The sequence below is a fragment of the Hyperoodon ampullatus genome (genome assembly GCF_949752795.1).
Source record: "Hyperoodon ampullatus genome assembly, chromosome: 6".
Lineage (NCBI taxonomy): Eukaryota > Metazoa > Chordata > Mammalia > Artiodactyla > Ziphiidae > Hyperoodon > Hyperoodon ampullatus.
Window position 1 is genome coordinate 108,865,922 of NC_136919.1, and position 144,179 is coordinate 109,010,100.

A 144,179-nucleotide genomic window follows, 5' to 3' on the forward strand; every position below is an offset into this window, starting at 1 on the left:
TGACGCCTTCCATGGGTTAGTGAGTGCTGTCCCCTCTGTGACCCTACAGGCAGCTGGTCCCAGAAAGGGAAGCCAAGGTGTGGGTAGGCGTGACAGAACCCAGACAGTACCCTCTGCCGATGGTTCCTGCCTTAATGGACCCTAGCCTTTCGTCACTGGTCACATCTAGGAATGCAGTGCTGGATTGGGATTTCTGTGCTGCCACAGAGAGCACACACACTGTATGGGCATGCACATACACACATGTACACACACACACACAGGCACACATGAACAGACAGATGCACATGCACACACCTAGTCATATGCACACACCTACAGGTGTGTTCATGCATGAATGAACACGCATATACATAGATACATGTATACAAACGACACACGTGTACACATACATGAATGCACACATATACAGGTCACACAGAGATGCATACGTGCACACATACACTCCGATACACACTTAAAGGTGCACACGTGTATATGTGCACAGGTACACAATACACATATGCACACACACAAGCGTATGTACACAGATGTGTGTACGGTTTCATGAAAAAGCCCTTACCCTATTTTCTCTGCCCCAACCCCCAGACTTGATTCAGGGTCGCTCAGGTGGAAAGCTGCTGCGTGACAGGCACTGACAGGCCCCTGAGTGCCGGGTTCAGAGACCCCTCTGGGTTCCATTCTCCTGACATTTAAAGTGGGGTCATGCACTCCTCCTGAACCAGCACAATTACGTGTAGGTAACGGGTGTGACATCGTATGACCCTGTCTTTCTGATGGGCCCCTGTCTCACTGTGACACTTTCACATGGGGGAGGCCAAATGCACACTCCTGACACTTGGCTCCCAGCAGAAGTGCCCACGAAAGCCAGAGGGTGGGCACTTTGTCCAGTTGTTTCCATTTGAACATTTAAGGCTTCGATTCTTAACGCGACAGCGATCGCCGAGCCACCGTTCCCGGTTGAGTGCACCGTGGCTGTGTGTCTGTGTGAGTGTGCTGTGTGCTTTGCTTAGTACTTTTAAATCATCCGGAACAATGCATGCTATTGAAAAAGGACAAACATCAAACCCTTCCAATGTCATAAAGCAAAACATGCATCCCCCACACCCCTTCCCCAGAGAGGAGTCGACTGTGTGTGGCATGGACCCTCCTGACCTTTGGCTATTCATGTGGATTTTTTTTAAAGACCATTTGGGGACAAGATGCAGGGTCTGATTGAGGCCATCGGGAATCTGGCGCCTGCTGATGAGGTAAAGACAGTTGCGAGCTGGATGAAGCCCATGCCGGGAAGCTTCTGCAGAAGGAACTCGTGCCCGTCCTCGGGCTGCCGTGGGCAGGGCGGGCCTGGGAATGGCTGGGAGCGAGTGGCCGCCTGGCTAGTTCAACACCCGCCCTGTTCCTTAACCACAGTGTCTGGGTTGGTACAGGCTCAAGGCGATTAAGAAGAATGCTTTCCCTTCTCACCTAAACCAGTGTGAGCAGCCCGTGTGCACAGCGGCCATTCCTGCAGGTCCCGGAAGGAGAGAGACTGGCCCTTCCACCCGCCTCCGCTGAAACTCACTGGGCCCATTTGTTAGGGCAGCTCAGCCTGTCCTGGAGCTGTGAATCCATTCTCAATTTCTGTTCATTCTGGCTATGATGTGTGCGAAACTTTCTGCCGCTGGGGCCTCACCTTGGTTCTCTCCAGCTCTGGCCTTAGTCTTCTAACTGGGATGTTTGTATTTTTTCTGGTTCTGCCGGCCCTAGAAGGGAACACATCACTGAGCATTTTCAAGCCCCCCTACTCATGCTATGAAGAAAATAAAGCAGGAGGAGGATGGAGGTGGCCTTGGGGCCAGGGTGCATGTGGGAAGGAGCCAGCTACCAGGAACTCCTGGGTGGGGAAGCAGGGTGGTGGTGGTGGGGTCACAGACTGTTCTGGAGGAGGGAGCGGCAAATGCAAAGACTGGGGTTGGGGGCTGGTCCGGGGCCAGTGAAGGGACGGGAGGCCAGGTCCCCTTGCTGGGCACTGTCGCAGCTTCATTTTACACTAACTCCCGTTCTGCTGCTGAGGGCACTTCTGCCGCTTGATGACTAATCCTATTTCTGCAAAAATGTATGAACCCCAGTGTGGCTGCATAAGCACATCTTGCTCTGCCTGGTCCTTGGGACGGCTGCCTGTAGGGGGCCGTGTCCCCTGCTTCTCCACCCACTGAACTGCTGCCTTCCAGGCTACAAAGAATCAAAGCATTGATTTCTTTAAAAAATTTAATTAGCTTTTATCAGAGCAATTAATGCACATGATTTTAACTTGAAATAATTACTCTACAGCTTATGAGAGAAAGCAGGAGCTCCGGTCTTGTCGCTTTGTCCCTGAGACAGTGAGCTGCGACTGTTTTAGCCATTTGGGGTAAGATTCCTTCCAAGTGCTTGTACAGATATTTCCTGCATTGGCTATTTTAGATCCTGTGTTACCGTGGAAGGTGAGGATTGGGGTTCTCTGACGTCCTCCTTCACTCACCCCTCCCCCACCCTCCCAGTGATGTTGCGGTACACGGGCCTCTCACTGTTGTGGCCTCTTCCGTTGCGGAGCACAGGCTCCGGACCCTCAGGCTCAGCGGCCATGGCTCTGCGGCATGTGGGGTCCTCCCGGACCGGGGCACGAACCCACATCCCCTGCATCGGCAGGCAGACTCTCAACCACTGCGCCACCTGGGAAGCCCGCTCCACGGTTTTTGTTATTGGTGCCATGTCAGTATTGCTCAAAGCTGGGCCATAATAAGTATGCTTTGATCACATTTCCTTTCAAGTTTCACTTTTGCTTTCTCTGGGGTTAGTAACTGCTTCATTTTGGGTGTGTGTGCTTCATTTTTCATCTATGAATGTGTCACTCACTCATCCTCAGGCTCCCCTCATATTTCAGTGCACAAAAGCACGGTAACTCTGCATGACCTCTTCTGCACCCTCTCGGCCTCTGTCTCCTGCCCCCTGCACTCCTTCTCCAGGGAGCACACCCTGTCTCTTGTCCCCCAGCTCTTCTTCCTTCTCAGGAAGACCAGGGAAACAGCTCCCTTGTTTTGGTGGCGTGAGTCCTTCAGTAGCTTTCTGAGAAAGGATGTAAGGGAGGTAGAAGTTCTAAGAACTTTCATGCTTGGGACATGTTTCTGTGCTACACTCAGGTGACTGATAACTGGGTTTGATTTGAGAGTTTGCATGAGCAATCCTCCTCCTTTGAGACTTTAAAGGCATTGTGCTGCCTCCTAGCTGTTGGTGTGGCTCTTGAGAGGTCATTGTCTGGAGCCCGTTTTCTCTCTGGAAGCTTTCAGAATCTCCCCCTTTGTCTCCCAGGGCTCTACTGCAGTCTTTCTTCATTCACTGCACTGCTGGGCTCGTCTATTCTATAAACCTGTGGGTTTTTTATTCTGGACATTTTCTTGTTATTATTTCTCTGGTAACTTCTTATATTCTCACTCTCTTCTGGAACTCCTGTCAGTTAGACATGGGTCTCCTGAATCCATCTTCTAGCTTTCTTCTCTTTTCTCTCCCTGTGTTTCTCTCTGTCACATTGTTCAACTATTAGGAAACCTCCTCACTTTTATCTTCCAATCCTTCAGTTGAACATTTTGTTGCCTTAATCAAGATTTTAATTTCTAAGGTCGCTTTCATGTTCTCAGGTTTCTTTGTGACTTCTCCTCTCACAGGCTCCGGGTTCAGCTCTGTTTGTCCACAACGGCAATTAATTACTAGCAGTGGTGTGCTAGTGAACACAGCCATTATCAAACACTAAATTATGTGGACTTAAATAAATTGTATTAAAAATACAAGTGAAGGGAGGCTTCCCTGGTGGCGTAGTGGTTGACAGTCTGCCTGCCGGTGCAGGGGACATGGGTTCGTGCCCCGGTCCAGGAAGATCCCACATGCCACGGAGCAGCTGGGCCCGTGAGCCACGGCCGCTGAGCCTGCGCGTCCGGAGCCTATGCTCCACAGCGGGAGAGGCCACAACAGTGAGAGGCCTGCGTACAGCAAAAAAAAAAAAAAAAAAAAAACAAGTGAAGGTAAACATACTCAAAACCCACTGCTTCCTGTGCATTTTACTATTTCCTGTACTATTACCTGCTCTTGAGGCCACATGCCTGTTGTATCTGTGTGGTGAAATTACCGTGCACTGGTGTGCTACCGTGCATCTCGTCCTATCCCTGTGTTCAGTGACATCATGTTGGAAGCTCGAAAGCGGCATTTACACCCCAGGGATCGGCATACACTACAAAGCAGGGCACCCTGCCCCCTTGGAGAGCCAGTTGTTAAGGTTTGCTGGTACACCACTGCTTACGCTCATCTGTTTTCTTTCTAGTTTCCCGGGTTTGTTAACGTCCGCATGGGCTATCACCCTCTCCCCATTTTTATCCCTATGGGTTTATGTCCTTTGAGGGTGTCAGAATTTTACTAGGTGTGAGGAGGGAGTTGAGATCAATCTCTGTGTTCTGGGCACCGGTTTCCAAAGAGGGGTTCTCGCATCTCCCACATCTGGGTTCTAAGCTGGTTGCAGTGCGTGTCATGGGATGTCCCAGAGGAGAGTGACTCCTGTCAGCGACCGAAGTAGGAATTTGTTCTTGCTGTTGGATCCTTGCAAACCATTTCCCTCCAACAGAGACTGGGCTCCATGCTGATGTTTGAGGGGAAATGAAACATCCCAGTGGGCCTCACATCTGTGCCCCGCAGCCAGAAGGGCACTGCAGGCTGTGGGCACACATGCTCCTTTTGTGCTCAGGAAAGACCTCTCTGAGCTGGTGTGTTGTGGGTTTTTTTAACTAAACTTTCTATTTGAGAGCAGTTTTGGAGTCATAGTGACGTTGAGCAGAAAGTACATAGAGTTTCCATGTATCTTGTCCCCTCCTTCACATCGGCGTCTCACTCCAGAGTGGTAGAAATCCTTTGAGCTCTGCCTGTTCACCCCTCACTCCGCTCGGACCCCGGCAGCCACTGAGCTTCTCCTTGCCCTGATTTGGAGCATTCCTAGAAACCTTACCTGTTTGGGAGCTTGGAGCAGAGAACCTTTGGGGAGGCACTGCCAGTCACTGATCAATCATACAGAGAGAAAGTCTTCTCTGGTAAATGAATGAGACTGTGCCGTGGGATTTACACACGTGATCTCTGGTACAGACACATTTGGAAATGTTCTGAATTGCTTTGCCAAGCAGTGGGAAGACGACCTTGCAGATGGGCCAGGCTCTGCATGTCCAGAAATGGCTGGGACAGAAAGGTGGAGGGAACATGAAACAGGAGAGGCTGGATAGAAGGTCAGCCAAGGTTGTGCGCTTGGGTTTAATCTGAGTGAGAAATGTTTCACGTAGGGAAAGGATATGCTCTGCTTTACATTAAAAACAGTATTCTGTCTGCTGCTGCTGTTGGGTAATAAATGTGTGACAGGGAGGTTGTATCTGTTTGGAATTGTATCTGACTGCTGGTAACAAAGATCTGAAAAAACAGTCATTTAAAAAGATTAGTAGTTTAGTATCCAGTCTAGAGGTAGGCAGAAGAAAGCAGGTGTAAAGTCTCCAGTATGTTGTGAGGGTCCCCAGTTCTTCTGGGTTTCCACTTGGCTGTTCTCAGAATGAGACTCTTATCTTCATGTTCACAAGGTGGCTGGAAGAGCTCCAGCCATCAAACTTGAGTTCCAGGCAGCAAAAGGAGGACAGGCTGAAGACCAAAAAAAAAGCCAACACTAGCTGAGTCAGCCTCCTTTAGAGCTTTCCTGGAATTCCTACCTAATAACTTCTGTCCTACAGTTCTTTGGCCAGGACTGCCGCCAGGGGAGCGGGGAGACATGGTTAGCTGGCCACACTGCCCTCCTAGGTAAAATCAAGATTCTGTTAGTGAGAATGAAGGGATGTGGATGCTGGGACAGGAAGCTAGCAATCTCTACCCCAGGCAGCAAGAACGGAAACAGGGTTAAAGGGGTGGGAGGCTGTGGAGAGGTCAGGATGGGGGTGGGGTGGGGTGGGCATGGCTTCGATTAGACTGGTAGTGGTGGAAATGGACTCGGGAACGAGCTAGGCGGGTGTCTGGTGTACCCCGAACCAGCAGCATCATGAACGCAAAGAGCCCTCGCCAGGGCCTGGGCGTCCTGCGGGCTGTGTAGGATTGCTGCGGTGTATTTAGTGTTCACTGGACACTCCGGGGTTGCTTGCTGAGTGGGTCACATCGGGAACCCCTCGCCTGGCCTGGGCTTCTGGAGCCACCTTGTACCTCACTCCCCTGCTAAGGGCAGGAGAGCAGAGTCCCCACCAGGGCCCCGGCCGAGGGTGACTGTGACCCACACGGTGGGTGCCTCTGCGAGCTGGCTCTGCAGAGTGAGCGCTCACGGCTACCCCATGAGGCAGCTCTCTCTCTCCTTCCCCTCCCGGACTCCTTGGCCTCCTGGTGCATCCGGTGTTGTGTTTAGCCTGGATCATGCCTTTGCCACTGGGTGTCTGGGCTGGCCGTCCCCCTGGGCCCCCAGCGCAGGGCTTGGCCTGCAGCCCAGTGCCCATCCTGTAAATAGTTACGTTGGCAAACGGCCATGCTCATCCATTCACACGTCATCTGTGGTTGCTTTTGAGCTACCACGCTGGGCTCGAGTAGCTGGGACAGAGGCTCTAGGAATCAAAAAGCTGAAAATAATGCCCATCCGGCCCTTTGTCGAAAAGAGGTGCCCGTCTCCACCCAGGATGGGCCAGTCCCTGGAGGAAAAGATGGACTTAGTGTGCTCCCTGACTTCACGGGCCAATAGGCGTGTTGGGGTGGAGAACAGCTCCTGGGTGGATGGGGAGCCCCGCCAGGCAGCCTTCGGGCTGGGGGGAGGAGGTGCAGAGTGGGTGCCTGAGCAGGGAAGGTGGGCGGGCAGATGAGGCTTGGCCCCTGGTGTCTGGCCCTTGCTTAGCATCTCCCCAGTGGCAAGTGCTCACCGTGAAAGTCCCCCATGAGTCCTTCCTTTGTGAAGGGGGTGGTAGTGGCCCATACGTACACATAAAAAGTAAATTAAAAATAAAAAGACCCCAGAGCACTGTGGAGGGTGAGCCGCGCTCCCTGCTAGGCTTTGGGGGCCAGAGAAGGACACCGGGGTGTGAGAGGTGACTTCCCAGGCAGAATAGGAAGGAGCAGGGGGGCTCCCTGGAGGCAGTGACGTAACCAGGGAAACAGGAAGCCGGACCTTCTCCCCAAACCCTCTTGGGAGGTTTGGTTTGGCCTGATGTGTCAGAGGGCAGCAGGGCAGGTGGCTGCACAGGTGCTGCCCTGTGGCCCATTGTGGGGTCCCCAGGGAGCCGGAGCCGGGAGAGGCCGGCTGGAGAGGGAGTCAGGGAGCTGGCTGCCCCTCAGGCGTCCTGAGGGATGGTGGTCAGGATGCTGACAGTGGTGATGGGTGCAGGGGAAGGTTCTAGAGAGGGAGGGCCCGGGGGTGTCAGTAGGACTGGTAGACCTGGAGGGGGGTTGGCTTGGTGGGAGTGGAAGGAAGAGGACGATGTGAGCATGGCTGACTCCCAGGGCCTGTGGGGGAGGGGAGAGGGGTGTCAGGGAGGCAGCTGCTTCACCATTTTGCAGCAGAGGGTACTCAGTTGAGGAGCCCGTTGCATGCCCGTGGATTCCGTGTGGGCCCCGCAGGGCAGCACATCTGCGAAGTGCAGTGGTTCTGCTGTAGCTTAATTATATTCCCCAGATGTGGTTGGCAAGCGTCCTGCCTCTGTTCAGGCCGACGTTTTGCTTCAACCTCCCCCTGAGAAGGCGGGAACAAGCCCATCCCACAGTCTCACTGGGATCCTGGTGGGGCCTTGGGTCAGGGGCAAACCCTCATCACCCCAGTTCACTGATGTGGAGCAGGGTTGCCCTGCAGCCCCCCACAGGGACCCTTGCAGATGGTGCACGATGCTGAGCAGGCAGGAGGCCGGGACTCCAGGCAGTCGTGGGGCAGGGTCAGAGCGTGGGTGCCAGGAGATCTGAGGACCCCCCAGCCCCACAGTTTCTCTGTTCAGCACAGGCCTGTTCTTTCCATGAGGTGCTTCGTCTCGGTGACAGATCAGAGGCCATGACCAGTTTCCATGACAGGCCGACTTTTGCGGTGAGGCTGGGGGAGCGAGGCCATCGGGGTGGCCCTGTCCTCTGCAGGAGGTCAGCTCCTCCTGCACGACCGGGCCAGGCGTGCGTGCACGTGTGTGTGTCTGTATGCATGCGCGTCTGTAGGCATGCATATCCGTCTGCGTGCGTACGTGTGTGCTTGCACAGACGCCTGTGTGTGTGCCTGTGTGTGTCCTCTCACGTTTCAGCCTCCGCGCAGCTCTCCAGTCTTTAGTTCTGGCTGTCAGCCTCCATGAGTATTACAGGAATTGGGAAGCCGGAGTCTCCGAGGGAAACTGAAACCCTGGTTCCGTTCCCTACCTTCCCATCGCGTTACCAGCTGGACACAGTGCCCGCACAGGGAGGAGGCCGGGCGGCCAGGCAGGCATTTGTCTCCCTGGTCTGGGTCCCTGTGTCTGTCCTGCGTTCCGGGCCCACCTGAGGACCAGGAAGCCCTGACTCCTATAACCCTGGGATGTGGCATCTGTGTGGGGCTGTCCCCACAGGAAGCCCTCTATGTCCCCACCACTCTCTTCTCCTCAGCAGACAGAGTCCGTGGCTGGGGATGGGGTGAGAGCAGAGCCGTGGGGGGATATTGAGCAAACAGAAAGCAGGCGTTATTACGACACATCCTGACTCGTAACCCTTCCTTTTCACTTTCTTCCAGGATTTCTTCAGAGGGCCGCACGCTGTTTAAGAACCAGGTGGCCTTTGACATTTTGCAGTGGTGAGAGCGGCTCGACCTCACCCAGAGTGCTGAGAAATGCGGGGCCTCCGGGCTCACGCCGCCCGCCAGCTCCAGGCTGCCCTGCTGCTCTGAGCGGTGACCACCCTGACACCCGCCGTGGGCTCGCACGCCCGCGGGCATTTGCTGCCGAAGTCCCCACTGCGGCCCCAGCCGATGAGGATGTGCGCCCCCGTCGGGGGGCTGCTCACCGCCCTCGCCGTGGTGTTTGGGACAGCGGTGGCGTTTGCACCCATACCTAGGATCACCTGGGAGCACAGAGGTGAGGGCAGAGCCGTGTCTGGCGCTGGTGGCATCTGAAGGGAAGGGCCACCCTGCCCCCTACTCATGGTGTTGAGATTCACGGGCGCCCTTTGCTCTGCTGGGTCTGTCCGCCTGGCATCTGCATGTGGGCAGATGGCCTGCACCGCCGCTTCTGGGGAGATGGTCCGATAACTGGGAACACTCGCAGGGCTTGTTCTTGGCCTGCTGATTTGGCTTCTAAATCGGGGCGGGGGGAGCCCTGGAAGGAAGTTTATCTTTCTTGTGCCTGATGATGTTTGGTGCATGCTGCCTGAGCACAAACCACACCAAGGAGTATCCATATTTTGAGGATATTTAATCATGTGTAGCTGAGCTTCAGGCCAGTTGTTTTCATTTGCTGTTTATTAGTTTCTCTTTTGTTTATTTCCTCTCTTGGGAGCTGTGTCTTAGGAACCCTCTGCTCCAGTCTCTCAGGCTCAGTGGTCCTGAGCGAGGTGTGCTTGCAGGGCTTGAGCTGTCTTGTGCAGAATTCCAGGCAGTGTGGGTGCTGGGAGAGCCTCTATCGTGTGTGCATCTTTCTTCAACAATGGGAAATTAGAAGAGCAGGAGTGTGAACCCCTAACCCTTCAATAAAATCAGAGCTCGGTGATAGATGGAAAGCCAAGTTGAAAATTGACTCTGGGATGGTCAAAAAGAAGAAATAGCTCCTTAAGAAATAGTGTCGGGCTTCCCTGGTGGCGCAGTGGTTGAGAGTCCGCCTGCCGATACAGGGGACATGGGTTCGTGCCACGGTCTGGGAAGATCCCACATGCCGCGGAGTGGCTGGGCCCGTGAGCCATGGCCACTGAGCCTGCGTGTCCGGAGCCTGTGCTCCGCAACAGGAGAGGCCGCAACAGTGAGGGGCCAGCATACCGCAAAAAAAAAAAAAAAAAAAAAAAAGAAATAGTGTCAATACATTTATATTACTCCTGAATAGCTCATCCTTAAATTCCTCATATTCCTAAATAGCTATTGATGCGATTACCAAATAAGTGAAAAAGCCATTTGTTTCCCTGCTCTTTAAGTTTGTGGTGATTATCCTTGGAAAATGCTTGGGTTAAGGGGTGTAATCGCTGAAATAGGTTTTTTTAAAGGCTTTGAGGTAAATGATTTTTTTCTGAATAAGAAAATCCTAAATAGTTATATTCTTTGTAAACCTCATCTGTGGATGATTAAATACACATAGACAAGAGTTTGATGGGAGGGAGAGGCAACCACAGTGGTCAGCAGTTTAAGGTGTCTGGCCTGCAGTCTCCTGGGAGGTCACAAGGTTACACTGCAGAGAGGTCACACTGCCTGAAGGTCATGTTCCTAGGAGGTCACGCTGCCGGGTTTGAAGCTCAGCTGGGCTGGAGGGAGCGGAGCTGGAGGGGAAGTCAGACCACAGCACTGGTAGAGCACAGTGGCTCTGGGGCCTCACACTTGGTGGCGGCCTCCACCCAAAGGTGCCTGAGTTCTGGCCTCGGCTGGGGCCTGTCCACTGTGGCAGCAGACCCATGCATGGCCCCAGTGAGACAGCCACGCACTAAAAGGAGACCAGATGCTCGGGGTGTGTCCAAGCTCAGAAGTACCTAATACGTTCTCCCCCCACCCCGCCCTCCCCAGAGGTGCAGCTGGTGCAGTTTCACGAGCCGGGCATCTTCAACTACTCGGCCTTGCTGCTGAGTGAGGACCAGGACACCTTGTACGTGGGCGCCCGGGAAGCCGTGTTTGCCTTGGACGCACACAATATCTCCAAGAAGCAGCATGAGGTATGGTGTGGGCTCCCCGCTCCCCTGCTGTCTGGGCCACACACCCTTTCCAGTGTTTTCTCCTCACATCCACACGCCGGCCTCCTCCTGGGGCGTCGGGCCCTCTCTTGGCTGTGGAGCCTGCTGACCCCAGTGGCCAGCGCCACGGACGTCCTGTGCGTCTAGCGTGCAGCCTTCCTGTCCACCGGGGCTGAGGGCCCTGTCATCCTGAAGCTTCCTTCCCGCCCTGTGTCCACGAAGCCCCATCTCAGGGTGTCCCCTGGCAGCCTCCGTCCTCCCCAGGCTGGCAGTTCACCCAGGGATCACCCTCTTTTTATCTTGGATTTTTGAACATTTTATTACGGAAAATCTCAGGGCCACACGGGAGCAGAGGGAGTGAAATGATGAACCCTGTGCCCGTCGAGGCTCCCGCAGGCCGGGGGTTCACCCCCATCCTCCCATCCACGTCCTCCTCCTTTGCTCCGTCTGGGAGGCCTTGCAAATCCCAAACACATGTTCTTCATCTGCACATGTTTCCCTGAGCATCTCCTAAAGGAAGGGACTCCTTTTTTCAAAATAACCAAGATATCGTATTGCATCCCCAAAATTAATTTCATCAAATAGTGTTCACATTTCACGGACTCCCTCCTAAACGATGTTTGACTGTTCAGTTTGATCGGGTTGAACTCAGGCCGTCTGTGTGGCCAGGCACTCTGTCCGCCGTCGAGTCGCCATTCCTAGGAGCCGCCCTGGGTCTGCTTGCTGGGAGAGCCACTCGCGGTCCTGTCCGGCCCCCAGCCTCAGTCTGGCTCCTGTGAGAGGCCGGACCCTCCACCCAGGCGGGCGTCCTCCTCCTGGCCCTGGACCGTCGCAGTCTGGAGCACGTCAAGGGTTGCAGGATGGGACGTCCCACCTCTACCTTTCCCTCTCCGTCTGTGAGCTGGAATATCGTCTGTGACGGGGGAATGCCCGTTGCCAGCTCTTCACATCTCCCGAGGCCAGTTCCTTTGGACATGGCAGGATCAGTGCTTGAAATCTTCGCCTTTATTTACTAGTTTTCCAAATAATGAGTAAGTTCTCCCCAGAGGGAGACGGTGGGTTTTTGGACTGTTTTTGGTTTTTGAGTATGACCGTGACTCGTGGATTTAAACGTGTTTGAAGTGCCTCAAGCCATTGTAGCCAATGCTCCGACGGTCCCCTCCTGGCCTCTGGCAGCCTCTCCTCTCCTCCTGAATCCTTAGACACACCACCCTGGTGGTTGGTGTAATTTTCTGGTTCTCTGGAATCAAGCCGGCCCACGCTCACCTTGTGCCTTTTCTGCCCCAGATCTCTTATTTTTTGGTTTCATTTTGTGTTAGTCTCCAGAGTCAGGCGTAGAACTTGATTTCTGTTTCACGTAAACGAGAGGCTGGTCATGACCCCGTGAACATAAAGTGCTTGAAACAGTAGGCCCTTAGAGCAGAGGGATGCCAAGGGCCTGCCCTGCTCAGCCCCTAGTCCCTGTGTTCATTGAACCCCCTTCCCCTGAGCCTTACTGTCCTTTCCAACCACTCGGGCTAACACTGCCTTTCAGAATCCCGTCTTCGGAGCATCATGATTCCACCGTGAGCTTGTGCCACCCTGCAGGTGCTCAGTCAGAGCCCCCGTTCTGTTAATGCCATCACTGTGGGTAACCGAGAGGCTTAGGGCTCTGCAGACGTAAAAGAGGGAAAAAAAGTGAAAGGACTACAGCGAAGCTTCAGTGAAAACGCCGTGATCAAGGGCCTGTCAGAGTTCATGTTCCCGTGTCCTTACGCATTGCCTGTCGATAATGATGAAATGGTCTACATTTTAATTTCTAAAGGAAGCTGCTATTGGAAATGGCACTTTGTTCTGCTTTCATGTGTCCTGATTAGCACTTCCATTTCTCTGAAAACACATTGCTAGGGGATTCACTTCACTGCCATGCAGAAGCACCGTGTGCTTCCTGACCTCTGAGTGGCCGACGGCCAGCTTTGATTCCCTGGGAGGAAATATATTTTGGCATCAATCCTGGAATATCACACGGGCAGATGGGGCATCTTGGGGACAGTGAGGCGGGAGCGTGGGAGCCTTCTGCGATGCAGCGCTGTTGCTCCCCGTCCTCTGGAGGGTGGGGGGCTGAGGCATCTGCCAGCCTGGCTCGTCCACCTGGTGTGGAAGAAGCAGGAGCACAGGTCTCAGCGGGAAGACATCTGACCTGAGGGAGCCCCGTGGCTTCATCACTTTCACCTGCTGCCGTCACATAAAATTTAAAGCATCATAACCCTGCTGTCCCACTGATAAAGTAAACGTCAAGACATTTTACTAGACTCGAGAATCAGTTTTGAAGGGATGAGAAAACCCACTTGATGTTTGAAAATGCCTGCAGTTTAGGGAACTCCCTGGCAGTGCAGTGGTTAGGATTCTGCGCTTCCACTGCAAGGGGCACGGGTTCGATCCCTAGTCGGGGAACTAAAATTCCGTGTGCCATGCAGTGCGACCAAAAAAAAAAAAAAAAAGAAAAGAAAATGCCTGCAGTTTATTTTTTTGATAAATAATTGAATCCTCCCCACTTTCAGTCATTTAGTTTTTGCAGTTTTTTTCAGTGAATGGCAGTCATCTGGGAGGCGCCTTCCAGGCCCCCTGGCTGCAGCATGAGGATCACAGAACTTTCACGAAGCCCCGTTGCTCACGGGTCCCAGCGTCTGCTCTCTGAGCCTCGCTTTGCAATCTGAGATATTAATGTCTCGGGAAATAACCTGTGCTCTAAACACCACCATGTGCTTTGTAAACTGTATGTTTTTTATACCAGTATCTCCTTCTAAAGGGGGAACGTGCACTGAAATGGACTCTCGTTTTTCCTCACAGGCATATTGGAAGGTCTCGGAAGATAAAAAAGCAAAATGTGCGGAAAAGGGGAAATCAAAACAGGTAATTTCTTTTACAAGCTTCAGAGCCCACCCAGGCCTGTCTTACTTGTTTGACTCTTCCGAACGCCCTGACCTCTGTGGTGCAGCCCAGACAGGTTGCCCCGCCCTCAGGATGCTGCCAGGCTTGCTCACGTCATCGCGACTCATCCGGCAGGTTACCTCCCTATTCCCAAGTGGCGAGCCTGGGGCTCTCAGTGTAAGTGCCAGACATACTAGGCTTTAGAAAATTACTTTAAAGTTTATCTGAATTGAATTTATTCAAATGGCCTGATACTTTGACTACAGAAAAAGATGTCTGATGCCTGCTGGCCTAAAGGTGTACAGTGCAGGGTTCATGCCTTCCCTGAGCCCCAGTGGCCTGGAGGGGTTGCTATAGGATTTCTGGATTGTTGGCAGCATCTGTGCCTTGAGATACTGCTCCTTCTCTAGGAGATACTGGGCATCTCGGTGTGGTGGCCATCCGGGAAGCGCTGGGCTGAGTGTCCATCCATCTCCCTCCAGAGCTCTGGGTTATGGCTACCACCACTTGGGCCGCCCTGCCCCTAAGTGGTGCTGGACCAATGTCAGAGTCTTGGGGTATAAGCGCCCCGTCTTCCTTGGTAGTTGGTTAAGACAGCTGAGTTACAGTCAATTTCAGTAGTTGTTGTCTAATTTCAAAGCAATTAAAATTTAAAAAAAATGTTTTGGCTAAACTTTTTTAGCAAAGTACTAAACACTTTCACCAAAGTTGCTAAATTCGAAATGAGGGAAAATGCAGGCATTGCGCTGTAATAACAGGTGTCGCAGGGAGTTGTCTTAGAACTAAATTAGAACAGGCACTTTGGCCGGCCCCACGTGGAGGCCATACAGCGGACAAGGGTCCCTCCCAGTTCTTTCAGGGACGATGAATTACTTCCAACCAGTTTCAAAACAATCACGGCAAAAAAAAAAAAAAAAAAAAAAAACCTTTCCCGAGTGGAGATAATTTCAGATGCTAGCACATATAATCCAAGTACATTTCATCCTAAAATAGCAGCTGGGTTCTTCAGTGGCATCTGGTTTTCCTGCGGGGCCTTTCTGACGTGGAGCCGGGCTCGGAGCCCCTCATTAGTCCTGCCTCTCCCCTGAGCTAGGCGGGCCGGACACACCCCTCTCCCGAGAAGCACTGCTCCCAGTTGCGCACATTGGGGCGTCGAGGGTGGGGTCCCCCAGAGGAAGGGAAGGTGGAGGGAGCTCTGCCCAGCACACCCCACCTCGGGCCTGCCAACACAATGAATGGTCTGTGTGTTCAGTGACAGTGAATGCGTGTTTCCCTGTGCCAGGTGTCCAGTAAGGTTTGAGGTCAGCTTTCATTGCTTCTTGAATGATACATCTTTGCTGAGTATAAATCAGTGACTGAGGTGAAATCTCTTTGGCGCTTGACAGCGGCCTGTGGACCCTGCAGAGGCAGAAGCACTCTGGCCAGCTGCAGCTTTAGGTTTGTGCAGGGATGGAGCCGGGTCTCCGGGAGCCTGCTCCCAACATGCCAGGCAGGGCAGGGCTGGCCTGTGCAGATGGATGCCACCTGAGGCCCGAGGTGGAAGGGTGGCCGTGAATTCACAGTCGGGTTGGTCATCAGTGAGCTGTGAGGAGCTGCTGGCGGGCGTGTGCTTGGCTGGTTCGTGCTCTGCAGCAAGCAGGCTGGACAGCCGGGGTCACGGAGGGCGTCCGCTGGAGCCTGCTCGGTGGCTGACCCGTGCGTTTCTCTTCCTTGTAGACAGAATGCCTTAACTACATCCGCGTGCTGCAGCCCCTCAGCGCCAGCGCCCTTTACGTGTGCGGGACCAACGCGTTCCAGCCAGCCTGTGACCACCTGGTAAGTCCGCGCAGGTCCCCTGGTCAGCAGTTAGAGCAGCGTGGGGCTCGAGGCGGCGGCGAGTGGTCTCCACTCTGCAGTCTGGGAGGATTTTCTCCTGCCGGCTGTGTGGGGGTGGGGGTGGCCCGTGGCTCCGCTGAAGGCCTCAGCCCACTCACCGGCCTCCTCTAAGCCTTCCTGACTGTAAACCACCGTGACTGAGGGCATGACTGGGTGCAGGACTTACAGGACCGCTGGCCCATAGTGCAGAGCTGGCAGTGCTTGGTGGGGGGGGACCTTCTGGGAAGGCCAGTGTTGACAGAGAGGAAGCATCAATGTGCCCTGATCCAGCATCTTGCCTATTTCTCCTTGTCACGTTTTGTATTTTGTGAGGGAGCCCTGGCTACGACATGGGCCCTGGTCGAGTGGAAAACTCAGGACTTCTGCTCTTGGATCCCTTGTCCTTGGTTCATATATGTTACGGACTCAATGTCTGTGTCTCCCCCAAATCCATACGTTGAAGCCCTAATTCTCCAAATGTGATGGTATTTGGAGATGCAGCCCATGAGGAGGTAATTAAGGTTAAACGTGGTCATGAAGGTGGGAGCCTGATAGGATGATGGCCTCATAAGAAGAGGAAGAGACACCAGAGCTCTCGAGCTCTCTCCCTCTGTCACGTGAGGTCACAGCAAGAAGGTGGCTGTCCGCAAGCCAGGAAGAGGTTTCTCACCAGGAACCAGCCATGCTGGCACCCTGATCTTGGACTTCCAGCCCCCAGAACCATGAGGCGGGAACATGTGTGGTTGCAGCTCCCCCGACCCCTGTCTGTGGTCGTCATGGCAGCCCGGGCTCACAAGGACAGTGTCTGCTGCTCTGGTCTTGGGGCACCACCTTCAGTGTTGGCTGTTGGGGTACAAGTTGCCCACTGATAGGCAGTTCTGGAATTCTTCCCTCTGAGGAGTGACAACACAGTGCCAGTTTGCTGAGCGGTTATAGAAGCGGGACCCATCTCTCCGTCACCTGCATCATGTCCTTGACTCTCCCTGAGCCTTGTCAGTTGTCAGTAGGGTCCTTTGGAGAGGGCCCCCCACTCTTACACCGCCCTCCCACCACTCCTGATTCCCTTGCTGACGGGTAGCCGGAAGGAGAGAGCGGATTAGACAGCAGCATCTCTCTGGGAGATACTCTTTTTATTCAGATAATCTGATGAGCCATTTATAACAAGCACAAAGAGGGAGGAGTGTTTTAAATGCCCTTGAGGATCGATAATGAAGCACAGTTTCTAGTGTCTGTCCCTATTTAGTGAGTAACTGTCAAGTGTGAAGTATGCTAAAGTGGGAAGCTTGGTTTGCTAGAACCCTAAATTCATTGGAATTAAAAAAATGTTTTCCAAGCTTGAGTCGGAGCTACATGACAGGACAAAGTATGGGCGAAGTAAGGACCTGCTTCGAAAACCTTGTATCCGCACACAGACCCCTGGGGTGGGGTCCATACACAGGGTGGATCTGCCTGGCTGTCTGTGCCCACAGACTCTGGCCACAGAGGTTGGGATCGGGGTAGGGGGTGCATCTAGGTGTTGAGATCTTCAGTCCTCATAGACAGACTTAGTTTCTTTTTCCTTAGGTCACATTAGTCACATTAGAAACGTTTTGCACGTGAAAGGATTTCCTGGCTAAACTCTAGTTAGAAGCTTAAGGTATGGAATTTAAACTTAAATTCCATAGGCATGTCAGTTGTTGAGGTAAGGGAATCATATGTTTCATTTAAATCTAGACCTATATTTTTTCCCAATATTTAAAAAAAAATTTCAAGCCGACAGAAAAGTTGATCACACACGTGTTCTAACCACACAGATTGCATGGTTGGAAGTGTCCGTATCTGTGCACAGGTGTGAGCACACCCATGACCCCTAGATGCTGTCACATGCCTCAGAATAATGACATTTTCCTACAGTAATGCTGGGTTTGTCATTATATCTAAGGAGATATACAATAATTCTCTAATGTCATCTAACCTCCAGTCCCTGTTCAGATTTCCCCAAACATCCTCTTGAAATGCAGTCAGTGCATCACATCAAGTGGGGTGCACTGTCACCCCAGTTCACACCTCCTAACAGGTGAAAAGTCTGTATATTGTTTCCACCAGCCTGTTAGAAATGTAACTGCATCTTTTCCCATGCCCCTGAGCCCTCTCTGCTGTGTCTGTGACATGTTTCCCTCGCTCTGACAGACAGCAGGGCTGCCCATCCACCCATCGCAGTTTGGGTGTCCACCTTCTTAAGCTTCGCCAGGCTTTCAGGTGGAAAATGGTACCGCACTTTCATTGCCTTGTGCTTCCTGGCTTGCCGGCAGCTCAGGCATCCTTTCTTGTCTGTGCTGCCAGATAAGTTTCTTCTTCTCTAACTTGCTGTGCTTTGACCGTTTTCCTCCTGGAAATGCTTTATTACTCATTTGTACAAGCTTCTTGTATATTCAGGGATGGAAATGCCTCATCTGTCATTTTGCAGGCATTTCCCCCACTTGGTCACTGTCGATCTCTGTCTCATTCTTCTGTGGACAAACGCTTCCCAGTGCCTTGTGTACTGGATCTGTCTATTTTTTCCCTTACTTGGCTTTGGGCTGTCTTGTCAGGTGAGGAGAGATTATCCCAAGACTGAAATTGTCACCCATACTTTCTGTTAGTGCAGCACGGTTCCGTTTTTAATATTTAAATCTTCGATCCACCTGGAGTGTGTTTCGATGGGTGGAATGAGGTAGAGATTCTGCTCCTTTTTTCCTGTTATCTGTTTATTGGATAGCCTGGTCCCCCGCTGCTTTGAAGGCGTCTTTGTTGATATTAAAGTTCTGCACGTGGCCTTCCAGTCCCTTCCGGAGCACATCCTGTGTTTGGTTCTCCCTGGCTGTTCTACGACCCTAGAGCCATCGGCATTGCGGTCTCCGTCCTATAGGAGAGTCAACTGAGGCTCCAAGATCTGGAGGCGCTCTTGAGGGTGTCAGAGGGTGCCAAGGCACCAGCGTCCAGACCTGGGACCAGGGGGTAGACCGTGCATGTGCTGTCTCCTCTGTCCCCCCAGAAGAGTGAGTCTGTAAATTAAATGGTCCCACAAAGATGTATTATGACTACAGAAGTTCACACATTTTATGGTACTCTTTCTTTTCATTCAATTATAGAACTTAACATCCTTTAAATTTCTGGGCAAAAATGAAGACGGCAAAGGAAGGTGTCCCTTCGACCCAGCACAAAGCTACACGTCCGTCATGGTTGGTGAGTCCTGCTGTCAGGGTCTGTCCCTGGCTTAGCTCTGCTGGACCCTCAGGAGGTCCCGATCCTCCTCCTCCACAGGGGTCTCCCTCTGCTTCGTGCCCATATTCAGTATCCTCACAGAAGGTACGGGAGCCTCTCCACAGACCCGCTGATACAAGCTTTCGAATTCATTGTTCAGTAGGATAACCAGCCACCTCCACAGTCCTCAGGTTAGATTTGTAGGAGGAGATCATCTTATATCTGTCATTTGTGCAAATCATCTGCATTACTCGGTCACATTGAGTTAATGCTCCTGTTCGAGAGACGTTTGTGACTGAGCCATGACCTGCCTTGGAACGGCCTTGTACACCCAAGGCGAGCAGGCCAGGAGCCTTGTGTGCACCCACTGTTGTGTTTGTTACTTTACTGGATGCAGGAGTTACTTGCGTTACTTATTGCCCCTAACAGTTTAACATGGAGCCTAAAATTACCCACGTCAAAGAAACAAAACAGAAGACTCAGGAAGCAGAAACACGCTCCCAGAAGCAGGGCGATAGTCTCTCCGCTTCCTGGGAGGACTTGCGTTAGCTTGGGAGGAGAATGTGGTGCTGAGCGTCTGTCCCCGGCACTGGTGTTGATTCCCTTTTCCTCTTTCCGCCTGAAGATGGAGAGCTTTATTCTGGGACGTCGTATAACTTTTTGGGAAGCGAACCCATCATCTCCCGAAATTCTTCCCACAGTCCTCTGAGAACGGAGTATGCAATTCCTTGGCTTAACGGTAAGAAGCAGGTGGTGTCATGGAAGGTGCATTTCTGCTCGGGGTGGCTTCCTCGCCGGCAGAGCCCTCGCTCCAGTTCTCCTTTTGCCGGCTCCCAGCCTCACAGGAGGGCATCCGCGGCTCGCCCTCCTGTGTCCCGGGGCTCGTGTCAGCCCCAGTGCAGTAGGGGCGCTTCTGGAACTGCTGGGGACTCCACAGCCAGCATCCACGGGCTTCTTTGCTTTCTCCTCTGCTAAGAGAGCGCTTTTTCAAGCCTGCCTTTACCCCGTCTTGAAAACGGATCTGGGAGGCTCAGAATGGCGAGCTCAGGCTCGTTACGTCAGCACGTGATATTATACCATAATCTCCGGACATCATGTGTCCATGTTGGATTCACGGTCCAGATGGCTCACAGATGCTCACAGGGGACTTTTCTCGTGGGCATCGGCCAGCCAGCCAGAGCCTTGGGGCACCTGGATCTGGTGGTCAGCAGTTTGTCTCTTTTAGGCACATGCTGTTTATTAAACTGGCAAATGCATATCTTCCAGTGGGTCTCCAGGCTATGGTGGGATCTAGCTCCCTGGGGGCCCCAGGCTGCCTGCCAGTTGGGAGGCCCAGCCCTCAGTTGTTGGGCTGGACCGGGAGGCTGTGCTTCAGAACCCCCATCTCGGGCATCTCCTTAGGCTAAGGAGGGCAAGATGGGCACCGTCATCATTTCCGGGCCCTGGCATTTGTTTGGGATGTGGCATGGGCACCCTCCCACATCCTCGATAGGGGGTGCCCGGGCCCTCGGTGTGCACAGGCATAACCAGAGCGTCTGTTCCCTGCAGAGCCCAGCTTCGTGTTTGCTGACGTGATAGAGAGCCCCGAGGGCGGGGACGACGGGGACGACAAGGTCTACTTCTTCTTCACGGAGGTGTCTGTGGAGTACGAGTTCGTCTTCAAGCTGATGATCCCGAGGGTAGCGAGGGTCTGCAAGGTGAGCCAGGCACCCCCCTTCTCTTTGGTCCCAGCCCTCAGTGAGAGCGTGTCGTCCAGGCTCCACACATCCTCCGAGATGTCCATTTCCCGACCACTTTATTTTCTTCCACACTACAGACGTCAGTGCGGACGGGCCGAGGGCCCGGGCCCCTGTCCTCCCTGCGGGCCTCCCTGGAGACCACAGGAGCACCCGCCCCGTGTGTGACGATGACTGTCCTCAGGGCTCTGCTGTTAACCCACCTCCCTCAAACCTCCCCCAGTTTATAAAAAGTTAGTTTTGCTGTACCGTGTTAACCAAATTCTGTTGGAATTGGGGTTTTTCCATTCCAACGTAAAGATGGGGAGGGGTGCATTTTCACTGTGTCCAGAATAAGTGAGGGTACGTCGATTTCACGTTCTTCTGCATCCAGGTGTAAGAGTTTCAGTATTTCTCTCCAGACCGAGTCATGTCAGGGGTGTTTCACGATTGCTGCTTGGTGGTCAGTTCACTAAAAAGTGTTTTGGAGAACCTGGCAGGACCAGAGCACCTCAGCAGATAACTTGGGGGCTGGAAGGGAGTGAAAATTTGATCTCCCACAAGGAGCACCTTTTGGGGGAGACCACACTTATACACATTGGCCTGAGACGGATTGGGGAGCCTGTGCATGCACTAGCCCCTGGCTCTGCCAGTCACTCACGGACGGGTCGTGAGTCTGGATATGCACATAAGCCAAAGGGCCAAAGCAGTGAACATGTGCAAGGATGGCGGGGGTCTGCTGCGTGACACAGAGTGTGGGCAGAGTCGAACGGTTGTTCTAGCTGCAGTTGGGAGACTGCTCGTCGAGAGGGCTTTGTTGGTTTGGTTTTGCGCTTCAATCGATGACCCGAGCTGACATGAAGGGAGTTGCTGGTGTCACTAGTCGTCTGCAGCCGGCTTTCCTTTTCAGCCTTGGCTTCCTTTCATTCAGGCAGAGCTGCTCTGGGCCCAAGTACATCACTTATCACCTGCTCACGGGGGAAGTCTGCCCTCCTCCTACCACGTGTGTCTTTGGGGTTACAGGGGGACCAGGGCGGCCTGAGGACCTTACAGAAGAAGTGGACCTCCTTCCTGAAGGCCAGGCTGATCTGCTCCCGGCCGGACAGCAACCTCGTCTTCAACGTGCTGCGAGACGTCTTTGTCCTCAGGTCTCCCGGCCTGAAGGAGCCCATGTTCTATGGGGTCTTCACCCCACAGCTGTGAGTGCCCAGTGGGTGGGTGGGTTGGGGGTGTTTTCACTGCGCTTCCCGCTTCAGGGCAGTCACGTCACCCTTTCCTCCCCAGGAACAACGTGGGGCTGTCGGCCGTGTGCGCCTACAACCTGTCCACAGCCGAGGCGGTCTTCTCCCGTGGGAAGTACATGCAGAGTGCCACGGTGGAGCAGTCACACACCAAGTGGGTGCGCTACAACGGGGCCGTGCCCACCCCGCGGCCCGGGGCGGTGAGTGGACCGGGCTCTCTCTCCACGGGGAGCGGGCGCCCACCCGGGACTGGGTAGGGCCGCGGGCACACTCTCCTTTTCCTGGTTTTTTCTCATCGGTGTGTTGTGTAACAGCTGTGGCTACAAACTGCCCGAACAAGAAAGCTCTTCTGGCTGGCCCAACTGTTCTGTGGGATTAACATTGCGTAATAAAATTAGAGCTTTTTCATTTTCTGTTTCTTGCAGAGAAACACACGATTTCTTGGCAAAGGGATGAGCGATACTCTGCATTCGTTAATATGAGTCACATTTTTCTTTCTCCTAAGAGTAGTGAATTTTATGTAGAAATCAGTGTGGGTGTCTAGGCCGATGCGGCTGCATCCATTTATTATGTGACTGGTGAGCTGGGCCGTGTACATGGCCCATGGGTGGGGTTGTGACCTGGGAGAGTGGCCTGGTGCTTGGAGCTCACTCCCCCAGGATGGTCCCCCTCTCGGGGGTACGTCTCTGCTAACACAGGTCAGTTCCTTTCATGCGTATCTCTAAGCAAAAGGTGTTCACCTGTGGTCGTGAATTTTGGTTTACGCACATCAAGAACTAGGACAGGAAAAAGAATCCTTTGCGCTCTTGACCTTTATGCTATTTATTTTTAGAATTGGACTATTTTTAGCCACTTTTAGAGGCTTCTCTTCTGGGAGAGCTGTGGAATGATAAGTGTATATTTTTCAATTTCAAAAGTGTGATATGCTTCTTTCATTTATGAATGGATGAAAATTACTTCATTGACTATGTATCATGAGACACAATTGTGTCTTGTGGACAGAAAGACAGTTGCATTTCCTCCCTGCTTTATAACTGTGTCTTCAGATTCCTGGGGAAAGGTCACCTCAGCGTTTCCATTTTTTCGAGAAATCCACCGTGTAGTCCTAGGTTCTTCACCTCGGGGAAGCCTCCCCTCTTGTGCGGAGCGCGCGCCACGTGCCCATGCGCCCCGCGGTAACGGATGGTCTGCTCCCTTCAGTGCATCAACCGGGAGGCGCGTGCGGCCAACTTCTCCAGCTCCCTCAACCTCCCAGACAAGACTCTGCAGTTTGTCAAAGACCACCCTCTGATGGATGACTCCGTGACCCCGATAGACAACAGGCCCCGGCTGATCAAGAGTGACGTGAACTACACGCAGATCGTGGTGGACAGGACCCGGGCCCTGGACGGGACAGTCCATGATGTCATGTTTGTCAGCACAGGTGGGTCCCGGGCCCTGGGTAAGAACATGGGTGAGTCCAGCTCATTTCTGCTGCCCGGAGCCAGCATCTCCCCCAGATGCCTGAGTGGTTTGTTACAGCACAGAAGGGTTTCTGAGAAGTCACCACACTCAGGTGGCTTCAGATCTCTGTGACCATCAGAACACCTGGGGCGCTGGTTAAAAATGCGAGTCCTGGCCCAGATCTAGAAATTCAGGTGTGGTAGGTCTGGGCGGTGCGAAGCGAGGCTGGTGAGAGCCGGCACACGGGCACGTCCTGCCTCCCTGCCTGACACCTGTCCTGACCTGCCGTGGGAGACACACCTTTCCTGGTGGTCCGTAGACTCCGACACAAGTCTTCTGGAACGGTCTTGGCAGCCAGGCACAGCAGCAGCTGGTGGGCTCTGTGGTCAGCTCTGGGTGCTGCCCAGCCACCAGCCTCCCCTACCTGGGGCTCCTGGCACAAGGATGGCACCCTCAGAGGCCAGTGCAGCCCAAGAACCACGTCATGTTTGTTTGGAGGACACGGTGTCCAGTACTCTAATGAGGGGTATTGAAGTCAACAAAGGGCTGTTTATTTTTCAGGTAAAAATGCGATGACCCATGTTAGTCCGGTTGTTTATTTTGCTGATGGCTTTTCCTTTTCTGTGTCTGATGCAAAAACATCTAAGCCTCCTACTGGGGGAAGGAATGGGAGGCAGAAGAGTGACCGTTGGCTGCGTGGCCGACGGAGCCAGCACCGTCCTCTCCTCCTGGGGAGTAAGTAACCTGCAGCTTTGACCTTGCAGACCGAGGCGCCCTGCACAAAGCCATCAGCCTTGAGAACAACATCCACATCATCGAGGAGACACAGCTCTTCCAGGACTTAGAGCCTGTCCAGACCCTGCTGCTGTCCTCCAAGAAGGTAAAGTGACTGGGTTGGCCGGCTGGACGGCCCCACGTCTCGGTGACCACAGGCTGGGCTGGGCTGCGCCAGGCAGGCCCCGTCGTCCATCTGGCCTAGAGGAGCTGACCTTCAGGCTCTTATGGAAAGTTCTTCCATGAGCTGTGGGGTATGGGGTGGAGGGAAGGCAAACTGTGTCCTAAAAGCTGCAGAACCTCACTGAGTTGTTGGGACCAATGTACAATGCCATCGGGGGGCTTACTGGCCTGTGAAAACACTTCTTGTGCCAGAACTTGGTGAGGGTTAAGACCCAGTCAGTGGGGGTGCCCTCCGTGCAGCTTCCTCATCTGCACAGAAAAGCGTCCTCTGAGTAACGACACGCCGTGTCTGTAAAGCCCCGTTTCATGAGGCGCTGTCTCTTTCACCAGGGCCAGCCCGCTTTGTCTGTAAAGGGCCAAGAGTGAATGTTGGAGGCTCTGATGCCCGTGCTGTTGCAGTTTGAGAGCAGCCGTGGGCAGTCCGGAAGCAAGTGAGCCCTGTTATGACCTACCAAAGCCTCATTTACAGGCACTGAGCTTTGCAGTGCATGGAATTTTCATATGTCACAAAATATTATTATTTTGATTTTTCTTCAACCGTTTGAAAATGTGAGACCTGCTCTTAGTTGATGGGCTGTATAGAAACAGCCAGCGGGCTGGATTTGCCCTATGGTCCACAGGCTGTCCCCTGCTGTACATCCAGAGTGGCCTTTGGGAAGTGTGCCGCCCGGTTTACAGCCGGGGTGGGGAGTGAAGAGCAGAGCTCAGGCCGGGCACCGGGTGACCTCGTCCACGTCCTGGCTTCAGGTGCGTGACTGTGAACCTGGGTGGGCCAGTCCTGCCTCGGTTTCCTCATCTATACGGTGAGGGACGGCAGCCCCTGGGACTGTCCCGGCCCTGCCCTGTGACTCCGCATGCTGTGACCCCTGGGCCGACAGGCTCTGATCAGCATCAGAAATTGGTAGCCTGGCCATGCATTGAATTCCCCTCCACTGCAGGCCCACCCATCGCTTGGCCGCTTCCACCTGCACCCTGTTTGTAAAGCCTTGCTTGGGAGCACCAAGCCAGGCTGTCCTTGCTCCGTATGGCGTCGCCCTGTTGCTGAGATTTTCCCTTTTGACCCGGGACGCTCCTGGGCCATCCTCTCTTCACACTGGAAAGAGGCTGTTCCTCCAGCCCCTCAGGGCATCCTCCCTGCCCTGGCTCCGGGCTGGGGCCTCCACGCGGCTCGTGGGGCCCAGGCTCACTCCTCCCTGGGCTGTGGGCAGTAGGAAGGGGGTCCCGATAGCCAAGCGAGAAAGAAAAGAAGGCAACCTCTCGGTCAGGCGCGTATTTGCAAACTCCACACACGGTCTTTCATCCTCTCCCCATCGTCATGAGCTTGAGGAGTTGGATCTGCTTTTCAGACTCCCGTAGCAGGGTCACCTCCCCTCTTGGCCGCCGCAGTGTGTGTGTTCTCGCTCCAGTTCTACACGGGAAGGAAGACGAAATAGCCTAATGGGGTTGGGCTACCAGACGTGTGTACCGCTCGGGTGGTGCTTTGGGCCCCCTGTCCCCTGGGCCCACCTGCATCGTTGTTGAAACAGGGAAGCCCAGGAGCCCTTCTGACCACTGCCACGTTGCTCAGGTGCTTCAGGCCGGCTGGGGCAAGCACCCTCAAAGCCTCCAGATGGTCTAGTGCTCATCAGAACCAAGGCCGGGCCCCCAGTGCAGACGTGCGATGAGAACAGGGCTCGGCTTTGCCCCACGACATCATTCACAGACCCAGCTGGCCCTGCCATCCCGAACCCAAGTCTTCCAGGGCATGTGGGTGCTGATCCCATGGGAGGGATGGGGGAAGGAGAAGGGAGGGAGGGGGCAGGACCACCTGTGGGAGGTCCGGCAGGTCAGTCCTGTGCTCACCTGCCTGAGGTCAGGAATGGTCATGTGGCCGGGGGCTAGCCATGCAGGGAGCCTGGCACCCCGGGCAGTGAATTGCCTGTTCCCACAGGAGACTCCACTGTGCTGGGATGTGGCTCAGGTGCCCATAGGGTCCCACACCTTCTCCTGGGCTAGTGGGCTCAGGGTGGCTTCAGAGTGCTGTCTGTGCTGCCGTGGCAGCAGGCAGCGGCTGTTCGGGGTAAAAAGACACCTGCTCCCCCGTCCCCATTCCCCACCCGCAGCCTCTTCTGGGTCGATCATGCCTGGCTCTCGTTGCAGGAAACTGACGAGCAGCTGCCACAGGGCTGGGGGAGCACAGGTAGGGCTGCCAGGGAGGGGGGTCCCTTGTCACTACCTGCCCTCCCCTGACAAGTGCATTTGTTTTTTGTTTTTATTGTGGTAAGTGTACATCATATAAATTGTACCACGTTCATAATTTTTGAGTGTACACTTGAGCACCATTAAGTGCATTCACATAGTGCAACCCTCATCCCCACCCATCTCCAGAACTTCTTCATCTTACAAAACTGAAACCCCAGACCCATTAAGACACTGACTTCCCCCTCCCTCCCATTCCCCAGCCCCTGGCACCCACCATTCTCCTTCCCGTCTGTGTGTGTTTGACTACTCTAAGAACCTCGTGTTGATATAAGTGGAATCCTACAACATTTGTCCTTTTGTGAGTAGCTTATTTCACTCAGCATGATGTCTTAAAGGTTCATCCATGTTCACCCTTCCTTTTCAGGGCTGAATAGTATTCCATCCCATGCACGCACCACGCCTGGTTTATTCACCCACTGGTGGACACTTGGGTTGTCTCTCCCCACATGAACAGCCGTGTTCTCCAGTCTCTTGTGCGCACATGGCAGGCATGCTCTGGGCCCATGGAGCAGGCTGAGTTTGGTTTTCCCGGGGACGCTCTTTGATGCTGAGGTGCCACCTGCACAGCAAAGGTGGGAGCTCCTCCAGCTCTGGCCATGTCCACCCACGATCACCCACCTGTGTACACAGAGACCGAGATGTGACTGAGAGAGCCCGGTGCTGCAGCTGAGGGCACAGCCACCCAGAGGGTGGGGACCCGCAAGGGGGCCAGCAGGAGGGCACCTGGGCACGTGCGTGCTCAGCAGATCTCACAGGTGCCGGGTGGTACCCGGCCAGCTTGTTTTCTCTCACAGAAGAGCTGGGGTGAATAGTACAGGGGTCCTGCAGCCCTTCCCCAGCGCGCCTGTCTGACCGAGGAGGCCCGCTGGCGCAGCGCCTGCACTCACCTCCACACGCCCAATCCCCGCGTTCCCACGACCTGCTTTTTGACTCCAGGGCCCCCCGTGGCCTCCCTCGGCGTCTGTCTGACGGCTCCCGTCTGCCCTCATCTTGGTGACCTTCACACATCTGGAGAGGACGGATCGGCGTTTGGTGGAACGCCCCTCGGTTTGGGCGTATCTGATGTTTCCTCGTGTTGAAGTTGGGGTTGAGCGTTTGGGGAGATGACCACTGTCTCGGAGACACGGATTCAATGACTTCTCAGAGTTACTCGGTTTCTCCTTCCACGTTGTCCCCACACCCTGTGGTCCGTGGATCCAGTCCACCTGGGGGGCGGGGAGCTAAGCCCCAGCTCCTGGAAGGAGGAGTTGAAGAGTTCGGGGGCCGTGTTCAGCCCCCGCGGCGGCTGACACTTATTTGTAGGTGACCTTGAGGCTACACCGACACCCGGCTGCCTCTCACCCACTGACTTGCATGTCCACCCAGGGGCCTTGCCTGCAGCGCTTGCTGCCGTGGGATCTCAAGCCACTTTTCTGTCCCCTTCCCGTCCACATTTGTTGGAATCGGGGAGGCCCTGCCCTGTTGGGGAGCGAGGGCTGGAGGCCGAGCAGGCTGTGGCGTGAGGAAGATGCAGGGGTCACGTGGGGCTCCCCAGGCCACCTGCTCCACTCTGCATGAGCGTCCGAGCCCTCTCCAGGGCCCCTCCGTAGGACCCCACTGAAGTTGCCCACTTGGCCGTTCTCCCCAGGAAATATTTCCTCACCTCTGAGCCACGTGATCCCAACTGTGATACAGGGTGTTGTCCTGATTCCTTCTTATGACTATGGGCTCCCCTGGCCTCATTTGCCCAGGTCTCTGCTGACATGGATAGGCCGGCACTGGGCCTGATTCTCTTTGCCACCTGCCATCACAGTTTGACTCTGTTGCACAGGGGACTGCCCTCTCTCGGCTGTGCTCACACACGGTGGGTCTGTGACCCCTGGGCCTTCAAGGCATCACAGGCCAGGAGATCTGGGGTAATGCCGGGGCCTTTGCACTCCAGCCAGACTCTGAAATTAATTCAGAACATGTCCTCAGAGGATAGATCTGTGTTTAAAATACTAAGTAAGCTCTGTGTCAACTTGGGAATCTTTGGACATTAATCAACGGCCTTTCTAGAGCAGCAGGGTGAGACCGAGGCTCATCAGCAAAGGAGAGAGAAAATGCCGTATGTGAATCGCCAGCCCTGGGTCTGCTGCTGGGCTTCAGGTGGACTCCTTGGGGGAGCCCTCGTTCTAGCTGAGTTCCGTGAGAAAATCAGCCTGCCCCAACTGCCCGTGCGCCCGGCTCCCTGCCAGTGCCGCGGGCGCCGGCAGCATCAGCCTGCGGGTGGAGACGTCCCAGGCCCAGCATTCCAGAACACGGAGGAGCCCGCTTTGCTCTCTACTTCTGAGCGTGGCTGTCCATTTCCCCAGCCGCGTTCATTTCTCGTAAACGTAGATGCGTGAGAAACGAATGCCTCCTCACTTGTTGAACTCCGTTGACTACAGCTCTGTTCACTCTCCACCTGTGTTCACTGCGGCCCCGCTGGATTCCCACACGGACACGGGCCGTCTGTGTGCTGGTGCTCACGTGTTGTAGGCACGAGACGGGCTTTGGAGGCTGTGCCCTTTGGCCTCTGGTCTGGTGAGGCTGGGAGGGCAGTCGGGAGTGTCGGGCTAGCGGGTCTTCTTACACACAGAGCGGGCAGAGGAGGTGCAGAGATGCGCTGCTGGCGGGTAGGATGAGGGTGGGTGCTCGGACGGGGGAGGGGAGGCATTTGGACCAAGGCCCAGCACGCTCTGAGTTAGCCCGTGGATGCCGCCCGAAATCCACCCGTCTGTCACGACGCTGCAGATCTGTCTTGGATCTAACCTGGCCTCGTTCCACTTCCTCCTCCAGAAGCTCGGGACGATGCTTTGTCATCACTGCCCATGAGCTAGAGAAGCACTGGGCGCGTTGAGGGCTGCCCCCACCCAGTGCCCACCGTTCTCATCTGCTTCACACCCACAGGGCAGGAGGTTTGTCTATGCCGGTTCCAACTCGGGCGTGGTGCAGGCCCCCGTGGCCTTCTGCGGAAAACACGGCACCTGCGAGGACTGCGTGCTGGCCCGCGATCCCTACTGCGCCTGGAGCCCCGCCACGGCCGCCTGCATCGCCCTGCACCAGACCGACGGCCCCAGCAGGTACCGGCCCCCCTGCATGCAGGCGCTCCGCCCAGCCCCATGGCGTCAAGCGCGTGCACTGTGTAACCTGTGCCCGGTTGTCTTGCAGGGGGTTGATTCAGGAAATGAGCGGGGATGCGTCCGCCTGCCCCGGTAAGTTGCTCCTCCTCGCTGCCTTCTCTTCAGGGACGGCCAGGTCACGTCACCATTTCATGATGCTTTGCTGGTGTGTCATTTCGTACATTTGGTTTTTCTTTCTCTACTCGGAACAGAGGTCAAGTAATCTCGTGGCAGACCCCGTGATGTTTCTCTGTCCCTTTTATCACAGAACAGGATGTTGAAGCCACGCAGAGTGTGTTTGTTTACTGGAAGGCACTCTCCATCCCAAACTGTGACGTCTGCTCTTGAGATGCATCCTCTCTCTTCTGCTTAGCTTGGGGCGCGTTAAACAAAACCTACACCTCTTGTGAACAGGAGGGAGGAACTCATGAGAGATTAGTCCCCGTTCCCCTCGGGGGATCCCACCCCTGCCAGGAGGTCAGGCATGTCCCACCTGAAGGCAGGCGTGCCCTGGGCCCCTGCCCTCCCATCCCTAACCCGCTTGCTAGCTGTCATCAGTTAAGACAGGTTTAGGAGGAGGGTGCCAAGGCCCACCGAACGGCTAGCACACCTGGCGGCCGCTAGCAGAAGCCCCGTTGTTCGATGCAGTGCCGCCACCAGAAGGCACAGCTGACCACTGCCCAGCCTCCCTGGCCTGGGGAGTTTTCTCCTGGGAAATCAGGGTGTGAAACAGGATTTCTTCTGCTCAGAGTTGGCTTCAATTTCTTTGTCCCCAAGGGCTGCCATTGGGGTCTTAATCTTTGCTTTTCCGTCACGCATGTCTTTATCTCCTTGCTGTTCTGGAAGATTCCATGTTGCTCCACAGGGTGAAACTCTTGTGTCCTCTTGTGCGTGTTAACCTAGTTTTGAAGGAAGTATCGAGCAGGGTTGTTGATGCTGTGCACGTTTATTTTGATGTTCCAGATAAAATTAAAGAAAGTTACCTGCAGCATTTTTTCAAGCATGGTGGCACAGCAGAACTCAAATGCTCCCAAAAGTCCAACCTGGCCCGGGTGGTGTGGAAGTTCCAGAATGGCGTGCTCAAGGCCGAAAGCCCCAAGTACAGCCTGGTGGGCAGGAAGAACTTGCTCATCTTCAACCTGTCGGAAGGAGACAGTGGGGTGTACCAGTGCCTGTCTGAGGAGAGGGTCAAGAACAAGACAGTGCTGCAGGTGGTGGCCAAGCACGTTCTGCAGGTCAAGGTGGTCCCTCGAACTCCGGTGGCCTCCACCTCGCCGGTCACACGGACAGAAGGGAGTAGGATCACCTCCAAAGCATCAGCGGGGCCCACCCAAGGCTCCTTTCCCCAGACCCCAGCTGTGCAGGTCACCACTCCCAGTGCTATCGCCCTGCCCTCCAGCCCCGAGGGGCCCACCAGCATGTCCTGTGAACCAAAGATGGTCATCGACACAGTCCCCCAGGTCCACTCGGAGAAGACAATGTATCTCAAGACCAGTGACAACCGTCTCCTCATGTTTCTCTTCCTCTTCTTCTTTGTCCTCTTCCTCTGCCTTTTCACCTACAACTGCTATAACGGCTACCTGCCCGGACAGTGTCTGAAGTTCCGCTCGGCCATGCTCCTCGGGAAGAAGCAACCCACGTCGGACTTCTCGGATTGCGAACAGAGCGTGAAGGAGACGCTGGTGGAGCGGGGCAGCTTCTCCCAGCAGAACGGGGGGCAGCCCAAGCCGGCCCTGGACACCGGCTACGAGACAGAGCAGGACACCATGGCCAGCAGGCTGCCCACTGACCGGGAGGACTCGCAGAAGATCGACGAGCTCCCGGTCAGGGACCGGCCATTCGACGTCAAGTGCGAGCTGAAGTTCGCCGACTCGGACGCGGACGGGGACTGAGGCGCCCACTGTTCCCCGGGAGGTCTTCGTGTTGCCAGTTCAGTCCCCCGTCCAGTGCTGCGTAGGTAGCCGTGGTCAGCGAACCTCAGTCTTCTGTGTCTTTTCTCTTGGGTCGCGCTTGTGACTTGGTTTCTCTTTGTCCTTTCGGAAAACGGCGAGCATCGCGGCCGGCCTGCTGGTCGGTGGGGCCCTTGGAGTCATGCCTGCAGGCTCGCCCGAGGCCGCTCTGTGGCGGGAAGACGGCCGGGCCGCCACTGGCCAAGGAAGAGTTGGGCCGTGAGCGTCCCCTCCTTGTAGCAGCCACTGAAAGAGAATTGAATTCCAGATTGGAAATGACGTTTTAGTTTATCAGATTGGTAACTTATCGCTTGTTGTCCAGGTTGGCACGAACCTTTTCTTCCACAGAATTACTTTTTAGGATTTTTGCTTTAATTATGTTGGCGTGTTGGGTCGTTCATTTTTTAAATTACTAAAGCAGGTGTTTTAATATTTGGAAGATGTACATCTTCTGGATTTTGTTGTATATTAGGGTAAAGGTATGGCTTATGTTGCTTAAGATTCTCAGGGATAATCTTACTTTTGCTAAATGCATTCTTTTCTGCTTTTAGAAATGTAGACAAAACCATGTCTTGAGCACGTCCTTTTTTTTTTTTTTTTTAAATTTTGTTCCTTAAGGGAAGCATCGTTTTCAGAGAGACGTTTTTTCTGTACCTTTTTTTTTTTTTACTCTTGTTTTAACTCTACTGAGGAGAAGGCTGTGGAGGACTGTCCCACGACACCGGGCAGGGTTTAGAGGGACGGATGTGGCCCCCAGCGTGCTCTGGGTGGAGCCGGGCCGGCCCAGAGTTGAGAGGACGAGTGAGTTACAATCCAGTGCCCACGGCCACTGGTCAAAACCTGCTGCCCACACAGAACGTTCACCGGGATGGCTTGGTCATCTGAACATCTCCTTTTTCTTTTTGCTTCCATCTCGTGCCCTCTGCCCGCCCAGACTCTCCCCTTGGCCTCACCGAGCTGTCCACAACTGGAAGAGAGCAGGATGGCTGGGGACAGCCAGGCTGCTGGTGAGCACAGCGCCCCTCCCACCGATGCCGCCGCCACGGACCTGCCAGGCCTGGCGCCCTCTTTCAAGGTGCAAGTGGGCGGCACAGTCTAACCATCACCGACGTCACGCTCCACATTTCCTGCTTTCCGGACACCCACGTAGAGGAGCCTTTCTTTCCGTGGCAAAGAGCAATAAACTCTGAGTGTGTGTGTGGCCTGTGTGGACAGTGTCATCTTCCAGCATGATGGGCTTCGACCGTTTTGGTGTAAACATTTGTGTTTTATAAGATTTACTTTGTTTTTATTTTTCTACTTTGAATTGTATACGTTCGGAAAGTAACCGAATAAACAGAAGCTTATATCCTCGACGCGGGCGCGTGGTTCCCTGTGGCTCTCCCGCCGCCGCCTCCCCGCGCGGCCTGGGCCCCTTTCTTTCTTGCACTTTGTGCCCCTTCTGTGGCATGCGGTGCGTTCCTGACGACCTCTGCCTCAGAGCCCTCTCTCTTTTCTGTCCTCTGTCTCGCAGCCTCATCTCCTCTGCCCTTTCCTCCTCCGGGGTCCTCTTCCCTGTCCTGTCTGGTCCCTGACTCATCTTCCTCTCCCCGAAGCCCCTGGCCGGCCTCGGGCCCGGGGCCTGACAGCCGCCTGCAGGTCACCTTGCTGCCGCCCTTGCTCAGCGACCAGGCCCAGCACGTGCATGCCCTGGGGACCTTCCACCTCTTCTGCCATGCCACAGGTGAGCGGGGCACCTGTCCAGGTGGGGGGCGGGCAGTGGGGGCCTCCTCCACGAGCACGGCCTTCCTGGCTGCACCTCTCCGGTGGTCCCCAGCGACACTAAACTGTTACCCCGAGGCTGTTGCTGTGGACAGCAGGGCCCGACCCATGTTTTCCTCAAAGGGCCAAACTTCTTCGGCTCCTCCGGCCATGGTTTCTGTTGCAACTACTCAGCTGTTGCCTTGTGGCTTGAAAGCTGCCGCTGCGCGGGCACCAAAGTTCGTTTACAAATGGCAACTTGCCGATTGCTGGTATATAGGGTTACTTCTTCGTCGGCTAACAATTTGGGTTTGATGTATGTGGCGTTTGGAGATTTAAAACATGAACCGTAGAGCCTCCAGAAGGGGAATTGTTTTAACAACTTGCTTCAAGATGTTTAAACGCAGAAAAGATTGGGAGTCTAGCATGCCCCCTCGGATGTAGGAGGCATTGGCACTGTGTTGGATGGTATTGGGATGGGGCGTCAGCCAAACCCACGTTCCGGGTGTGTCCTGGGCTCTGGGCAGCGCCCGGTGGCCCGGTCTCCCCAGGGTGCCATCTTCTAACTCATCAGTAGCTGTGGAGAGAAAGCACGTGGGCACGTTCCAGGCCTGGCGGCTTGTTCTCTTTGCTCAGAGGCGAGGAATGAAGTTATTGAGGAGGGCAAGCGAATCTCATGTTTTTCCTTTTTTTGAGAATTTAAGCAAGCTGTGAGAAGCTGCTGGGTGTCACGCTGCTGCCTGATCCCCCGTGCAGTTGGCTCACAAGCCTTTGAGTGGCTCTGTCCACTGGTGACCCCGCACGTGTGGCCACTGGTGACTCCTGCCTGGGCCTCGGGCAGTGGGCAGGGAAGTTGCCAGTGAAGGCGACTTTTTTTTTTTTTTTTTTTTTTTTTTTTTTGTTTTTTTGTTTTTTTGTTTTTGTTTTTTTTGTTTTTTTTTGTTTTTTTTTGATAATTTATTTAACTGTCCCTCTATGGTTCAATATTAAGACAGTTTGTTATTTTATTTATTTATTTATTTTTTTGTGGTACGCAGGCCTCTCACTGTTGTGGCCTCTCCCGTTGCGGAGCACAGGCTCCAGACACGCCGGCCCAGCGGCCATGGCTCACGGGCCCAGCCGCTCCGCGGCATGTGGGATCTTCAGGGATTGGGGCACGAACCCGTGTCGCCTGCACTGGCAGGCAGACTCTCAACCACTGCGCCACCAGGGAAGCCCCTGAAGGCGACTTTTGCAGACAGACCTGCAAGGGGCAGGTCCGTGTGGCCCCGGGTCACCTGGGTGCTGCTCTCCGCCACTTGACTCCCTTGGGACAGGGGCCCGGGAACTGCTTCAGGCCCCCAGGCCTGCCCCACAGTAGCAGGGTCCTCCACAGTCACACTGGGGACCCTCCTCGGTGGTGGGAAGGCGGGGAGGCTCGGTGCTGGGGACACCAGGGTCCCTTGCTGGCAGACACAGGCCCTTGGGGACCCCATAGCTGGGCCTGCGAGGACCCCGCCCCTCAACAGAGCGGTTTTATGTCTGCGCTCGGGGAACCTCCTCTTTCCAAGGGCAGCCTGCTGTTGAGGGGCAGAGTGGACGGGAGCATGTCCCTTCTGTCTGCGGCCCCACGCAGGCCTTGTCCCCAGGCTCATCCTGCCGCACGTCACTGGGTTGGGTGTCCCCAGTGACACGTCCAGATCTAGGCAGGCGCTGCCCTCTTCCTCTCAACCTAGCCCAGTAGCCAAAGCCGGTTCCCTGTGCAATGTGGGTGTTCAAGTGCACAGTGTTTAAAAAGGCAGTGTCTCTGGCCATCCCCTCCCCCAAGTCCCAGAAGGCACCAGAACTAAAGACCAAGTTTCTTGTCAGGCTGCGGCTCTGCAGAAATGTTGGCTCCTGCCTCTGCCTGCAGGCACCTCCCCGTCCAGGTTGCTCCCACGTGGCCTCGGTCTGAGTGTCACTGCAGAGCTGGGCTTAGGGAACCATGTCACAGTGGCTCAAGCTCTGGCCCAGCTAAGGCCAGGTTGGCTTCTCACGGTGGGCGTGGCCTCGCGGCTGGGTGGCTCGGAGGGGCTTCTCAGCTTACTGTCTTCTCTGCATCTCCAGATCATGCTGGTGGAGTGTGTGTGTGTGCGCCTGTGTGTCTGTTGATGTGTGTATGTGTGCGTGTGTGTACATGGGTATGTGTGTGTGCTTTGCTGACATATCTGCGTGCACATGTGTGTGCATGTACTTGTGTGGACATGTATGCACACATCCACGTGTGTGTGTGTGTGTGTGTGTGTGTGTTTCTTTTTGGTCCAAAGCACTCTGCATGATGTGCCTTGTGGCCATGCTTCCATTCACAGGCCCTGAGTCTTGAGTGTAAGGAGGACAACTTCCAGGTTCTGGGGCGCGTCTCCTAACCGCTGGCTGTCTTCCGTTTGAAAGCGATGTATGTGCCCAGTGGGGAGTTAGGAAAATACTGACAAATACAGGGGTTCTGAGCTGGAGAAATTACGAAGGCATGTAGTCATGTTTCACTTTTCTGAAATAATCCATGCTCCTGTGGGAAAATTAGAATAGTACAGATAAGCAGAGAAAGCTCCCACTACGTGCACATGAGCACATTTACCTTTATTTTAGCTAAAAATACAGATAAAACATACAGGCACATCTCGGAGATGTTGTGCGTTCAGTTTCAGACCCCGCAATAAAGTCACTATTGCAATAAAGCAAGTTGCACAATTTTTTTGATTTCCCAATGCATCTAGAAGTTACGTTTACGCTATACTATAGTCTATTAAATATGCCATGACCTTATGTACCCTAATTTGAAAGGACTTTATTGCTAAAAAATGCTAATCATCAAGCAAGCCTTCAGCAAGCTGAAATAGTAACATCAAAGTTCACCAACCACAGTCACCATAAAATTATAATAATAATGAAAAAGTTTAAAATGTTGTGAGAATTACCAAAATGTGACACAGAGACACTGAGCAAATGCTGTTGGAGAAATGGTGCCGATAGACTTGCCCGATGCAGGGTTGCCACACGCCTTCAATTTGGAAAACACATAGTGTCTGCCAAGTGCAGTAAAGCGAGGCACAGTAAAACAAGGCAGGCCTGTACGTGTAACAGCGATTGATAACGCGTCCATATGCACGTCTGTGCAAAGCGTGTGTCTGCACATGCACCGTGCACATATATACAGACAGAAATAGATCTATACAATTTTTTAACAAAAGTAGAACTTCTCTTCACCCTAACGGCCCTGCCCTCATTCCTGATACAACTATTTTTCTACGTCAGAGTTAGACCTGTGTTGTTTTTAAAGCTAAGCATGGATCCTCTCTACTTTGGGTGACATTTGCATATTCAGGTTTCGGATGGCCTTTCATGTTTTAACTACAGTGTTAGAAATCAGAGCCCTTTAAGCCACCGGGGTCAGAGGGGCAGAAGTGGCCTGGGCCTCGGCGCTCCTGCAGCGACCCGGTGAAGTTGGCAGCCGTGCAGGCATCTCCCGCTCCTTCCGACACGGCCCACAACATTGTCTGTAAAGCGCCTTTTGCCACCTGAGGTCCCAGGGTTTAGGATCTGGATATTTTGGGGGTCACTCTTCAGCTGACCACAGTGCCCCAGCACCTGTGTGACAGGCTTGAGACACTTTGAGGAGGAAAGCTGATGACCTCGGGGTGGTGGAGACCTGGGAGAGCACCTTTCGTCTCTCGGGTAGGTTCTCTTGGTTTCTGTACAGGTGTGAACTCTGGGCCATGCCGGGGAATCCGGAGTGAGTGTCCTTGGTGCATGCAGCCTCTGGGTGCTCGGAGGAGAGCCCCCCCCAGGGTTGCACCCGGCTGCCCAGTAGCTGGAAGGACCCTGGGCGTGAGTATGGGCGGTGGGTGGGCTCCAGGGCAACTGGCCTGGGGTCAGAGTTGACCACACGGAGGATGCCTGGAGGAAGGCAGTGGGGCAGCTGTCAGGACGTGGCCTGAGGACTTAGGGTGGATCCCATCACAACCCCCTCCAGCTGGGGACTCTCCGGCCCCCCGCCTCTGGGATGGGCCTGCTTCCCTTGGACAGAGGCCATTGCTCAGAGGGATTCTAGTTTTGTCACACAGTAGAGTCAACTCTACACCAGTGGGTTTCCTTAGACGGTGTGGGTTGAGGTGCGGGCAGGACGGAGCCAACAGTCCCACAGTCCCGAGGTGGGCTGGGACCCGAGACTCCTGGTGGCCCCGAATTTCCGAGGAGCGGGTCCCTGAGGGACGGGTGGGTTTGGCCTTCTGCCGCGGGTCCCCACTGACATCATGTGGTGGCCCTGCTGACTGGTTTTAATTGTCGCTTTCCCTCTCTCTTTAATCTTCTCTGCCTTCAGAATGAGTTGGATAGTTTTAAAAAAGAATAAATGGAACGTAAGTACTTTAACATATGTGATGTTTTGCTACCGTTCAGTACACATGTAGAGAACATTTAACAGTGCCTGACGCCGTCCTCACCGTTGAGGTACATGTGGTTTCTGTCCTTGTGTGTGCCCCGGCCGCTGTGGGTGGAAGGAGAATTCGGCTCCTGAGAGGTCCTGGCCCATGTGGTTCAGGGCAACGAATGGTCCCCAGCTCAGGCCACCCGGGGTCTTTGTCCCAGTGTCTGTCATGAGAACCTTCCAGAGGCTCCTGTAACCCGTGTTCGTGGCCCCCGTCCTGGGGGGCTCGGTGCACGGCACCACTGAGCCGAGCAAGGGGATGAGAACCGACTTCAGTGTCTGAAATTCAGAGACGAGTCTCGCATTCTTAATCAATAATGCCTCGGGCATATCAGCTTTTAAAGTTAGACTCCACCAAGGTGCCTGCTGGCCAGGGAATGACTAAATGGAACATGGTGTCACCAAGTGCATTCAGTTAAAGGGAGGAAGTACCTCTGCCCGACTGACAGGCGCCCAGGCAGATGCACACAGACGTGGGGCTGTGTACGTGTGCGTGTGCGTATATGTACAAGTATGTACATCTGAATGTATACAGAGAGCATATATAGAGTTATCTATGGGTAGAGTACAGAACGCTTTGTTTTGTATATTATACAAAAATTTATAATATGCAAAACTATAGTGATAGAACAAAACACCAGAAATCCCAGAAATCCTGCCCAGAAAACAACTAAACAGACCCCTGAGGGCTCGTCCAATGGGCCAGGAAGGCTGGGGGCTGCTGTGTAAAACGCCTCTGAACAGCTTTCAGGATTCCCTCCAGAGCCTGTGTAATGTGTCGTTCTTCCAAATAGCATTTTATTTTTATCATAAAATCAGTACTTGTTTGTTGTGGTGAATTTGGAAACTTCAGTAAAGTATGAAGAGCAAAAACCTAGTCCCCCCCAAGTGTAACCAGCTGCAGCCCCACTGGCACAATGGCCGCTTTTAGGCCTTTTCTCACGTGCATGTGTCCACACACATGTACATACATACACAATGTACTTACATATGGTCTTGATTTAATATAATGTTATTGTTACTTTTTCGTGTTACTAAATCTTTAACATGATTCCTGATCGGTGACAACACGGGTGGTTGCCACAGCATTCAGGGGACCCCTTGTGGGACATTTCCTAATTTCCAATAGAGATGGCTTCAGTGGGTTCTGATCAGTGTCTCGGATTCATTCCTAGGATTGTCCGGTTCAAGGGTCTCACCTTCCCTTGGGAGGAAGGTTCTTTGAGGATCCTGAACGTGGTGGGTCACTGATGCAGGGACTGCACAAAGGTGAATAGGTCCTAAGTTGGTCACACGGGGACCTGACTGGCGACGAATCCATCAAAAGTAATCATATCTAAACTAGAGGTCTCTCCCCCTTCTAAAAAGCCCAGCACGTGACAGAGAAATGTCTGCCCACCACCATTCCCACCTGGCCGTTCACACAGGCTCCCGCACGCAAGCACACCCTGATGCCGGCTGTTCTCGTGCTGGTTTTTAATCCTGTGGTGCTATCATTTGTTTTTCCTGCTCAGTGAACCCCAGCCACAGGCAGATGTATGCCTTGTACTGCTGTCCATCCTGCATGAAATAACGTTTTATATGATTTCCCAGGTTGGCAGGCATCGGAGATGGAATCTAGCTTTTAAAAGCTGATTCTCAGGCAGGATTGTGATCAGGTCTGGGTAAGGGTCAGCCTCACAGCCTGCCCGTCCGGGGCGGTGCTGTCCACGTGGAACAGCAGGCATTTGTCAGGGAGCTGGCAGAGGGCAGGAGCCACGGGGCACAGGCACTAAGGTGTCTGTACCTCTTTGCTCCCAAGGGTCACTGGGGACCACAGTGGGGAACCACCCTCAGGCCTCCTCCAGGGGAAGGACAGGGACTTATGGGAAAACTGCATTGTCACTTTGAGTCCAGCTGGGACGAGGCCCCTAATCTGGGAAGCCCCCATCTCCTGTGCCAGGATAGTTCCCATGGTTCCCATGACCCCTAGTGGGGTCCCGGTGGTGAAGATGGTCTGTGTGCCCCCAGGTCCTGCGGACGTTCACTTGCTCTGGGAGAAGAACGGGCGAGAGCTGGAGGTGTGTGTCCCCGCGCAAACCCACGTGCTGCCTGATGGCAGGGCCCACGTGCTCAGCTGGCTGCGAGACGCCCTCCGGGAAAGTACTGAGTACCGCTGCTCCGCGCTCGCCACGGCGGGGAACAAGACCTCCAAGGTGCGGGTCACCGTGACCAGACTCGGTAAGTGCGCTCCCCCCTAGCCTCGCCTCTTCACTATTTCCCCTTGTCCCTCGAGCAGCAGACTTGCATGGGAACATTTCAGTCTGGGGATTACCTGTAGGGTTTCACGAACATGGATGAGTTAGCTTTTCCCTGTCTGCCTTATGGGTGCATGCATGCGTGTGTGCACACACCTGCAAACGCACACACCTGTACCCATGTGCACACATGAATGCATGCTGGCTGCCAATCCCCCGTCCTCCCAATAGAAGACTCAATCATTTTTTTTTTTTTTTTGGCTGCATGGCTTGTGGAATCTTAGTTCCCCGACCAGGGATTGAACCCAGGCCCTGGGCAGTGAGAGCGCGGAGTCCTAACCACTGGACCGCCAGGGAATTCCCTGTGTTAACCTTATTAGGTTGACCCCGTAGTCTGTGATGATTTCCCCTCCTGTACTTTTGTTTCCCGCGTAGGTAACCACTGTGCCGATTCCTACTTGCTTGGTTCATGCTTGCCATTAATTCCACATCAGACCCTGCAGTTCAGTCCCCAGTCAGTACAGACATACTGGCGTCCTGTGGTCAGCATCCCCAGAACCTCTGCACCAGAAGCCAAGTACCTCCCTGGGACTGGCCCTCTCCTGCTGAGGCTAGAGGTTCCATTCCTCTGATGTTGGATCTCGTGCTGTTTCCCGGCGTTCCTTCCTTTCTTCGATTTCATTCTTCTGTGAAGTGTCTTCCTCTGGCACACCCAGGGTGTCTGGGGGGAGTCAGCGTTTTGAGAGCCTATGTCTTTTCTCCATCTTCACACTTAGAGAGTCTAGCAGGGTAGACAGTTCTGGCCTGAAAATCATTCCCTGGTGTGGGAGGCTGGCCCCGTCTTCTGGCTCCTGGGGGCCTGCCAGTGACCCTGTGTGACCACTGTCTTTCTGAGCGCTGTCAAGTGCGCGCCTGGCTGGGCCCCGTCACACGTGGAAGCCCCCGCCTTCAACTCTCCGAAGCGTTCAACACTTATTCACTTTTCTCCACTTCATTTCCTGTTCTTTCTGGAACTATTTTCCAAGATGTTGGGCTACTTGGGGTGGTCCATCTTCTCTGTATCCTGTCACCTCTGCTTCTGTTAGCTTTTCTCACCTTTATCTTGCACACCTGTTAGTTTTCATCCCACTCTCACACTTTATTACTCGGAGGTTTTCATTTTGTTCTGTCGTGAGCGCATTCTCTTCTTGTCTTGTGGATGCCGTGTCTTCTCCCCTCTCTGAGGGTTATGGAGAGGCTTTTCCAGTTTTCGTTTCCCTCCCAGTTGCCCTTTTTTGGTGGTTTTGTCTTAGTTTCCCTCAGAAGTCTTGGGACCCTTGATTGTTGGTTACATTTAAGAGCGCAGCACATGGGGCTTCCCTGGTGGCGCAGTGGTTGAGAGTCTGCCTGCCGATGAAGGGGACACGGGTTCGTTCCCCGGTCCGGGAAGATCCCACATGCCACGGAGCGGCTGGGCCTGTGAGCCATGGCCGCTGGGCCTGCACATCCAGAGCCTGTGCTCCGCAACGGGAGCGGCCACGGCAGTGAGAAGCCCACGTATCGCAAAAAAAAAAAAGATCCCTCCTACGAGGCCCTTTCTACCCAAGGCACGGTCTTTGGACAGGCAGCATTCCTGCTACATGGGAGTTCGTTAGAACTGCGCAGCGACTCAGAGGTCCCGGGAGCACCTCGTGTTAACTCCTCCAGGAGATTCCTACCTGCGCTAGTGAGGAGGCTAGTCTGCCCTGCACCCATCCACTGTCGTGCGGAGGGCCTCCGGCTACAGCCCACACTGGGCGCAGCAGGCCGTCCAGGGCTCAGGTTGGGCCATCAGTGAGGACTTAGGTTGGCCAGAGGCTGGGGCCTCATCACTCAGTACATAAAGCCCACCATCCTGTCTGCCTTCAGTGTGGGGGCTGCCCAGGGCACCCGTCCTGTGCTCTCCATGACCACAGTGTCTTCTGGAGCAGAGGCGGGGCAGCTCCCTGGCTGTGCAGAGAGGTTAGGGCCCTGGGGGCCACGTGCTTCTGCTTCTGCACAGCCTTTGAGGCAGCCTGTGCGCCAACTCCCTGTCGCCCGAGCTCCCGAGCGTCTCCCCGCTGCTGGCCCAGGACCCTGTGTGCTGGGGTCTGCTAATTCTGCCGAGGGCCGTTTCCACTGGTCCCTCTGCTTCTCAACTTTCAGGTTTTTGCTGTTTCCTCTCCTATTCTCTGTCCTTTTTCAAGAGTTTATATGTCAATGTACATATTTTAAAAAGGTCCTTTGTCCTTTAAGTGGGGGTTACAGAGAAAAGGAAGTTACAAGTATTCGCTCCCACCTAGAAGCTCCGTTCCTGTCGTTCCTGTAGAATGCCCTTGCCTGTTGCTGTCAAGATAAAATGAATAATCTTGTCCTAAGTGTGCCTTACAAATTGTGACCTCTTATCCAGAAGTCAAGTGAACGGTGCTATCAGCAAATAGCTAAGGAGGAGCAGCCGGAGAAGCAACTAGGCAGTTGGGGCCGTTACTGCTTGACCTCATCTAACTCAGCTGCCTTATAAAGAAGGTACAGCTCACAGATGATGAAGGTTGAGTGACTCACCCAAGGTCACACAGCTCACCAGCCAGTACGGAGCAGGGCTTGTCTTGGATGGCAAGAAAATGTATACCTGAGTCACTCTACGGACAGTAGCCCCAAAATCCAGCAGAGGGCATGAGCACAGTTAAGACAGCTCAGTATCTTCTATCTCCCCACAGACCCCACCATGTTTACTGAAGGTACGGGTGGTGGTGGGTGAGGGTGTGTTAGAAGATGAAATGTTTCTTTTGGGATTCGGATTCCCACGTGTTGAGTCAGGAGCCCCTGCAGGGCCCCTGGAGGGAAGGGCCACTAAGGGCCCTCGTCCACAACTCTGGGTGCCTCCCTTTGTCATCCTGGGAGGGGGCAGCTCCAGCCGAGGGCTGGTCGTGTGGGTACCGTCACCACTGGGCCTGCTCAGCTCTACTCAGGGTATGAGTTCGACTTACTGTCTGAAGGACTCAGGTCTTTGGAACCCATTTCTTTCTTGCTTTTTTTTTTTTTTTAATTTATTTTGGCTGCACCGGGTCTTAGTTGCAGCACGCGGCATCTTTAGTTGCGGCATGCATGCGGGATCTAGTTCCCCGACTAGGGATCGAACCCGGGCCCCCTGCAATGGGAGCCCGGAGTCTTCCCACTGGACCACCAGGGAAGTCCCTGGAACCCATTTCTGAAATGAGTCACATGAGCTATAGTTGAAAGCAATGACGGGGTGCATTTTTACGTTTACAAAGAAAAGCTATGGCTCTCAGACTCATGCCACTCTGACAACCCCTACAAGTAACTCATTTTCGAGATTCAGGATCAAACACAAAAGGAGGGCAGTGCGGGGCGAGTAGCACGTGACGTAAGGGGATGCCAGACCTCATTACCGAGCAGGTGTCTGAACCTCAGCTCCCCGCCTCACTCGAGGGAAGCAGCAGCCGCCCCTGCCTGCCCCGAGCCCCAGGGTATCTGCATTGCCCATGAGGTGTGGGGAGTTAGCCCCTCTCCTGGCTGCACAGAAAGGGCCAGTGAGATGTGGGGCTGGGGCCACTGTGACCTTGGGGAGCGGCTGCCGTGGGAGGTGGTGGCCCGGGGAAGGGCAGGCAGGGGACACTGACTGTGGAAGCCCCTGCAGCCAGGAAGGCGAGGCCCGAGGGGTCAACGCCTCATCCCTGCCCACTTGGCTGCCTCGGCCCGGCTCGGCCCCGCACAGGGGCGTCACCTAGCTCGCAGCACAGCCTCGGTGCGTGGAGGGCCCCTGGGGGACCGTGAAGGCCTGCAAGCTGAGACCTGGAGCCCCGCCTCTGTCTTGCAGAGGCGACCCAGCAGGAGAGGTGGACCAGAGAGCTCGCCACCTGGAGGGCCGTGGTCGGGGAACACGACCGCATGATGCACAGCTGGAGGAAGGAGTGGGTACGTGGCCGGGCCCGAGGGAGGGCAGGGGTCTGGGGGGCCCGTGCTGCCAGTGGGCCCCACGTGCTTCCTGCTGGCCCACTGAGCAGTTCTGCTTTCTGAAACCTGCACCCCTGCCACCCGCAGCCGTCCAGCTTGGAGCCGATCCCCGGAAGGGAGTCAGCGCAGGGTGGGGCCCAGGGTGGGGCCCTTACGGGAAACCGAAATCAGGCAGGGTCAGCTGGTTCTGGCGAGAAGCCCCCACGGCCACCGCGACCCCCAGACACAGCTCAGCACACCAGGCTTCCCTCCCGCGGGACCCTAGACCCCACGGGGAGCACACGGGAAGGGGGCTCGAGGCCCTCCTGTTCTGCCAGGAACTCGAAGTCCACGTTGTTCTTTCAGGAACGCTGTAACCAGGACACCTAGCCACCGGGAGGCAGTGCTGACTCCAACCCCAAGCCGACCTTGCTGTCACCTGCCATGCAGCCCTGGAGGCCCCCAGGGCAGTGAGCTGCCTCCCTGCTGCTGGACGAGGCCATCAGGGCTGCTCAGTGGAGAACACGGAGGCCTGAGTGAACCTGCGCCAGTAGCCGAAACCTCTTTTAATTAGGTGCTTAGATGGGACAGAATGGCCTGTCTGGCAGAAACAGGAAACCGAAAAGGTGTTAACAGGCTACAGACAGAAACTCTGGTTAAGACGGCAGTGTGCGTGACGGTCCCTCCCCCAGAGGCACTGCTGTTACGCTCCACAGGCCACGCCTCACCATCTGACTGATCTCGTGTCATGCGAAGGGGCCGTCCCCTGCCCCCTCAACAGCCCAGTCCCCTCGTAACTGCTGGTCTTACTGCTGTGGAGCCACCTTCCTACTTAGCCCCTCGACTCTAAGGGACAGGGAAGGGCAAGGCTTCAAATGACAAGAATTTGCCTTAAACCTTGAGTGCTGAGGTCCCAACTCAGGAGCTAACAAACATGGACTGAAGAGACTCTGTGTTATTCCTCACTGATGTCAGAGCTTCGGCCTGTTTTCTAACGCTCGCAGTGTGCACCTGTGCACCGGCGGCCACGGCCCGGGCACCGAGCTTGTGTGAGGCGGAGAAGCCATCAGGTCAGCTGTGTGCATCTCCCGGGTCACAGTCACTCTTCTCGCAGCGGTGCGGGTCTGACAAGGCTGCTCTGTACACACGCTTTGGGGTCCCTAGTGGTTCATGCTGCACCTGGGGACGCTGCCGTGTGTGTGTATAAATGTGAAGGCCGAAGCTGCTCAGCCTGTAACCTTACAGATACTTTGTTTGTGGAATGACGTTTTTTAATGGAATGCCAGTCTATCATAAAACCAAAACCTCTGTTAAGCTGTACTCTCTTGTGACCCTAGCAAATGGATGTCTCCTCAGCTTCATGACCACAGCCGTTTCCAGACCCCCTTGTCCTGAAGCTGGGTACCTTCGTATAAGAGCAGCACACATTTCCAGCCAGTCACCTAGAGGATCCGTTCTGAACAAGGCTTCTGAGGACGGCTGGCTTTGGGGTTAAAGTTGTCCCATTTGCCCACCCAGCTGCTGGCCCACCTTGCCAGCAGACGCCGAGCTGGCTCACGGACCGCCACGCACTGTGACGGGGTTTTTGGTGAAACACCCATCGGCCCTCGCTGTGGTTCTCGTGCGGGTAGGCTCCAGCCACCACAGCTGTGGAGTGGACGGCTCCAAGACTGGGGGCCCTCTCCTTGGTGCTATGATTCTTCTCAAGTTTGGAAACAGTCAGAGCACTTTCACGCCCAACAAAACAGACAAGACACTTCCAGTTATCACAACATCAGCACGCAGGGTCCTGGTGGGAAATGCGGTTATGAGGATGAGTTTTCTCTGAACTGGTGGAAAAAAATAAAGAGTTCTTTCTACGTTTGCTCAGTGAAGCGTGTCTGTACTTGGGAAGCCTGCCTGCCTTCTGTGGCACCATCAGTACAGAGTAGGTCACTGTGTCACCTGCAGCAGTGGCCTCTGTCAGGAAAGTGACACCATGGCCAGGGCAACTCGGCATTAAGTCACACAAGCGAACCCTCTCAGGAGCTGAATGAATGCGATGTTAAAAACCCAACGTGCTTTGTTCAGCTAATCTGAACAAATACCACAGACCCAGAGGCCTTGGGGGCTCTGGACAAACAACGTGCATCTCTAGCAGAGATTTCTTAATGATTTTTTGATTTGTCAGTTTTATAATTCTAGACTGCTGAATGCAGCTGACAAGCTATTTAACTTTCTCCCTATAAGTTCATTTGGAACCTTTACTCTCAATCTTTTCAAACCTACTATAGTTGACACGGGGTGGGGTCCTCCCTGCTATTCCTCCTGGTGGCCCTGAGGGAGAAACCTGTGACAGGATGGAGGGCTTGGTGGACCAGATTGCATGTCCCTCATTTAAACAGCTCAGAAAGTGTATGGAAAAGCAGGGCCAAGGCACACACCAGGAACAACAGATAAGACACACTGGTGCTTCCCACAGACGACCTCCACCTCGCCGCCAGCCCTGGCCACGCAGCGGGCCATTTCCAACTCCTTATTCCACTTTTATTTGCTTGTCACAGGCCACTCACTCTCAGAGGTACATTCGGCATGACAATTCAACTAACAGTATTTTCAAGGCCACACGATACCCTGCGTGCCTGACAAGGTGCAAAGCAGTGAAACGCGTTCCTGCCATTTCCCGTGACCAGCACGCCAGCAGGGTGGACCGAGGCAGGTCCAGCAACAGTCTCTAAGGGTTAGTCACTACTTCGAGGCCCAAGAAGCCTGAGCCTGAGCAAACCTATCCCTGCTCAGTCCCCTTCAGTTCAAAGAAGAGTGCCCAAAAGACACGTATCAGGACGCAGGACCACTGATTAGACCAAGATGACTGGAGTCTCCAGTGAAATTAAATAATCACTCTTTATTCAAAATAAATAAGCCCTCTTACTTACAGGAAAATATGAAAGTAAACTTCTATCCTTCTGGCCTCTAAGATAGAAACCACATTCAAAATATGTTCACTTACAAAAGAAAGAAAATATTTGTAGATTATGAAAACTGAAATTTAGAAACTTCAATATACATTTGTTTCTTTGCAAAATAATAAAAGGAATAATTTATGTCAAAAGGTCACAGGTTAGAGAACCGATTTTCCTCCTGAGGCTCATTTTAGCAAACCCTCCAAGTACCCCCAAATCTTCTGGCTGAAAAGCCACAACCTGAGAAAGGCACCCCTCCCCACCCCACTGCTCCTGTGCTGACACTGGTTCCCACAGCACCCGTCCAGCGGCTTCTGCAGGGCTGTGCTGTCACCGGGACTGGGAACATCCGGCTGGAACCCCGATGCCTCCCAGCCACATCACCTCGGCCCCCCACCGCTTTCCACAAACTAACTTGCCTCAGCTACTCTGCAATGGAGAGACGTTCCCTTAGCAGCAGAGTACTCGGAGTACCACCTTTTCCAGCATTTTCCAGACTCATATTGCACTCATAGGGCCAAGGCTACATCCCGAGGCTTGGTGAAAAGGTTTCCGCCAGCATACCAAGTGCCTGTCCATGGGACTCGCAGCTTTTGGATGCCTACAAACACCGCTGGTTAATTTCCCGATTAAACAGTCATACAAAACACACACTAGGTCAACGAAGAACTGAGAAGAAAAAGACCCCCGAAGTCTTTCAGCCCCCGCCCCCTTACCCCAAATACACAAACACACAGGAAAAGAACTCTTCTTATAAATTCAAGTTCATCATCTGAGAGGTCGAAGCCTCCAGCGATTCCTCCAGTTCCAGGGCACATTGAGTGTATGCTTCCAGATGGTTTCTCCAGATTTCAACTGGAAACAAGAAAGCACACAGCTGATGGACGGCGGGGACAGTCAGGGAAGTCTCTTGGAAAGCAAGCAGCATGTGGCCTGCCCAGTGAACCAGCTCCCTAGATGGGGCCCAGCAAGGACTCAAGCCCAAGTCCCCAGCTGCAACCCCCTCGTGAGCAGCACCAAACACCTTGGCGCACGCCGGCCTTGACAACCGCCCGCCAGGGATACACCTGTCCTCAAGGATGCCCTCTGTTTGGGTGCCATCTGACCCGAGGTCTGAGACATCCACTGGCCAGCCCTCCCAAGTCTGAGACCACCTCTTAAACAAGGGCAGGATCTTAACGGGGCCTTTTGCAGCCGGTCCTGCCACAGTGGCCATGCTGCTCTCCTGGACACCCTTTTTAATCAGTGTCGATGAAGACTTAGAGGAGGCTCAACCCCAAATCCATTCCCCCAGCACTCACTGTAGTGTGGCTCCTCTTTTCCGGCAGGGGCCAGGGGTCTGTCCTCTGCAGAGCAGCTGGGGCCCTGCGTGGGTGGGCTCGCGGGTACGAGGGGCCCAGGCTCTCCCGGCAGCTCCCAGCGCGCATTCTCCAGCATGGTCCTGTACGCCTGCCGGGCCACCATCGTCAGCTCGACCATCTTGTGGAACTGGTCCTTGGGCAGAAACGAGAGCACAGGTGACATCCCCTGCAAACTGGCAATGGCGCCCTCCACAGGGAAGCAGGGTGATGCCCGCCTGCGGTGCTGCCCGAGGGAAGAGCAGGTGCTGACCTCAGGCCTGCTTAAGGCTCCTCTGTGGCAGCAGTGAGCCCGGAGCTAAATTCGGAATCACACTTCCATGCTTTTAAGGAAACAAGGCCACCAACGCTGCTGCCTTCAACACTGGGGCCCCTGAGGCTCAGGGCTGCTGTGCTGTGCAAGTGCAGACAACCACCATCCCTCCTGACTCCCCCCCACGAGCAAGGCAGGCCGGCGCCCCCTCACCATCTCACCTGGGCCCCGTCGTAGCTAAAGATCCCCACCACGCTGACAGGAACAGCCTTGTTCAGACTGCGCCCCAGAGCTTTGCGGTTGAGAGCAAACACAAAGGGGATGTTCTGCTCACAGGCGTAGTCAATGATGGTGTGCAGGGTGTCGTCCAGCCCACCTGGTCAAAGGACAACGAAAATGACAAGGAAGTGCATCACACGAGCACGCTGGTGACACTGGCCGCCAAGGGCTTTTCCCGACAGACAGTGACACTCCTGGCTATTTCCTTACTCAAGCCAGTGTACCAGGCCAGGTTTCACCGGGAGAGAGGCAGTCACTGCGGTGCAAGTACACTATTACTCTCGGCCACATGGAAGAAATCAACTCTCCAAGAGAGACACTTCTAAAAGCAATAAAACATGATAAAACATGTCCACGTCAAGTCAACATCTGGTGCTGGTGCTGTGCGTAATGGAAAAATGAAGGCTTGGTAAGTATTTGCTGAATACCACGTGCCACCCTCGGTCTAACGGCCTCCTGTGGACTGGCTCCTATATCCTCACAAAACCCTGAAGGGGAGGCTGCACCCCACTTAGAGATGGAAATCCAGAGCCCAGAGAGGTCACTGAGTACCTCCAACCCTGCCTCCCAGCAAAGCACCAGCCAGGCAGGAGTGGGAAGGGAGTGGCACCGAGAGCAGAGAGGGTGAAGGGAGCCCTGCATGCGGGTGACGTGCCTGTGGAGCCAGAAACCCAGCAGCACTGACAAGTTACCACCAACAGGAGGATCACATCTGGGCGTCTGTGCACGAGTAATGCAGAAACCACCAGTATGCACACATGCATCAGCCAGCTAGAACGTAAAACGGAAGAAACGACTCTATGTGACAGCAACCAAACACCACAACAGGTGGGGATAAATGTGGCAAGAAACGTGAGAGATTTATAGAGCAACTTCAACCTGCTAGTGAAACACAATAGAAAATCTAAACAAAAGGCACCTATGCTCTTGGATGGAATGATCCAATATGATCACATGTCAATTTTATGTTAATGTAAAACTTTTTATACTGTAACTTACTCTAAGTGGGATTTTTTTGAGAAATAAAAAACTATTGGGTTGGCCAAAAGGTTCGTTCTTTTTTTCCGTAAGATGTCTCTAGTAGCACTTAGCTGTCTTTAACTTCATTTGAAACAATTTTGTTAGATTGTATTGTGACAGCTGTCATCTCAGCATGCATTTAAAAAAACTTATCAAAATTGGTGAATTTTTGTGTAGCCATTTTAATATTGAAGATGGAAGAAAAAAAGCAACATTTTCGGCATATTATGCTTTATTATTTCAAGAAAGGTAAAAACGCAACGGAAACGCAAAAGAAAGATTTGTGCAGTGTACGGAGAAGGTGCTGTGACTGATCAAATGTGTCAAAAGTGATTTGCAAAGTTTCGTGCTGGAGATTTCTCGCTGGCTGATGCTCCACGGTCGGGCAGACCAGTTGAAGTTGATAGCGACCAAATCAAGACATTAATTGAGAACAATCAACGTTATACCACTCAGGAGACAGCCGACATACTCAAAATATCCAAATCAAGCACTGAAAGTCATTTGCACCAGCTTGGTTATGTTCATCGCTTTGATGTTTGGGTTCCACATAAGTTAAGCAAAAAAACCTTCTTGACTGTATTTCCTTATGCGATTCTCTACTGAAACGTAACAAAAATGTTCCGTTTTTAAAACAAATTGTGATGGGTGATGAAACATGGATACTGTACAATAATGTGAAACGGAAGAGATCGTGGGGCAAGCAAAACGAACCACCACCCACCACACCAAAGGCTGGTCTTCATCCAAAGAAGGTGATGGTGTATATACGGTGGGACTAGAAGGGAATTCTCTATCATGAGCTCCTTCTGGAAAACCAAACGATTAATTCCAACAAGTACTGCTCCCAGTTAGACGAAATGAAAGCAGCACTTGAAAAACGTCCAGAATTAGTCAAAAGAAAATGCATAATCTTCCATCAGGATAACGCAAGACTGCATGTTTCTTTGATAACCAGGCAAAAACTGTTACAGCTTGGCTGGGCTGGAAAGTTCTGATTCATCCGTCGTATTCACCAGACACTGCACCTTCAGATTTCCATTTATTTCAGTCTTTACAAAAATCTCTTGACTGAAAAAATTTCCATTTCCTGAAAGACTGTAAAAGGCACCCGGGACAGTTCTTTGCTCAAAAAGTTTTGGGAAGATGGAATTATGAAGCTGCCTGAAAAATGGCAGAAGGTAGTGGAACAAAAGTGTGAATACACTGTTCAATAAAGTTCTTGGTGAAAATGAAAAATGTCTTTTATTTTTACTTAAAAATCAAAGAAACCTTTTGGCCAACCCAATACATAATATGAGAACAGCCTTTTGAAAAAGGAAACTAACGTCAGGCTAGCATCGCCAGGTATTAAAGCTTGCTATAAAACTACAAGAACGTAAACAAGGGGATGAAGAGCGACAGAATGGAAGGTCCAGAAACAACCCAAATGCGTGGCACTTGAGCACGTTGGCAAAAGCACTCTGAAGCACCAGAGAGGCTGCAGAAGGGACAGCGAGCGGGTCAGCCTCTGCAAAGATCCATCTTAGACCAAAGTGCATTCAACCTAAGCAAAAATGAAACCATGGAAGACCCAGGGAAAAAACAGAATTAAGAAAAAAAATCTTTAATAACCCTGGAGTAGGAAGGTCGATGAATGACAAAACCTAGATGCAATAAAAACAAGAATAAAAAAATACCAGGGCTTCCCTGGTGGCGCAGTGGTTGAGAGTCCGCCTGCCGATGCAGGGGACACGAGTTCGTGCCCCGGTCCGGGAGGATCCCACATGCCGCGGAGCGGCTGGGCCCGTGAGCCATGGCCGCTGAGCCTGCGCGTCCGGAGCCTGTGCTCTGCAACGGGAGAGGCCACACAGTGAGAGGCCTGTGTACCACAAAAAAAAAACCAAAAAAAAAACCAATATGTACACACCTGAAGTCTCTGCATGGCCAAAAAAAAGGTTTAAAGAAAAACAGGCACGTGACAAAACAAAAATATTTACAACTCTTACCCAAAGGGGCTCTTATTAAAAAAAGGTACACATAAATATAAAAAAGACTGACATCCTAAAAGACAAATGGGCAAAGAATCAACAATTTACAGAAAACGCCAAGCCCTTAAACAAGTGGAAAGGTGCTCAACCTCCCTTCACAAGAAAATGCTAACAGAATCTTCCCAAGAGGGTGGGGAGGCCAGGAGGAAGCAGCACGCCCAGCTGCGGGGGCTGCAGTGTCCCCAGGGGGCAGCGTGGCATGTGCGTTAAGCTGGTAAGTGCACAGGCCGTTTCGCTCTAGGAATGTACCTACGGAGATGTTCAGTAAGAAACGACAGTGTGTGGACTTCCCTGGCGGTTCAGTGGTTAAGACTGTGCTTCCACTGCAGGGGTGTGGACTCGATCCCTGGTCAGGGAACTAAGATCCTGCATGCCACACAGCGTGGCCAAAAAAAAAAAAAAAAAAAAACTACAGTGTGAAAGGTGCATCCTTGTTTACGGCTACAGAAATCTGAATGCAACTGAAGTGACCATCATCCCGGGACTGCGCAGCCAGAAGAATGGGAGGGTCCCGAGCCAGACTGTGATACTAAAAAGAGTAAGGCACAACTGGGATCCAGGACACCAGATCTCACACACACACACACGGACTAACAAGGACACATCAAAATATGGCAGTGGTGGTTGCCTCTGGGTGGTGGGAAGTATCTGGGGGACTTACTCCCAAAGGAAAGTAACAAGCACTGAATCCTGCCCTCTTGCATGGTGAGCTGTTTGAACCTAGCATCTGGAAGGAGGTTACAGCATGGCATTGCCCCGGTTCCTCTGCAAACTGACCAATTCCTGAGCGAACACACAACGTCTGCATGAGAAGGAAAAATTGCCCAAGATCTCCTATCACGTGGTATCTAATTACCTATGATTACCTAGTCTTCTTTCAAGAGGAACTTCTCAAATGCACATCCTACTGCTCTGAGGGAACTGGGAACTCATCCTGCAGCTGGTTTGACTGGGGATTAATGGTTAAGCCCCATATCCCTGAAGTCTGCCCACCCCCTGCCCCAGATCCACCTGAAGAGTATCAAAGATGATGAGGATGGAATCCCTGGGGACATAAACTTTCAAGGAAAAACAGTTCTGGGCAGGCGGTGAGAAGGGGGAGACAGGACCAGAGGTGAGGCGATGGCTGTGCTCCTTACAGTGAGATCTTTTCAGCTTATCATGGGAGGCTGACCAAGTCTCTTCAACATCAGCCCCATGGTCTCTCACTCAAGGGTCTGACTCTGCCTTGTGTCCACCCCAACCCAGGAGCTGGTCACAAAGGCTGTTACAGCAGTGTACAGAAAAGAGCTATAATGCGACCGGCCCAACAGCTGCCATCCATAAAAAGGCCAGCTTACTTGGTTGACCCTTCTGGTCCCTGAATTTGGGCTTTGGGAGGACCCCTGTCACCCCACCTGGGAAGAGTGGCTACTGTACCCAAAATGCATATGAGGATTACACTGAACACCAGCTTTCCTTCTGTGAGTCTGGAATGTGGGGACATGCCAGGCAGAGGGTGCCCATGTGACCAGCCCCAAGGAGCCTCCCTGGTAGATGACATCACACTTCACACGTGTTGTCACATCTCGTTCTGAGGGAATTCAGCGCCTCCTCTCTGACTCCCCCGGGAGAGGACACTGGAAGCATGCCCTGCTTTCCCTGACACAGGAGCCACGTCGAGATGGTTCTGCTCAGCCCAGTCCCAGCCGACGTTACTAGTGAGAGCTGAAAGCATCTCCAAGTGCCGACTTCTCAAAGTTCCACAGGAAGACAACTTAAAACAAGCAAATGCTCAATCAGGTAAACAATTTCCATTTAAAGTTTAAGTTCAGAATTATCAGGCAAATGCCACTCGGAGCAAATACAGTATTTTAACATAATCCCAGGCTGTAATACTAAATTGTACATGTAAAATGACTGCAACCTATTGGCTATCTTTTCCAAGGAATAAACATTCTTAAAACACATAATCGAGTTCTTTATGCTTCAAAGCAAAAAAAAAAAAAAAAAAAAAAAAAAACAATGTAGGGACAGATGACTAAACAATGTATTTTAAATGCATAACAAATCCTTGAGATGCCCATCAGTACATTCTTAGCTCCATTCTCTGGCACAGTCAGAGGAGTGGGGGCTTAAAGAAAGAGCAAGGTGGGCTGCCAACTGAATACACACATTCCTGTTTTTTGGTTTGTCTCTTTTTTTTTTTGGCTGCTTTGGGTCTTTGCTGCTGCACGTGGGCTTTCTCTAGTTGCGGCAAGCGGGGGGCTGCTCTTCGTTGAGGTGCGCGGGCTTCTCACTGGGATGGCTTCTCTTGTTGTGCAACACGGGCTCTAGGCACGTGGGCTTCAGCCGTTGTGGCACACGGGCTCAGCAGTTGTGGCTCTCGGGCTCTAGAGCGCAGGCTCAGTAGTTGTGGCACATGGGCTTAGTTGCTCTGTGGCATGTGGGATCTTCCTGGACCTGGGCTCAAACCCGTGTCCCCTGCATTGGCAGGCAGATTCTTAACCACTGCATCACCAGGGAGTCCCTGGTTTGTCTTTTAAAGGTGAAAATCCACAGGAGAATGCAAGATAAGAGCAAAAACGTTTTGGAAGCTGAAACGCAAACAGTTGACTCAGCTGACCTAAGCCAACAATGGGAAAACACCTAGACCCAGCCACTTATACCCTAGAATTCAATCCCCAGAGCTTGGCAGCTAACTGGCAGCACCGGGCACTTCAGAGACAGGGTGAAGTTCAGATGAGGTGACAGCAAGTTGGTGTCCAGACTCACTTCACCCAGCCGACATGCCAGTGCCGGGCCTCTGGTGAGGCAGGGCGGCAGGTCTGTGGGACACTGGGACCCACACTTCTAACCGTGGGTGTAAGGACAAGGTCACAGACTCCCAGCAGGAGGTAAGAGAGTTCTTCCCCAGGGAATATGGAGTCACAGAGACAGAGCAGCAGCCCAGCTGTCATCCTACAGCAGAGGCTCTAGCTGGGCATCCACAGCAGCAACTAAGAACTTACTAGAAATGCACATTTGGGGGCCTGCTGGACCTGCTCAGGAAGAAACTCTGGAATCTGTGTCTTCACCAGCCTCCTGGGTGACTCTGATGCTCACTACAGTTTGAGACCCACTGCCCTCAAATGCAGCTCAAAGCCTTTAAATGCCAGCCCCGCCCCCAGATTTCTAGTCAGCTTTAATAGCTGTTAAAGACAAACAGGAGACTTCCCTGGCGGTCCAGTGGTTAAGACTCCGTGCTCCCAATGCAGGGGGCACGGGTTCGATTCCTGGTCGGGGAACTAAGATCCCACATGCCGCACGGTGTGGCCAAAAAATTTTAATAATTAAAAAAATAAAAGACAAAAAAATAGCAGACACGGGTATCTGCAGAAACCTCCACCATGAGATCAAAACAGCAAACCACCTGGGAAGGGAGGCTATGCAGGGAGAAGGCAACTTCACATCACTATTATTCTCAGGGAGGAAACACATCCACAGAGCAACGGCAGCTGCAACACACAAAGAAACTTCAGAGAACAATAAAAACAGCTCCCAGAAATTAAATAGCAGAAATAAAAACCTCTACAGAAAGATTAAGAGACATAGTTGAAGAGTCCTTACAGAAAACAGAACCAAACGAAAGAGGTGAAAGAAGAGGAAAAGTCACAGGAGGACAGCAGTGCAGGACGCCCAGCATCTGAGCAACATGGTTCCAGGAAGAGCCTAGAGAGGACCGACTGTAGGGAGAGTCAGAACACAAACCCAACAGCACATCCGAGAACTGAGGGCACTGCCTGCAAACCGCCCCACCTCCCAGAACCCTGTGCACAAGGAATTTCCCACAAGCTTCCAGAGAGAAGGGAGAACAAAGGGGAAAAGGTCAGAAATCGGAAAGACTGGATTTCAAGCACCATCTTCTAAATGTGCCGCCATGTACCCTTTCTCTCATAAGCCACTGGGGGATGTGCACACCCCGAGACAAAGGAGTGCACGAGAGCCACTGAACACCACACCCCAACAGGAGATGGGGGAGGCCGTCCCCAGGACGACAGCTGCACAGGAAGCACAGAGCCTGGAACGATTCCAGAAGAGAAGCTGCAGAATGCCCGATGCACCCACTGCCTTAAGAGGTTCAGGCAGCCGGCTGAGAGCTTGAGGAGTGATTCATTTCAAGTTCAGCGCCTGCCATGGGACTGTGGTGGGGACACTGCCAGCACACAACCGAACAGGCAGGTCCCCTGAGACCCCTTTCTGATGGCTGGGACTGGACCTGCCCTGAACTAGGATGGGGACGAGCCCACTGGGCTGGCAATGAGCAGGTCCAGCTGCTGCCCTAGTGCCCCTGGGTGCTGCAGGCAGGTCAGGAAACCTCAGGTCTTCAGACTGGAACAGCAACCGGAAAAGCTCAGGGCTAGGATCTGGACTGGATCCCTCAAAGTCCAGTTCCAGCCGAGTGGAAGTTTACACTGACGGAAAGAGGAATAGGACCAGAGAAGGACTCTGAACACTTACACGAAGATGGAGGGCCAGTGTCTAAGTGACGGCGTTCTGCTCTTAACTGACAACCCCTCTACTGCGCAGCCTGAGGAGGACACAAAATGGACCACCCAAGGGCCAATAGGAGGTGTCACAGACGTCCATCTGTCGGTCACCTCGCCCAGCACATCACATCCCGAAAAACAGAACCAACCTTCCAGCATCAGTAAGATGGCCAAGTGCTTGGACAAACCCATCTTTCCTTTTCTTTTTTAAAATTAATTAATTAATTAATTTTTTGGGCTGTGTTGGGTCTTCGTTTCTGTGCGAGGGCTTTCTCTAGTTGCGGCGAGCGGGGGCCACTCTTCATTGCGGTGCGCGGGCCTCTCACTGTCGTGGCCTCTCTTGCTGCGGAGCACAGGCTCCAGACACGCAGGCTCAGTAGTTGTGGCTCACGGGCCCAGGTGCTCCGTGGCATGTGGGATCTTCCCAGACCAGGGCTCGAACCCGTGTCCCCTGCACTGGCAGGCAGACTCTCAACCACTGCGCCACCAGGGAAGCCCAACAAACCCATCTTTAATCAGTGGACAGATGAGTTAGTCACAGACTGAGCAAGCACGTTTAAAACGGACAAAAGCCCAATGCAGGGACCGCCTAGCTGCCAGTCACAAAGCCTCTGTGGTGTGAGTGACCAGTAACCATGAGAGGCCTGCGTGGGCCAGCTGAGCCACACTGTGAAGACCACAGCCTGCCTCACAGAGGAATGTGCTGGCTGATCCGATAAACTCTGGAAACAAATTACTCAATTAAGAGAAAATGAAACAAACTGAGCTGCTGAGGCCTCGGTGCCCCTTAGCTGCTGACGGGTGTGTGGTGGCCAGAGGGTGTGTACTGCAGGGGGCCACATGCCAGGGACGACACAGAGCCCTTACCTTTCGACTGTATCTTCTCACAGTTGGGGGAGATGATGACGCATTTCAACTTTTTGAGCTTCAGATGTTTGAGAACTTCCCTCAGCCCCAACACAAGTCGGCGTTTGGTCTTGGCCTTGACTGGATCTTTCTGGTACATACGATCTTGGAAACGAACCAGCTCTTTCAGCAGGTCCGTAACACAAGTGTCAACTTCTTTACTGAGCATCTGGCTGCAGTAGCTGAAAGAAACATTAGACACGGTCACGTTCCCACTGGCTGCGACACTCCAGCACACTGCTCCTGGCACACCTCAGATGAGGTGGACGGCATGCCCCTTTCAAGAAATCACGCTTTGATGAGGAATACCAGTCAAAAAGGTGGAACTCCTGATAGGATTTTACGAAAGGTATGGATGGAGGCATCCTCTCCAGCCCCAACTACAAGGGACAAAGACCTCTGGGCCCCATGTCCCCAGGGCAGCCACTCCCGGGTGCCTCTCCTCATGAAAAAAAATGTTTGGAGAGTCTACCCTGAAGAAAAGTGGGAGGGAAGGAGGCGGAGTGCCCTAAGAAATTACATACAGAAATTACACAACGAGAGGGAACCCAGATGCAACAGGCTAGGCTGTCACCTCACTACCCGTTCCCCCAACCACAACTTGGATTCAAGGGCACCTCTGGCATCACGGCACTAGGACCTCTCAGGAGCAGATTAGGTAGCCCTGGCATGTGTTACAACCAGGTCCTAGCCACCTTCCATCGGGAGGATGCAAACACCGGGGCCCAGCCGAGCCAGTGGGCGAAGAACTCAACGCCCAGTGTCAGAGGGAGCACAGTGCCCCAGGCCCCACTGCAGGCACAGCTGCCCGGCTCACTCACTCCCTGAACCGCCGGCTGTGGATCTTGGGGCAGGCCTCCACCTCCTTCTGGGGCTCAGCTCCCAGCCGGTCTTCTGACTTGCTCTCTGCCACAGAAGCACAGGACACCAACTCTTCCGTTCCCCCTGGAGTTTCAGAGAAAGAAGTCACAGCATGGCCCCTCTGGGGCTCCACACACAGACTGCGGGGACTGAGGCAGGGAATGCCCAACAGCGGCAGTGTCGCCAGAGCAGCCAGACTCGGCGGCACACACCCGCCACATCCAGACACGGCCACCGAGCGTCACAGCAGGCAGAGGAGCGATGGGAATGGCTTGGGAAATCAGAAGAACTGGGCGACTCTCTGCACTGCCTAGAGGTGACTCCCCGTCCCTTATTTAGTTATTTACTTATTTTTATTGCGGCAAATATTTCCAAAATTTACCATTTTAACCATTTTTGGGTTTTTTGGCCACAGCACGCAGCATGTGGGATATTAGTTCCCCAACCAGGGATGGAACCCGAGCCCCTGGCAGTGAGAGCGTGGAGTCCTAACCACTGGACCACCAGGGAATTCCCTAACCATTTTTAAACGTGTGGTTCAGTGGCCAAATTTATTTTTTAATTTTGAAATTTAACCTGAAGCTCTTATCAGTAAGTTTTAAAAGCAGCTTTATTAGTTCTCAATTTTTTTGCACTTAAATGCTTGAAACCATTCCTTTATCAAATAACCCTTAAAAAAGAAGCTGAACATCTAAACTGGGAGAGCCACAATAGGTGTGTTTAAACCCATCAGACAGGATTCAATAACAGCTTACAACACTCAAATTGATACTCCTAGACACTTCCAAAGTGCAAGTGCCATAACATCACCAGGGGAAGGAGTTCACCCACCAGGAAAGACAGTGTCCCATGGCTGGTCTCTCCACCACCCATAGGTGTAGCTTGTAAAACCCCTGGCAGTCTGTATGGCAGGAGCCTCTAGGCTGGGTGGCAGTGGACCCAACCGCAAGATCCACCCCGGGGAAATGCCAGCAGGAGGGGTGCTCACGTCCCCTATATACATCGCACGCTGCCACAGCACCTCTGCTTCTAATGGCCCCGAAGTGGAAACGCCCACAACACTCACATGCCACCTGGCACGTTTGTACACCTGGATGCTATGCAGCAATGACAATCGGGAACTACCTCTACAGGCCACAGACATACTGCTGGCCAGAGGGGCACACACTGCAAGATTCCACTGGAACAAAGCCTGAAAGCTCACGGGTAGGGCTGCAGACAGGGCTGCGGCCTTGAGCGGGAATCATGGGGACTGTGGGGCTGATACAGTTCTGAACGTGGTAAGAAGTCCTCAAGCTGTATGCTTATGATTTGTGTACTGTTCTGAATGTATAATTCACTAAAATGCTTACTTAACCCATTTTTTGTATGACACCATGTCTCACACACTTGTGGGCAAGCAGCTCTTGCAGTTAATGGTGTTGTTAATTCTCATGGCACTTCAAATTGCGAGGACCATCCAGTGCCACACAGATCGAACTCAGGGGCCTCAGCCCCTCTGTCCCTCTCACCCCTGAGAAGCAGAGGCACCAGAAGCTCCACCTGCCCATAGGGACGTCCTCTTACGGTCAAGTTAGGAGACAGAAAACTTCTGCATTCCCGAGGCCCAACGCCCACATGCTTTTACCACACAGGGACAAGGGCTGGGCAAAGCCCAGACAGTTGGCTGTGCATACGGCCGCCCCCGTTGAAGGATTCTTTAAGAAGCAAACCAACAGAACTCGGTACCTGAGGGGTCAGGCTGCCCGAGGGCCTGGTCGTCACCACCGCTCTCTCCATCTTGCACATCGTCATTGGCAAAAGCTGGGCTCACAGCATTTTCTTGGAGACGCTGCTGCTTTCTCTCCTGCCGCTCTTTCAAAATGATCTTTAAAATTAAATAAACGATCAAAACACCTAAATACTTGTACTTAAAAATAAGCTCTTTTGCAAAATAAGCCACCCAAGTTCAGCTGGCTGGCACTGTGCCTGTTTGTGCCCTTACTCCCACCACCCCGCCATGGGTGGGCCCAACCCTCTCACCCACAGCCCAGGAGCAGCGTGTTCCCCCTGGGTGCGCAGAGCAGGGCATGTGAGAACTGGGCTCTGATGCAACTGTGCAGCTCAACTGTTACCTGGCCCCAGGCAAGACACGCCTTCCTCCATCTGAGACCCACCACACTCCACAGGCTGCTTTGAAAATTAAATCAAAGAACGTGTGCCAGGAAGTGTCCAATATTTCCCAAATCTGAGCATTAGACAGATTGCCTTGGGTGGAATGAGGGTAAAAAACGTGAATGAGAACATACTCCCCCCATTTCTGGTTTTCTGTCCACATCACTCCAAAGCATTAAAGTGAATAAATAAATAAGGCCTCCCCCTCCAGCAGCTAAGGCACCCTGCTTCACTCGCTCTAGCACACCATGTGGGAAGAGCAAGGGATCACCTTGAAGAGAATCATGTACCCATCTTGATAAGGGCAGGTTTCAAATGAGAGTGAAGGTTAAACTCTAAAAATGTAAGGGTCGAAAGGAGTAACACAGATACAGGAGGGTCTGTAGGTCTTCTCGCGCCCAATTTCGAACAAAACACCACACACCTTCTTCAACGAGGTTGGCTTCTTGGCCTTGGGGACCTCCCTCTGCTTCCCCTTCTTCATCAGGGGGGCGCTGGAGTCTAAGGGGTTGTGCGGGGTCTTCACCTGGCCAAAGCGGTGGCCCTTCTTCCCTGACATGGAGTCTTTGGAGAGGACAGGCACCGCCCCAACTACAACACAGGAGGGACACATGGCTCAGGCTGCCGCCCGCCACCTGCCTGGCTCCAGAGGGCAGGCTCGCTGCAGATCTGTCTCGGGGGCTCCTTATGCTGCCCGCCCATCCCCACAACCTTCCTCATCCTCATCAAATGGTCCCTTAGAGAACCAGCTTCCTATCCCTGTAATCAAATCTCCTATGTTGCTCCTATGTTGTAATCAAATCTGTAATCAAATCTCCTATGTTGCTCAGTAAAGTCTGATGATGTGTGGGTCTCATTTTTTGATTAAGAATTTTCCCGGGTAGCTTGTACTTAAGATGCCTTTTACTCCACCACTTTCAGTTGACACTGCCTTTGCAGGAGTTGGCCACTGGCTTCCCTATGCATACCTTCTACCTCACTACCTTTTAAGATCCTAGTAATATTTCAAGTTGATTCTCTTGAGTTTTCTAGACATAAACATACTTCCCTAAAATTCCCTGCACAGTGTAAATACATGACCACAATCACTACTCAGTACACTTCCACTGCATACTATGGTTCTGTTCTACTTCCCACCTTGTTCCTGTTCCCAAGGAAATAGTTAACTTGTTCATACTTTCCCCCTACTTTTTAATTAGGAAAATTTCTAAACACATAACAAAGAAAAAGAGAATGTATAACAACAAACCCGCGTACTCACTGTCCAGCTTCAACAACCATCAGTATTTTTCCAAATATATTTTACCCACCCTCCTTAATTTTGGAATATGTTTTAAAAGTGCTGTGTAGACACAGGGGTGACTCCTGGAAAGGCAAGCCAAAAACAAACAAACAAACAAACAAAAATAACTGAGCAGAGACATCAACAACCACACACTGTGGGGAAGACAGCCACCAAATTCAGACCAGGGCAGTTCCGTACACAAAACAAAACAAAAAAACCCCACCACAATCACTACTCTCAGAAGGAAAAAATCAAATCCAGAGTTGCTACAATATATTAATTGAAATATTCAGTATTCAACAAAAATTTTTTCAAACTTTCAAAGGAACAAGAAAGTGTGACCCATGCTAAAGAAAAGAGAAAGTTAACAGAAACTGTCTTTGAGTGCTCCCAGCTGTGGGACACAGATGACCAAGACTTCAAGGCAACTATGAGAACAGATGAAAATACAGGATTTCAATAAATACAAGTAACAAAGGAGAAAGGCTCATAGCAGATTTGAGATGGCAGAAAAATCAGTGAACATGAAGATAAATCAATAGAAACTATTCAATTTAAAGAAAAATTTTAAAGAAGATTTTAAAAGACTGAAAAAAATGAAGACAGCCTCAAGAGACCTGTGGAGCAATAACAAACATACCACTATACATATAATGGGAGTGCCAGGAGAGGAAAGAGAAAAGACAAAAAATATTCTGAAGAAATAATGGCCCTAAATTTCCCAAATTTGATGAAAACTTTAATCTACAAAGCCAAAATAGGACAAATATTACCCAACCAAAGGTAGGACAAATATAGAGATTCCCACCCTAGACATATCATAGTCAAACTGTTGAAGGTGGAAACAAAGAAAAACTATGGAAAGTAGCAAGGGAAAAACAACTCATCACAGAAAGTGGAACAACAAGACAAGTAATATCTGACGTCTCACTGGCAACAATGGAGGCAAGAGGGCAATGGAATGACATTCAAAGTATTGGGAGAAAAAAAACGTCAACCAAAAATTCTATACCCAGCAAAACTATCCTTCAAAAAAATGAATGTAAAATATAGATGTTCCTAGATAAACAATGACTGACAGAATTCATTTCTTAATTTACTTATTTATAAGCAACCCCTTACTTTTTTAATTTTAAGAAAATAATATTTTTAAAGTAAAGGAAAAAATCAACAGAGGAATCAAAATGGTACTCTATATTTGTTTAACATAAAATAAAGCAGTTAAGGATGAACAGAAGAATAAATAAGACATGCAAGAAGAAGAAAAAAATAGCAACAGCAGTAAATGCAACCACAGTAACAATTACATTAAACATGAATGAGTAAAACACCCCACTCAACAGGCAGAGATTGTTGGCCTGGATAAAAAAGAAAGCTCCGACTATATGCTGTCTACAAGAAACATATCTTAAACACACTGTCTGCTAGGTGGCCAGGGCTACTCTTCCCTATGCTGCTGGTAAAAGCATTCACCTCCTCTTTAATCTGACCAGCCGGGCTTCCCTGGTGGTGCAGTGGTTGAGAATCTGCCTGCTAATGCAGGGGACACGGGTTCGAGCCCTGGTCTGGGAAGATCCCACATGCCACGGAGCAACTGGGCCCGTGAGCCACAACTACTGAGCCTGCGCATCTGGAGCCTGTGCTCCGCAACAAGAGAGGCCGTGATGGTGAGAGGCCCGCGCACCGCAATGAAGGGTGGCCCCCACTTGCCACAACTGGAGAAAGCCCTTGCACAGAGGCGAAGACCCAATACAGCAAAAATAAATAAATTAATTAATAAACTCCTACCCCCAACATCTAAAAAACAAAAAGAACTGTTGTGAAAATTAAAAAAAAAAAAAAAATCTGACCAGCCAGTTGGGAAGGCCTGACTTGGGCTCCAGAATAGACATAAGCCTCCAAAGGCCTTTGACTTAAGTTGTGTTCTGGCAAGAAAGCCCCACATAGGGGTACTTGGTACTGGCTCATCTAAAATAAAGAGGAACCCTGAATTCCTCTTAGCTAATTTTTACTTTTTCTGGAAAGAATGGTTCCATTACTGATGTCAAAAAGGAAGGTGATGGACATGTCAGTATTTGGGTATTCCTGGGATCTCTGGCCAAAATGTCCTTTCAATACTACCAAAATCCCAACCTTACAATCTGACAACCTCAAATACTTAAAAATATCATCTGATTGAGGGCCCCCACTCCTTGCAAAACTGTTTATGTACTTCATACACAACTGTATCTAAAAGGTCCAACTTGAACCTAGTTGCAAAACAGCCACCTCATATAGCCTCAGAGGTAGTTCCCTCACTTTTCCTGCTTTTACCTTTGACTGGAGATCTAGAATGCTCAGTCAGTAGTTTACACACTTCCCTGCAGGCTCCCCAAGAAGCTACATTCTTCAGAATCAGCGGTTGGCCAAGCACTTTGCAGATTTCTCTGGAAAGGCCAAAACTGCAGGCTCCCCAAGAAGCTACATTCTTCAGAATCAGCGGTTGGCCAAGCACTTTGCAGATTTCTCTGGAAAGGCCAACACTGCAGGCCTTTACCAAACAGAAGATGAGCTGAGAAAAGCAACTTTGAGGAGTATCTAAGAAGGCAGTGGTCCCAAGTTTTGATATACGTTAAGAATTACTCACACATGTGATGTATAAAACTGTGGATCCTGAAATGAATAAAATTACCAAAATCATTGAGACAAAGAAATTTAAATACAGACTGGATACAAGATGCTAGCAAGAAATAATCATTAATATTATTAGATGGAAGGATGGCAGAGTGGTTCAATTAAAAATAAAATCACCATCAATTAGAGATACTGATGTATTTACAGGCTAAATGACATGATGTCTACAAGTACTTCAGGAAAAAAAAAGTAGAGTTCCAGATGCAACAAGACTGGCAAAATGTTGTTAACTGATGGAGCTGGGTAATGGGCACATGGTGGCAGTATTCATCATATTCTCTCTACTTTTGATTATGTTTTAAAGTTTCCACCACAAAAAAGTGAAAAACAAAGACAAAACAAGGGCTTCCCTGGTGGCGCAGTGGTTGAGAGTCCGCCTGCCGATGCAGGGGACACGGGTTCGTGCCCCGGTCCGGGAAGATCCCACATGCCATGGAGCGGCTGGGCCCGTGAGCCATGGCTGCTGAGCCTGCGCGTCCGGAGCCTGTGCTTCGCAACGGGAGAGACCACAACAGTGAGAGGCCCACATACCGCAAAAAAAAAAAAAAAAAAAGACAAAACAAAACCAAAAATCCCACTATGTGCTTGTTAAAAACACCTACTGCCCTTCCCATACCAAGTGGTTCTAGTACACCACTTCTGAGGTGTTCCTGGAACCTGCACTTTCAGCTCGCTCCCAGGCAGTGCCATTGCTGGCAGTCCTGGGGATACTGTGTGAAAAAGAAACACTGGGTTCAGGGACACACTGTTGACTGGTGCCTCAGCCACACTGTACTTGGGCTAAATTAACTGCATTCAGACATTTTAAATTTGTACTCTGGGCTTTTAATAAAGGTCACTATGAAACTCACTAAAGCTTACTTCTGCTGTAGCCATGAGAAGGCTATTTAGGAAACTGCTGACTGTATCATTCAGCAACCCATATAAAATCATCTGCCGGAGAAAGAGTGTTTAGAATTTTCAGCTTCAAAAAAATCCCACCTCCACCCCCCTCAGAATGTCTAAAATTAAGACCAACAACATCGAATGTTGATGAGGATGTGGAACCAGGAGAACATTCATACGTTATTGGTGAGTGTAATATGGTACACAGGCAGTTTGGAAAACAGTCTGGCAATTTATAAACTAAATACCACATGGCCCAGCAATTCCACTCTCCCAAGAGAATTAAAAACAGACACTCAAATACTTGTACATGAATATTCACAGCAGTATTATCCACAACAGCCAAAAGGTGGAAACAGCCTAAATGTCCATCAATAGATAAAGAAACTGTGGTCAACAGAATATGATTCGATCACAAACACTGGTGAAATAAGATACATGAATCATTATGGATGAACATCAAAGACATTAAGCTAAGTGAAAGCAGACGGACACAAAAGGTCGCAAACTATATGATTCCATTTACATAAAATGTCAGCATAGGCAGATCCACAGGTAGTTGCCAGGGGCTGGGGAAAGGAGGAAAATGGGGAGCTTAATGGGTAGGGGTTTCCTTTTGGGGTGACAAAAATATTAGGAACTAGACAGAGGTGATGGTCACACAACACTGTGGATATACTAAACGCCACTCAATTGTACAGTGTAAAATGGTTAATTTCATGCTACATGAATTTCATCTCAATAAAAAACAGAACTGCTGACATACATCTACAGTGTAAGTAAGTCACAAAAATATTGTCGAGTGAAAGAAACCTTACACAAAGAAGCATATACTAAGATTCCACTTACATGAAGCTCTAGAACAAGGAAAAACTAGTCTATGGCAGAAGAAAAATCAGAACCATGGTTGCCTGCGGGTAGCAGCAGGGAATGACTGGGATGGGAAGCGGCTGAGGAAAACGTCAAGGGTGCTGACGATGTTCCACACAGCCACGAGTCTAGGTTACACAGTTATACATTTGCCAAAAGGCTTCAAATGGTGCACTTAAGATCTGTCACTAAATGCATATTTTATCTCCAAAGGAAAAGAAGAGCCATAAATAAATACTGAACTCTAGTAAATGATATACATGCTGTAACACCTGGGGGTAAAATACAGTGGTGTCTGCAACCTATCTTAAATGCAGCAAAAATAAAAAACAACATATTGATGAATGGATAGATCGGGGTCAGCAAACTTTTCCTTAAAGGGCCAGAGAGTAAATATTTTAGGCTAATGAGCATACGCGTATTGCAATGCTCAACTGCCATTATAACGCAAAGGCAGCCACAGATAATACTTAAATGAACAAGTGTTGGCTGTGTTCTAATAAAACTTTACAGCCAGCAGCCAGCAGGTCATAGTTTGCTGACCTCTGGAAAAATAACGTGGTTGAAAAAAATTAGGGAATGACTGTACAATCTAGATGGTGAGTACATGGGTGGTCACTGCATGATTTTATTCAGCTTTTCCAGATGTTTGAAAATTTTCAAAAGAAAAAAAATGCTACCTCCCTCCCCTGAAGAGACAAATCATGTTTATCCTTTCTGGGATTAATGCCATAATAAAATCACCATCAGTTAGAGATGCAGATTGAGGTATTTATAAGTAAAATGACATGATGTCCACAAATTGCTTTAAAATGCTTCAGAAACCAAAAAAAGTAAGCTTCTTCACCATTTCCTTGGATACCTATTTTTCACTTTTAAAATAAATAAACTGCCTCAGAGGGAAACATATTTAAAAGACTATGGTGGCAAATGTGCATTATTTCTCTGTATGACATATTGCGAATTTTAACTATCTTGCCTCTAAGAGGTGTTTCAGAAGAGAGAATGACTGCATCACTACCGAGCCAACACTGCCACCCTCTGCGTTCCCATGGACAGGCAGGTAATTCATTTCAATCTGGTGAAGCTTTATAACCCGTATAGGGCACTTACATATCATAAGATTTTCAGGTACACCAAGTCGTCACATCAAGTGGAAACCCCATAAACCCATGTTGTTGTTGTGGTTGTTTTTAATGTTTATCTATTTATTTATTTTTGGCTGCATTGGGTCTTAGGTGCCGCACGTGGGATCTTTTGCTGTGGCGTGCAGGGTTCTCTATAGTTGTGGTGCGCGGGTTTTCTCTTCTCTAGTTGTGGCATGCAGGCTCCAGGGTGCGTGGGCTCTGTAGTTTGTGACACATGGGCTCTCTAGCTGAGATGCTTGAGCTCAGGAGTTCTGGCGTACGGGCTTAGCTGCACTGCGGCATGTGGGAACCTAGTTCCCTGACCAGGGATTGAACCTGCATCCCCTGCATTGGAAGGTGGATTCTTTACCACTGGACCACCAGAGAAGTCCCCAAAACCCACCTTTTAATAAGACCTATTTCTTAAAATCATCATACTTAAATAACTTTAAAAATTTTGTGATAAAATACATATTAACATAAAAACTACTATTTTAACCGTTCACTTCACAATTCAGTGGCATCAATTACGTTCACAACATTGTTGCAAACGTCACCACTACCCATATCCAAAACTTTTTCATGCCCCGAAAAATCTATCCCCATGAAACAATAACTCCTCATTCCCCACTCCCCTCAACCCCTGGTAACCGCTAATCTACTTTCTGTCTATGACAGAATTTCCTTCCTTTTTAAGGCGGAGTACTCCATTGTATGTATATACCACCTTTTGTTTACCCATTCATCTGTTGATATACATTTGGGGTATTTCCATCTTTGGGCTACTACGAAAAATGCTGCTATGAACACTGGTATACAAGTGTCTGAGTCTCTGTTTTTAATTCCTTTGGATACATTCAGAGGAGTGGAATTGCCGAGTCACATGACAACTCTCTATTTAGCATTCTGAAGAACCACGGGGCTGTTTTCCAAAGTGCACCATTTAACATTTCCATCAGCAACGGTTCCAATTTCTCCAAATCCCCACAAACACTTGTTATTTTCCATGTTTCTGATTAGAGCTATTGTAGTAGGTTTGAAGAACTGCCTCAGTGTGGTTTTAAGTTGCATTTCTCTACTGATGTTGAGCATCTTTTCACGTGTTATTGACCGTACGTATACCTTCTCATGGAGAAATGTCTTTTCAAGAGCTCTGCCCATTTTTTAAATGAGTGTTACTGAATTGTAAGAGTTTTTATATATTTGGATATTAAATCCTTATAAGATATGATTTTCAAATATTTTCTCCCATTCTATAAGTTGTCTTCTCATTTTCTTGATAATGTCATTTGGTACACAAAAGTTTTTAATTTTGATGAAATCCAATTTACCTATTTTTGCTTTTGTTACTTGTGCTTTTGGTGTCCTTTCTAAAAATTCATCACCTAATCCAAGGTCATGAAGATTTACCTCTGTTTTCTTCTAAGAGTTTCAAGTTTTAGCTCTTATATTTAAGTTGTTGATCCATTTTGAGTTAATTTTTGTGTATGGTGTGAGGTTGGGGGCCTAACTTCATTGTTAAGCATGTGGAAATCCAGTTACCCCAGGACCATTTTTTAAATGATTGTTCTTTGTCCTTTTAATGAACTCAACAACCCTGTTAAAAATTCACTGGCCATAGATATGTGTGTTTATTTCTGGATTCTCAATTCTATTCTACTGGTCTATATCTATCCTTATTCCAGCACCACATTATTTTGATCATATATAAACAACTTCTGATTCCAAGAGAAAACAGTCACAAGATAGTCTACTGAAAAAGACTTCAATCATTTGTCTGAAATGAAAAGACTCTTTTACCTGAGAACACCACTGGTTTGGAGGACTGCTTTGCATTCTGGGAGTGCTGCTTCTTTTCCAATGCGGTTAGCATTCCTCCCAAATCCAACTGTACTGGAATTTGGCTCTTCTTTCCACTACTTTTAAAATTATTCTAAAAAGTTCAAAAATCAGAAGTTTCTTTATAATACTATATTTTAGAAATTGTGCTTTTCATTTTATGATAAAAAATCATATAATTAATAAGATAAAACAGATATAGGGGCTATAAAAATCTTAAAATTAAAAAAAAATTAAAGTAATTAAAACCCCAGTCAATTCCAAATTATCTGCCAATATTACCACCAAGGTTGTTTATTTCCTCCTCCTCCTTTCATAATACTGGTTTAATTAAACCACTTACACGTCTGCATCTCCATTGTGAATAACAGCACACATCTACAGATAAGGAACCAAGGCTTGTATAAAGTCCTTGGCTACGAAAGTTTATGTGTGGGGCTAGCTGGTTGGTACTACTGCCTCATTAACACCATTCGCTCTCCAACTGCCTAAGTGAGCCAACCAAGTGCCATGAAACCATGGAGGCATGACCAAAAATTTATACAAGTCCAAAACACACCCAGCAGGTGAGTATTATATTTAGGCGCGAAGTCAGATACACTCTAAACAAATGTTATTTCTGAAATCATTCTGATTTGGGTTTTGAGACTGTATAAGGCTGTATGGACGTGTTGTCTCTTGTGCTTTAGCACCTCCACTCCTGCCCCCCGCCACTCTTCTCTTCCCTGATGCCAAATTCATGCTGGGTGAGGGCTCATGGCAATGGGTGAGTGCTAGGCAGGCTACAGAGACCTCTGCAGGGATGGAAGATAACCAAATTACAACATAGGAATGCCAAGTTACATGGGTTTAGAATTTTACTTTTCACAAATGTGAAAACAATCACCCCACTCTGAAAGGCAAAATGACAATGAACATGCCCAAAGTATGTAAGTTCTCCATCTAGATTATGAACTACAAGTTCATTCCTGAATCCACAGAGGGGCTGAGGCAAGAGAAGAATCATCTCTTCCTCTGATCCTGACTACCTGAGTGAAATGCTGGTGGCTTTCTTTGTTCCTTCTGTCAGACATTACTGCCTCACAAAGGGATTCTTCTGTTTCCTGAATAAACTAAGTCAACGTTTTTTCTTTAACTCCAAGTTAGGCAGTTTGTGTTCCCCTCCTTTCTGATACAGCAATGGCAGTTACCAATAGTCTAATTACAAAAGTGACAAAGCAGTTTTAGCTTAAGAGCAACTTTGTTTCAACATACTGGATGTGATTCCCCAATGAAGGAATGAATCAAAACCAAACCACCTGTCCCCGTATACAAAGAAGTCCGGAAAGCAGTTTTTCTCAGGAGTTTAGTTTAGCAAGAAAAGTTAAGCCAAAAGCAATTGTGGTTTCAATCTAAAAATTACCTGTGGCTGCTGTTTAGACTGAAATTTCGGTGACTCTACTCTGTCTCTTCTTTCAGATGCAACTGCCAGATTGGGAAACTCCTCGGCATCCTAAGTAAACCACACACCCTTTAGCTCTTCACAAATCACAATTATCAAATAAGTCCAACTACAACCTTTTCCTTGCTCTTATTTTCTTTCCATAAAAATATCCTTATAAAAGTGCTCAAAGGTGTTATAAAACAGTCAAAACAAAAACAAAAAACTAATGTAAGTGCTTCGGATTTATTTCACTCTTAGAACAAAGTTAAGAACCGCAGTTTGAATCTCCCTGCTCCAGAGAGAGAGAGCAGGGGCCTCAAGGATGTGGGTTCACCAAGCAGTCTACGCACTGCTCCAAGCACCCTGGCACAAGAGTGTTCAAGCACCCATCCTTCAACTACGCTTTTCTTTAGGGAAACCATCAATCTGGACTCAGGAGATGTAAGCATCTTGTCACATGTGCTGAGCCAAGACTAGAAAAAAGAAACAAAGGAACAGGTCTCTAAACAATGTTTAAATCATTTTAAAATGTCTTATGTGCTTCTGTCAACATTTAGGGACCCTGGAGAAATTATGTGAAAAATGTGGGCAGAAATAATGAGTTCTTTGTTGGCCCAAACAACAATGCTCTACCGCAGTCATAGGTTTTTCAAACATGCGACCCCATTACTCTCAAGGGAATGTTCCAAAAGCCCCGGGAGCCCCTCGAGTTTGTGGGAACACCTCGGGCTTGACCCTAAGCTGGCTGCCTGGGAGCACTGCTGAGAGACCCTTCTGCCAGCACCAGGAGCCAGGATGCTGAGTCTGGTACTGCAGACCCATGAGAAACATAATCAGGATCCAGGACGGCTCCTTGGAGAAGAGGGACATTCTTGGAGTATCACTGGACAACAATTTAAAGAGCATTTTCGGAAGTTCATGATATTCTCTTCTTGACCAGGGTCCACGACAGATCTACAGTATTCTAAGTTTCAATAGTGGAGCACATTATACCAAAACATCTAGATAGAAAAGGAGGCCCTGCAGAAGCCAGCATGCCAAAGCAAAGAAAAAAACAGGCCAGAAGATACTGAGGGGTATATGTTAGTAGTAGGGCATACACACCATTAAATTTCAATACAAGTAGTTTTGTCTCTAGGCCATTCATTCGTTTGTTTACTGAGAGCCTGCTATGAGATGGGCACTGCGCTGGGGACACGAAAATGAAGAACTGAAGAAAATGGGTGACAACTATTTTCTTTAGCACTACAATTATTAAAGAAAATGTTGGAGAATTTTTACTTCAGCAACCAGTATGAACCCATATTTCTATTAAGGAAGACCCATTTATTATATCAAACAAGGTGAGTAATAAATGTAAATATACTTCAATCCTTGGTGGCTCTTGAACTGTCAGGACTTCATATTTCGATTTAGACTTTTCTTTCTTTTTCTTATTCTTCCTTGAGGCTTCATTTTGCTCAGGATCGTCACCTTGTGATGCTCTGGACTAGAACAACAACAACAAAAAAAGCAAAATTCATGGGTTTTTAGGACCATTTTTAAAGTCTTTATTGAATTTGTTCAATATTGCTTCTCTTTTGTTTTTTTTTTTTTGGTTTTTTGGCCGCAAGACATGTGGAATCTTAGCTACCCAACCAGGGATCGAATCTGCACCCCCTGCACTGGAAGGCGAAGTCTTAATCACTGGACCTCCAGAGAAGTACCCCCCCATTTCTGTTTTTTTAAAAAAACTTAAAACAAAACAAACAATCTTTATTTATTTATGTTTTCAGGAGCCCTGAGGTAGAACAGACAGCAGGTTGTTAATGGAGGCTCCTAGAGGGGTGGGGGCCAAAGGGCCATGGGAAAAGGACCTTTTCCATAATTAGATCCTTGTAATATTACAGGTGCTATTTCAGTAATAAAAATTCACAATACAGAAAGTTTTAGAGGGGAAAAAAAAAATTATGACCACAATGCAAAGCCATCTGGGTCATAAGATTACAGGAGATCCTCATTTTCTCATCTTTATTTTGGGACTTCTCAAAAATAAACTTTTCTTACACCTCTAATTAAAAAATAATTTTTAAAAAGATGCTGGGAAAATAAAACAAAATCTGTTAACTCTTAAGAGTGTTAAAAGCTCATTTAGATGGTGACTTGGTGGCCTACTGTGCAGCCTGCGCCCCGACGCCAGCGGGGCCTTGGAGCTGGCCAGTCTCCATGTGTACTTGGAGGGGTCTCACAGCCACCTCCTGTGTTTCACAAGTATGTGCATAAAGCTGTAGGGAACAGGCACACAGGTCTGACTTCACCATTAATTGTTACCAGCACAGATTCCTCAATCAACCAAGCATAAACACACAGCTTCTGTTTGTGTGGGATGGTCTAAGACACTTCGGATATCAAAAAGTATCCTAACACTCAAAAAGATAGGAAACCAGCACTAAACAAATACGACCATATTTCAACTTAAAATAATGTATCAGTACACAATGAAAATCAAAACCAAAATCTAGCCCGGTAAAAAAAGGCTCTTCAAGAAAGAAATCTAGGGATTGAAAAATAGCAACTTAAAATTATTTGAATTGAAAGGAAAAAATGGATTCTGAAATGCTATCATATAGTAAGTAAGCTGCAATTAACCAAGAATCAATTAACATACATGATGATCGCAAAATGTGGCACACAATTATCTTGCTACCAGTACCTGGTAGGTAAAAGCAATGGAAAATCAACAGACAAAAGACTGCAGTATTTTATATACCAGAGCATAAGCTACTGCCAGCATCTCTCTTGTAAAGAATTCAAAATGGTCCACAGATATTTTAAGACCACAGGTCTAACATGCACATCCTTACTTGTGTATAAAAGCTACCACTTGTGTCCCTAGACTGTATTCAGTTCAAGTACTGAATACAACCAACTCAGATTAGTGCCTACAGTACTGAATGAAACACTTTCAGTTAGGATTTGAGAAAAAAAGAAAGCCAATCCAGTGGTACAGAAGAGCAACATAATCAAAGTGTGACACGTACCTTTTTAGTAGGATGGACAACATGTTTCTCTTTGTACGAAGGCTCCGAAGATAAAACTTCAGAAGATGACATACTACCATTTTTAGGATCTGCTGATGAAGCAACCATCTTTAGGTTTATCATGGAAGTAACATTTTTAGGGGCTGGTGACAGTTCTGTAGATAATGTCTGCCGAACAACATAACCCATTGGTGTCCAAGATAATTCTGCTCAAAGATAACCAAAATTGTTGAACAATCCCAACAGTAAAAAAGAAATTCCTTAGAAATTCCAAGCATGCATTACATGAAGTACTCAAGAGCATAGTTAAATTAAGGTGTTGTTAAGAACATTCTCTTGGAAACTACAGCATCCACTAAATTTGTTTTTCTTCTTGGAACATGCATGCTGAATTAACTTGTAAGGGGAACTGACTTTCCTAGGAACTGTTCTGTTAACTTGGAGGTGCAGGCGGTAAACAAAAAAGTTTCCATTAAAAAACAATAATCCACAAATACATCCACGTGGCAAACACACAGAAATAATGAGCTAAAGATCAAACTGTGGCCCTAGTAACCTTGACGTGTACCTTTAACATCAGAAATCAAAGATCACTAAACTTCAGCTACCGCAATAACTGGTAATTTCTTTCTTTCTAGAACATAGGCATAAGTATGGCAACACTACTCCGTAGGTGCCCATGAAACTGTATATACAGACAAAACATAAGGACATCCATCAGGACACAGACAGGTCATGTCAGCGGCCTGTGGCTACCCCACAGTGGGGAGACAGGCTGTTCTTGTCACCACAGAGCTATGCATCTTCACAGCAGTTGCTAAAGTGAAGGTCTTTTATTGAACCACGTACGTACCAGACATGCTAACGCAATAGAAAACACACCTGTGAATAAATCTAGAATAATTTTGTAAAAAGGTCTTCTGTTAGGACAAGCTACTCACAAAAACTTCAAAAGCAGAATCTACTGAACTCTCTCTGAATATCTCACTTCTGGGCCAGGTCAGGACAGACCAGCAGTTCTCAAAGTTCTGAGACTCCCAGGACCCTTTCAGGGGTCCACAGTCAAAACTGTTTTCCTGGTAACAGGAATGTGCCATCTGCCTTCCCCACTCTCACTCTCCCATGAGCGTAGTAGAGTGGGGTTTTCCAGAGGCTGTACGACAGAGAACAGTGAAACAGGTGAATGCCAAAGCAGAGCTCCTGAGCCAGACGTTGAAGAGCTGCTAAAACGCAAAGGCTGCTCTCCTCTCCTGACTAGTTTTTTAACTTTGGAAAATAGTTATTTTTTTTTAAATTAAAATATGTTATGTTAACCTGTAATGGGTTTACTGTTACTTTTAAAGTGAATTAGACGTGGGATCACGAAACCGTGTCTCCTGCATCGGCAGGCGGACTCTCAACCACTTGAGCCACCAGGGAAGCCCCTGCAGTTTATCTTTTAACAGTGCTGGTGTCAGAAGAGGAACCGAAGGAGGCCCCCGAGAGCCCCCAGGAGCAACAAGCAACCAGGATACGACCCGCTGGGATACCCCACTCACTCTGGAGCCTCTAGACAACATCCCGGGAAAACAGCAAAGGGCTCGCCCCGCACTCCGTGCCCCTCCCTCCCGCCCAGCCTGAGTGAGCCAGAGTCCCCGAAGAGGCTGTTCCTTTAACCCTGTCCTGTCTGAGCGAGGAACAGACGCCTTCCAGCGACCTACATGCAGAGGCGGGGCCAAATCCAAAGCTGAGGCCCAGGAGCTGTGAGAACAAAGAAGAGAAAGGGAAACCTCTCCCAGCAGCCTCAGAAGCAGCGGATTAAAGCTCCACAATCAACTTGATGTACTCTGCATCTGTGGAATACATGAATAGACAGCAAATCATCCCAAATTGAGGAGCCAGGAGTCAGTGCTGTGCCTCTGAGGTGGGAGAGCCAACTTCAGGACACTGGTCCACAAGAGACCTCCCAGCTCCACATAATATCAAGCAGCGAAAATCTTCCAGAGATCTCCATCTCAACACCAGCACCCAGCTTCACTCAACGACCAGCAAGCTACAGTGCTGGACACCCTATGCCAAACAACTAGCAAGACAGGAACACAACGCCACCCATTAGCAGAGAGGTGGCCTACAATCATAAAAAGTCCGCAGACACCCCAAAACACACCACCAGACGTGGACCTGCCCACCAGAAAGACAATATCCAGCCTCATCCACCAGAACACAGGCACTAGTCCCCTCCACCAGGAAGCCTACACAACCCACTAAACCAACCTTAGCCACTGGGGACAGACACCAAAAACAACGGGAACTACGAACCTGCAGCCTGCAAAAAGGAGACCCCAAACACAGTAACATAAGCAAAATGAGAAGACAGAAAAACACACAGCAGGAGAAGGAGCAAGATAAAAACCCACCAGACCTAACAAATGAAGAGGTAATAGGCAGTCTACCTGAAAAAGAATTCAAAATAATGATGGTAAAGATGATCCAAGATTCTATTTCCCAGATCCAAAATCTTGGAAACAGAATAGACAAAATGCAAGAAACAGTTAACAAGGACCTAGAAGAACTAAAGATGAATCAAGCATCAATTAAAAACACAATAAATGAAATAAAAAATACTCTAGATGGGATCAATAGCAGAATAACTGAGGCAGAAGAACGGATAAGTGAGGTGGAAGATAAAATAGTGGAAATAACTGCTGCAGAGCAAAATAAAGAAAAAAGAATAAAAAGAACAGAGGACAGTCTCAGAGACCTCTGGGACAACATTAAACGCACCAACATTCGAATTATAGGGGTTCCAGAAGAAGAAGAGAAAAAGAAAGGGACTGAGAAAATATTTGAAGAGATTATAGTTGAAAACTTCCCTAATATGGGAAAGGAAATAGTTAATCAAGTCCAGGAGGCACAGAGAGTCCCATACAGAATCAATCCAAGGAGAAATACGCCAAGACACATATTAATCAAACTGTCAAAAATTAAACACAAAGAAATCATATTAAAAGCAGCAAGGGAAAAACAACAAATAACACACAAGGGAATCCCCATCAGGATAACAGCTGATCTCTCAGCAGAAACTCTACAAGCCAGAAGGGAGTGGCAGGACATAATTAAAGTGATGAAGGAGAGAAACCTGCAACCAAGATTACTCTACCCAGCAAGGATCTCATTCAGATTTGATGGAGAAATTAAAACCTTTACAGACAAGCAAAAGCTGAGAGAGTTCAGCACCACCAAACCAGCTTTACAACAAATGCTAAAGGAACTTCTCTAGGCAAGAAACACAACAGAAGGAAAAGACCTACAATAATGAACCCAAAACAATTAAGAAAATGGGAAGAGGAACATACATATCGATAATTACCTTAAATGTAAATGGACTAAATGCTCCCACCAAAAGACACAGAGTGGCTGAATGGATACAAAAACAAGACCCATATATATGCTGTCTATAAGAGACCCACTTCAGACCTAGAGACACATACAGACTGAAAGTAAGGGGATGGAAAAAGATATTCCATGCAAATGGAAACCAAAAGAAAGCTGGAGTAGCAATTCTCATATCAGACAAAATAGACTTTAAAATAAAGACTACTAGAAGAGACAAAGAAGGACACTACATAATGATAAAGGGATCGATCCAAGAAGAAGATATAACAATTGTAAATATTTATGCACCAAACGTAGGAGCACCTCAATACATAAGGCAAATACTAACAGCCATAAAAGGAGAAATCGACAGTAACATAATCATAGTAGGGGACTTTAACACCCCACTTTCACCAATGGACAGATCATCCAAAATGAAAATAAATAAGGAAACACAAACTTTAAATGATACATTAAACAAGATGGACTTAATTGATATTTATAGGACATTCCATCCAAAAACAACAGAATACACATTTTTCTCAAGTGCTCATGCAACATTCTCCAGGATAGATCATATCTTGGGTCACAAATCAAGCCTTGGTAAATTTAAGAAAATTGAAATTGTATCAAGTATCTTTTCTGACCACAATGCTATGAGACTAGATATCAATTACAGGAAAAGAGCTGTAAAAAAAACACATGGAGGCTAAACAATACACTACTTAATAACGAAGTGATCACTGAAGAAATCAAAGAGGAAATTAAAAAATACCTAGAAACAAATGACAATGGAGACACGACGACCCAAAACCTATGGGATGCAGCAAAAGCAGTTTTAAGAGGGAAGTTTATAGCAATACAATCCCACCTTAAGAAACAGGAAACATCTCGAATAAACAACCTAACCTTGCACCTAAAGCAATTAGAGAAAGAAGAACAATAAACCCCCAAAGTTAGCAGAAGGAAAGAAATCATAAAGATCAGATCAGAAATAAATGATCAGAAATAAATGAAAAAGAAATGAAAAATAAATGAAAAAGCAAAGATCAATAAAACTAAAAGCTGGTTCTTTGAGAAGATAAACAAAATTGATAAACCATTAGCCAGACTCATCAAGAAAAAAAGGGAGAAGACTCAAATCAATAGAATTAGAAATGAAAAAGGAGAAGTAACAAGTGACACTGCAGAAATACAAAAGATCATGAGAGATTATTACAAGCAACTCTATGCCAATAAAATGGACAACCTGGAAGAAATGGACAAATTCTTAGAAATGCACAACCTGCCAAGACTGAATCAGGAAGAAACAGAAAATATGAACAGACCAATCACAAGCACTGAAATTGAAACTGTGATAAAAAATCTTCCAACAAACAAAAGCCCAGGACCAGATGGCTTCACAGGCGAATTCTATCAAGCATTTAGAGAAGAGCTAACACCTATCCTTCTCAAACTCTTCCAAAATATAGCAGAGGGAGGAACACTCCCAAACTCATTCTACGAGGCCACCATCACCCTGATACCAAAACCAGACAAGGATGTCACAAAGAAAGAAAACTACAGGCCAATATCACTGATGAACATAGATGCAAAAATCCTCAACAAAATACTAGCAAACAGAATCCAACAGCACATTAAAAGGATCATACACCATGATCAACTGGGGTTTATTCCAGGAATGCAAGGATTCTTTAATATACGCAAATCAATCAACGTGATACACCATATTAACAAATTGAAGGAGAAAAACCATATGATCATCTCAATAGATGCAGAAAAAGCTTTCGACAAAATTCAACACCCATTTATGATAAAAACCCTGCAGAAAGTAGGCACAGAGGGAACTTTCCTCAACATAATAAAGGCCATATATGACAAACCCACAGCCAGCATCGTCCTCAATGGTGAAAAACTGAAACCATTTCCACTAAGATCAGGAACAAGACAAGGTTGCCCACTCTCACCACTCTTATTCAACCTAGTTTTGGAAGTTTTAGCCACAGCAATCAGAGAAGAAAAGGAAATAAAAGGAATCCAAATCGGAAAAGAAGAAGTAAAGCTGTCACTGTTTGCAGATGACATGATACTATACATAGAGAATCCTAAAGATGCTACCAGAAAACTACTAGAGCTAATCAATGAATCTGGTAAAGTTGCAGGATACAAAATTAATGCACAGAAATCTGTGGCATTCCTATATACTAATGATGAAAAATCTGAAAGTGAAATCAAGGAAACACTCCCATTTACCATGGCAACAAAAAGAATAAAATATCTAGGAATAAACCTACCTAAGGAGACAAAAGACCTGTATGCAGAAAATTATAAGACACTGATGAAAGAAATTAAAGATGATACAAATAGATGGAGAGATGTACCATGTTCTTGGATTGGAAGAATCAACATTGTGAAAATGACTCTACTACCCAAAGCAATCTACAGATTCAATGCAATCCCTATCAAACTACCACTGGCGTTTTTCACAGAACTAGAACAAAAAATTTCACAATTTGTATGGAAACACAAAAGACCCCGAATAGCCAAAGCAATCTTGAGAACGAAAAATGGAGCTGGAGGAATCAGGCTCCCTGACTTCAGACTATACTACAAAGCTACAGTATTCAAGACAGTATGGTACTGGCACAAAAACAGAAAGATAGATCAATGGAACAGGATAGAAAGCCCAGAGATAAACCCACGGACATATGGTCACCTTATCTTTGATAAAGGAGGCAGGAATGTACAGTGGAGAAAGGACAGTCTCTTCAATAAGTGGTGCTGGGAAAACTGGACAGGGACATGTAAAAGTATGAGATTAGATCACTCCCTAACACCATACACAAAAATAAGCTCAAAATGGATTAAAGACCTAAATGTAAGGACAGACACTATCCAACTCTTAGAGGAAAACATAGGCAGAACACTCTATGACATAAATCACAGCAAGATCCTTTTGGACCCACCTCCTAGAGAAATGGAAATAAAGACAGAAATAAACACATGGGACCTAATGAAACTTAAAAGCTTTTGCACAGCAAAGGAAACCATAAACAAGACCAAAAGACAACCCTCAGAATGGGAGAAAATATTTGCAAATGAAGCAACTGACAAAGGATTAATCTCCAAAATTTATAAGCAGCTCATGCAGCTCAATAACAAAAAAACAAACAACCCAATCCAAAAATGGGCAGAAGACCTAAATAGACATTTCTCCACAGAAGATATACAGACTGCCAACAAACACATGAAAGGATGCTCAACATCTTTACTCATTAGAGAAATGCAAATCAAAACTACAATGAGGTATCATCTCACACCAGTCAGAATGGCCATCATCAAAAAATCTAGAAACAATAAATGCTGGAGAGGGTGTGGAAAAAAGGGAACCCTCTTGCACTGCTGGTGGGAATGTGAATTGGTACAGCCACTATGGAGAACGGTATGGAGGTTCCTTAAAAAACTACAAACAGAACTACCATATGACCCAGCAATCCCACTACTAGGCATATACCCTGAGAAAACCATAATTCAAAAAGAGACATGTACCAAAATGTTCATAGCAGCCCTATTTACAATAGCCCGGAGATGGAAACAACCTAAGTGTCCATCATCGGATGAATGGGTAAAGAAGATGTGGCACATATATACAGTGGAATATTACTCAGCCATAAAAAGAAATGAAATTGAGCTATTTGTAATGAGGTGGATGGACCTAGAGTCTGTCATACAGAGTGAAGTAAGTCAGAAAGAGAAAGACAAATACTGTATGCTGACACATATATATGGAATTTAAGAAAAAAAAATGTCATGAAGAACATAGGGGTAAGACAGAAATAAAGACACAGACCTACTTGAGAATGGACTTGAGGATATGGGGAGGGGGAAGGGTAAGCTGTGACAAAGGGAAAGAGAGGCATGGACATATATACACTACCAAACGTAAGGTAGATAGATAGTGGGAAGCAGCCGCAGAGCACAGGGAGATCAGCTGGGTGCTTTGTGACTGCCTGGAGGGGTGGGATGGGGAGGGTGGGAGGGAGGGAGATGCATGAGGGAAGGGATGTGGGAACAGATGTATATGTATGACTGATTCACTTTGTTATAAAGCAGAAACTAATAAAAAAAAATAAAAAAAATAAAAAAAAATTTAAAAAAATAAAAAAAATAAAGTGAATTAGTAAGTATTTTGTATTTCTCAGTTTTAATTTCAGATATTACAAATATTGACAGTTATCCAAATAAACAGAAATTCTTTGGGGTTCTTTTAAAGGGTATTAAGGAGGTCCTGAGACCAAAAACTATGAGAACCACTGATATAGGTAATGCTTAAGAAAGGAATCATTTCTGAGTTCATAAAATGTCTCAACTGGACAAACATTTCATTTATAATTCTTTACTTGTATGTAGTTTACACTCCTTGTGAATGGATGTGGGATCTCGTTTGCTTACTTCAGTCTTCTAACAATGATGCCAGTTTATCAACCCATCAGCTGCCTTAAAGAAGGCTTTAAAACAAAAACATTTCAGTTGCACTAGACTGAAAATGAACTAAGAAAACAGACAACAATAGACAATTTTTGTATTTTAAAATAATATTTGGTAGCCACTCTTACCTCTCGTACATGAAGAGCGACCGGTAGCAGCATTATCAGTTACAGATTCGGTCCGATTATTATTCCTCACCACTATTTCACCCTAAAAATCAAACCGGTTCTTTTCTTACTATTTCAAAATAAAAGTCATCATTATTTTTGAAATATATAGCTTCCTTCGCCATTCTTAAAACCTGCAAAACATAACGCTAATTAAAAATTCCAAACACATACATACATAATGTGAAAAATTAAATTACTTTCTTCTGCCAAATCTCATTCCCTAGAGGAAAAACCATCCACCGTCTACAGCTTAGCTAGCATCCTTCTATTTCTTTGCTTAGGAGATAAACATTTGTATATCATTTTAAATAGATCTCCATAATGGGATCACACCACACGCAGTATCATGTAACTTAGGGAAAAAAACCCAACATACAACCAACAATTTCCAAGTCAGCACAGACGTACCTACACGATTCTTAGAGCCGAAGTGCCCACTGTGAAGGCAAAAGCTGTCGTTCACCCCACCCCGTTCACCACACCCCCACACCAAGGCTCAAAAAATCCCTGAACATGCCCACAGAAACAAATATAGGCCTTCTAATACGTACTCCCTTTCACAGACAGAAAGCTGCCACATGCATGGAACAAGAGGCACCAAACGACACTTGGGGACAAGTGAGTACATTAAGAGAGACCTCAAAATGACCAGCAGCCAAGGTGAAAGGAAATTGATAAATTCACACTGAATGGATTTAAAATAAATTCTGAAGTTCATGTTTCATAAACTTATCCATTTTACCATTGCATTACATCTAAGCCCAGTTAAAAAAAAAAATTGTTCAGTGGCCAAAATAGCTGATTGCTGAATATGCCTTGTGCCACTTCTCGGCCTGGATAGTAGAAGCCTGTTAACCTCCAAGAGCTGTTTCAGAACAATGGAAAGAACATGTTCCTTAACTAGGACAGAAAGCCCCCATTTTCATTACAAATAGAAGTGAAGCCAAATCCTCCATGTGGCATCTGCTGATTCCTGGCCCCGTGGGAGAGCTCACTAAGGGCCTGGAAATACCCACTTCACCCTGGGCCTTCCTGCCCCAGGGCCTCCCCAGAGGACCCACCACTTCCCTACAGACATCAGGCAGGGCTTCCTGGGCGGGCAGGTGTCACTTGCTAACCTGCAAATTCCAAATTACTGCCTGACAGATGCACACCATACAAATCTTGCAGGAGGTGCCGCCTAGAGCACCCACCCCGTCCCAGGAGTGCGGAACTGTCTGCTTCAATCCGCTGCAGGCCTGAGGCCCAACCTCTGAACAGAATCTCGATAATTTCATTTTGCTACTACCAAATGGATGCAAAACAAGGGTGACTGGGGAAGTCAATTTTTATTTTCAATGAAGCATTTCTGGAAATTCCAAAGGCATAGGGAGGTTGGGAGTCTGGCAAAGAGAAAGATGCCATTCTCCCTTCTACTAGCACCTTTCTCAGCTTCCAAAACACTGGGATAGTCCTGGAGGAGGTGATGTGGCATCAGCATGGCTCTGTGGAAGTGACTGCACACTGAACAACAAATTCTCTTCCGGTTCCATCCTATAGGCTGCTGTGTTCTCTATGGGGCTCCAGATAGACACAGTATGTAAAGGCAATTATGTTAACTAAAAAAAAAATAAATTCATCAAAGAAGAAAATAAAATAACATAAATGATTAAAACACAGCCTGTTCTTTGAGTAAACGTAACTTTTATGCTCACCAAAGCCAATGAAACACTAGAAATGGCTTACCTATTCAAGAATGGTTAAGTAAATTATATGTATCAATACCAAAGATTCAATGCAACAGTTATTAATGACATGGAAAAACTCCCACAAGTTTTGAAAAATTCAAACACAAGCTTGTATCATACATGTGTATCCTAAATTGAGGGGAATGTCCCTCAATTCCCACAATGTACCATTAAAAAAAGAATAAGTGTCAAACATGGTTTTCTCTTGGTTGTACAGCTTCAGACAATTTTTTTTTTTCTGAATATTTTTCTCATGTTGAAAGATGTTACTAATACCATCAGGAAAAAAAGGTTTCTTTTAGAGGGAAAATGGGAAAAACAAAAAAAATACTCCACACATAATTCAAGAGTGTGAATATATAAAGCAGTGGGTATGTACACCTCCCCACATAGCATGATATGCCTTACTTCTTGTCCACATATGCAGTACTCATATGTAACAAGTGACCATGACATAAAGTGTCAGTCATGCTTCCGCTCACCCTGGACCTGCTGTACTCTGTCCTACTTTTGTACAGCGCTCACAGGTTTGGAATTATCCACTGACCACCCGTGATGAAAGCTTGGAGCCCCTCGACCACTCAGCTATTCCATACACCCAGCCAGGGCCCAGAAAGCAGTCACAAAGCTGCCTAACAAAACTGTGATTCTTCTGTATCAGTCAATCGGCCTTACTTATCACCACTGTGTAAAAGGAAAACACCAAGGTGTAACAGTCTAAGGGTCAACATGTGGGGAATGATTTATTTTCTGCACATTATAAGCCACTACCACCAAGTCTTCAGAGGGTTTAGTATCCAGGCACCCAAGAGAAGTGCTAGGACAGGAAATGGAAATCCTTCCTCCATTCAAGAGGTAAATGAACTGGTGAGCTCTGTTTTCTTCATTGTTTCTTCTTTCTCCTTACCTCCATACTGGGATGGGCGCCCCAATTTGTCACAAGCCATTTTAGGGACTACTAACCCAATAAAGTTTTTTCCTGGAAGTCTCAAAATCAATCTGTTTGAGAGGAAAATGCGTCAATTTGATGGAGTAAAACTTTGAGATCAAATGGTGAATACAGTGCAATTTAAAATTATTAGGCACTGAATGCACTTATTGCAATGACATTTTCCGTATCATTGACAAGACAGAGGTGCAGATAAAGAGCCTGGAAAAATCAGAAGTTACACTACACAGTTTTAACATTACTATTTGATTTTAAAAAATCTTTTTCCCTGTATTGGAAAAAGTGCTACCAGAATGCAATGGTAGAAACAACGTTTTCACAATGCGCTGTGGAAGCAGGAACCCATGCTAGAATCTTCTCCTGAGACACTGCAATGCTTTCTAGCCACCAGATATGAAGACACTTGCTAAGTGATTCTCTGGAAAGAATAGCCACGCCAGGTGTTACAGCCTGACTATAAACAGTTCAAACAACAGAGAAAGTCACCCAAGCGAACTGAGAGGCCCCTCCCACACCAAGATGTGAAGTGTAGTATTTGAAGTGATGTCCTTGCATCACTATCCATCACTGAGTAGAAAGGAAGAAAGAAGGGAACAAAAAGAGCAGGAGGCTGCACTCACCTCTGCTAACACCGCAGCAGGTTTCCCCACTTCTCTTAGAAGAGGAACGTCAGTAGAGGCAGAGCGTAACGGCCCCCACTTGAGCTGCTTTTGTATCTCTGGTATCTCACTGTTCTCTCGACCCTGCAGTTCAGGAAAATCCAACCTGGTAAATTCAAACTCAGGTTTGGAGGCAGATCCACTTTTTTCAATGATTCTGGATTTCCTGTCTGTTCGTTTATAATAACCATCTGTATTTACAGAATTAAAAGTAGGGGTAAAAATTTAGATGTTGTCTAATGACCTGTACTCACACTTAAGTTGCAGAGTAGAAAGTCTATTGCTATTGATGCAACAACACGTTATTGTCCAAACAGCCTAATTTTTTGTAGTGTTGTTAACCTTCTCTGTAACAGTGGAAAACATAAATGACCATGGGGGCCACCAAGCAGAAAAACGAAAACACACTGCAAATTTTAGGAGTAATTCTAAAGTGGATGAAATAGCTACCTTAACCTGACTGTGCAGCTGGGCATTTCAATTATTCTTAATACACACTTTAGAGATTTGTGAGATTAAGGGAACTCTTACAAATTTTCTTTAAATAATAAAATTTCCATGTTTTAGTTTGCTGGAAGAAACTGGAGAGAAACAAGTAAAATTAAACTTATAACCTCTTTCCCATCTTTCTCCTTCAAATGCAAATGAATGATGCTACAGGCTACAATGCCATAAAGCCCCAGCATTTTTTAAATTACTTAATTGTAAGGCTAGAGTTATTACAGTTAACTGTTCAAATTTTCTTTCACATTACCACGTACCAGATGGTTTATGAGTGAAGTCAACACCAAGAGAAAAAGTTACATATCAAGTAACAATAAATTACACACGTAAATAAAATGACAGACCATTCCCAGTAAGTACACTATTACAAAGGTTTTAAGTTATTATATAAACAGATGATGGCTGTGATCGACGTGCAATAGTAAGTAATTTACAGGAAAAAAACAAGACATCATGTATAATCACTAACTTTCAGCCAGAGACTGGAACAGCAGTTTTCAAGACCAGAGCAGACATGTCCTCTGAATGACTGTCCTGCCCCAGGTTTGGTATTGTTTAGGATGGGATTTAAACCATAGTCAACTCTCCCACGTATTAAAAAGTGTCCCAACAGAATACCAGAGAAGCTATTTCAGGGATGAACATGATCAAATATAGTACAAGGGATGTGACTGTAATTCACTTTTATTTAACAACTGTTTTGAGGCGGGTGATTATCACCTACTTGCTATGTGACTTTACAGAAGTTCTTGCATAAAACAAGGTAATAACATGTTAAGGACATGTCATAGAGCCCACACAAACAAGTTCCCTCCCCGGGAGGAAAGGCCCCCAGGATCCCACAGGAAACCTGATGGCCTCAGTTTTTCATGATGAGTAAGCCCACAAAAATAGTTCAAAGAACAGAGACGTTTCTGGGGGTAGACAGGGTAGGAAGACATAACATACAGAGCATGTTATTTTTACCTGATTTCAAACTGTTCTCAGCATGAATGGACATACGAGGTGAACTTTTAACTGATTTTAAATCAGATGATATAGGTCCATCAGTCTTCTTAGTGTCAAACTTCGGCTCATCACAGGTTTTCTTCTGCAGGAAACATTAAAAAGTAAACATAATTGAAAAGTAACATATTAAAAAATAACATAAATTCACTATAAAAAAGGCTCAAATTTGCAAATTCGTAAGTACAACTCAACCATTTTTTAGAAAAGTTAGACCATATCAAATTTTAAATATCTCAAAATTTAAATACCTTAAATAACACGCAAGAACTTACCAGTTCTTTATGTTTTAAATGCTAAAGTGACCAACAAAACCAAAACATTTACAGACCTTAAACAGAGCTTTTGTGTCTTGCGGGAGAGGGCACATGTGCTCGTTTCGTGGTTTCACGGTTTGAAAACCTCTGAAACAACTGGGTTGGTTGTAATCATACTGGGAGCCAGGCACCGGGCAAACATTTTGTGACAACTCCAGGGTGTAAGGAGAACAGGCATACGGATGAAGAGGGATCTCAGGAGATAAATACTGAGGTGGAAACGTTGAAGCTCCAAAAGCCGTATCTTCAGCATAGAGTTTCTGTCTAAATAAAAAGGGTAAATTTTAGTTGCAGATTTCATACCACAAACCAAGGAGCTTAATATTTTGTAATAAATTTAAACTTTTTACTATTTTTGAGGTCATTTATTCTAGCAATACCTCAAATTAAAAACCAAATAAAACCTCTGAGCACTTCTTTCTTAACCTGCAAAGAAAGATGCTCACCTAGTTCTGTTTTTTTCATTACTTATCTGGAACCTCCATGAAAGGACCCTATTATAAGGAACATTAGAAAAGCCCAAGGATGCTCCAGCAGCTTTCCACTCTCATGCTGTCAAATATTTGGAAAAGCCTCTCTCGGCAACCCTGGCCAAAGGAGCCATCCAGACCATTCCCTCAGTAGAGGGAGTTTTTTACTGACCATCCAACCTCTACCCGGACAACCTGCAGGGCCTGCCTCCTGAGGCCCCAGGTGCCCGCAGACAGCTGTCCAGCCCCTTCCCTGCTCCAAGCCCACTGCCACATCCTGTGCTCTACAGACTCTTGGGGCTGGAGTTGCAATGGGGACACTACGCACAAGGTGGTCCCGGAACTACACACGCTGCTAACAAGATGGAACCATCTGTGAACACTGCTACTGCCTCAACTTTCTCAAGCTGCTAGGCTAAAATGAAATAGAATTTAACATTGATTTTTTTTTTTTTTAGCAAATTTGGTATACGGCCAGAGGTTTCAACCATTTTGCAATGAAAGTTGATACAATGACAAAATGCTAAGCAGCTGAGTTAAATACAGATCACTATCTTCTCATTCCCACAAATAAGCACCCGCAGATGTTTCTGTGACTTTCCAGAGCTCCAAATTATCTTGTAGCAAATCAATGAAATCCCAAAGTGTACTGGTCCACTGAAAGGCAGGAAGAGCCAAAGCTAATGATGAGACATCCCACATGATCTTCCAACTGTTCAACTGTCAGGAGATACGGGCGTAGGCACCACTTACTAGAAGTCGCGTTTCTACTCTGCTGCAAGTAAGAGTCTGCACTGAAGAAGGAAAGGAGTCGCTATCTACAGGCTAGACCTGTAACACACTGATGAGAATGTCCACTGCTTTCGCTTCCATGCAGCACTGAACTGCCTGGAATCACTGTTCATTAATTCATGACATTTTATAATAAGTTTAAATCTTATAAGATCTTTTTCTTGTAAGCAACTGATTCTAGTAACGAAATATTCCTGATTAAAACCCCAACGAACCCTTTTACTGACCTTTTTCTGCCCCACAGAACACCTGGCCTAGTGTTGCTCTTTGCTGAGAAGAGAAAGATTCAAAGCTTCATCCTGCTCCCCAGATGCTAACCCTAGATGTGAATCTCTGTTTTATTTTGTTTGATGCTCAGAAAATCTAATGGAGGGCAGATGAAGGTGAAGAACCTGTTCTCCACAAAAGAAGATAGGCAAAGAAGATGGGCTGATAGCAAAAAAAACAAAAACAAAAACAAAAACTTAAAATGGGTATCCCAAGTCCAAACAATGGATAAATGAACAAACCAATGAAATTCAGGTAAAGAAGGAAAGGGAGGTGGGAGGAGGCAGGATCCAGTAGTGGTTTTGAAGGCTGTTGTCGCCCAGAAAATGTTTCTCCTGTGAATCAGGAGACCTCAGGTTGGGTCACAATCTGGTTTCCCCCTTTGGACAAGTCACTTGGGTTTCTATCCCCTCACTGATCCTTCTTCCTCTGGAAAGTTGGTATTTTTCCTTTCCATCCCAGGTAAATATAGTTACATGCAGAGAGCAATATACAACACAAAACTTCAAAGAGATAACCCACAGCATCTGTGGTTGGGGCTTCAAATGGCTCGTCTCTAAAGTTGCAGTTGTCACGAATCACTCAGACGGCCCTTAACCACAGTAACACACTTCCTCTATGCCCCACCGTCTCATCTGCCCCCCTCCTTTTGCTATTAGCAGCCCCTAACCTCCCCTGCTAATCTCTCTGCTCCACTTCCCCTTACCCCATCCCTACCAACGACCACCAAGTCTCCCAGGACCCTCCTTCCTGCCAAGCTCAGTAGCCTCTACTGCATGGTGTCTACTTCTATCACATCACTTGAAAAGCTCCACTAGCCTGCACTTGGCAGCCTCTGCCCTCTCCTTGCTCTCACCCATTTTCCAAAGGTTCCTCCATGGCGTGGCCTCCCCTACACTCTCCCTATCTCATCTGGCAGACTCACTCTGAGTCAGAATTTCTCCTCGTTCTGCTCAGGACTTCACTTACATACTTCAATTCCAACACTTTCACCACCTCCAGGCCTCTATCTCCAACTTACAGGTCATTTCCACTTAATAGTTAGTTCACTTTTCCCCCATCTGGCACATGTAGCTCCAAAACATAACAACTGGTCCCCAAACCAGCCCCACTTGCCAACTTATGCTCTCATGAATAATCCCAAATCTTTCCATGTATTCAACTGGAAACTGCTATAGCGTCTTTTCCACCAAAACCCATATGGACAACCACTGAACCCTCTTCTCTTGCAGCAGGTCTCCAGGTATTTTCTTCTCTATTTCCAGTGCCTAGAACCCAATCAAAACCTTCAAGCCCCTTTCCCTTAAGTTGAGCCAGAAACCAGGAGGGATTATCATGACCCCAACCAAAACACCCCCAAGAGCTCTCTATTTCCTACCCAACAAACCTAACTTTTCAGCTGTACCATGTAGGCCAATCGACTAGTGGCTTCCCCCTAACAATGGGGCCTTCCTTACTCCTCTACTGTCTCCCAAACGTATCTTGCATCTGGTCCCCTCTAACCAGGCCAGGACCCGTCAGGAATCCAGTCCCTCCTCCACCCACCCACTTGACATGAGCCACACTCTGTGGAGAACTGCTAATTCTCATAGATGAGAGGTTTAACTTAAAAGCGTCCATTGACACTGTGATTTTTACAGTATACTACAAGATACTGAAAAAGCTCAACTTTACCGACAGCAATAGCAGCTTTGGGGAATACAATGAACTCAGGTCAGAAGAACTGAATGCTAATTCTGGTCCTGGTGCTACGTCTCTGAGGAACTTTGGACAAGCATTTCTAGTCTCAGTTTCCCCTGTGTAAAATAACACTACACCTCCCTGCCAACCTCATGGATGGTGGCAAGCATGAAAGCAATGAACATATTCAGTAATTCCCAAACAGAACACACATGTCCTCATGCATGTGTTACACAGGATTTGTCACAAAGCAGGTACCATGACAATCAACAAAGCCACCGTCCAGGGATGATGACTGGGCACAGAGAACTTACTTTGTTGGCATAACCTCTATTTGTTCATTACACCAGTAAATACTCACTACTTCCCAAACATGGCCAATTCTATATACCAGAATACTTCTACTGATATTTGTCTTGTCTATAACATAAACCTGGAGGAGATTGGTAGTTCGTGTTCTTCCATCTCCACCAGTTCAAATCTATATATAAGACAAAAACAGGAGCATAGCTCATGAGACAGTCTTTCCCCGCTTAGGAACTAGTGCTTTTCCATATAATAGCCTTTCACTAATGAACTCCAAATGAATAAATGAAGTCCCTTGGCAAGCACTGCTAGAGGTACTAGAGATGGATATTCTGTAAAAGGTCACTCCTTTAAGGACATACAGAATTAGGTTGCTATACTGGAATAAGTAGGAAAGAGGACATATCATATGTTTGTTACAGAAAATTCTACTCCTTTTTTCAAGGCAGCAAGAGATCTCCATTTAAACAAAATCTGACTATAGCAATGCAAGTCTTAACTTATATTAGAAGTGACTAGATAATCACTTCCCTACTGTGTAAAGTCTCACCATTTCATCCCCACTTTAAAGGCACTCATTCTTTCTAAACTTGCCCTTTGGTTTCATGCCTCCTTTGTCTTTAATTGTTTTCTTGCCAGGCAGGAATACTGTCAGTCAACCTTTTCAGTGGTTATAAACAATTAAAAAAAAAAAAACCAAAGCTATAAAGCGATAAGGGGTTAAGAAACATAATTTTAAAATTCAGCATTTAGCATCCTTGAGCCTCTAATTAGTCTCAATTCATGTTACTGCCAGAATGCTGCTTTAGCCATACAAATATTTTCCACCTTTATTTTGGGTCACTAGAATTTCACCCAGCGGATGACTTAAGAGTTCTTGTCACTGACTGCAATACACCTTGTATTTTATTATGTGAGCCACTCAAGGTAGGAAATGACTCAAAAGAGACCCATGCCAACCTCCCTTTTACAAAGGATGAAATTACAATGGAAAACCTGGTATTCCTTCCAAAGACCTTCAGCACATTCAGGCAGAACTTCAACTTTCGTCAAAAAATATAACTTTCCTTATTTCCTAAATACACCAGACAACCCAACGATTTTCTTATTCATTTCAACTTTCATTCTTGTGAACACAGTTCTAGAATTTGTATGAAGTATAAACTATTTTCAATTACACCATGTAGGTATGGGGAAAAAAGGAAACAAGTCTGACCCAACAAAGGAACATAAAGACAAGGATTTTTACATAAGCATAAAGGTGATTCATGCCTTAAAAATAAACCTACAAGTAATCCACACAATTATGTGCAAGGCTTAACACTTATTTTTCTAAATTCAGCTAGGAAATGGAAACCATTTTGTAACTACCTAGAGAATACATCCTGAGAAGGAAAAAGAACATTTAAAGGACAATATAAGCCTTCTTTCAACTCAAATCTAGAAGAATTTATAACCAACATTTGTAGACTCCATCTCCATAGGACACGTATAAAGCAAAGCAGATAAAAGCAAAACCCACTCATTCCTCATGTTTATTTGCTTGGGCGTGTCTTTGCCCAATTTCCTCTCGCCCACTCATTCCTGCCATTTCGTCTCCCATTAGATACATGATACAGTTATAAACTGTATGCACAAATGAACTGCATTTCCCACTAATAAATGCAATGCAGTCTCCACTTCCTGTGCCAAAAATAATCAAATGAATATGAAGAAAGAAAAGGAGAGCTGGACCTTCAGTTTTTGGTGTGGGACACAGTTAAGTTGTGCTACTGGCTCAGACGCTTCTTGGCTGAGGAGCAGCTTCTCCAGTTGCTCTGAAAACGTTAATGCGTTAGCTGCAGCATATTTCAAGCCTAATCACCATTAAAGTCAAGCAACAAAGCCCCCAGGTAAGGCAAGACATTCAGAAGGATACATACTCAGGCACTGCTAGTTCCTGGACACATGGATAGTATGTCGTGGCTGCACAGCTGGGAAAAACGCGTGCTTCTGAAGACTCTGACCATGCCACACTGAGCCCAGCAAATTTAGGGACAAATGGTTTGACATCTGCTGACAACTTGATGCCCTGCGGAAAAAAAAGGGGGTTTTGGCTACCTTCTGAGATCAACCAAGTGGGGGGCGGGGGGGAAAGGGAGAGTCCCTCCCTTCTCAAAGCCCCAGAAATGCTAATGCTGCTGTCCAAATACTTCTGCCTAGCAAAGACAAGAATTTGTTTGCTAACAATTTCTCCGCAAACACTTTTTCACTAGAAAAAGCAGTCTACCAAATATTAAAAATGACAAATAAGGACAACCAATTAAAGTGAGAGTAAAAGTCAACCCAGACTGTATAGTTAGAACCACGAGTGACAATGTTTCCTTAACTTTAACATACAATATGGTAGTTTACTTCTCTCAGCTGAGTTAGGGACAATCGAGACAGTCAAATTTAACTGTAGCGCTCAAAACACACTGCGGAAGTTTATTTCTATTAAATTTCCCAAAGAACTTAAAACTTGCTTTTCACTCGGCGAAGCACTAAAAGTTGTTTTGTTGAAACGCAAAAGTAAGCGTTGCTAGAAAATCTTTCTATCGCCATGAACCCTTGGAATATGACTATAAAAAAAATTGTTGGGCTTTTTTTCTTTCAGTTTCTATATCTGTATTGAGAGATTTACTTCCACTAACAACTTATAATCATGGTTTTTAATTTGTGTGAAAGCCGATTTATGCTTTTGCCAGGGCTCCTTCTAGAGGTACTCTGAGCACGTCGAACAAACTCCCGCTTCAGAAAACGTTACTAACAAGCTGCTTTAAACACTCCGCTCCTAATCAGCAGTGAGGTGAGCCGGCACGGTAGCGCAACCCCTCTGCAGCCTCGGGACGAGAGGCGGTTTCCCGTCGACAGCGTCCTTTCTCAGCGCGTTTAACGGCGGGCCGTGTGGGCGCGCCTGGGGGCTGGGGACCGCGGCCGCCCACCCCGACGCCCCCGGCCCTGTCCCCAACCAGCCTCCGGGCCACGCTAATCCAGCTCCTACCCCGTCCGCGCAAGACCATCATTTTGGGGTGCCCAAGGCCGCCATCCTCACCTCGCCCGCGGGCTCCCGCGGTCCCTCCGACGCCATGGCGGGTGTCTAGGAAGAGGCCTGGCCAGGTAGGCCAGTAGCCCGACAGCAAGCGGAACCGAAGCGCGACGCTCCTCCTCCCCGCTTTTCCACCTTCGGCGCGAACTCCAGGAACTGCGTCACAAAAACGCGCCCTGGCCCCGCCCTGCTTCCGGCCGGAAGTGTGGGCGGTGACGCCTTTGGGCCTGCGCGAGGTGCCCGGTGGGCTGACCCTCTGGGCCGCCGAAACGCAGCGCGTGCCAAGTGTGGAGTTACAGGAGACTGTCTCCGCAGACAGCGGACAACCCCCGGAATGCGGTCGGCCAGGCCTGGACGAGGGGCGGTGCACAGGGTGGCGGGCACCTGGAGCGGGGCAGGGGTCTGTGGGGAGGCTGGGGACTTAAGGGAACCGCATACCCGGTAGTCCTACGAAGGGAGAAAGCCAACAAGATTTGGCGTCTTAAACTTCCAGGAACCTAAAGCAGTTTGGAAGTAACCGCGGAAAAGAATTTCAAAACTGCTCAGTTCAACAGACAGCTATTGACCGCTAGGGAATGTGCTGGGAAAGGTAGAGATGGAAAAGTAGGGTGGAAGTAAGCAGTCTCCAGGGCAGGAGGCTTTTAGGTAGGATGGGAAGTGGGAGACACGGAGTGAGGAAGTGGGGAGGGAGGGACGGTGCAGAGGCAAGCACTCTTGCTTACTTGGTGAAGAGTGCAAGCCTTTGACCGATAGGGGTTAATGAGGTTGAAAATCTTAAACTGGAGGCTGATTGTAGGTTTCCTCTGTTGAGTGACTACCAGGTATTTCAAGCAGTAAATGCAGGCAGCTCCAGCTCATCTCCTGGTGTCCTTCTGTGCAGATCCCACAGGGCGATTAAACATACTTAGACACACCCAAACCTCCAGAGTGGGGAGAGGTTGAGCATTATGCAGTACACTGGTTTGTACTAAATACAAGTTTACTTTAACGATTCTGGCATCCTTCTGTTGTCCTAACCTGGGACCTCTAGCCAATGGGTGGGTCCCTGGGGATGGAATAAGTTCTAGGCTCCTGCCCATCACCACCTTCAGTGTTTATTGTGCTCATTGTGTAAAGGCACCACCCTTTTCTAAAAAGAGGGGCATAGAGGACCACCACACTGGGGTCTGGGGTCTTATGCTTACTGGCAGCTCACCTAAAAGGTTTCTCCAGCGTTAAAGCAATGAAGATAAAAAGCCTCTGTTTGCATTCACTCTAAAATATTTTCCTAGCAGCTAAAAAAGCAATTTAACAGACACAAAATGCACACTAAAGGAAGGGTGCTTTTTACAGTGCTTTCGAAGTTTTTAAACTGCTGATATTTTATAGAAAACTGTATCCCCATTTGGCACATGGAAAAGAGAAATGGGGTTAAATGGTTTCTCCCAAGGTAACTAGGTGTGGCAGTACTTACATAAGTGGAAGTAGCCCAGAGTATTAAGTTGGGTTTCTTTCTGTTTACTTGCAGATTCTAGACAATTCTTTAGGAACTAAATTAATGACAGAGCTATAAGATCTACCTTGGCTCTATTAAACTTATCCCTAGTTCTTAGTGTCTTCATAAGTGAATTTAAATGGTACCCTCAGGATTTCCCTGGTGGTTGGGAATCCACCTGACAATGCAGGGGACACGGGTCCGATACCTGATCCGGGAAGGTTCCACATACCGTGGAGCAGCTGAGCCCGTGCGCCACAACTACTGAGCCTGCGCTCTAGAGCCCATGTGCCGCAACTACTGAGCCCACGTGCTGCAGCTACTGAAGCCCGCACGCATAGAGCCCGTGCAGCACAACAAGAAGCCACTGCAATGAGAAGCCCACATACCGCAACGAAGAGTAGCCCCACCTGCCACAACTAGAGAAAACCCATGCGCAGTAACAAAGACCCAACACAGCCAAAAATTAAAAATAAATTAATTAATTTAAAAATGGTACCCTCAATCACACCAAGCTAATGGGTTTAAACCCACCTAACATTTTATTTCTATAAAGCGAATTTATTTCCTCAGGACTAAAATTATAAAACTGAAATCATCCAACATCCTCAGTAGCCACAAATTAACCTTAAGAAAACAAACCTCAGTAACTTCAAACAGTGATAAATGCAACATACAAACTTTATTTAACAAAAGTAACAGGTAAAGTCAAACAGGCACTTACATTAAAAGAAAAACTGACTAGAAATTTTAAACACCTTACAGTAACCTACTTGCAGTTGCACTTAACTGAGCTCTGTTGCTGTGAAGAATACAGCTCATGCACAGGAATGGATGAACACTTTGTACATTTTTCAAGTATTCACTGAATACTACCTTATATACACATAAACATTAAATTTGAAAAAGATTTAATTGATGATCCCCAGATATACTTCATTTTTGTTGATCTTTTGGAAGAGGTCGTCTAAAGAGAAGAATGTGTGGTTCTGTAGAAAGAAAATGTTTTATATTATTTTAATATTATGTGGTTAATTTTCATTCATTCAACAAAAATTCAAAGAATTCTCAGTTGAACCAAAATAAAGTAAAATAAATCTATGGTCAATTAATGTTACTTATTGAGGTATCTGAAATAAATTTTGCTCCATGTCACTGTAAACAGTAAACAGAAGAAAACAACCTAACAATGAATATTCCCCCAGTTTTTACACACCCTGGAGAAAAGGGCTGTTAAGTAAAGATGCTATTTGAGAAGGAGAATGGTTTCTATCTTTAGAATCTCAATTCCAGTGAAAAGAGAAAGGTCTTCTCTTGTTTGGAAAAGACACTTAACACCTCATTCAAAAAATGCAGGTCCTAGGGGCCCATCCCTGTAGATTCTGTTTTGGCAGGTGGAGGACTGCCTATGAACCTATAGGTAAGGTCCTCAGTTGCATTGTATTATCTGGAGAAACACGTTTTTAATATAATTATATGCTCCAATCCCAAGAAAGTTACAAGTCTTAGAGTTTTTGCTGCTGCTGCTGCTTTTAACAAAAGCAGAAAGCAAGATAGCTTTACTTTCACCTAATTCAGCTTCTAAGACTTCAAATTTTGTTCAAAGCAGTATAAGTCCTTTAGTTAGATTTACTGATAACCCAAAAACACAGTTTAACACCACAAAGTTTCTTAGTCTGGTTTACTAATAGTTACTAACAGTAATCTGGAAAACTCTCTGGTAAATACCACGTAATAGCATAAGCACTCAAGTATAACACAGGCAGCACATTTGAGTTCACTAGCTATGCTATCTCATTTCATCTTAATGTGGTAGATACTGATTGTCTAAAGGAAAAAACAAATCACTTCAAATTGCATCAATTTCTATACACAGAATTCAGGACACTCAAGTTGTCTTACATTAAGTTCTTAGTTTTCAAAGGAGATACCAGAATTCTAAATATATTTATGGCAAAATACTTCAAGATACTACTAGCAATGACACGCATTTTAAAACAATATCCTCTTGAACCCTCTCTAGGGAGGTATCAGTCATTCAAAAATAGTCAAGCTTATCAGTTACTTTGGGATACCACTGAAACGTCAATATTACCAAAAAATTTTTAACAACCACTACTGTTTTAATTCAATTAGTGCTTCCCTAATAGCAAAACTTACCTGGCTCATGAATCATGTAATGAACCCAGCCTAGACTCTGTTGGACACCAAGTCTCCTCCACTCCTCTTCAGACATCAGATGGGTTTTGGGTACTTGTTTGGAAAGTTCTCTGGGTAACATGACATGCCTGTTAAAAAATACAGCGAAATATTAGTGCTCTAAGTGAATATGCCTTTCCTACAACCATGGTCACTTTATACATGCATCTTTAGGATACTTAAAATTTGAGTTCTTTGCCCTTAAATTTCTTTAAAGCAACCCTGTTACATTACCATTAGCATCAATCTTAAAGACTACTCTCTACTACCTTTAATTCTGATCTTGATGGCCTGTGTTCAAATTAGAGATTAGAATATGCAGTCCAAAAGTAGAAGGCATTTTATTTATGATTAACTTTTTTCCCTAATAGAGACTGCTTGCTAACTGTCTCAATCTTCTTCAGGAATAGAAGAACCTCAAAAACTAAGTGGGACACATGGTTATCCAAGACATCCCAGCCTCCCCTGCAGCTACCTCTGGTCACATGTGACTAAATCCTGCCCAACAGGATATAAACAGAAATTATGCAACTTATGGAAAGTATCCTCGAAAGAAAAGAACATGCCCAATTCTCTTTTTTCTCCTTCCTGTTAGTTATGAAGCAGACTGATATGATCAGGGAGCTAGAGAAGCCATCTAAGACCACAAAAGTGATTATAAATTAAGAATGGTCCCTGATTTCAAGAAGTGTCATACTAGCCCCAGGTAGCAGGGGTGGGGGAATCTAGCTTGTTACAGTTAATTGGGTTTCCTATTACTCTATAGATCTGTAGTAGACACAAGTCCCTGTACATAACTCCAGAAGTTGCTTTATACTTTGTTCAAAATTAAAAGCAAAAAACACTAAATGCACATATACATGTACCTGCTACCTAAAACAAACATTCAGTTTTCCAATAAGTTACTGGCCTATATCCAAAACTTTAATCAATTTTTAAGGAAGGCATGCAATATTCTTCAATGTCAAACCGTCAAGAATAGGTACAATTGGAGCTTTGAAAAATTCTTAGAAAACAAATATGCACCCCCACCAACTTCTTAATTACAATTGAAAGGATCTTTATAAAAATCAAAATTCCCAGGCTCATTTTTAATCACTTCCAGCAGCAGTAGTTTTATACCGTCATCCATTACCACCAACCAAATTTTTTGACCAGTATTAGATATATGTCTGCGAATTTGTTGGCTGGGGTGTAAGAAAGGAGCAGTCTGGTCACAGGAAAACTGAACCCATAACCCATAATAAGCACTAAACTGTCACCAACTTAAGTTCTAGTCTGTGAGTGGTTGGTTAAGTACCAATTCCCTATAATTTGCATAACAAAATCAAGCCTTAGAACTGTTGTGTTATGTTGCTTGCTGGCCACAAGGCCACCAAGTCAAATTATGCTTACTATCATAGTTGGTAAAAATTTTACCAATTCCAGTGAACTACATGATGATTCTTAGCAATACTTACCAGCTAGCTCATTGACTCATGAAATACTGCTTTAACATCTACTTTTAAGGCTCTGCAAATAGCCTGTTACCTTATTTCTATCTTCTACATAATTGTTGATTAGTCTCAAGAGAAACGTAAAATGCAAACTAGCTTTTGTACGCATATTATGTATGCCGTACAAAATGTTCCAATTTATGTCTAGATATTAAGTCATACACCCTACCTTCTCCATAAACCACGGAGACAGGCTAACTTCATCAGGATTTGATTACGAGGGAAAAATGTGTAAGTAGCTTCAAACTCAGATGGGGAGTCTACCTGTATTTTTTTCTGCATGGATATAACTCCTCTATATATTTCTAACTACATGTAAGGAGAATTGTTTCCAAAAATCTAACATTTATTTCAGTACCAAGGGCTTATCATGGAGGGTGAAGAGGGGGTTAAAAAAAAAAAAAAAAAAGGCCAAAACAGTACAAACAACAAAGGAGCTACTAAGATAACACTGCAAGATACAATTAAATTTCCCTTCTCTGGACATTACTGTCCTGTTTGATAAAGGCAAGTGGCTTGGCCAAGAAAGTCCAGGTTTAGTTAATACTGGATTAGATATTAATTAGATTAATACTGGATTAGATAGTAATTAGATTAAAATTGGATTCGAATATATCATTTCAGATATGACAGGATTTTCTTCTATTCATTACTACACACAAACCACGTAGTCTATGAGGCTAAAATCTTGATAGCACAGACTAGCTTACTTCGTGCTCATCAATGATTATGCTAGTATTACTGAAACTAGAAAACGGAACTACTGCCAGGAAAAGTCCTGAAAAGTACTACTCGGAGCCAGACATGTCTCACAATTAATATTTTCCCAGAGTTTTAGAAAGATTGTGGTTTACATCCTGTCCATTATTGGATAACCCCTGCTGGACAATGCAGGTATTACTAACCTGCAAAGCTGCCCAGAGAAATCCTCCGTTTTTCTCCAGAGAAAGATTTACAAGATACTAAGAAAGAATTACAAGGTACTAAGGGGAGGGAAAGAAGAGGCCACCCACTGTTATATCCTTTCTAACTCAAATAGCATTCTTGGAAATCTAACGTAAAAGGATAGGAGGCAGAAAATAAGGTCACTATTTGGCCCCTCCTACAAGTTGGTAGTTTCCCAGCATGCAGCGTCCTAGTCACCACCCAGGAGAACTGGGTGGCGCTGGTCTTTGAAGCCACACCCCAGCTAAGTCTCCTGCATACATTTAAGGCTAATGTTAAGTGTTTCTTCCCTCACACAATCCAATTTGCTAATCTTACACATTTAGCAACTATGCTCTAGTGCATCACATAATGATGCAGAAACCAAAAATCCCTCAAAGCTAAAAATTTTGCCGATACACACTAGCAGAAAAAAAAATGCCCCCAATCCATTCGAGTTCTCAACTTTGTCTCAAAAGGAAGCCCCTTTAATAATAACCCAAGAGGGTTAACACGCACCAGCCCCTGCCGAAGTCGCCATACCCAAGACACATTTCGAATCCCAAGGAAGCTCATTTTAGGGGGACTCCCCCACAAGCTACTTTTTAGTGCCATTAACTTCAAATGAGAGAAAAAGAGAAGTGTTTCTCTGGCGACGTTACCTGAGCAAAATTACCCTTCCGACAGCCCTTCGCCCGCTGTGACTGGGAGGGGGACGTTTGCCTAAATGCGAACTAGGCCTAAGGTTCTTAGGACCCGCTGCGATTCGGGCTCTCGGCGTTGCACTTCAGCTACGCGGGGTCCGCTTAGGCCCTCGGTCCCTTCCCCTTAAGGCACCAATTCTGCACCAGAAGCGGCCCCATCCCCGCCCCAGCCTCGTCCTCCTCACAGACAGAAACAAAGGGCGGAAGCCGGCCGGGCCGGCCCGCCAGGCGAGGAGAAGCGCAAGCTCCCGCCCGGGCGGCCCGATCCCGACACAACCGCGATTCCCGGCCGGCCCCCGGGCTCGACCCTGACCCTACCTCCGGCCCCCGGCCCCGAGCTCCGACCCAAACCTCAGCCCGACGCGCTTCGACCCCGATTCCCGGACCTGGCCCCTGGTACCCTCCCCCCGGCCCGAGTTCCAGCTCAGGCTCGGCCGGGGCCGCGGCTGAGTTAGGCCGTCCGGTCCGCTCACCTGTACTCGTAGTGCTCATCGAAGTACTTGTCCGAGTAGTAGATCTGCTTATGGGCCATCCTGCGGGAGGGCGGTGGACAGCACGGGACTGGAGCGACGAGGCGCGAAGAACGGGCGCAGGAGAGCGACACGTCCTCGTCAGGTGAAGGCAACGACTGCACTGAGACCAACCGACCGTAAGCCAAACGAGTCCGGTTTGAATCCGACAGCCCGCCTCTGATTGGACGACGGTGTTGACCAATCACGTTCCACGCACTCTGCGGATAGGCCGGGACCGGCTCCCAGCCTATCGTCGCCGCCCCTCCGCGGCGTTCGCACCCAAGATCAGCCAATCAGAGGCCTGTTGCGAGGTCGGACTAGGAAAGAAGTGGATGATTGGCGTGGCGTGAGGGCGGGGAGCTCCCTGACGAAAAGGGGAGCGGCCAGGGAAGGGCGGAGCCGGGACGTTAAGGGCCGAAGAGCGCGTGCGCAGGGGTTTAGAAAGTTCCAGGTCCGCGGAGCCGTTGGGGCAGCGAACCTGCGGGAGGGGTAAGGTATCGCGGGGTTTGGCGAGGGCGGAGGGGGGCGGTGCTGCCCAAAGAACGGCAGTCTGTGCGCACGCGCACCTTCCCCAGACGCGGCTCCGCGTCTTAAGTCAGTGGGAAAGTGAAGAACGCCAGCCCATGGTCCTAGACTGTGGGAAACCCAGGCGTGGGAAGCGTGAGGGGAGGAGTATTACGGCGGGCGCCCAAGGCCGGTTTGTGGGAGTAAGGACGCGGAGAAGCGGAAGTTGTGCCCAGACATGAGGAAGACGTCCAGATGTCTCACCGCGGCGGTGCGCGCCGCCAGGAGGAGTGGGACGTTCCGGAACTTCGCCACGGAATGCTGCGTAGATGGTGGTGGGGCCGTGGCCCCGAGACCTATGTTAGGTGAAAACTGGCTTCCCATGCCGTTTGCGCACTCCGACAACTCTGTAGATATGCGTGTGTGCGTGCATATGGGAAAATAAAAAGATTACTAAAATAATGATGTTTAGTAGACGACAATGGGATTAAAAGTGGTTAGCAAAAATTCCTTTGGCTTCTTAGCATTGAATCCTAGTTTAAAATACAGGTACGTGTAGGGAATTCCCTGGCGGTTCAGTGGTTAGGACTGGGCGCTTTCACTGCCGTGGACGTGGGTTTGATCCCTGGTCCGGGAACTAAGATCCGGCATGACTCAGCCAAAAAAAGAAAAGATGTGAATAACCCGTTAAGGGAGATGGGTAAGGAAGTCACTAACTTTTTGGTGGAACCTGGGAAAGAAAAGCTTACGAAGAGGTATATTTTTACAGAGACCATTGTGGAAAAATCTAAGACACAGAAAAGTAGAATAGTAATGTAATCACCTTCCATATACCAGTTGCTCAGCTTCAGCCATTAACGTTTGGCCCATCTTGTTTCAACTATTCCCCCTTTTTCTTAGAATATTTTTAAAGAGATCCCAAATATAATGTTATTTCACTCTGAGATAATACTTCTGTGTATGTCTCTATACACGGTATACGATCTCAAGAAAAATTTTAAAAATACTTAGCGCCGTGTCATTACTACACTTATGATTCCTCGTTATTCTCTGATAGTTGTTTTCTATTTGGTCTCTCCGTCTTTCCTTCATCTGCTTCCCGTTGCTTGTCTTCCTCTACTGGCTCAAGAAGCCAGAGAAAGACTGAAGAGTCCTTATATCAGTTAACTTACAGCAGTAATTAAAAGTCCAACTCTGGTAGTGGCAGCATAACTTTGTGAATAGGAAAAAACAACTGTATAGGCAAGGGTGAACCGTATGTACGGTATATTCATATTTCAACTAAAAACATAAATTAAAAATAAAGCTCTAGCCCCCAAATGGCTTTACAGAAAAGTTTTACCAAGAGTTTATTTCTTAATTATAAACTCTTCTAGAGCAGAAGAGTTTATTCTATTAGGCAAGAATAATGTTGATTCAAAAAAAAAACAACATGAGGGCTTCCCTGGTGGCGCAGTGGTTGAGAGTCCGCCTGCAGGTGCAGCGGACACGGGTTCGTGCCCCGGTCCGGGAAGATCCCACATGCCGCGGAGCGGCTGGGCCCGTGAGCCATGGCCGCTGAGCCTGCGCGTCCGGAGCCTGTGCTCCGCAACGGGAGAGGCCACAACACTGAGAGGCCCGCGTACCGCAAAAAAAAAAAAAAAAAAAAAAAAAAAAAAAAAAAATGAGAAAGGAAAGTACCTGTACCTTTCACTCAAATAGATACATGTAAAAATCCTAAATAAAATGCTGGCCAACTGAATCCAATTGTGTTTTTTGAAAGGGTGATATACTATCTTCAAATGCAAGGATAGTTTAATATTAGAAAATCTGTTCATGTAATTCACCACATTAACAGTGTAACTGAGAAAAAAATCCTCTCAATGGAAACAGAAGAAAACATTTGTTAAAATTCACCACTCTTATAATACAAACTCTTTGTAAACCCACCACTCACCAGTGATAACACTCTTAGTAATTAGGAGTAGGAGGAAACTTCGTTAACCTTGTAAAGGTATCTATAAAAAACAATATAATTCTTATGAGGAAACATTGGGAGCATTCTCTTCAAAATGTTCTATTATCTCCAGTTATATTGAACAATGTACAGAAGTCAGCCATCACAATTAAGAGAAGTTTAAGGCAAATTATTTGGAAAGAAATAAAACTATCATTTGCAACTGATGTAATTATATGTCTAAGATTAATATCCAAAGTCTGTTGCATTCCTATAGAGCAGAAACAACTAGAAAACCTATTCAAAAAGAAAGTAGTAGCATCAAATTCACCTACCTAGGAATAAGCCTAACAAAGGATATACAAAGTGCTGATATGCAAAATTATGAAATTTTTTTTTTTTTTTTTTTGCGGTGCGCGGGCCTCTCACTGTTGTGGCCTCTCCCGTTGCGGAGCACAGCCTCCAGACGCGCAGGCTCAGTGGCCATGGCTCACGGGCCCAGCTGCTCCGCGGCATGTGGGATCTTCCCGGACCGGGACACGAACCCGTGTCCCCTGCATCAGCAGGCGGACTCAACCACTGCGCCACCAGGGAAGCCCAAAATTATGAAATTTTGAGAGACATAAATGAAGACTTGAATAAATGGACAAATATACTATGTTCATGCTTAGGAAGACTCAATATGGTTAAGATATAAATTATCTCCAAATTGATTGTCCAGTCAAATTCCAATAAAAATACCACATTCAAAGGACTTATTTGACTATAAATAATATGGACGAAAAAAGGGCCAAGAATAGCAAAGACACTAATGGATTCTAGTAGATCGTGATTTATTAAGAACCTATAGTAATTAACACAGTGTAGCAGTGGCTTATAAAAATTAAGATAACTTGATAGACAAACTGACTTTGGGATGTAATAACCAGCCCAGTATAATGTTCACTGCAGTTTTGTTGAAGTTCTAGATACTCTGTCATTTTGAGGTTGTGTGTACTCTTTTCATTACTAATTTGCTAAATTTTTATCATAAATACACATTGTAGTTCACCACATACTTTAAAAGTTTTTCTTTTTTACATTTGATTATTTTTTTGGAATTATGACTATAAGTTATAAATATAAGAGATTAAAGGATATTAGTAATTGCAGTCTTAAGGAAAGGTCAAATAGCAATATTATTGAAAGCTAAATAGTTGAAATAAAAATTCAGTAGGTAAACTGAAAGCATTGTGGATACTAATGAAGAACAAATCAGTGAGCTAGAACACAGGGCTGAGTAATAGTCCCAGAAACCATCAGTTAGGGGTAGAGATGGAAAACATGAAGTAAAAAGACCTGGAGGCTAAAGGGAGAAGTGACAATATTCGATACAAGAGTCCCATTTGATACAGGGGAGAGAATAAACAGGAGAGGAAATACTATACAAATATAATGGCTGTGAATTTCCCAGTTTTAAGGAAAGATAAAAAAGACTTCAGATTGAAAGGGTTTATAGAGTGCCAGAGAGAGATTATAGTGCAATTTAAGAACATCAAAGAGAAAGGAAAGTTCTAAAAGCTTCCAGGGAGAAGTTGCCAATCACACCTACAAAGCAACAAGAATAGACAATAACAATCTCAAAAGCAACACTGGATTCAAGAAGAAAATGTATTACTGTTCACAAAGTGTTGAAAGGAGTAGAATAAATTCAAGACGATTTAAAATATATTGGAAATAAAGCAAAGTAAGTAACTTCATACATTTATTGTCTAAAAAAGCAAAGTCTGAATTTACCTAATCATATTGTTACTATTCTTATTGAAATATTTTGTCACCTTTTCATAGGTGAAAAACTGGGTTCTGCTTAAGATTTTTGTCATTTATTACTATGGAATCTTTTAAAGGTTGCCAAACCATGTGAATGGATGAAGAGAATAAGCTGTGAAAGAAAACAGCTTTTAAGAGCAACGTTTCTCAAATTACGTTCCACAGATGGGAAGGATCCTCAAGTTCCCTGCCGGGCTGTTTAAACTTTGCGTTTTAAGTCCATGGACAAATTAATTGTACATCATCTATATGACTTCTTAATTTCAGAGCCCAAGCATGTTTTTTGTTCCTATTAGTCTTCCTTTAATTGTGTGGACCAATGAGAAACTAACAGTTAGAATATGTCAAAGGAAAACAAAAGGTACACTATAGGAAGGTTTTTGCAGTTGTTAGAATAAAGTAATAAAGGATTTGTCTTTTGTTCCTGATCACAAATTCCTGAATGGTTGGGGCCGGTGTGGGACTGGGGGAGGCTCCCCTTACCAACACCACCAAGCAATTCTCTGACACCAGCTGGGCATTCTGCAATTCATCTCAGTGCTGACACTACCTGGAGATAGCATCAGATCCCACGGGTTAAGGCTCAGTCGTACAAGACTGCCCGCGGCCCCACCACACACACACTTCAGACACCAGTTGCAAGCCCAGTTTTGTTACCTGTGCTTCTAATCGACCGAATACAAACTGGAGGTTCCTACGACCCCCTGCAACTCAGGATGCCAATTGCAAGTCCAGATTGTCACCTGAACTTCTGACCAACCAGCTATGGATCAGAGGTTCCCACAACTCCCTCCTCAGGTTTAATTAATTTGCTAGAGTGGCTCACAGAACTCAGAGAAACATCTTACTTCCTAGATTACTGGTTAATTATAAAAAGATTCAACTCAGGAGCATCCAGATGCAAGAGATGCACAGGGCAAGGCATGGGGAAAGGGGACAGAGCTTCCATGCCCTCCCTGAGCTCTCACCAAGCCTCCACACGTTCACCAACCAGAAGCTCTCCAAACCCCATCTTTTTTCTTTTTTGGGTTTTCATGGAGACCTCGTTACACAGGCCTGATTGACTAAATCATTGTCCACTGGCGACTGATTCAGCCTCCAGCCCCTCTCCCCTCCCCGGAGGTCAGGAGGTGGGACTGAAATTTCCAACACTCTACTCTGGTGTTTGGTTACACTGGTAGCCAGCCCCCATTCTTATGTGCATTCTGAAAGTCACCTCATTAACATAGGAGGATGCCTTTATTGCTCTCTGGTCTTTGTAAATTACTAGCATTTTAGGAGCTCAGTGCCAGAAACAGGGTCAAAGACCAACTAAGTATTGCTTTTATAAATCAGTGTCACAATATGAAGTATCAAAAAGCCCAATGGGATTGGTAAGTCATGCTGGCCTCAAAAAAACCCGTCTTTAAGGCTATCATAGTGTGTGGAGGGTGATGATGGGTTTCAGCAAAACATCTATCACATTAAAGTCAATTTAATTTGTATTTAAACTGAAGTTAGTTTAGCTTGTATTTGACATTTTGATGTCTTTGTTTAAAAGGTATAAGCCGTATTCTATTTTTGTATATTTAGGTATATAACGTCATAATAAAACTATGTGGGGTTTTTTCCCCTAGGATAATGGATATAGAGTTTACACTGGTGATTGATTGGAGAGACTTACTTCCCTTCAAAAGTGATCTGTACACTTCTTACGTTTGAAAATCTCCACTAGAATGTGGAGATATCTCCCTCTGGTCGGCTGTGAGCCACAGCTCCTGGGAGGCCCTTCACCTCGTGGTCTTGATGCTGAAAACTCAACCTCTGTGCACTGGTGCTGAATCAAATCTCAGAGATGGAGTTTGGGGTGAAGTAAAAAAGAATACCTGCATTGCTTTGCCAGGCAAAGGGGGACACAGCGGGCTTGTGCCCTGAAAAACCGTATGTCCCAACCCGGGAAGATTAGTGAGGAGTTTTATAGCAATGGCTCAAGGGCAACGTTGCTGAGGAGGATCAGGGTGTGTGCAGAGCCTGCACTCCTTTAATCTGGCCTCAGGTAGTTTCCTCCCTTGTCTCTGCATCCCCTCCCTTCCCTGATTAGCAACTGTTCTAATCTGTCCTCTGGGACTCAGGGAAAGTAGTGGAGGCTGGAGTCTATTCCCTACAAATAAGAAACAGGGAAACAGAAAGGCTTCTGTGCCCGGGAGCCCCGTAGGGTCCTGCTCATTTCAGTCTCTGTGGGCAGAGCCTCCTGGAGCTCGGCTGCGTGCAGACTACTAGGCTGTGTGCACAGGCACTAGCTGCATCCTGTGTTACCTCATGCAAATCTTCCCTCAAGACAGAAAAATTTCACATAAAGTCCTAACAATCAGAGAGTTTTAGAAGAACGCAAACACTTAAGGGCTGAGGAGTCACCTCAGTTAAATAGATTTTCCTACTAGTTCCCAGGTGAGACATTGCACAGTTGGAAGGAGTTTTGATTCAGAGGAGGGGAGGAGGAGGGAATAAATTCTTTTCACCTGGAGAGGAGGGAAAAATGCCCCAGGTAAACTTCATGGAGAAAGTGATTGCTGCTTCCAGAGGGAGGGGTGAGGATTTGCCAAACAGGAAGAATATTCTGGACCAATGTTCCCCTCAGAAAATACAAAAAGACCTAATAATCCTGGAGCCATGAACAAAAGACCTCAGTCATGGTACTGTGAAGGCCTTTAAAAGGAGGAGGAGGAGGACTAGGGTATTGTTCATTTATCTGTGCTTTGCAAGTTGCTGTGCATTGCAGAGAGCAGCAGAGCCGTGCCTCCGGGAATCCATGACCTGGATGCAATGATGTCCCCATTTCTGAATCTGTTAAATATTTAGGAAGTCATTTTGGTATGCCAAGTCATATGCAGAAAGCTTTTCTTTATCTTGTTCTGATAGTTTGGTAAAATGTGTGACAATTTTCCACACAAGTTACTTACTAATTACAAAGGGGAAAATCCTACTTACAAAGAGGAGAAACTGGACACCTTAACCAAGTGATCAAAGGCACATCACCCATAAGAGCAGATGGAAATCACATGCCTTCAGATGTGGGACCACCACTGCTTAAGCCAAAAATACACAACCTAAATCTACCAGTGAGGAAACGTCAAACGGAAATGGAGTAGTCTTTAAAATAAATGAACAGCGGTATTAACAATTGTTAATATGAAAGACAAAGGTTGAGGAACAGTTCCAGATTAAAGCAGGCCAAAGGGATATGACAACTAAATGCAGTACGTGATCCTGTACCAGGAAAAAGAAAAAAGGGTACAAAGGCGTTTTTGAGACATTTAAAGGATGGTAGGTCATATAAAGTGTCGAAGTTAAATTTTCTGAATTTGATAAGTATACGGTGGTTAGGTAAATAATGTCCTCATTCTTAAGAAATACATACTTCAGTATTAAGGATAAAGGAGCATGTCTGCAACCTACTCTCAAATGGTTCAAAATTAGACATGTACAGGGCTTCCCTGGTGGTCCAGTGGTTAAGACTCTGTGATTCCACTGCAGGGGGCTCAGGCTCAATCCCTGGTCAGGAAAGTTCCTCATGCTGTGAGGTATGGCCAAAAGAAAAAAAAAAAAGCATGTACTGTTTTACTATATATATCTACATATCTTACATACTATATATATATTTATATATAAAACACTATAAGTATATACACACAAATACAGTAATTTCCTCAGAATGAGGACATTCTTTAATGTGTCTGTGAGTGTATGGAGAAAGAAAGACAGAGAGAGGAAATGATAAAACAAATGTGATGGAATGTGAAAAATTGTGAATTGAGGTAATTTTGAAAAAAATGTGATTTGGGGGTAAAGGTTATATGGGAGTGTTTTGTATTATTCTTGCAATTTTCCTGTAAATTTGAAGTTATTCCAAAGTAAAACATTTTTAAAAATCAGCATGAATTATAAATTTAAGCATGGTTTTATAAAAAATAACAGTTACTATATGTGCCCCTAGAAGTTCCTAAGTCAAAACTAGCATAGATTTTGGAGATTTAACATGGAAGCACTTGGCTAGTGGACCCCAGACAGGTTCTGGGTCTGTAGGCCCTATATTCTGTACTCAGTGAGAGCTGAAAAATTCTGCTGCACTTCTTCTCTGTTTCTGGTTTGTTTTTGTTTGTTTTTTCTTCCGTTGGCTGCTCAGCATGTGGAATATTAGTTCCCCGATGAGGGATGGAACCCACGTCCCCTGCATTGGAAATGGGAGTCTTAACTGTTGAAACGTCAGGGAAGTCCCACCTCTCTTTTTTTATACTTGAAGGTAGAGCTCACAAAATCTCCCTGCTTCCTCAGAATACATTAAGTCTGAGAAGAAATGAGGAGGCCACAGGACAGAATGGTCTCAGGACCCCTCTGTGGACCCTTAGTGACCCCCCCCAACCCAATGCCCTTTCCCTCAACTGGCACTCTGACCCTGCCAGCAAGTGCCCAAGGGAGCTGCCAGAAGTGCCTGACCCAGGCCAGGTTAAGGGAGCATCAATGACCGTGAATGTCAACTCCACGTCCCCCAAGCTGCTTGGGTCTACAGCCCACACCCATCCATGGGACATACCGACATGGGGAATGTGATTTTCCCCATAACTGGTTCTGATCGCTAGCTCAGGGCCGACTGGATTATTGCTCATGGCCCCAGGAGTATTAATTTTTTTTTAGTTTTTTGAGGGGTATGTTGATCCAGAATTTCCTTCCTGTTTGGCAAATTCCCATTACTCCCTCTACTCCAAGTGAAATCAGTGCAATCCCTCCTTTCTGTTTCCATAGATCTTTCTACTTTCCCCCACTAGCCCTGTCACAGACATCTTTCATTTGCGCTATAGAACCTGGGACCCTAACCCTCAACCGCCTGAAGAGCACGTGGCCCCATATGAACAAGCTGTCATGTCTCCTGGAGTCTGGATGTTGAGAGGGACTGAACACAGCTGAAGCAAGTCATGCAGTGGCAGTTGTCCCCAAGTCGTGGGCTGGGTGTCCTTCCCCAAGCCCCCGGGCTGCCCCTCTCCTGCTCTCTGACCCTGTGAGTGACCTGGGGGTAATTCACTTTTATAGATTTAGCCTCCAAACAACCATAATGACTTTAAAAAAAAGGCTTTCAGCAGAAGTGGGTTATAGGCTTGTGGGATGTTGGAAGTGTTAGCTGCCTGAGGGAGGGCTGTGTCACCGGCTCCTGTTCTGTGACAGTCAGTGCACCGCAGAGAGCTGGCCTGTTGAACCATTGCCTGCGGCTCCCTGAGGCTCTAGGTCTCCTGACAGAGCTCGAGACCCCATAAAAGGAGAAGGGAACTGCTTAGAACACAGGGTTCCACGATTGTTTTGGACTCAGGAGCTGATTTAAAATGAGAAAAGAATGTCACGAATCTCAGTTCCCCTGTGAGGCAAGAGACAAATCTCAGGGTCTTTCCTTGACATTCTGAAAGCATCCCTGAAGCTTTGGCTTTGAGATCTCTGCAAAACCAAACCTCAGAGATGGATTTTACAGGTTCCTGAACTAGATTGCCAGTTGAATTCACTATCTCACCAGGTTTCTTCCTTGAAATTACAGCATTAATTTGGAAAGGATGGGTTCCCAAAATTGGTATTGGTGTCATCGGGGCAAGTTGGAAGACTCAGAGGACCCTAAGTCCTCTTAAGTATCCCCTTCCCGTATGCTTCTCTAGCTCAACAAAGCTGCCTCCTGTAGAAAAATATTATCCTCCTGCTCTAAGCTTCCCAGGATTCATACTTAACCTGCCTGGGGTGTGGGTGCATTGTGTTGTGTGTGTGATTGGGTGTGGTATATGGTGTGTAGGTGGGGTGTGTGTGACTGAACCAGAGTAAGAAAGAGGAGGAATTGCAGGAGTTTACTAATTTATACTTGAGGAAAGAAATTTTCTGAGCGTGGGAGGCTAAGAAGGGCAAAACCTAATTTTGGATAGGACGACATCGCTTCTGTGGATGTCCTTATCAGAAGTTCTGCATTCAAGGTGCTAGCTTGCAGCTGGTTACAATTCCAACAGTTTCCTGGGTTGGCTAACACAACCTAGACCAAATCCTGGCTCAAACAAAGGAATATTACAGGGCCAGAAATCTTGGCATAAAATATATAGGAAGAAATTTAAAATGTCAGAATAGAGGCATACAGATATGGACCTGTTGTGGGGACAGAATTCCCCTATGATCATGGACCCCAGGGCTCCAAGCTTCCATCCTGACTTGGGCTCCAGCTGATTCACCTGGCCATAAGGCAGTTTTACGCAGGAACATTTGTTGGTTTGCAAACTGGCCCCCTTACACAGGGGGCAAGGAAAGACCAAAGAAAGAGGCAGAACCCTCCAGATTGGTAGGTGACAGTAATAATCAAGGGAGCTTACATAGGAGTCCGTCTTGGGTGGCCGCAGACCAGTAGACCTTCACACCTGCCCACAAGAATCTTAAGAGTTTACAGAGAGGCCTTACCTGGGTTCAGTCACATATTCAGTCCAGACGGTCTCAACAACACAGAGCTCTCTCAAGACTAAGTCTCTGAAACAGCTCCAGCTGTGGGAATGGTGGATGGAGTATACATTCCAAGGACAGGGGAGTGGGTAAGGAACCTCTGATTGCCAGGATCCTGCTCTCACATCAACTAGAGGTCACGTCCTCTCGATGACCTCCTCCAACAACACTGAAGCATCACAGGATGGTGATCAGTACTGAATTGGGCTTGGCAAGTCCGTGAAAACACAAAGAAGCTTCTGGAAGACATGGGATTGCACTGTTCCCCTCCTAGGCTGCCTGTGTTTTCACTCTTTCATCTCTCTCCCCCTGAACATATGAAGCATATGGCCCTGTGACTGACTCACTGAGAATTACAAATGAAAAATAAAGGAGTTTGGTATAAGAATATGGCTGCACTTAAGAGAAATACACATTTGAGGCACTGCGTCCTTTTTAGGTGGCTCTGATGGACAACAGAGAAGGACAAATGTCTTCCAAGTAGGCGTTGTTTGAATAGAGCACCTCAATGTCCACTTCGTCTGCAAACCAAGATGGCCTGAGCCTCAGATCTGGACCTATGCCTCGTAAAAAGGAAAATGAGTTAAGAGACCAAACGAGGTTAAAGGCTTTCTTCAGCTGATGGGCACCCAGTGAGCACCACCGCCCCCCGCCCCCCAACTGGAGAAGGGTCAGCATTTTTATAGGACAGGAGAAAGTTGAGTACACATCCTTGCAGTTTTAACATAGGCAGCATTTTCTATTTTAACCAAAACGTGGGTGGGGGGTGGTTTCTTATTTTCATGCCCTTTGTTTGGAGTTGTTGGTACAATCCTGATAACCATTTACCAGTTACTGCTTTTGCTAGCCTTGTGGTCCACTGGGTAGTCTACGTTCATGGCACAAGGAAGGCAGGTAGTCGAAAAGAAAGAAAGCGGGCAAAGGGAGAAGGCAAGTGGGGAGGGGGACCCCTCTGTCATGCTTGTGTCAGTCCTTACATGGGTCCTGTCATCCATCAGGTACTTGGAAGGACTGAAATTGGAGGTCTGCAGGCAACAGGACTCGGGGCAGGGACATGAGACTCTGCTGCTTGAAGAGGCCCAGAACCTAAGAATACAATGCTCAGTTTGAATGCTAACCAAAGGGCCCTTTCTATAGGAGAGACTCTTAACAACTAGGGGGTCTGGAGGAACAATTATTAAAAGATTCTTCTGCTCCCTTGGACTCAAAAACATGAACTTCTATTGATACAACTCACTTGGCCATAATCAAGTGTCCAATGTGCCAGCAAGATAAACCAATGTGTAGCCCCAGCTGGGTACCATATCTTACTCTGGATGTGATCTCGGAAAGGCAGCAGTGAGCGGTGGCGTGAAGCGAGATCTTAATTCCCTGAACAAGAATTGAACCTGGGTAGCCTGGATGAAAACCAGGAATCCTAGCCACTAGACCACCAGAGGCTATAGAGGTCAGAAGCAAAGTTCCCTTGGCTCTTACCCCCATTGAAAGCAAGAATGTTTCAAGGAGGCAAAAACTGTAAAAACAGGTACAAAGTTTATTATTAGAGACACAGCATAACATGTGGGAGAGCACACAGAGAAGCAGTTTGTTTACTTATGACAGAAGCAAGGAAGAAATACATTATTTTTAAATCTCTTGTATAGGACAGTTACCTTTCACCAATTATCTTGTTTCTTTCTTCACACCTCACTGGTCCTAGGACCCTCCCCAAGATGCATGCACAACTTTTTGCTAAGATGGATCCCATTGAAGAGGGCTGTGGGTGCATGTCCACACTTATTATGGGGTGGTGCCCCCTCCTTTTTAACCCCCAAGGAGCCTTCTTGCACATGTGCAGACAGGGAAGTTTTCCTTGACCTTAGGAGTGGTCATCTTATCTCTTTACTTCAGCAGAGCTCAGCTTCTGCCACTTGCTTTGTCCTTGGAGTATCTGGGTGAGAACCAAGCTTCAAATCTACTCCACTTGACAGACACCAGCTGTCCAGCCCAGGGGCCCATCTTTCTCCTACCTCAGATGCAGTTGCTAAATGTCATTTTGGGTTGTGTTCCACTGGGGAGCAGGTGACTGTGTTGGTGGTATTTGCAGAATGTTAGTCAGAGGCCTCTTGGTTAGGCAGAGATCTGTATGGAAAGATGTGTCTCTGTGTGTGCTGGCAAGACAAGGCATCTCCCACTTCAGTCCTCACTCCAGGTGATTCTTGGTCTGCAATCTAGGGGACTTTGTCCCCCTGACCACAAGAAGGGTTGTTAATGCATATTAGAACGACAACATCTTTTCTCTCAGGAAAGTGAATCTTGGGATGAGAGGCAATTAGAATGGCAGCAAACTTAGGTGACAGCATAGGAATTCTTGTGACTGAGATCTTTGGGGTTGCTTTGGTTTCTGTCTCTCTTGGCTGATTGTCTAGATTGACCAATAATTATTTGAGTCACCAACACCGTTCCAGCAAATGCCATTTATGCTGAAGTTAGGTCAAATTTGGTACCTGTACTAATGTAATGGCTACTTTCTTTTCATTATATTAAAGTTAATCATTTGTGGGTTAGTCTAAACACACAGACTGTGTATAACATGAGTGCAAGATCAGGGCCTTACTTATTTTCGTCTCTCTGTTGCCGAAATTCGGCCTCTGTACACGGGTGCTGGATTAAATCTCGGAGACAGAGTTTTGGGTGAAGTATTATAGAAAGAAATAGCTTTGCCAGGAAAAGGGGGCCAGAGGGGGCTAATGCCCTCCAGACTATACGCCCTGCTCTGGAGGGGGTAGTGAGGAGTCTTTTAGTGTTCAAAGAGGAGTGCATGATCAGCTTGTGGGCATTCTTCTGATTGGTTGGTGGTGAGCCAATTGGGAGTCAGCATCATCAACCTTCTGGTTCTAAGCGGTCTGGGGTCTACATGCTTGTGGGCAGCATACAGTTAACTTCTCCCACCTGGTGGGGGTTTTAGTATCTGCAAAACAGCTCAAAGCACATGGCTCAGAATATTATCTACAGTCCTCGAGGTAGAACTATAAGTCCTTGACTTTGTTTAATGGCTAAAGTACTATTATTTTGTCTTGCTTGACTGTTTTCCTTTCTTTCTGCATTTTCTCACTTCTCTGATTAAAATTTTTCCTTGAAAAAAGAAAGACAAAAACAAAAAAAACAAAAGCAAAACAAAAAAAATTTTTCCTTGGCTCAAGTTTTTCTACAAAAGGCAGGCAGAGGACATGGCTGGAGGTCTATTCTGGGAAGGCCTCATAGGATCCTGCTCAGTTACGTCTCCAGGGTCAACACAATGCCTGGTTTGTAGTAGGTACTGAGTATCTCCTGTTTTTATTTTGCCTCATCACTGGCGAATTCATGTATCTATTATTTAAACACTTACCTCCATCCCCATCTATACTTTTCCTTCTAATGCTACTTGTGATCAGAAACGGCCACACAAATCTAAGCGAGAATAGTCAGGGTGCCCTGTGGAAGGTTTTGAAGGATTCTGATGAGGTTACATGCAAGGATTTCATGCTATTTATTTTCACTGTCCAGAACTTTTACTCTGAGTTTCTACCAGCATGCTGCTTAGTTGGGATTTGCAAGACTAGAGCCTTCTGGGAGGGTGGAGAATTGCTAGGGCTGCTCTAGAAGTGGAGAGAGCTGGTTGGTGCCTGGATGTGTTGTACTGAGTAGCTGAGTGGGAGAGGTGCCCTGTCAGGAGGACAGCCGTCTCCTTGGAGTGAACCTTGAAGATCAGTGCCCTTTTCCCAGGTGGTATCAATGGAAAATCAATTGTCCAAGTGTCGTGGAGGCACGTGGGCAGCCTTTGATATCAGCCGAGGGCCTTCTTCGATCCCAGGCAATGTTCATTGTTATTTATTTATTTATTTACTTACTTACTTATTTACTTACTTATTTACTTACTTACTTACTTATGGGTCTTCGTTTCTGTGCGAGGGCTTTCTCTAGTTGTGGCAAGCGGGGGCCACTCTTCATTGCGGCGTGCGGGCCTCTCACTACCACAGCCTCTCTTGTTGCGGAGCACAGGCTCCAGACGCACATGCTCAGTAGCTGTGGCTCACGGGCCCAGCTGCTCCGCGGCATGTGGGATCTTCCCAGACCAGGGCTCGAACCCATGTCCCCTGCATTGGCAGGCAGATTCTCAACCACTGCGCCACCAGGGAAGCCCAATGTTCATTTTTTTATAGTTACAGTTCTTGGTGCTTTTCTGGTAGTAGCTAAGGTATTTAGAGATAGTACAGAATGAACTGGTCCAAAACTTGATTCTGGTAACCAGGAAAAAGAGAAAGTAGGAACTATTTATAAAGACAACAACCCAATTCCTATTTGTAATCATTATATAGTATTTTAAATTACATATATTTTAAAATTTATTTGCACTTAGGCAATGCTTTTACCTAAATCCATTTTTTGTGTGTTTTAGAGTCCACTGCTCTATATTAATAATATTCCGACACATCTGCCATTATTTTGTGCTGTAGTTATGTTTAATAAATTGGTTATTGCTAGCTTAGTTATGCTTTATTTTTATTTATTTATTTATTTATTTGGCTGCATTGAGTCTTAGTTGTGGAATGTGGGCTCTTCGTTGCGGCGCACAGGCTCTCTAGTTGTGGTGCGCAGGCTCCAGAGTCCACAGGCTTAGTTGCCTGTGGCATGTGGGATCTTAGTTCCCTGACCAGGGATCAGACCCGCATCCCCTGCATTGGAAGGTGGATTCTTAACCACTGGACCACCAAGGAAGTCCCCAGGTATGTTTTAATATTTACTTTTTCTGAGTGTCCAATGAAGCTTTACTTCTACAAACACCTGCCAGGATACTGCCGAATTGAAGAATGTCAGCAAGGGTGTGGGAACAGCACTGTCACAGGCAGCTTCGAGTCTAGCTTGTGGATCCAGGGTTTGTGCAAGAGACAGGGATAGCCACACCTGCCAAGTGGCTCGCTGTCTGTCTGCCGGAGAAAGAGGCTCAAGGACAGGCAGACGTGAGGTTGGCCTCTTCAAGTCAAGGGAAGCCCAAGTTCTGCAGAGAAGACCGACGTGTGCTATTTTATACGTGACGTTGACTTGGGAAACAGGCTATTCTTTTCAGGAGACCAAGTCAGGGAACAACTTTTGTGTGCACTTAATTTCAGATCCTCAGGCCCCATGGGTATTTCCCATAGAGAAGGATGTCGGGAAGGGAGCTGTCCACGGGCATGGCTGGGATGGTAGATGTCTTTCGGGGGAGGGGTTTATGAAAGTTATGCTCTGAAGATCAAGGGTCACCGAGACTCAACCCTAGTGTGCACCAGAACCATCGGAGGATGTGTTACAAATGCAGGTTCCTGGGGCTCCTCCCAGGGATTCTGATGCAGCAGAGCTCAGGAAGCCGTCTTCTTAAAAAGCTCTTTTGTGATTTGGGGATGTGGGTGTTCACTGGCTCACACTGTAAGAAATGCCATGGGTGTGAACTAAGGCAGTGACTTTCTAGATTTGTACTCAAGACTTTGTCTAGCAAGTCTCTTGTTGGCCTTGGAATATGATCAACAGTCAGTAGGGGAGGGACACGGGAGAGGCAGTTCCTTCTGCAAGGTCAGCAGTCAACGTAGACTGGAAAAGCTTACAAGCTGCTTCTGTGCCCTCTCCCAGCCTGCTGGCTCTTCGTGATTTCAGAGGGCAGGTGGACAGCCTGACGAGGGTGAGAGTGAGCACTGGAAAGATCAGGGAGGGTGATGTTTATCCACTTCACTACCCGATGTCCTCTGTGGCCCTTGGCCTCATGTGTCTCTTTGCCAGCCGTCTCCTCGCCTACTGGATGATACAAACAACAGTCAGAAATATGTTGCTGGCCTCTAATACATTTTCAGCACACATATGATAGAGATCACAGCTCTTCTGCACACTTTGGGTGGTCTCAGATTGCACATGGTTGCTTTCTAATTCACTAAATAGAGATTTTAAATTTATCTTTTGAAAAGGTTGGTGATTTCAGCGAGTCATTCTGATAAACATAAACAGAAAGCCAACTAATCCCTTCCCAACTTAGATAACTTTGATAGCTTAGTCAATGTCCTTGGTGTCATTACTTCTGACAGTGGTTTTCCCTTCAGTTTCAAGGAGAAGTAGAAATGCTGAAGAATATTTTTTTCGAAAATGGGGAAAACGCAATATTTTGAGTTCTTATCAGGAAGATATAATGTAAAAGAAACACAGGAATAAACTTATTTTAGGAATCTAAGTAACTTCGAGTGGGAAGTTTCAAACCCTACCAGCAATGAGTCATGCATGCAGTGTTTGTAACACATTATTTCTGCAGTGACATTTAAAATTAAAAACAGTACCTGACAAATGCAATATGATCCTTTTTTTAAAACAATATGGTGCATATATATTTTAAGTACTAAGGCAAATACAAATGAATATACTAAGACAGGTTAATTCTGCTAATTCAAATAACTTTTCACAGACTATTAAAGGATAATCTGCAAGTTTAATTCTGTTTTCAGAGGAAGCTTTTATGTTAAAATATGTTAGTGTCATTTAAGTTACTTTTCACAATCATTTCAGAAGGTAATTCTAGATAAGTATATAACCCGGTTAGAGGGTGACCGGAGCTGAGGGGTTGACCAGGATGGGGACTTTCAATGCTAAAACAGGGACAACTCCAGGCAAACTGGGAGAGTTGGTTACCCTACACCCAGGTGGGAGGCTGGGTTGGTGCTGGGCTCCCAATTCCTTTGTGGACATCTGTTGCCTTCCCAATGCCAGAGGCCTGCCATGGGGGACACATTGCGAGTAAGACAAAGGCATTATTCACACTGAGCTTCCAGCTTCCATTCTACTGAGCAGTTAGACAGTTACTTAAACACAGAAACAATCAGCATGATTCCAGGTAGAGACAGATGGAGGAAAACCAACCTGGTGATGTGACCAATGGACAGATGGTGGGTGTGCACTGATTTAGAACAGGTCCCCAGAAAAGACCCCACTGAAGAGTGGTCTTTGAGCAAACACCTGCTTAATGGATAGGGGACAGTGCAGGGTGGGTGGGATGGGCAGGGAGGGTGGGAGCCAAGCACCAGAACTAGCAGGACATACGTGGCCCAGGGCCATGGGGCTTGGCGAGGAGTTTGAGCTTTATTTTAGATACAGTGGGAAACCATTGTTGGGTGGCCTGGTGGGGTTTGTGTTTTATATGTCTGTTTGTTTTCCTCACATGGGTTCTCTGGACGGCTAAGGACACAGACAATTTCAGGGCACACCACCTTGCTGGGACAGGCCCACAGGAACCCACAGAAAATTTATGTTCTTAAAAAAAAAATGTTGTAGGCCTCCTATACTAACACAAAGAAAAGCCTACTCTTCATAAGAAGGTATTTCCAGTTCTTGAGAAAGATATTTAAGTGACGTCCTCGGGTGGTTTAAGGAAAGTCTGCTCGGAGATAGGTGACATTGAACTAAACCAACAACACTCTCCCTCTAAAGCCTTATATAAAATGTGTTTGGGATGAAATCTTGATCGTGTCGCCTTCTCCCTGCATCCTCTGCAATTCTGGGAACAGTCACAAGAGGGTTTGCTGCTCCTCAGGTTTATAAGCAGTGGCTTCAGAGATACCCATTTCTTCCTTTTCTCCTTTTTCCCTTCCTTCCTTCTCTCTCTCCCTCCCCGCTCTCTCCCTGTGTTCCTTCCTCCCTCCCTCACTCCCTCCCTCCCTTCCTTCTTTTTGCTGTAGGTTTTTGTAGGCAGTGTGCACTAAGTAACAGTTAACAACCTGCTCTGCGGGTGGAGGAAGCCCTAGCAGCATTTGCCCCCATTTCCTCAGTGTAAATCCTCCCCCAGTACCAGATTTCAAGCTCCAACTGTTTAGCAACAGGCTCACAGGATTCCTGATAACTAACATAGGCTCAGTTGCAACACGTGGCTGGTTGTAGGGTACAGGGAGCGGGCTGCGGCTCAGGGAGAAGACTGGCCAGTCTCAGGAACAGGTAGCTGGAAAAGCGTTATCTTTAAATGTGGGCTTTTCTCATTAGTAACTTTTAAAGTAACAAATAAAATAAGAAAAAAAAAGCTAACAGACAGCAGGAAAGGTAGAAAACAAAAGAATACCTTTTATTGACTCCAGTGTTAAAAGATACTTACTGGGGGAAAAGATACTTACGGTGGGGGGGGACTTCCCTGGTGGTCCAGTGGCTAAGACTCTGTGCTCCCAATGCAGGGGGCCGGGGTTCAATCCCTGGTCAGGGAACAAAATCCCACATGCATACCGCAATTAGGAGTTCACATACTGCAGCTAAAGATTTTGCGTGCGGCAACTAAAGATCTCGCACGTGGCAACAGAAATCCTGCATGCCGCAACTAAGACCCGGCGCAGCCTAAATAAATAAATAAATAAATAGTTAAAAAAAAAAAAAAAAAACTTACTGGGAATTCCCTGGCGGTCCAGTGGTTAGGACTTCACGCTTTCACTGCATGGGTTAAATCCCTCTGGTCAGGGAACTAAGATCCCGCAAGCCTCAAGTTACAGCCAAAAAAAGATACATTCTAAGAAATGAGACTTGTCCTGCTGAAACCATGCAACTCAGATGGGAATTGAATCCATGAGCCGGGACTCGAACCAAGCCAAACCCAGACTGGGACTTGAAACCACAGACTAGAACTCAAACCCAGCCAGAACCCACTGTCTTTTTTTTTGTTTTGTTTGTTTTTTGTTTTTGTTTTTTTATATACAGCAGGTTCTTTTTTTTTTTTTGCAACTTTATTGGAGTATAATTGCTTCACAATGGTGTATTAGTTTCTGCTTTATAACAAAGTGAATCAGTTATACATATACATCTGTTCCCATATCCCTTCCCTCTTGCGTCTCCCTCCCTCCCACCCTCCCTATCCCACTCCTCCAGGCGGTCACAAAGCACCGAGCTGATCTCCCTGTGCTATACGGCTGCTTCCCACTAGCTATCTACCTTACGTTTGGTAGTGTATATATGTCCATGCCTCTCTCTCGCTTTGTCACAGCTTCCCCTTCCCCCTCCCCATATCCTCCAGTCCATCCTCAAGTAGGTCTGTGTCTTTATCCCTGTTTTACCCCTAGGTTCTTCATGACATTTTTTTTCTTAAATTCCATATATATGTGTTAGCATATGGTATTTATCTTTCTCTTTCTGACCTACCCAAGGAGACAAAAGACCTGTATGCAGAAAATTATAAGACACTGATGAAAGAAATTAAAGATGATACAAATAGATGGAGAGATATACCATGTTCTTGGACTGGAAGAATCAATATTGTGAAAATGACTCTACTACCCAAAGCAATCTACAGATTCAATGCAATCCTTATCAAACTACCACTGGCATTTTTCACAGAACTAGAACAAAAAATTTCAAAATTTGTATGGAAACACAAAAGACCCCGAATAGCCAAAGCAATTTTGGGAACGAAAAATGGAGCTGGAGGAATCAGGCTCCCTGACTTCAGACTATACTACAAAGCTACAGTAATCAAGACAGTATGGTACTGGCACAAAAACAGAAAGATAGATCAATGGAACAAGATAGAAAGCCCAGAGATAAACCCACGCACATATGGTCAACTTATCTTTGATAAAGGAGGCAGGAATGTGTAGTAGAGAAAGGACAGTCTCTTCAATAAGTGGTGCTGGGAAAACTGGACAGGGACATGTAAAAGTATGAGATTAGATCACTCCCTAACACCATACACAAAAATAAGCTCAAAATGGATTAAAGACCTAAATGTAAGGCCAGAAACTATCAAACTCTTAGAGGAAAACATAGGCAGAACACTCTATGACATAAATTACAGCAAGATCCTTTTGGACCTACCTCCTAGAGAAATGGAAATCGAAACAAAAATAAACAAATGGGACCTAATGAAACTTGAAAGCTTTTGCACAGCAAAGGAAACCATAAACAAGACCAAAAGACAACCCTCAGAATGGGAGAAAATATTTGCAAATGAAGCAACTGACAAAGGATTAATCTCCAAAATTTATAAACAGCTCATGCAGCTCAATAGCAAAAAAACAAACAACCCAACCCACTGTCTTTTAATTGAGATCACACACCTGGTCTCAGGACTTAATGAAGCTCAGGTTATTTTTGTCTCATAACAGAAAGAATTCAGTGAGAGACAAAGTGATAGGTAAGAAGTGGATTTATTTAGAGAGAAACACACTCCACAGACAGAGTATGGGCTATCTTAAAAGGCGAGAGGCCCCAAAATATTGTGTGGTTAGTTTTTTAATTTTTTAATATTTATATATTTATTTGGCTGCATTGGGTCTTAGTTGCAGCACATGGGATCTTCACTGCTGCATGCAGGATCTTTAGTTGTAGCATGAGAACTCTTAGTTGCGGCATGCATGTGGGATCTATTTCCCTGACCAGGGATCAAACCCAGGCCCCCTGCACTGGGAGCACAGAGTCTTAGCCTTGGGACAACCAAGGAGGTCCCACATGGTTAGTTTTTATGTGCTAGGTAATTTCACAGGCTAATGAGTAGGGGGATTATTCCAACTATTTGGGGGAAGGGGGTGGAGATTTTCAGGGATCGGGCCACTGCCCACTTTTTGACCTTTTATGGTTGGCCTCAGAAGTGTCATGGTGCTTGTTTGTGTGTCATTTAGCATGCTGATGTATTACAATGAGTGTATAATGATGCTCGAGGTCCACTAGAAGTCGAATCTTCCGCCATCTTGGACCTAGTTGGTTCTAACCAGTTTATGTCTATCCTCAAGGGCTATGTCATTCTTTCAAAGGTTGTGCCCTGCCCCCTTCCCTCCTGTTTCACTTCCTAGGAGTAAGCACTACTGTAAACCTCTATCATGAGCACTTAATATGAACCTCTAATGAAGTACAACACTGTTTTAATTTGTCATAATTATGTTAGGGGAACCACTGACCAACCCCCCCCCACCTTGGCCAGGCCCAATAGTGACCACTTGCATGAGTTATCTTACAACAGGAGGTCCTGTTGTAAGATAAGGAATGTGGAACTAATGAGCTAAAAACACAAATTGAAAGAATTCGGGAAAGGTTAAAAGGAGAGAGGAAACGCCATTCCATATGTTTTACCAACCTCCCAGAATCCGTCTCACTGGAATCCATTTTGGCTGAGTGATGCCCACACCACCAGGAAGGACCCTGAGTCAGAATGAGTGGCCAGGGACAACCTGGAAACTAACCCTATTACTGTAAAATTCAAGAATGTGAGCCACGAGGCAGAGCAGTTCTCCTGGGTTCCCTTACCCTGCAGCTCTCCGCCTGGGTGCCCCTTATCAATAAAGTCTCTTGCTTTGTCAGCACGTGTGTCTCCTCGGACAATTCATTTCTGAGTGTCAAACAAGAGCCCAGTCTCAGGCCCTGGAAGGGGTCCTCCTTCCTGCAACAATTAGGCTTATTTCAGACTTGGTGTTGGTGGTTCAATAGGTAGCTGAAGCCAGAGAAGAAATTTAAGAATGGAATGTCTGTTTAATTTTGATATATTACATATATTTGTCATTGCCAAATGAATATAATGTCTTCAGTATGCTGGGTGAAAAGGAAAATATTTTAATTCTTTGATTTTCCAATGACTTTGACCCTGTAAACTGGGTGCATGTAAAATTTAAAATAAAAGAAAATGAAGGGAAGAATACTGGAACAAAAGGAAAAAGTTCTTTTCATGTGTCACAAAATACCATACCTCTTTTGAAAGTGGAAGTCAGCCCTTGGTGGGACCTCACAGTGTGACCCAGCATAATAAAATAGTCAAACAAATAGAGAGGGTGGGGCAGACTGACTTCAGAATGAATGGTTCAGAGCACAGGTTCCCAGGGTGTGGCCCAGAGCAGCAGCAGCAGCACCTGGGAACCTGTTAGAAATGCAGATTCTCAGGCTCACCCCAGACTTGTTGGATCAACAACTCTGGGGTGGGCCCGTCAACAAGAGTTTTAACAAACTCTCCTGGTGAGTCTGAGAATCACAGGGTCTCAGGGAATTTTTTTTTTCTCTCTCTCAGCTGCAACTTTTATTCTCTCCTCTAGGCTGGCCTGAGACCTTATGTTTTGAAAGGGGGGCTTCTTCCTCTACTTATTCTTTTTTTTTATTTTTTATTTTATTTCATTGTGAAATAAACCTTAGATGCAAAAGACAATATTTACTGTATGTGTAAAATTAAAAGAAGAATGATAAAATCAACACTCACACTCCTAATGCTCAAAACTGAGGAACTAGAATATTATTGGTAGTCAGTTTCCTGATGCATCTTGAAGCAGTTGCTATTTGAGATAGCGGGTATTGGGCAGTAAGGCTCTATTTTTTTTTTTTCTTAATGTCTCTTCTTTTTTTATTGCTTCAGACTCCAGTATGAGTTAGACTTAAACTATTTCAAGGAAGAAACATAACTTTAATTTAATGTATAACTTCTAATTTGTGTTCATTTATAGTGTCCTCATCCTCAGTGATGTTCTATATGAGACAGTTCCTTAAAAATTATCTTTGTAAACTTCAGAGTCTACACTGTTGGTTAGTTTCAAGGTCAAAACATATTAGTTTTTATTATCCATTGGCTTCCAGTTTTTGTTGTAATTCATAATATCTTCATTAAAATTCAGTGATTCTGTCCTTTTTTTAAATAAAAATGTCTGGTACTTAGGCAAAGACTGATTAAACTAGCTATAGAGGCATTAAAAGTTAATACCTTTTTATTTTTACCCACATATCAGTAGTTACCATGGTTACTGAGAAGGGTCCAGGTAGTGCCAACTTGCAGATGTGTTAATGTGCTTTCCCTGGCTCAGTTTCTCAGTTACTACAACATTACAGTAACTAGTTTTCAGAGAAGGTTTTTTTTTTTTCTATCCTAGATTAATTTGGGGAATTTATTATCTCTCTTATTTCACACCCTTGATTCAACCAACTCACCATGCACAAAAGCATAGTTATAGCTGCAGTGGGGCCGACCAAGGTGACCAACACAGACAACTTACAAGAATGACACCCCTTCTCTCCTCTCTGTCTATATGTTTATTTATTTTTTACCCATAACCATCTCATATCAATAATGAGATAGGATCACATTCTCCAGATCCTTATGATCTTGGGGGGTGGTGGGGGGCAGGTATCTTTATTACAAGTAACAACCAAATTCTTTTGGTTGCAAGCAACACAAACCAACTAGAGAAATGGGTGTTTCATGCAACCCAGGGGTCAGGATGCAGTTGGAACCAACGACTTGAATGCTTCAGAATTTTGTCTTCTTGTTGTTTCCTCTGATTCTTTGTTGTTGTGGCAAAATGTACATGCCATAAAATTTACCATTTTAACCATTTTAATCATACCCTTTTGTGGCACTAAGTACATGTGTATTGTTGTGCAACCCCACCACCATCCATCTCCAGAACTTTTTCATCATTCCGAAGTAAAACTCTACGTGCATTAAGTTCCCTATTTCCCTCTCCCCCAGCCCCTGGTAACCACTATTCTGTACTCAATCTCTATGAATTTGACTGCTCTAAGTACCTTACATAAGTGGAATCATACAATATTTATCCTTCTGTGATTGGCTTATTTCACTTAGCATAATATCCTCAAGGTTCATTCATGCTGTAGCATGTATTAGAATTTTCTCACTTTTCCAGGCTGAATAATATTCTACTGGGTGGATATACCATATTTTGTTTATCCAGTTCTTCCATTGATGAACACATGGGTTATTTCCACCTTTTGGCTACCGTGAATAATGTTGCAATGAACATGGGTGTACAAATATCTGAGTCTCCACTTTCAATTCTTTGGGGTATACACCCAGAAGTGGAATTTCTGGATCATAGGGTAATTCTATATTTAATTTTATGAGGAATCACCTCATAAAATCACCTCACCATCCGTTTCCTTGCCTCTTCCAGCTTCTAGCGCCTGCCCACGTTCTTTGGTTCTGACCTCCTTCCTCCATCTTCAAAGCCAGCAAAGCAGAGGTGGTCCTCCTCATGTCACATGTCCCCAGCCACCTTCCATCCTCACATCTCTCTCTGTCAACTGGAGATGTTCTCCTCTTTTAAGGACTCATGGGGCTAGATTGAGCCCATCTGAATAAGGCAGGCTACTCTCCCCATCTCAAGGTCCGTGCCCTTAATCACACTAGCCAGTGAAAGATAGCAGTCACAGGCTCTGGGGATCAGGGTGTCAACATCTTCAGGGGGTGGGGAAGTGCATGTTTTGTCCTGGGACCTTCTGGACTCCAGTCTTGCCCTGGCAGGAGATGGGACCTCAGGCCAAAGTACTGAATTCGCTTTTCTCCCTTACCTTAGTTGTAAGATGATAACATTGGCTTCTGAGAAGGCATCTGGCCAGTGCCTGGCCCAGGTCACACACTCTACAAACGCTTCTCCGAGCTGCTCAGAATAACACACAGGAGAACCCTCTGAGAACTGTAAACACCATGCTGATCTAAGTTATTCTGGTGAACTGGGACCAGCCCAGCTTGTAGAGAAGAAATCTTGACTGAGGATATTTGTTTCAGAAGCAGTTTGAGTTAGCTGGAAGGCAGTGAGTTCAAAAAAGATCAAGTGAATAATCTCACTTTAGAAAACTCATTAAAACTGTGTTTAAAGGAATGAATTTCAGTTCTGCATCCAGCCTGTTACTGCCACGGGTGGACGGTGCTCTCGGAGGTAGGATCCACGTCGAGATCTGGTCCTGTGCTGCCTTCCTAACTGGACACGCTGATGAACTGTAATTGAAACCGTCTTCACTCCCTGCTGGCTGAGCCCCAGAAACTTCTCTGCAGGGGACACAGCTTGCCAGCAGAGCAATGCCTGGGACATCAGGCCACAGGTTCGCACGTGGCCAGGCCACAACTCTCTCATCTCTTCACTCAGCAGTCAACTCTCTCATCTGTGGCTGATTCAGTGCAGGAGGAGGGTCAGAAAGAGTGAGGTAGTAAGTACCAGGTGCCATGGCTGCCTCGGTGTCCCTTCCTGTGTTCTCATTCTTCTCCGTGGTCCCTGATGGCAATTTGGTGCCACTGAACACTTCCAGAAATTACATGTTTTTCCCTCTGAGATTTAAAAGTGAACGCACACGTGCATACACACTCATGTACATGACGCACACTTACACACCCCAAGGCCACACCTCAGGCCCAGAGATTCTGATTTCATTGTTCTGGAGTAAAGCCTCAGTATTAATATTTTTTTAGAATAAACACACGCACAAAAACAAAAAAACGCTTCGAAACCATGAACGAAGATTTGTGGCAGGTACTCCATCAAACCCAGATGACAAGTGACATTTTACATCATTTACAAGTGATTTTCAGAATCAGATCGACAGGGTGGTATCTACTGGCCACAGAACCATAAACGTTAAATGGCAACCCTACAACTTAGAAAAATTGTTTTCGGTGTCAGTGGCCTCCCAGGAGCCCGCTTGATTGGGTGCATGTAGAACTTTCTGGTGAATTGAATTTGTAATGATAAGATTTACTATAGTTTAGAACATGGCTGTGCTGCCACCTGACATTGGCTCTTTGATGGGGTCCCCATCCTCTGTGTGAGGGGACAGGACAGTTGCATCAGGGAATTCTGCCCTCTGCCCTCTGGTGTGTTTCCCAGTGGAGGGCTCTGAGGGGTGGGAGACTGATGAGGAGGGTCAGGCTGCCTCAGTCCCTCTGCTAGTGGCCACGCTCCATCAAGGTGACCCTCTCCACAGGACTCCTTCCCAGGAACCACAGGACCCAGGGGTGGTCATGGCTGTACTCTTACTAACCCTTGTGAGTGTATTTTCACAGAATCTCTTTATCAAGCCCTCCTCCAATTGCCTAGTGGATAACTTTTCATCTGCTTCCTGCTGGGACTTGACAGATACCATTGAAATGAAGGATGCGGTTGGCTTTGTCTCTGAGACACACTCCAGGATGTGTGTTGCCAGGTATCCCCCTGCAGGCCGACAAGGGAACATACACCACAGTGCTCATGATGGTGGGGTGTGGCAGGGAGTTGGGGCGGCCAAGATGCTGATCTTGGGGAGGATGGATAATTAAAATGGGGGTGCGAGCAAGCTCAGAAATGCATGGTTAGAACTAACAAACCATGGTGTTGAAAGGGGAAAACCAGCGGGAGAAAGTGTTACCGAACCAAACTTGAGTCCGTTTGCCTGTGTACAGTAAAGCCTATTTATTGACACCAGCTGTGGTGAAGGAAAGTGCAGCATTTATTGCAGGGTGCCAAGCAAAGAGTCCAGGGAGCAGCTAGTGCTTAAGAAGCCCTCACAGGATCTGTGTTGCGACGTGCAGGATCTTTAGTTGAGGCGTGCAGACTTCTTAGTTGCGGCATGCGGGATCTTTAGTTGCGACATGCATGCGGGATCTAGTTCCCCAACCGGGGATCGAATCCAGGCCCCCTGCATTGGAAGGGCAGTGTCCTACCCACTAGACCACCAGGGAAGTCCCTGGGGGAAGGTGTTTAAAGACAGGGTGAGGGAAGGGGGTTGTGAGGTGCGTGATCAGCTCGTGGACGTTCTTCTGATTGGTTGGTGGTGAGGTAATCAGGAGTCAATATCATCAGTCTTCTGGTTCCAACGGATCTGTGGTCTATCTACGTATGTGCCTGTGGGCAGCATACAGTTAACTTCTTCCACCCGGTGGGGGTTTCAGTATCTGCAAAACAGCTCAAAGCACATGGCTCAGAATATTACCTACAGCCCTTGAGGAGGAACTAAAGGTCCTTGACTTTGTTTAATGGCCAAACTACTAATATTTTGTCTAGTTTGACTGTTTTCCTTTCCTTCTTCATTTTCTCACTTCTCTGATTAAATTTACTCTTTGGAACTCGGGTAAGGCCTAGGAGGTTAATGTTTTTCTATAGACAAGAGGCAGGTGGAGGACATGGGTTGGGGAGCTGTTCTGGGAAGGCCCCATAGGGTCCTGCTCAGTTACAAAAGCACAGAACCATTTCTGTGACCTAAAATGTGCACACCCACAAAACAACACTACCAAGAGACAAGCTCATGGAAATCTAATACACAGCACCTCAAGAGGATGCCAGTGGTGAGGAGGAAGTAGGAAATGGGAGATGCCAGGTTCTGAAGGGGAGGGCAGAATAAACAAGAGAAGCTTCTTGCACAGACTGATGCTAATTATATTTTACAAATGAAAAAGTATGACTAACTCAACTCACTTTTACCCAAGGTTAAAAAAATGCATTTTATAAGGGTAGGCTACCTTGTTACTACCCTTCTGTGGAACTCCACCAATCATGAATTATCTGAATGGGGTTCTTAAGAAACATCTCTCCCAATAATTTGATTGCCTTTGTGTTTCACAGAAGGCTTGATTTTGCGCGAAGAACCTGAAATTAACTCCTCCACTCTGTGTTATGGCAAAACACGTGTTACCATGGTTTCTTAAAACAAAATTTCAATTAGCAGATGGAGCTACTGAGAGGAAAGTGCCTTACTGGTGTAGAAATTTGGAGCAGAATTAAGGCTAAAATAAACACATTTCCAAAAGTCCTACCATTTAGAATTATCATGAATTACTGCCAAGAGTAGGGTGGTGTATTAATTATTGTGTTAAACATTCTTAATTTACATATATATCATGAAAATTAGAAAATTTAATATGAACATTTAGTTAACAATATTCTTTATTTTATGAATAATATTTTTAAACTTGGAGAATGTTGGCTAGAGGTAGATGAAATATAGGAACTTATTTAGATTTCACTGTGGAGGATTATAAACTAATGAAACATTTTGAAAATGTTGAAATGAATCAATTGAGATCATCGAAATCATCAGAATTTAAATTATATTATCTTTGCAGGGTACTTGAAACACTGGGGAATTACAAGGTGTGATATAAAGTCAGGGGTTTGTTATTACTCACAATTTGTTCTCCTGGTGATAGTACAAGTTTAGACGGGCTCCTAGCTGCTCAGAGTAAAGACTACATTTCCCAGCATCACTTGCAGCTACTTGTGGTCACATGGCTGTGTCTCTACGCAGTTAAAACTATTTCACCTTCTTGGAGCTTTCCTTAAGATCCAGCAACTTGCATCTTTTGCCGTCTTTATTCATTTCTCCTTGCTTTCTGGAATGTGGGTGCTGTTAAAGTTTCTGGGCTAGGTTTATTTATGTGTAAGAGAAATCAACTTCTACTAAGGTAAGCAAAAACTATCTGGAGTTTGTCATTTGAGGAGCCTAGTTCTAACTATTCCAAAGTTCTTTGTTGAGTCTCAAAGTTTTGAGACTTCAAAGGAGCAGCTGGTGTACATGACAAGTTCTCACAAATAAATACATTTCCTATTGCAGTCCTAAGTGTCAATGGTGACACTAAAGACACCTGGTTGTCACTCTATTCTGTTCTCCCATCCTCTTGTGATACCCACATTGCTCACTATGGAGGCATGGAACATGGCATGAGGAGTCCGTAAGAAGCAATGAGCTTGTCTTTCACGTAGTTACGCTTGGGGTCCAAGAAGGCCCTGGGTGGCTTGTCCTGCTGACCTCAGGGACCTGTGGGCCCTACTCTCCTCTTCCTCTCTGCTCTCCAGCCACACTGGCCTTCTTCTGTTCTCTCTATGCTCCAGGTCCCTCATGCTGCAGAGCCTTTGCCTATGCTTCTCCCTCCCCCGGGAAGTCTTCTCCCAACCGTCATGTCTTTCAGGTTTCAACTCCTACATGACTTCCTCAGGGAGCCCTCACTGTTCCTCCAGGTGAGATATGGTCCCACTGTTAAGTTTGCTTTCAGGAAGGGGCTGTGTCAGTCTTTGCCCCATCACTCTATTCCTGGTACTTAGCACAGGACCAGGGACTTAGTGAGTGCTCAGTGAGATGTTTGTTTGAGAAATGTGGAACAGCATCGATGACTAAAATCATCATTGTCCTTCATATTTGGAGTGTCAGGGAACTAGATGAGGAGAAGTGTGCCTTAACTACGCCATACCAGGCCTAAACGGTTCCAAGTTGTTACACTTCGTGTGTCCAATTGTTATATATCTCCAGGTATACCTATATTCTTATAATGATGATCTTTATTTTATACCAGAATTCTACTACACATGAATATTGAGAGGAGTCATTGGAAATGCAGATTGCTGTTGAATGAAACTTAAAAAATATCTCCCCATCCCATTTTGGTAGCACAGATGTTTCTTACTAAACTCGGTGGTAATATTAGAAATGAAACATATTTGCCAGTCTAGTGAAGAATGTTCCCCAACCGTGCCTCTGAAGACCAGGCCCCTTTGCTTTTCCTTTGATTTCTGGTGTTACCATGGTGCTAGCCCCATATTAGATATGCACCAGGTATTTCTGAATCAATAGAATGACTGAAAGAATTAGGCTATAAATTCATCTATCTATCTATTTACCATCATCATTACTGTCTTCAAAATGGATCCCAAAGTAAAAGACTAGCAAGACCATAGAATGAGAGATACCTCTTACCACCTCCTAAAGCCAAATCTCTTTCCTGTCTTCACCTCCCTTTCTGGCTAACACCTTACCCCTTATCTCTTTTTAGCTTTATACTCTAAGGTGACAACAAATACCCTTGTAAGGGTCATCTCTGTGTTCTGTCCTCCTGTTCTCTTCTGGGTCCAGGGCAATCTGCCACAGCTGCTCTTACTTAGGCCACCAGGAAATGCCCACACCTCTTTTTTTATTTTTATTTTTTTGGCCGCACCGCGGGGCATGTGAGACCTTAGTTCCCTGATCAGGGACCAAACTGGCGCCCCCTGCAGTGGACGCACGGAGTCTTAACCACTGGACCGCCAGGGAAGTCCCAAGAAATGCCCACACTTCTAAATCCAACCATCCACTCTCTGTTTCAATCTAACTGAGGACCATTGGACAAAGTTGGTTACTCTCTCCCTCTTTTCCTTCTTCTCGGGCCATTCTTTCCCCTCTCCTCAAACCCTAGCTGCTGGAATGCTCCCCAAACTCAGGATTTGGATTGTGTTCTCTTTTCTATCCACACTCGAGCCATGATCTTATGGCTTTAAATACCACAGATATGCTGACCATGCCCAAATTTACACGTCTAGCCCTTACTTTTTCCTTCAGCTCTAGATTCCTATATCTGACAGCTTTCTTAACATTGCCCTTGGACTTCTAATATCTTGAACTTAGCATGTCTAAAACCAATCCCCCCCCTCCCTGCCAGGCCTGCTCTGCCCACAGTCTTCCTCAAGTCACAAATGGAAACAGCATGCTTCCCGTTCACATGCCAACAACCTTCAGCTTTTCCTTGACTCCTTTTCCACAACCCACATCAAATCCATGAGCAAATCCCATCAGCTCTACCTTCAAAATACACCCAGAATGCCACTGCTCCTCGTGCTCTGTTCCTGGCCGGGTCCGAGGCACCGTTCCCTCACACCTGGACTGCTGCCTCACAGTTTAACTTGCCCTCTGCACCTGTACCTGTCTCTGTTCTCCATGCAGCAGCCAGCGCCATCATAAAAGGATGTAAAAAATGTAAGTCTGTTCTGAATGCACACCTTCTCATCTTGCTCAGAGTGAATTCAGTGCTCCCTGTGGCCTCCAAGGCCCTTCATGGCCGTCCCCTACTGACCCTCTGCTTCAGGGCTTACCGTGCTCCCTCCCCTCCCTCTGTCCAGGCATCCGGTTTCTGAGCCCTTCCTTGAGCATGCAAAATGCTCCGCTCAGGGACTTTGCATCTGCCATCCCCTCTGCCCTATGCTTTTCTCCTAGACTTCTATCACAATTTCCCTCGGCTTCTCTGGAGCAGGACTCCCTCCATGCCCCTTGCTCAGCAGGCCGTCCCTGGACACCCAGCCTGAACTCACACCTCCTACCCACTGCAGCACATCCTGGTTCCACTCTTTGATTTATGTTTCTCATCAGCACCCATCACTGCCTGGTGTACTAGACATCTTACCTATGTATCTTGTTTACCTTCTCTCTCCTCCACTGCAGTGTAAGCTCTGAGAGGTCAGGGCTGTCCTTCTGTTGTGTTTCCTGCTGTATCCTGATACCTGGCACAAAATGGGTGCTTGTCAAGTTTGCGTGGTCAAGCAGGCTGCACTGGTCTGTGTAGCCTTTGAAGAGTCACAGCCACCCGAGCAGCTGCAGAAGCCTGTCCTTGTCTGCACTGGTCTATGCTGGTCTGTCCTGGTCTGCACTAGTCCGTACTGGACTCTACTGGTCTGCATTGTCTCTATGGTCTGCATAGGTCTATATTGGTCTGTACTGGTCTACAGTGGTCTATACTGGTCTGTCCTGGTCTATACTGACCTCCACTGATCTATAGTGGTCTGCACTGGGTGCAGTATTCCATAAGTAGTAATCAAATGAGTGAATTAATACAAATGTGATAAGGGATGCTGTATAAGTGACAAGGAGCAAAAGTAAAAGTGCAATATATCATTCATGCATTTGTGGCCTAGCAAATCCTTTGGGGCCCAGTCTCCCCCAGATGAAGTCATGTTGGACCAGAGCAGAGAGGCAGAGGGTCTCTGTGTTGGTCAGTGGACAGGAAGAACTGGGCTGCCTCAGCAAGAGCTGGGCGTCGGCTGCTTGTGCCTACCCTCTGAGGACACAGATTTTCACACAGTTCATATTGTCACACCTAAATGGCCTTTGAGATACAAAATTCTGCTGACAAATGAAGGTTCTGCGCAATGGCTTGGGACCTCTGCCTGCCAGCCAAGATGCCACTCGGCTGCTTTTCATCCTCTCTCAGCAGGAGTGTTCAGTTGTGTAATTCCTTGACCAGTCTATTGGGCTTGGCATTGTTTTATTGAAATGAATAAAAAACTAAAACATGAGAGTGGTCTTAATCTTGAGAGATCACTTTCCTCTCTCTTTTTGGCAAGATTAGTAAGTGTGACCACACACTGTGGGGTGAGGACATGAGACGGGCACTGCCAGTGCCATGGGTTCAAGGTCTATGGAGGGCACTTGTGCAACATCTACTGACCTTACTAATACATCTGACCAAGAGGCCTAGTTAAGTCCACTCCTAGAGCTTTCTCAGGTATACTCATGCACACGTGAAATGACATAAATAAAAGTTCTCCATTGAAACATGGAATGGGAATATTGGAAACAACCAAAATGTCCATTAATAGGGGAATGGTTTAATAAATGATGCTACATTCATCAAATGGTATACTCTGTCTGTAATAAGAAGACTAAGGAGGACTTTCCCTTATTAATGTGGAAAGTGAAAATTGCCATGGGCAGAACAGAACAGCAGGTATATTATATCACCCTTTGTACTTGCACAGAATATCTCTAAAAGGATACCCAGGGTACTGGCCATGACAGTGGCCTCAGTGGGGTGACCAGGAGGGAGGGAGACTTCTTACAGTGTACTCAGATAGGATTCATCATAGTCTACTTGGCTGCCAAGACAAAATACCTCAGGCTCGGTGGGTTAGACAACAGACATTTATTTCTCACAGTTTTGGAGGCTGAAGTCCAAGAGCGAGGTGCTGGCAGGGTTGGTGTTGGTGAGACAGCTGCTTTCTTGCTGTGTCCTCACATGGCTTTTCCTCACAGCATGGAGGGAGAGAGCCCTGATGTCTGCTGCTCTTCTGCTAAGGACACTAATCCTATCAGATTAGGGCCTCAACCTTATGACCTCATTTAACTCTAATCACTTCCTTTAAAACCTTATCTTCTAATACAGTGACCTTGGGAGTTAACACTTCAACGTATGAATTGTGAGGGAACAAAATTTAGTTCATTCCAGTCTCAGGAGCAGAATCTAATGAAAACCTTGTAGGAAATCCTGAGGGATGCTGCAAATCTACCTCCTCTCTCTGACTCTCTCTGTATCGAAGTGTGTTATCCATACAAAGAAGTACACACGTCACATGGAGCAGTTCACAGCATCTTTGCAAACTGAACCTCCAGGCCACCAGCACCAGAAAAAGAACTAGAATTTGACCAGCCCCCCAGAGACCCCAAGTCCCTTTTCAGTTGTTAGCCCTTTCCTCAAGTCAGCATTCTCCCAACTTCGAACGGCATTGATTGTTTTTGCCTGCTATGAATCTGGTGTGTGCCTTCTGAGGGTCTCATACCTGGGTTCAGTCAGATGCCCACTTAAGTAGAGTGACAAACTGTTACCTGGGACTGAGGGGATAACAGGGACACAGGACTTTCAGTTTTAAAACTGGGACAGTCCTGGGCAAGTGGGACTGGTTCCTCACTGGAGGCTTAAGCCACTTGACTGTGTGTTCAAGTGTGAAGAAAAGAAATACCTAAAGTCAGGAGTGAGCTCTCAGAAGTACACGGTGAGCAAGTGTGTTTTTCTACCATGTCCTATTTGGTCTACCATCCGTCTCAGCTCACTGAGAATGTGCTATCGGCTTTGATATTTGCCTGGTATGGATGAACGAATTTCCGGGAAAGCACATGTATGAGCTGATGTGTGTGTCTTAGAGGCTGGACCTGACCTCCGGTCTGGTCCCTGAACTTGAACTTGGCCTGGGAGCCACAGGGAGCTCCTACTTCAGAGCCCAGCAGCCCTGCCCCACCAGGCCTGCCCCTCCCAGGGTATTCCGGGGACAAGATTCAGGAGCTGGAACTCCTCGCCTTGCCTCCGAAATTTTCTAATCTTGGGAAAAATGGTTTCTGCTGACGAAGTGTGCCATGGGCTTCAGACCCTCATTAGGAACATTACTGTATTGTTTTGCAGACACCTTTCTTCTTTTTTCTGAAAACAGGAAGCAAATTTAGAGTCGGTGTAGTCTAGGAGAAGAATAAGGAATGTAATGAAATGGCATAAATGGTGTAAAGGAGCTTCCAAATGAGGAAGATTTGAAACAACATTTAAAAGAGAGGTAACCAGTCACAGAAAGTGAAAACTAAAGCAAGATTTTTTTCTTTTCCCTGATGGAATCTGTCACAACTAAATTGTTTTTCGAGTTTTTATCACTGCATCATAAGGAAGTGATTCGATGTGTTTTAAACTAGATTCTGAGAGAGTGTTTGGAGTATGTTAAAATAACACATTATGCTATGTGTGAATATTTGGGGAGATACACTGGGGTGCGGGTGCCTTCTGGAGATAACGCAGCCCTTCCTCAGAGCTGCCAGCAAGTGGTTAGAGAGGCTCTGGGTTGGGAGAGTTTAGACAGGCAGACCGAGAGAAAACATTGCTTTAAAAAAATGGGCCGCAATTTGAAATTCAAGGTGGGCACTGTGGGGCTGACGAAGGCACTCCTTTGCAGTCATGCTGCTTTTCGTAAGGTCCAGTCTACTAGCATGTTCCTGATTTTCCTAGGAAACCCAAGGAGGCCAGGCTAATCCCAGAGGAAGGAGGCAGTGAGGTGTCCATTCAACTCAGCACTGGGAAGTTCAGAAACTAAAGCTGGAAAAAGGAAATGCCCTGTTTCTGGAAATTTTCACCTAGCTACTGTTAAAAGGAAAATCACAGGTCCCAAATGGAGTCACTTATGCTAAGCCATGCCACCAAACCCGGGGCTTTATACCTAACCCAACCGCCATTACAGCCTCTCTCAGGAACGGAGTTTTCTGGTCAACCCCAGTGAGGTAATCTGTCACATGGGCACTCACCATGCCCCAAAGGAAGACGAGGTAATCTACCACATAGACCCCTTCCGTCCCTCATAGGTAGGTCACCTAAGCCTGAAATCATTTTTTTTTGTTTGTTTATGACTTCCTTGTCATGCCTTTCAAAACCTTTCCTTTTCTGTAGTCCTTTGCTGCCTGATTCATGAATTGTTCAATAAAGCCAGCTAGAGCTTTACCACTTATGGGATTGGATTTTGTTTAACACCACAGAGTTAGGTGAATCCGGACGCCTGGTTGTCTTCTCATGAGCCCCGTGCACCTAACCTGGGGGGTGGGTGGGAGAGCGAAGACCCCCCACCTCCTCCCTCTCCCTCCGACCTTCCTCCTTCCCTCACTTACTGTGTTAGCACAAATTCGTGTGCCTGAAGCACAGTGGGAAACGTCAGAGTTTGGAGCGGAGAAAGTTTACTGCAGGGTCATGCAGGGAGATGTGTGGCTCATGCCCCCCCGCCAAAACCGTGAACTCCCGGGTTTCAGCAAAGCATTTTTAAAGGCCAGGTGAGGGAAGGGGGTGGCAGGGTATGTGATCAGCTCGTGCACAATTCTCTCATCGGCTGTTGGTGAGGTAACAGGCATTAACATGATCAGACCTTAGGCACCAGTAGGTCTGGGGGCTACGTGCTCATGGTCATCAAGTAGTTAACATCTTTCATTCGGTGGGGGGTTTTCACATCTGGAAATGTGCCTCAGATACTGTTATCTGGGGACTTCAGAGAGGAGCTAAAGCAAAGGATGGGGGGAAAGGTCTGCCCTGGGAAGGCCCCATAGGGTCCTGCTCAGTTACAGTTGAACAACTACCAGGTGTTGGACAAAAGGTGTATCAATATGGTGAATGTTATGTGTCACCTTTATTAGGCTATGGTGCCCAGTCCACGCATCACTGTGAAGGTATTCTGTAGATGAGATTCGCATTTAAATCAGTAGATTTGTGTAAAGCGGATTACCTTATATTAATATAATGTGGGTGGGGCTCTTCCACTCAGTTGAAGGCTTTAAGAGCAAAGACTGACCTCAGTGGGAAGAGGGGATTCTGACTCTGGTTGCAACATCAGCATCAGCTATTCCACCATCCTTGCACCCCGCCCTGCAGACTTCAGACTTGCCAGCCCCCGCGATTGTGTGTGCCATTTCCTTAAAATAAACCTCTCTTTATACACACACATTCAACTGGTTCTGTTTCTTTGGGAAACCCTAATACAATGAGTACATTTAATTCCATTAAAAAGCATCTGTTGACCACATCAGGATCATCGGGGATGATCCCTGGTCTCTGTGCCTCCTCTCAGCCAGGGAGGACAGGCATGTGACAAGGCCATGGCAGACCAATGTGATGGGGGCACAGCAGTGACAAGGTTGACTTGATAAGAGAAGGCTTTTTAGAAAAAGTGATGATGGACCCTGGGCCCTCATATAACAACACTCAATCGTGATCCATACCTGTAGGTGACAGAGTGAATGAGGACTGAGGGGACACAGGGGACCGGGAGGTGAACCTGGACATTAGGGGGTCTGAGTTGGTCAGGACTGACCGAGGGTGGGGTCCTAGATGTGCTGGTCAGCAAAGGCTGAGCCCTGGAAATGAACATCCTTCCCAAGGTGAAGGAATGGATGAAAAGGCATAGGAGGGCTCTGGCAAGTCAATAGCTGTGGAGAAAGGAGAAGTTTCTTCAGGGAACTCGGGAATGGAGCTGACAGTGGACCGATGCTAAGGCTCGGGTCCTAGAAGTGAGAACCAGAGTGCTGAGGGTTGGGGGCCACAGGTCAGGGGTGGTCACAGGCCCTGCCAAGTGAGGCACGCTTTCTGGAGCTCAGGCTGGGGTCTTTCGTTCTAGCTTAGCTTTTTATCTATTATCCTTTGAGTACAGCACTCTCTTCCCTAAATTCTCTCTCTCTTTTTTTTTTTTTTGCTGTACGCGGGCCTCTCACTGCTGGGGCCTCTCCCGTTGCGGAGCACAGGCTCTGGACGCACAGGCTCAGTGGCCATGGCTCACGGGCCCAGCCTCTCCGCGGCATGTGGGATCTTCCTGGACCGGGGCACGAACCCGTGTCCTCTGCATCGGCAGGTGGACCCTCAACCACTGCGCCACCAGGGAAGCCCCTCTCCCCTAAATTCTTAAGAAAACTGTGGCTCTTCTAGCATGAACTATTGTACAAAGTGGGCACGGAATCCGCTCAAGTGGGTTTAAGCAAAAATAAATTCATTCTTAAGCAAAAAGAGTGTCGATTGGCTTAAAGAAATTCCTGGAGGAACCAAGGGGAACCAGAAGATGCTTAGGACTTTTATAATGGGATTCCCATGCCAGAATCAATCCTCTGTGATTCTAGAACCTCCACTGGACCTGTCCCAGGAGATGTGTTTCCCTGCGCTACTTCTCACCACTCCCTTCTCCCATCTGCTTGGCTGAACTCGGGGTCCTGGCGGCAAGGGAGACTGGGAAATGCAGACTTAGCTTTCTAGTCACTGCAGTGCGGGAAAGCCTGCTGGAAGGAAGCTGGCTTTGAGTGAGCCCACCTGCCACGTGTCTCACCGCCCACCCTTCAGCCCCCCAGCCTCACCACACCTGGGAGGTGCTCCCACTCTCGCTCTTGCTGGTGCAACGACCCCTCACCCAACAGAAAACTCAGTCACCCAGTGAAGGGAGGGAACCATCATCTATCCCTGGTCCCACCTCCCTTCTCCAATTTGTTAATCATCCTCAGGGACCACAGGCAAACCTTAACAACTGGCTTGGCAATAGCACCAATTAGAAAAGCCAGACAGCTGGAGAGGAGCCCCTCCAAACCCATCCTCCATTGGCTGGATTATGGGGTCTCTGGGGTCTCTGTGGAGGGTGGGGGTGACTCAGGGGACAGGGAAGGAACTCGGGGCTCTGGAGAGTGGTCCAGAAGTGTTCCCATGTGTTGGGCTGCACCCCGCAGGCCTACAAGACTTGTGCTTGCACAGCTTCAAGACCAAAGAAAGAACCCTGAGTCAGCAACATAGACATCAATGGTTTAAAGGATGGGGGAGCTTACATGTCTGAAACAAGGTCCTGGAGTGACACCCCACCGTTTGCAGTGGACAGCGGGCAGGACATGGTGGCAGTCTTCGCTCCCGGGGGAAGGGGAGATTACCAGTTATAGGGGAATTGATGTCAGGTGGGCTCATTAGTTACCAGGGAAACCAGCAGAGGGGCACGCCCCTCGCCACCCTTTGATAAGAACCATCACTAGCTGGAGCCTGGGGCAAGTAGGTAGGAAGGTGAGTCGTGAGCAGGGTGTAGGTGAAGCAGGCACTCGTTGGGCAGGGAATGTACAGGGAGCAAGAGAAGAGTCAACCTGAGTGACCTGACCATACACTATGTTTAGTAACCACCATGCCGTACTCGTGCCTGCTGGCCGAGAGCCCTGCTGTGTCCTCCAGCGTGCCTTGTGCATGACTGCTCAGCCTGCCAAAGGGGTCAAAGGTGTAGGAGGTCAAAGTTGACAACTTTTAAAATCTGTTGTGTTATGAGGACTTCAAATAATACACAAAAGTAGAGACAACAGTATTGTAAGCCCCAGGAATCCATTGCTAGCTTCAACAGATATTAACATTCTACTGTTTTAACACTCCCCTCGTATTTTTTTTTAAACTGGAGTATTTTAAAGCAGATCCCAGAAAACATGTCATTTTACCTGTGGATACTTCGGTCTATCTATCTAATAGTAATTTAAGTAATGTTTTGCCCCTGGGAAAATGCTCTCCTGAAGCTGTCTTCTGCAACCGGGCCCTGAATCCTGACCCTCCAGGCTCTGTTGCCTCTTGGAGACAAGGAAGCCACTTGAGCTGGCATACATTCAGGGTATTAGGCTGTAGGCAGGGTTCTGAGGGAGGCACAGAGGGCCAAGGCCTGCTGCCACACAGCAAGGAAAGTGCAGCAGAAGAATCATGCAAAGGGGCCAGAGGCCCTGCCCTGGTGCCCACGGTTCCAGAGAGCAGACCTGAACTGCCTGCTCTGAACTTCCTGGACATGCGCACTTCACCTTGCTCACGCCCACACTCTGGATGGGGGAGGGCATGACGCAAGGGGGTGGGAAGAGCTGTTAGGAGCCACATGGGCTCCTTCTAACTGTCTTGGAGTCAGCCGAGGCCACCACCCTTGTCCCTGGTTCTGTTTTATCTCTACACCCCACACACAAGCGCTGCAAACGCCTGCTCAACAAAGAGTCCTGTCTTAGCAAAAGAGGCACCTTAGGTTATACTTGCAAAGTAGATTAATACTGTGTCGTATGTGCGTATCCAGTGTCCTTGACCAGCACTCCCTGCAGACTGTTTCAAGGAGGAATTCTAGAAAAACTAAATGGAAGAATCTTAATAGAAACAAAGCTTCCTGCCAAATACAGCAGAAATATGTGCCATTAAAGCCCAGAAAACTTTGTTCCTAATTCCAAGCCACCTTCTTTGTCTCCACTGATTATAAGTTCTCATTTTCTTTTTTTTTTTTTTTTTTTTTTTTTTTTTTTTTTTTGTGGTACGCGGGCCTCTCACTGTTGTGGCCTCTCCCGTTGCGGAGCACAGGCTCCGGATGCACAGGCTCAGCAGCCATGGCTCACGGGCCCAGCCACTCCGTGGCATATGGGATCCTCCCAGACCGGGGCACGAACCCGTATCCCCTGCATCAGCAGGCGGACTCTCAACCACTGCGCCACCAGGGAGGCCCTAGTTCTCATTTTCTTTACAATATAAATTGTAATACTCCATAGACCTAGTGATTCAGTTATCATCAGAGAATTGTTTCTATAAATTTGTACAATTTTGCCCATTTTTGTGTCTAGATGCTCCAGGATTTATTTATTCTGGGAAAAGTCTCTTGATACCATCATATTGAAGTATAATTTTTTAAATAATTAATCATTAATATTTTAATATTTAATATTTATTTATTTATTTTTGGCTGCGTTGGGTCTTCGTTGCTGCATGCGGACTTTCTCTAGTTGTGGCAAGAGTGTACTCTTTGTTGTGATGTGTGAGCTTCTCATTTCAGTGGCTTCTCTTGTTGTGGAGCATGAGCTCTAGGCACACGGACTTCATTAGTTGTACCTCGCAGGCTCTAGAGTGCAGGCTCAGTAGTTGTGGTGCATGGGCTTAGTTGCTCCATGGCATGTGGGATCTTCCCAGACCAGGGCTCGAACCCGTGTCCCCTGTATTGGCAGGCGGATTCTTAACCACTGCGCCGCCAGGGAAGTCCTGAAGTACAATTTTGATGTCATGAATTTTGTATTCTCACTGTGGTGGACATACCTGCAGACCTTCCTCCTGGAAATGGAACTGAGTTCATTCCAGGAAACACTGGGCAGGGGGTGTCAATCACATGCCCCATTTTCCCCACCTCAGGTGCAACCTGAGGCCTGGGCTCTACTAGTTGAGTTCTTTTTAGGAAGTGAAATGGCTATTTGGAGAGACAGGGTTTTGCTTTTCCCTCTGGATGTCATTTCTTGTAAACAATATCACCCGAGACTTGCCGCTGGCCATTTTTGCCCTCAAGTGGTGAGAGCTTGCCTGAGATGGATGTTACAGAGAAAACAGTAGACCCAAAGATGGAGGAGGCAGGTCCTGGTGACCCCATGTTAAGCCCTGGGGCTAGCCATGCCGGGACCCAGACCCATGCCTAAGGTTGTCCATTACATGAGCCAGTGAGTCACTTCCAGTTTTCCTTTGCTTAAGCTAGTTGTCTTTTTCTTTTTAAACATAAAAAAAAATTAAAAAAAACTGTGGCAAAACCTAAAATTTACCATGTTAATTTTTTGTGTGTGTGTGGTACGCAGGCCTCTCACTGCTGTGGCCTCTCCTGTTGAGGAGCACAGGCTCCGGATGTGCAGGCCCAGCGGCCATGGCTCATGGGCCCAGCCGCTCCATGGCATGTGGGATCCTCCTGGACCAGGGCACAAACCCGTGTCCCCTGCATCGGCAGGCGGACTCTCAACCACTGCGCCACCAGGGAAGCCCAGGGAAGCCCTATCTTAATAATTTTTAAGTGTACAGTTTAGTGACACTAAGTGCATTCTCATTATTGTGCAACCATCACCGCCATCCATCTCCAGAACTTTCTCATCTTCCCAAACTGAAACCCTGCCCTCATTAAATACTAACTCCCACCCATTCTCACCCCAGCCCCTGGCACCCACCAGTATACTTTCTGTCTTTTTGAATTTGACTATTCTAGAAACCTCATACGAATGGAATCAGACAGTGTTTGTTTGTCCTTTTGTGACTGGCTTATTTCATTTAGCCTAATATCCTTAAGATTGACCCATGTTGTCAGATTCCTTTCCATTTTAAGGCTGAATAACATTCCATTGTATGGATAGACCACATTTTCTATACCATGTATCCACTGATGAACACTTGGGTTGCTTCCACTTTTTGGCTATTGTGAATAATGTGCTATGACAATGAGTGTATTTAAACTTTTTAAGATAATTGTAGATTCACATACAGTTGTGAAAAATAATACAGAGAGATCCCATGTACCCTTTACCCAGTTTCCCCAGCGGTAACATCTTTCAATACTGTAGTACCTCCACAATAAGGATATTGACACAGATATAATCCACAGGTCTTATTCAGAATTCCTGTTTTACACATACTCATTTGTGTGCAACTGTATGTGTATGTGAGTGTGTGTGTGTCATCCTGTGCAGTTTTATCACATGTGCAGGTCTGTGTATCCACACCAGAGTCAACATAAAATAGCACATGAAACACTGACCAGCTTAAACTGGTTTTGCCTCCTTAAAGCAGGTTGTTGATGAATCAAACCTGGAGTTATTTTACAGAGACAGCACTGCGCATATGCAAGACAGGAGCCCATGTCTCCCGAATGACCCCGGAACCAAGAATGTGGAACATAAAGAATAGAAAAGTTGCCACTGGAGCCCTTTATGAAGTGAGAAGTCCTTCAGTGAGGAAAAGCTAGCTTCCAGCAGCATGTGTAGCTTATACTGATATGAGACTAGCCAATCAGCTTCCAAGCTTGAAATTCCCCTACCCCCTTAAATTTCGCCCTGAACCCTGGATGCAGGAGACAGATGTGAGAGCCTAGCCTCCTGTCTCCTTGCTGGTTGACCTCACAATAAAGCTCTTTCTTTTCTCAAAAGCTGGTGCCATAGTATCGTCTTCTATGTGCGTCAGGCAGCCAGCCCTTGCCTGGTAACAAAGGTACCAACCAGTTCCATCGCCACAAGGATCCCTAGTGTTGTCATGTCACACGCCTCCCCTGTCTGCCTCTCTCACCTCTCCATCCTTAATGCGTGGCAACTGCTAATCTGTTCTTCACTTCTGTAAGTTTGCCATTTCAAGAATGTTATGTAAATGGTATCATGTGGTATGTAACCTTTTAGGATTGGCTTTTTCATTTAGCACAGTTCTCTAGAGATTCATCCAAGTTGTTGCTTGCATTAGTAGTTCATTTTTTAAAAGTTACTGAGTAGATTCTATGGTAAGTCACACACGCAGCAGTTTAAGAACACCCAGGATCTTTCCAATTTTGGCTCTTACTAATGACACTGCTATAAATATTAGTATGCAGGTTTTGATGTGAATACAAGTTTTCATTTATCTGAGATAAATGCCCAAGAGTACAAAATTATGGGTCATATGGTAATTGCATGTTTAATTTTTTAAGAAATTACCCAACCATTTACCAATGTGGCTGTACCATTTTATATTCTCACCAGCAATGTATGAGTGACTCAGTTTCTCTGCATCTTTGCCAGCATTTAGTGTGTTCACTAATTTTTATTTTGATAAATGTGTAGCAATATCTCATTATGGTTTTAATTTATGTTTTCCTATTGAATAATAAAATTGAACATCTTTTCAAGTCCTTATCTGCCATCTGTATGTCCTCTTCTGTGAAATATCTGTTCATGTCTTTTGCCCATTTTTTTCTTTTCTAAAATTAATTAATTAATTAATTTACTTGGCTGCATCAGGTCTTAGTTGTGGTGCGTGGGCTCTTCATTGCAGTGCTCGGGCTTCTCTCTAGTTGTGGTGCGCAGGCTCTAGAGCACATGGCCTCAGTAGTTGCAGTGAGAGGGCTAGTTGCCCCAAGGCATGTGGGATCTTAGTTCCCCACCCAGGCATCAAACCTGTGTATCTTGCATTGGAAGGCAGATTCTTAACCACTGGACCACCAGGGAAGTCCCTTTTGCCCACTCTCTTTTTTTAAAAAATTAATTTACTTAATTTACTTGTTTTTGGCTGTACTGGGTCTTCGTTGCTGCACGTGGGCTTTCCCTAGGTGTGGTGAGAGGGGCTACTCTTCCTTGTGGTACACGGGCTTCTCATTGCGGTGGCTTCCCTTGTTGTGAATCACGGGCTCTAGGCAGGCGGGCTTCAGTAGTTGTGGCATTTGGGCTCAGTAGTTGTGACTCGTGGGCTCTAGAGCGCAGGCTCAGTAGTTGTGGCGCATGGGCTTAGTTACTCCGAGGCATGTGGGATCTTCCCGGACCAGGGCTCGAACCCGTGTCCCCTGTATTGGCAGGCGGGTTC

At 47.3% G+C, this 144,179-nt stretch overlaps 3 protein-coding genes across 4 annotated transcripts; 1 reads left to right on the forward strand and 2 right to left on the reverse strand.

Moving 5' to 3' along the window:
• Positions 1–8,968: 8,968 nt before the first annotated feature.
• SEMA4D (semaphorin 4D) lies at positions 8,969–31,460 on the forward strand (the record flags this gene model as incomplete). The annotated part of the gene is made up of 14 exons (XM_079706411.1): positions 8,969–9,074; positions 10,700–10,845; positions 13,693–13,755; positions 15,490–15,588; positions 18,738–18,831; positions 19,475–19,588; positions 20,398–20,546; positions 21,588–21,763; positions 21,849–22,005; positions 23,006–23,228; positions 24,013–24,128; positions 29,357–29,529; positions 29,618–29,661; positions 30,532–31,460. The coding sequence occupies 14 exons, from the start codon at positions 8,969–8,971 to the stop codon at positions 31,458–31,460; spliced, it is 2,589 nt and encodes an 862-aa protein (XP_079562537.1).
• Positions 31,461–47,579: 16,119 nt separating this feature from the next.
• On the reverse strand, positions 47,580–93,116 carry SECISBP2 (SECIS binding protein 2; the record flags this gene model as incomplete). Of its 2 annotated transcripts, XM_079706471.1 has the most annotated exons (18): positions 47,580–47,683; positions 48,130–48,322; positions 48,661–48,815; positions 57,144–57,364; positions 58,004–58,127; positions 59,772–59,910; positions 60,622–60,788; positions 68,838–68,970; positions 70,279–70,368; positions 71,666–71,788; positions 73,320–73,525; positions 81,290–81,371; positions 84,628–84,857; positions 86,137–86,260; positions 86,507–86,756; positions 90,135–90,182; positions 91,930–92,078; positions 93,081–93,116. In XM_079706471.1, the coding sequence occupies 18 exons, from the start codon at positions 93,114–93,116 to the stop codon at positions 47,580–47,582; spliced, it is 2,574 nt and encodes an 857-aa protein (XP_079562597.1). The 2 variants fall into 2 exon arrangements, with proteins under 2 accessions (XP_079562597.1, XP_079562598.1); XM_079706472.1 differs by lacking the exon at positions 90,135–90,182.
• Positions 93,117–95,217: 2,101 nt separating this feature from the next.
• Positions 95,218–100,465, reverse strand: CKS2 (CDC28 protein kinase regulatory subunit 2). The gene is made up of 3 exons (XM_079707254.1): positions 100,345–100,465; positions 96,709–96,836; positions 95,218–95,537 (listed from the first exon to the last, which is right to left on the reverse strand). The coding sequence occupies exons 1-3, from the start codon at positions 100,401–100,403 to the stop codon at positions 95,485–95,487; spliced, it is 240 nt and encodes a 79-aa protein (XP_079563380.1). The 5' UTR covers positions 100,404–100,465; the 3' UTR covers positions 95,218–95,484.
• Between the last annotated feature and the right edge of the window lie 43,714 nt (positions 100,466–144,179).

What these genes read in the sequence shown, in the direction of transcription:
- CKS2 (XM_079707254.1), bottom strand. Translation starts at nt 100,403, where the DNA reads ATGGCCCATAAGCAGATCTACTACTCGGACAAGTACTTCGATGAGCAC. An exon ending in GATGAGCACTACGAGTACAG is followed by an intron (nt 96,837 to 100,344) that starts GTGAGCGGACCG and finishes ATTTTTTAACAG; the next exon opens with GCATGTCATGTTACCCAGAG. An exon ending in TTACATGATTCATGAGCCAG is followed by an intron (nt 95,538 to 96,708) that starts GTAAGTTTTGCT and finishes TTCTTTCTACAG; the next exon opens with AACCACACATTCTTCTCTTT.